At 33.4% G+C, this 142,784-nt stretch overlaps 16 protein-coding genes, 2 long non-coding RNA genes, 1 other non-coding gene and 2 pseudogenes across 25 annotated transcripts; 12 read left to right on the forward strand and 9 right to left on the reverse strand.

Moving 5' to 3' along the window:
* Positions 1-3,828: 3,828 nt before the first annotated feature.
* On the reverse strand, positions 3,829-5,834 carry LOC106348194 (cytochrome P450 71B7). The gene is made up of 2 exons (XM_013787878.3): positions 4,882-5,834; positions 3,829-4,524 (listed from the first exon to the last, which is right to left on the reverse strand). The coding sequence occupies exons 1-2, from the start codon at positions 5,776-5,778 to the stop codon at positions 3,913-3,915; spliced, it is 1,509 nt and encodes a 502-aa protein (XP_013643332.3). The 5' UTR covers positions 5,779-5,834; the 3' UTR covers positions 3,829-3,912.
* An 8,749-nt stretch (positions 5,835-14,583) lies between these two features.
* Positions 14,584-16,263, reverse strand: LOC106350484 (protein LIKE COV 3). The gene is made up of 6 exons (XM_013790366.3): positions 16,069-16,263; positions 15,878-15,930; positions 15,694-15,803; positions 15,441-15,608; positions 14,994-15,218; positions 14,584-14,906 (listed from the first exon to the last, which is right to left on the reverse strand). The coding sequence occupies exons 1-6, from the start codon at positions 16,183-16,185 to the stop codon at positions 14,800-14,802; spliced, it is 780 nt and encodes a 259-aa protein (XP_013645820.1). The 5' UTR covers positions 16,186-16,263; the 3' UTR covers positions 14,584-14,799.
* Positions 16,264-16,462: 199 nt separating this feature from the next.
* LOC106351949 (succinate dehydrogenase [ubiquinone] flavoprotein subunit 2, mitochondrial) lies at positions 16,463-21,071 on the forward strand. Its single transcript, XM_013791657.3, has 15 exons — positions 16,463-16,674; positions 17,166-17,327; positions 17,401-17,488; positions 18,017-18,163; positions 18,253-18,393; positions 18,598-18,683; positions 18,773-18,929; positions 19,004-19,147; positions 19,241-19,428; positions 19,499-19,673; positions 19,760-19,930; positions 20,007-20,076; positions 20,166-20,286; positions 20,370-20,407; positions 20,492-21,071. Exons 1-15 carry the CDS (start codon positions 16,567-16,569, stop codon positions 20,592-20,594), a joined length of 1,899 nt encoding a protein of 632 aa, XP_013647111.2. The 5' UTR covers positions 16,463-16,566; the 3' UTR covers positions 20,595-21,071.
* A 2,562-nt stretch (positions 21,072-23,633) lies between these two features.
* LOC125575863 lies at positions 23,634-25,964 on the forward strand. 2 transcript variants are annotated; one of them, XR_007314410.1, is made up of 7 exons: positions 23,634-24,250; positions 24,612-24,727; positions 24,813-24,933; positions 25,013-25,092; positions 25,171-25,322; positions 25,434-25,533; positions 25,617-25,964. It is a non-coding gene; the product is annotated as an uncharacterized LOC125575863 (long non-coding RNA). The 2 variants fall into 2 exon arrangements; XR_007314411.1 differs by having other exon boundaries at positions 25,183-25,322.
* A 2,059-nt stretch (positions 25,965-28,023) lies between these two features.
* On the forward strand, positions 28,024-30,695 carry LOC106353670. Its single transcript, XM_048781638.1, has 6 exons — positions 28,024-28,659; positions 28,887-28,985; positions 29,264-29,395; positions 29,501-29,817; positions 29,919-30,000; positions 30,081-30,695. The coding sequence occupies exons 1-6, from the start codon at positions 28,024-28,026 to the stop codon at positions 30,693-30,695; spliced, it is 1,881 nt and encodes a 626-aa protein (XP_048637595.1).
* A 3,811-nt stretch (positions 30,696-34,506) lies between these two features.
* LOC125609998 lies at positions 34,507-35,901 on the reverse strand. Its single transcript, XM_048781639.1, has 4 exons — positions 35,659-35,901; positions 35,388-35,520; positions 34,704-35,344; positions 34,507-34,590 (listed from the first exon to the last, which is right to left on the reverse strand). The coding sequence occupies exons 1-4, from the start codon at positions 35,899-35,901 to the stop codon at positions 34,507-34,509; spliced, it is 1,101 nt and encodes a 366-aa protein (XP_048637596.1).
* A 5,281-nt stretch (positions 35,902-41,182) lies between these two features.
* Positions 41,183-43,730, forward strand: LOC106350483 (annotated as a pseudogene).
* A 927-nt stretch (positions 43,731-44,657) lies between these two features.
* LOC106348193 (60S ribosomal protein L6, mitochondrial-like) lies at positions 44,658-45,191 on the forward strand. Its single transcript, XM_013787877.3, has one exon. The coding sequence runs from the start codon at positions 44,688-44,690 to the stop codon at positions 44,994-44,996; it is 309 nt and encodes a 102-aa protein (XP_013643331.1). The 5' UTR covers positions 44,658-44,687; the 3' UTR covers positions 44,997-45,191.
* LOC106348191 (ADP-ribosylation factor-like protein 2) lies at positions 45,132-46,381 on the reverse strand. Of its 2 annotated transcripts, none has more exons than XM_013787875.3 (5): positions 46,263-46,381; positions 46,080-46,190; positions 45,828-45,990; positions 45,643-45,723; positions 45,132-45,477 (listed from the first exon to the last, which is right to left on the reverse strand). In XM_013787875.3, the coding sequence occupies exons 1-5, from the start codon at positions 46,325-46,327 to the stop codon at positions 45,340-45,342; spliced, it is 558 nt and encodes a 185-aa protein (XP_013643329.1). In that variant the 5' UTR covers positions 46,328-46,381; the 3' UTR covers positions 45,132-45,339. The 2 variants fall into 2 exon arrangements, with proteins under 2 accessions (XP_013643329.1, XP_013643330.1); XM_013787876.3 differs by having other exon boundaries at positions 46,259-46,375.
* A 1,590-nt stretch (positions 46,382-47,971) lies between these two features.
* On the forward strand, positions 47,972-50,932 carry LOC106351980 (putative 2-succinyl-6-hydroxy-2,4-cyclohexadiene-1-carboxylate synthase). The gene is made up of 5 exons (XM_048735011.1): positions 47,972-48,766; positions 49,122-49,297; positions 49,445-49,537; positions 50,453-50,520; positions 50,615-50,932. Exons 1-5 carry the CDS (start codon positions 48,286-48,288, stop codon positions 50,739-50,741), a joined length of 945 nt encoding a protein of 314 aa, XP_048590968.1. The 5' UTR covers positions 47,972-48,285; the 3' UTR covers positions 50,742-50,932.
* Positions 50,933-51,703: 771 nt separating this feature from the next.
* On the reverse strand, positions 51,704-53,040 carry LOC106348240 (annotated as a pseudogene).
* A 6,642-nt stretch (positions 53,041-59,682) lies between these two features.
* Positions 59,683-60,298, reverse strand: LOC106351981 (protein RADIALIS-like 4). Its single transcript, XM_013791680.3, has one exon. It carries the CDS (start codon positions 60,154-60,156, stop codon positions 59,902-59,904), a length of 255 nt encoding a protein of 84 aa, XP_013647134.2. The 5' UTR covers positions 60,157-60,298; the 3' UTR covers positions 59,683-59,901.
* Positions 60,299-65,552: 5,254 nt separating this feature from the next.
* Positions 65,553-65,626, forward strand: TRNAN-GUU. The gene has a single exon. It is a non-coding gene; the product is annotated as a tRNA-Asn (tRNA).
* A 9,140-nt stretch (positions 65,627-74,766) lies between these two features.
* LOC106351978 lies at positions 74,767-81,190 on the reverse strand. The gene is made up of 3 exons (XR_007314412.1): positions 80,655-81,190; positions 77,473-79,673; positions 74,767-77,145 (listed from the first exon to the last, which is right to left on the reverse strand). It is a non-coding gene; the product is annotated as an uncharacterized LOC106351978 (long non-coding RNA).
* Positions 81,191-82,282: 1,092 nt separating this feature from the next.
* LOC106348238 (transcription factor HBI1-like) lies at positions 82,283-84,320 on the forward strand. 3 transcript variants are annotated; one of them, XM_013787935.3, is made up of 6 exons: positions 82,283-83,045; positions 83,130-83,351; positions 83,435-83,569; positions 83,643-83,705; positions 83,778-83,921; positions 84,017-84,320. In XM_013787935.3, exons 1-6 carry the CDS (start codon positions 82,656-82,658, stop codon positions 84,083-84,085), a joined length of 1,023 nt encoding a protein of 340 aa, XP_013643389.2. In that variant the 5' UTR covers positions 82,283-82,655; the 3' UTR covers positions 84,086-84,320. The 3 variants fall into 3 exon arrangements, with proteins under 3 accessions (XP_013643389.2, XP_013643388.2, XP_013643390.2); XM_013787934.3 differs by having other exon boundaries at positions 83,643-83,921; XM_013787936.3 differs by lacking the exon at positions 83,643-83,705.
* A 4,197-nt stretch (positions 84,321-88,517) lies between these two features.
* Positions 88,518-90,424, forward strand: LOC106348237 (anaphase-promoting complex subunit 10). Of its 2 annotated transcripts, XM_048735015.1 has the most exons (7): positions 88,518-88,813; positions 88,896-88,956; positions 89,040-89,132; positions 89,216-89,286; positions 89,969-90,073; positions 90,181-90,282; positions 90,323-90,424. In XM_048735015.1, the coding sequence occupies exons 1-6, from the start codon at positions 88,635-88,637 to the stop codon at positions 90,248-90,250; spliced, it is 579 nt and encodes a 192-aa protein (XP_048590972.1). In that variant the 5' UTR covers positions 88,518-88,634; the 3' UTR covers positions 90,251-90,282; positions 90,323-90,424. The 2 variants fall into 2 exon arrangements, with proteins under 2 accessions (XP_048590972.1, XP_048590971.1); XM_048735014.1 differs by having other exon boundaries at positions 88,519-88,813; positions 90,181-90,424.
* An 802-nt stretch (positions 90,425-91,226) lies between these two features.
* Positions 91,227-92,533, reverse strand: LOC106351976 (syntaxin-112-like). 2 transcript variants are annotated; one of them, XM_048735013.1, is made up of 2 exons: positions 92,404-92,533; positions 91,227-92,321 (listed from the first exon to the last, which is right to left on the reverse strand). In XM_048735013.1, exon 2 carries the CDS (start codon positions 92,291-92,293, stop codon positions 91,430-91,432), a length of 864 nt encoding a protein of 287 aa, XP_048590970.1. In that variant the 5' UTR covers positions 92,294-92,321; positions 92,404-92,533; the 3' UTR covers positions 91,227-91,429. The 2 variants fall into 2 exon arrangements, with proteins under 2 accessions (XP_048590970.1, XP_048590969.1); XM_048735012.1 differs by having other exon boundaries at positions 92,400-92,530.
* A 5,478-nt stretch (positions 92,534-98,011) lies between these two features.
* On the forward strand, positions 98,012-99,735 carry LOC106348235 (AAA-ATPase At2g18193-like). Its single transcript, XM_013787930.3, has one exon. The coding sequence runs from the start codon at positions 98,096-98,098 to the stop codon at positions 99,605-99,607; it is 1,512 nt and encodes a 503-aa protein (XP_013643384.2). The 5' UTR covers positions 98,012-98,095; the 3' UTR covers positions 99,608-99,735.
* Positions 99,736-115,017: 15,282 nt separating this feature from the next.
* Positions 115,018-116,424, forward strand: LOC125575864 (bZIP transcription factor 2-like). Its single transcript, XM_048735016.1, has one exon. The coding sequence runs from the start codon at positions 115,741-115,743 to the stop codon at positions 116,206-116,208; it is 468 nt and encodes a 155-aa protein (XP_048590973.1). The 5' UTR covers positions 115,018-115,740; the 3' UTR covers positions 116,209-116,424.
* A 14,970-nt stretch (positions 116,425-131,394) lies between these two features.
* On the reverse strand, positions 131,395-132,035 carry LOC106350526 (ctenidin-1; the record flags this gene model as incomplete). The annotated part of the gene is made up of 1 exon (XM_022688447.2): positions 131,395-132,035. A coding segment is annotated over exon 1 (567 nt), but the record flags the coding sequence as incomplete, so codon positions are not given.
* A 1,911-nt stretch (positions 132,036-133,946) lies between these two features.
* Positions 133,947-138,594, forward strand: LOC106350523 (cytochrome P450 84A1-like). The gene is made up of 2 exons (XM_013790397.3): positions 133,947-135,193; positions 135,729-138,594. The coding sequence occupies exons 1-2, from the start codon at positions 134,276-134,278 to the stop codon at positions 136,353-136,355; spliced, it is 1,545 nt and encodes a 514-aa protein (XP_013645851.1). The 5' UTR covers positions 133,947-134,275; the 3' UTR covers positions 136,356-138,594.
* The last annotated feature ends 4,190 nt before the right edge of the window (positions 138,595-142,784 follow it).

Here is a 142,784-nt window from a genome sequence, read left to right on the forward strand (position 1 = left end):
TATGAAAATTTCTTTAGTTTTGGTTTGGTTATTTTGATCTTTGGTTTAGTTCGGGTACCAATTGCAAGAACCAACTAATATTCAATAAACTTTTGGTTCTAATTCGGTTCTGATTTTTAGTTAATTTTGGATAATTCGCGTAAAAATCAGATCTTTTCAGTTTTAGAATTTAATATCTGATATTCCAGATAAATTTTAATATTAAACCAAAAATTATTTGGATAATTCTGTTATTTCGGATAACTCGAATAATTTTAAATATTTTGAATAAATAAATATTCAGGTATTTCATATTTTAGTAATATTATTTTTTTTGGTAAATTTAAAACTAAATATAATTTTACTCATTCGGTTCTCTGTTCGGTTCTAACACGGTTTAAGTTTTTCAGTTTCAGAAATATATGAACCGCTCGGTTATTTGTGAAATTTGTTCAGTTTCAGATTTATTTATTTTGTCGGCTTCGATTCGGATTTTTCTTCTTAATTAATATGCTGAGGCTTAGTTGAACTTGAAACCATAGTGATAGCGCATGTTTTGTTATTTTTTTGTTTGCATATTTTTTATTGTATTTATTTGTTGCACATGTTCAGTGGTGGTACATGTTTTTTTTTTTCACATTTTCGGCTATTTGGTTTATAAATAATATTTTAATTTTTGTAATTTTATTAGTAAATAGAATTACTATTTTAGGTTCTTATTTGGTTCTGTGATACGGTTTCGATTTTTCAGCTTCAAAAATATATAAACCGTTCGATTGTTTGTGAATTTCTGTTTAGTTTTAGATTTTCTTTTTATTGCCTTCAATTCGGTTTTTGATTCTTAATTTATATGCACGCATAGTTAAAACGTAAGTGGTGTCACATGTTTTGTTATTTTTTGTTTGAAGATTTTTTTTATTATAATTTTTTATTTGTTGTGTAATATTGTTATGGAAATAGTGTGTGTTGAGAGACACGAAACTTAACCCTCATTGTAAATATGTTTTGGGAAATTCTATGTGATTGTGTTTTTTTTTTGTTGTGCCCTCATTTTGAGAGTGAATGTTATATTGTGATATCTAGTAAGTCGTGTTGTGGAAAGAATTTTATGGGTTGATGTTATTGCATACAATACTTCATACTTGCCATGGTCCATGATCTGCGAGTCACCAGAGAGCCTCGCGAAATTATCAACCATCCATCTCACCTTCTTTGCGTTTACTTTTCATCTACCAAGAGCATGTCGCCACCCATGAGTTCACCTTCTTTCTTCGCATTCCAAACCTCCCCAATAGGGGCAATCACACCTCCATTGGTTTAAGAACACGTTTGGCTTTCATTTCAGTTAGAAGTAGGTCACTGTGGCCATTGAAGATATCTGAACTGCAGAAACAGAACAAATTTTTCTTTTTTGATAAGAAGAGAGAATGTGAAATGATTTGATGGGATTTGTAATTTTTATTGAATCCAACTATGGTATTTATAGTTATAGGTGTAGTTTTTAGATGTTTCCATGGCGGTGTGAGTGAGCTAATGAATGCGAGAGAGTGGAGGTAGCGATGAAAACGACAATAATGAGATCATTATAGTGGTTGACTGAATTCAGGGGGAAGTCGTTCTGTAAACCAACAGTCTTTGTTGGTTAATTTGTTCCGACCATACAAATCAAGAAGAAAGACTTCCGGGTCGAGATTCTGGAATAATGATAGGTCTAAACAAATAAATCAAATGCAACATGAGGCTTTCGTAAGTAGACAACCCATTTTTCAGAAACAAAGAGTGAGAAAACAACGCCACGTGTCACATTTTGGAATATCATTCGCTGAGGTGGCGCATTGTGAAGTCTTTTTAGTAAACTTTATTAGTATAGATAGATAGATAGATATGGTATTCCAAGATCAGTGAAAATGCTTTACAATAACTCTATACTTGCGGACGTTCAAAAAGAAAGAAAAACTTCTATACTTGCTCTAAAAGAAATTGATATAGGATGTGTAAGTCTTTTTAGATTTTTGAAAACGAAAATAGCGAATTTCCAATAAGGAGAAATCTTGTTCTTAGAGACTTTCTTGGAGTTTTTTTCTTCTGGTAACCAAGATTCTACTTCTTATTATTATTACTTTAATTATTAATAAATTAAAATGTTGCACCTTTTATATAAAATAGTCTTTTATTAAAAACCCATAAAAGTTGGTTTTAATCTTTTTCATAAATTAATTCAGTTTTGAAAAACTAGTTTTCCTAAATTTTAGGAATTCTATTTGTTAAAAGTTTTGATTGGAAAATAAAATGATTTTAACAGAAACACTAAGGGTGTACAATCCGGTAAAACCGAACCAATTAAAACCAAACCAAAATAGAAGAAAATGGTTTGGATTTGGTATCAATTAAACCGAATGAGTGTTATTTAAAAAAAGTATATAGATATGGTGGTATATTGTGATAAAAAGATATGGTGGTATATAAACCAACCAAATCAAATAAACCGAACAAACCGATTAGGTTGAATATAGTAATATATTTATATACTAATTAAATATAAATGATAATATATACATAATTTATTGTATTGATAAGATCTTCATATTTAAAACATTAAATTTAGAAATTTTGTTTTAAGCTTAAATTTTTTTTTCTCATTTTTGTTAATTTAAATAAACTATAATTTTGTTGATATATATTTGTGCTAAAATGTAGTTTTAATAATATTATGACATTACTAGCTTTTCTTATTTTTGTTTTATTTTATGAAAATTAGGGTAATTATTAATTTTTTACTTATACTAATTATTTTAATAGATAATTAAAACATAAAAGCCGTAAAAAAAAATTAAAACATAAAATATTCTATTTAAATGTTAGAATACCGAAACTATCTTTATTTTATGATAAATCCGATATCTAATCATATAAACTAAAATTCACAAATATTATAAGAGATAAATGTAGTTAGTGATTTTTGGTATAAAACTGAATAAACTAAAAACTGATAATATATAATCCAAATCAAATAAAATTATATATGGTCTTAATACGATAACTAACTTTGAACAAATTGAAATACCGAAAAACCGAAAAAACCCGAACCAAAATCTGGATTGAACAGCCTTAAAGAAATAAAACCAAAATCTGAATCAAGAATGGCTAATAATATGTTTTTTGAAAATCTAAACCAAGGCTGTTTTAAATATAGAAACAATCAGTACTTATATCTAGTTCAGTTCTTTCCAATAGTCGTTTATCAGTTTTATTTTGACCATTACAATATTTATTTATTTTAAGAAAAATAATAGAATGATATGAATCTCCACTTATGAATTTTTGTTCCTAACAGTGTGATGTTATTTTTTGGGTACATAAAAGACTGTTACTGTTACTTTTTCTTTATATTTTTTATTTGCTTAATTTTGTGAATAAAATAATATGTTTCAAATTGTTTTTAATCCATTTACAACCCAACTCCAAACACTATTTTAGTGTGAATTTTATACAAAACCTCTTTAACTAACACTAAAAATTATACTATTTTAGTGCAACATTATAATAATATTTTACAGTTAGATTGGAAATGATTTTTTTTGGTGTTGCGATCATACTAAAATAGTGTGATTTTAACACTAAAATAGTGCTATGAGTTGGAGATTACAAAAAAGATGATATAATATACTTCAAATCTGTTCTACCAAAACCAAACTCTGTTTCTGTTATATTTATTTTTTTGAAACACTTTGTTTTTTTAAACACTTTGTTTTTTTTTTAAACACTTTTTTTTTGAAACCCTTTGTGTTTCTGTTATATGTTTTCAAATATATAATCTTGATATACTGCTAATATTGCAAAAATCAAAACTATAAGAAGTTGAGTTCAATTTCTTTATTATAATAATATGATGCAAAATCAAAACACAAAATGATTTGCTTCATGACAGTCATGTCAGTTATTAATAAATGGAACAAGCTCAAGAGTTGCTTTCTTGCTGACAATGATGGATCCAGTTTCTTCCAAGTCCATGTCATTCACAGTCTTCCCTTCAGGCAATCCCCAGTCGAAGAAGTAGAGCAAGTTCAACAATCCCATTTCCACGTTAGCTATCCCCATCATCATCCCTGGACATATTCTCCTACCCGACCCAAATGGTAACAGCTCATAGTTCAGTCCTTTGTAATCTATCGAACTCTCCAGAAACCTATCAGGATTAAACTCATCTGGGTTTGTCCAAATTTTTGGATCGCGTGCGATCAAGTATACATTGATGATCATCTGGGTTTTAGCTGGGATGTCGTAGCCTTGGATCTTGATGTCAGACATTGTCTCTCTTGGAAGTAAAAGAGGAGCAGCTGGATGCAGTCTGAATGTTTCTTTGACCACAAGCTTGAAGTAGTGAAGCTGGCTGAGATCATCTTCTGTGAGCTTCTCCTTCTTGACTCCGAGTGTTGTCCGAATCTCATCTTGTACTTTCTTCATCACTCTCGGGTTTCGGATCACCTCTGTCATGGCCCAGGCTAGAGTGATGGCGCTTGTGTTTACTCCTGCTAAAAATATGTCCTGGCACATTCACATTAATTACGTGTAAGAATGATAGCTTGTCAGAATCTTTTTTAACTGATAAGTAACTGGTAAACAATAAAATGGAATTATTGGATTAAAAATGAATGGAATATGAAAATAAATGAAATGCATTACTGAACTGATAGAACAAAATTGTAATGGAATGAATTTTTTTTTTTTTTTTTTTGTAGAATTGATAGAATGATAATTTCATTTCATTCATGAAAAATGGTAAAAAAAGATTGTGGAATGAATAGAATAGAGAGTTCTATACTATAATTGACAATCCAGCTGCAAATGAAAAAAAAAATGTTTTTTTTTTTGCTTAAACTTTGAAGTGGAAAAAGATGTTACCGAGATGATTCCTTTGAAATGATCTGTGGTGAGCTTGAACGAGTCACCGTCTTTCCCTTGCTTCTCCATCAGATCAACCATCACGTCAACGACATCAGGGCTCTCTGATACTCTTCCTCCAGGCTTAAGATGTTCATCGAGCACTTTCTGGAAGAACGTGTCTAGCTCCGAGAAAACATTGTTCAGTGTCTTGTTCTGTCCTGATATCTGGTCGATAAACCAACCCACTCCAGGGAAGAAATCAGAGAACGCAAAACCATCGATGAGCAACTCAAACTTATTAACTAGATCCGCAACGTTGTCCTCATCGATGAACTCGCACTTGTGAATATCTATACCAAACGCGAGCCTACACACGACGCTCGCCACGAGCGTGAAAAGGGCCTTCGTAAGATTCACCGGTGATCCCGTCAGTGCACACTCTCGAAGTTTCTTGACCAAAATGTCATTCTCTTCCTCTCTAATATACTTGAACGATTTGAGCTTCTTCGCGTTCAAAAGCTCCATAACCACGAGCTTTCTTAAAGATTTCCATTCCTCACCATAAGGCGCGAACCCGATGTCTTTGAAGTTGTACGAGAGCATTCTGGTCGCGACAGTCTCTGGTCGGCTGCAACATTCAAGATCGTGGGTCTTGAGAGCTTCCTCTGCACCTTCTCTCGATGAGATCACGACCGTGGGGACATATCCTAAACGGAGAAGCATCACTGGTCCGAACTTTTGGGAGAGGTTTTGAAAACATGTGTGAGCCAGTCCGTTGAGGTTGTGTAAGTTTCCAATGATCGGAAGCTTCTGTGGTCCCGGAGGAAGCTTTCCACTTTTGAGTTTTTTAGAGAAGATCAAGAACGAAAATAAGAAAATGGATAAGAGTGAGAGGAAACAGAGCAAGGGTGACATCGCTATTGCTTGCAGTGTATGAAATATCTGATAGGTGATAGTTTTTGATTATTCACAACAAGACGAAAAGCTCAGATATATATAAACGGTTATGCTTGGAGACCACATAAAATCACATTTAACTCCAGAAAATCAAGACATTGAATCGTGACCAACCAAAAAGATAAGAATTAGGAGGAACACCTTCTAGAAGTAAATTAGTCTTATTTCCATAACTGTTTATATATAGATCTATATTATTAAAACTGAAATAATTTTTGGTATTGTTTAGAAACATAGACATATAATGAGATTTGTTTGAAAATATCGATAGTAATATAAAAAACGAAGTATAATATCTTTTTAGTAATTTCATTAATAAAATTAAATTAATTGTCTTTTCATATTTCACTCAATTTAACAATTTTATTAATTATATTATCTTAACAATACATCACATCACTAATTATATAACCGTAATACTAATAGTGCAGATTTTTATTTATTAGTTGATCAACATTAACTTTGTGCCAATTATAAAATCAAAAACGTAAAATAACTGGGTTTTGCATATTATTAAACGTTTAGTTTAGTTCGTTTTACTAAAACCTTTTTTTTAATTTTAGTTTCAATCAGTAAAAAATTATGTAGTCAAAAACATAATTCAAATACATAATTTTATAAATAAAATAATAACTTAAATAGAAAAAATAAAAATGTATACATTTATTGTCACTTAATATTTTACTCCATATAAATATTTTACTAAATAAAAAATTCTTTTTATTTCACTTAATTTGGCAAAACACATAGAAGGTCTCTTTTTATTAGTTTATAAAATCAGTTAATCATGAATTTGGTAATCCATTTAGGTACGGGTTATTCTTTTCGAGTATCATTTTTAAAAAATTAAGCCCCATTTGAATATTATAAATTTATGTGTGGGTTTTGAGTTGGGTCCTTCTGGTTCTGGATGAGTTTGATTATGATGTATAGGAACCTAAAAATATATAAACAACAAATGGATCTGAAACGGTTCAGATATTTATACTAAAAATACTCATGTTACCCGATTTAATCCATGTATTTTGAATATAATTAGTTATATTACGACCATCTAAAATATATAACACTAATTATAATTATGAAAAACAAATATCAATGTATAAAAATGTAATAATCAATATCCGTGAGGGTGCGATGGTCAATCTATAGTACAAAATTATGCTTGGAGCCAAGTTCAAAATATATATCCATTATTTCCTCAATACACTAAAAACACATTTAATTCATAACAAATAATTTGACTGGATGCATTGAATTGTCTTCTAGAGTGCTGAATATTGAATTGCATCCTAAACAAATTTACCCCTTCTAAATTCACAACTTATATTAGGGTTTGAATGAAACACATAACACATGTAGAATAAATGCAGTTTTTATAAAATGCAGACGGGACTGTATTTTTTTTGCCATTCACCATAAAATATGCATAACACAAAATAAAATTAAAATAATAAATAAACTGCATGCAGATTAATGTTAGTGTTAGATTGTGTGATCTGTTATGAAGAAGAAAAAGGAGATGGACAATTGCTCTGCATTTAATCCGCAGATTATTGATATGTATTTATCTTGTTTAGTCTGCATTTTATTTTTCATCTGCAGTTTTTGTATCTACATTACATTCAAAGCCTAAGTTATCGAGTGGTGTTACGCAGCAACCTTAAAGTAATAACTATACGTTCTAGAAGGCTGAGAGTTTTAAATGTTTACTGAGATGCAACTGTGTAAACATGTAAATACGAAAATAAATAAAATGAAACTTGGGAGAAATTTTGTGAAATGACTAAGTTTGAAATGAAAATTAAGTTCAGAATATTGATTTTGATAGAATTATCTAACAATTAAGCTTGAGCTGAGTCAATTTTACTCTTTTGGACTTACAAATAACAGGTAAAGGAGAGATGATGTATATCCATTTTTTACCGTGAACTATATCTTAAAAGGGAAGATACACCTTCCATGTCACGTACTAAATAACCGCATACGTTTCACTGTGTTCAATAAATAAGTGGACAAAGATAAACCACTTCTGCAATAAATGGTATATTTCATTTACTTTCTATCAACAAAATAATATAGAATACCAATTCCATCTCTACCCTAGATATTAAAGCATATCACAATTAGATCCACAACTCTTAAATACTAAATCATAAATCCTATTCACTAAAGCCAAAACCAAAATATAAATTTTAAATCTAAATATAAACTCCAATCCCAAATAAAATGAAATAAAATAAATAGTATAATACATATTTACGAAATTATGAAATATCTAGGCTTGCATGTAAGAAGTTAATGATGGACCAAATCTCAATCCCCACCTTTTGAATTACTAAATACTAAACCCTAAACCCTAGTCACTAAATCCTAAATTCAAATATAAATCTTAAATACAAATATAAACCCTAAACTTAGATAGAATGGAACAAAATCAATAGTACATTACATATTAGTGAAATTATGAAATGTATATGCTTGCATGTAAGAAGTTATGATGACCCCAACATCAACCTCCACCTTCCAATTACTAAACCCTAAACCCAAAATCATAAACCCTAAACCCAAATTTAAACCCCAAACCCAAATTTAAACCCTAACCCAAATATTAAAATCTTAAAATAGTGCATAATATTATGTAATATTAAACTATACAACATAGATCACGGAAATAGTATTATGTATTATTAAACCCTAAACCTTAAAAGAAAATATAAATTGCAATTCCAACCCATAAATAGTAAAGCTTTTTAATAAAAATATATATTTTGAAAAAATAATATACATATATATATATATATATATTTGTATCACCAAAATAGTATAGGATTCCAACCCCAGTCACAACCACTAAATACTGAACCCAACAACAAAACATATATCATGCATATTCACTGTAAAATAATATAAACCCTATCAACTAATCACTAAACTCTACACATAAATATAAACCCTAATCCAATATAAATCCCAATTTTCCTTATAATAAAACCAAATTTTGAAATGACAGTAAGATGCATTACTATTCTATATGAGGCATATAGAATATAAAATGTAAAAATATAGTTGCAATCCAAAGATCATCTTAACATATTTCTCAAATGTTGATATAGCTATGCCTTCATGGAAGGTGGTAATGCTTGCTCCAATGTCAATCCCAATCGTACATAAACTAAACTCAATTAACTAATCACTAGACTCAATCAACTAATCACTAATCAATAAATAGAATAGTACAAATTGATGAAATTATGAAATGTTTATGATTGCATGCAAAAAGTTAATGCTGACCCCAGTTCCAAGTTCCAACTACTAAAACTAAACTCTAAATTCTAAATCCTAATTACTAAACTCTAAACCTAAATAAATAGATTAAGCTAAACCCTAATCAAGGAAATATAAACCCAAATAGAATGTATATAGTATGATTTACTATACCCAAACTTTTACTTAATAAATCTAAACTTTAGGCATGAACCTATAAAGTACAAACCCAAATACAATCTATAAATTTTTTTCTAATATTAAACATTTGAAAGCACATTTACTAGGTTAGCATGTTGCATATCTTATATTCCATATAACCTAAGTAGTATAGTAAACGAATGTTCCAAATAATCAAATTTGTCCAACACTCAAAAATAAATTTCATATTACAATCAATCACACAAAATGATAAACAAGAGAACTATCAAATTTAAAAACATGACATATTATTACATTTTAAAGCAATAATATAGAAATATGTCTCAAATAGTATGATAACCTTACATATACAGCTACACTTAAGAATATATACTATACCATTCCTTTCACCGAATGTAGTATAGACGACGAGTTTATCTTCTTCAATTCTTCTTTTTTTAGACGTGCTGATACACATTCATTTTGTTCACCATAATTATTCTTCACCATCATATAGAGATCGTCTTCATCTAATCTCTTTTTTCCGACACGACGACGCCTTTACCGACTCACCATCGTTGTTCTTCACCACTGGATATGTAAAACAAAAACAGAAATGACAACATATATGAAAACAAAAGCATGATTGTGAGAATCAATTGATTTAAGAAAAAAAAGAAAAAAATGAAAGAGTTGTTATTTGTGCACACCGTCTACGCCTTTATCGTTGTCTTTTCTTCACCACTGGACCTGTAAAGCAAAAATAGAAATGAAAACAGAGTATGAAAACAAAAGCAAGGTTGTGAGAATTATTTTTTTTTTGAAAAAGATTGTGAGAATTAATTGATTTAAGAAAAAAAGGAAAAAAAAAACGAAAGAGTTGTTGTGTGTGTTCACCGTCTACGCCTTCATCTTTGTCTTTTCTTTATCATAATTGATTGTTCTTTTTGTGAGAAGAAATTCAATTCAAAAAGATGTGTGTAGTGAAAGACCACGTTTTACTTTTTAAAGTTACAAACTATTAATTAAATTTTGTTTTCTTTGTGCATGTTTCATCAGTTGTATACAAGGGTATAATAGCATTATTATACAAAAGACACAATTCATATTTGCAAGCTAGGTCTTTTTGTCATACAATAAATTATAATTTGTTTAAAGGTTATATAATACAATTTCCCATGAAACTTCTCTATCGGTTTCCTTTTGACAATTACATTTTTTTAGGGTGTAACTGGAAACCATTTTATGGAATAGTATGAATAAAAGGGATTGAAATGAAGGGAATGAATATGAATGGAATAGAAGTAGTTATAAGAGTGGAAGGAATGGAGTAGAGATAAAAATTAAGTATTAATTGAATTAAAAATAAAATTAGGCATTCCAGTCATTCCAGTCATTCCTCAACATTTACATTGCTGAATGATTTTGTCCAGAAATTCTTCTCTTTCCATTTATTCCAAAAAAGTTTGGGAAATTTGCCAAAACGGAACAACAAAATAGCATGGTTGTCCATTCGGTATAATACCATCATTAAGTTGTCCCTTTAGTATAATTTTTTTCATAATACCAAAATTAACCCTTGGTTAATCAAATTAAATACATTAAACACAATTTAAAAGCTTAAATGAACTTTAAAAAGTTTTAAAAAGGAAAAAAAAATTAATTTAAAATTTTTATTTTTTATTAAAAAATATTAATAAAACTAAAAAGTTCACAAACGTTTTAAATTTTTTATAAAAACAAAACTATGCAAAACGTTTTTTATAATGTTTTTATAATAATATTTTATTAATAACTGTCTTATAAAGTTTTATTTTTATTTTATAAAGTTTATTTTATTAAAGTTTGTTAAAAACGTTTTACAAAGTTTTATTTTTATTTTTCTACAAACGTTTTAAAAACGTTAAAATTAAAAGTTTATTTTTTTATTAAAAGGTTTAACAAAAAAGGAAAGATTTTTTTTAAAAAAACGTTTTTGACAAGGTAAATCGACCTACACACATTTTAAGGAAGTTAGAATATTTTAAGAATATTTTTTAACTGAAATTTTTTTAATTTTCGCAAAAACATGTTTTATTATCTGTAGAAGACACATTCTACACTGTGTAGAACAATGACAAAAGTTCAGAATGCAATTTCTCCCTCATGTAGACGTACGAGTAGTGTTTAGATTTTGCATTCCGAAAATTTTAGAATATTTCATAAAAGTAAAAACTGCATTATGGAGAAAAGTACATATTTTTACAATTAGTACAATTCGCATTCTCCATATTTAGAATTTTAATTAAAAGTAGATTGTTCATTCTAAAAACAGTAGATAAACTTGTATAATCTAGAATTTGTTTTCTACTAACTCATTTTCTGTAGAACACAAAATCTACTTTTAGTAGTACATAATTTAAATTTTTTATTTATTAAGTTTTTCAACTAAACAAAAATACCATTTTGTGTATATGAGTGTTTTATTAATTGTTTATATTTTTAACAATTTTTTTTATTCATGAAACTATTTATTTCATTAAGGTTCAGTATTGGAAAGGGTAAAAGAGAGACAAAATGGACAGAAATGGTTTTATACCAAAAGGACAACCATGTTATTTTTTTTGTTCTATTTTGGCAATTTTCCCAAAAAGTTTTAGGAATGCTTTATGAATGATCTTTCACTATAACTGGTGTTATTTTTTCAGAATCAAATGGAATGACTCATTCCACGTATTCCAATTCCAAATTTTGTTGATCTAGTTGCAGCCTTAATGTTTGAAAAAACATCAAAACGTTGTTAACTTTTTAAAAGATAAATAAAAATAGGTGTTGGCTTTTTAGGTCATAGAGTTATATATATTGAAGCTAAGTGTGATACGGACATTTAGATTTAATCTATCTTATTAAAACTCAAGTACAAAATTGGAGTGTTTGGAGACTTGAATAGGACTTTTAAAAATTTGGAGTGTTTGGAAACATGGATTGCAGTTTTAAAAAAAAAAATATTTTTGTTTGAAAACAAGGATAGTAGTATTAAGAAAAAAAGTAATGGGCTTATGTTTTTTTAAAAAATTGAAAGTTATCTAGGCCACTTTTAAAATATACCAAAATGGGTCAATCTAATTCCCTAAAATTTTTTTTTCTAAACTAACCATAAAACAAAATTTAAACTTTATATACATATTTCAAATCAAAATAATAATTCAAATTTGATTTATATCAAAAATTGATTCAAAAATATACATATATTCAAAAATGGATTTTTACTAAACTATTTTTCAATAACCATTATAAAAAAATATTGTCAATATATATAAGAAAAATATAATACAAAGCCCAATTTGAAATACCAACTCAAATTATGGTTTTCATATTTCATATTAAGTTTTAAAAATATAATATATGTAATTATTTATATGATGGTATGTATAAAATACTATTAATTATATGATTACTTATATGATGGTACATATAAAATACGATTAATTATATGATGATAAAATACGATATATAATAATGACTAGGGATGGGCTTTTGGATACCCATACGGGTTTAGTTCTGATCGGTTTGTATTTTGGGTTTTCGGGGTCAAAGATTTCAGCCTTATTAGAATGTTTCTAAATTTTGGTTTGAGTTCGATTTGGATCTTTGCGGGTTTGGTTTGGGTTTGGATAACTAATCTATCTTATTAAAACTCAAGTACAAAATTGGAGTGTTTGGAGACTTGAATAGAACTTTTAAAAATTTGGAGTGTTTGGAAACATGGATTGCAGTCTTTTAAAAAAAATATTTTTGTTTGAAAACAAGGATAGTAGTATTAAGAAAAAAAGTAATGGGCTTATGCTTTTTAAAAAAATTGAAAGTTATTTAGGCCACTTTTAAAATATACCAAAATGGGTCAATCTAATTCCCTAATTTTTTTTTCTAAACTAACCATAAAACAAAATTTAAACTTTATATACATATTTCAAATCAAAATAATAATTCAAATTTGATTTATATCAAAAATTGATTCAAAAATATACATATATTCAAAAATGGATTTTTACTAAACTATTTTTCAATAACCATTATAAAAAAATATTGTCAATATATATAAAAAAAATATAATACAAAGCCCAATTTGAAATACCAACTCAAATTATGGTTTTCATATTTCATATTAAGTTTTAAAAATATAATATATGTAATTATTTATATGATGGTATGTATAAAATACTATTAATTATATGATTACTTATATGATGGTACATATAAAATACGATTAATTATATGATGATAAAATATGATATATAATAATGACTAGGGATGGGCTTTTGGATACCCATACGGATTTAGTTCTGATCGGTTTGTATTTTGGGTTTTCGGGGTCAAAGATTTCAGCCTTATTAGAATGTTTCTAAATTTTGGTTTGAGTTCGATTTGGATCTTTGCGGGTTTGGTTTGGGTTTGGATAACTAATTTAAATTATTTTTAAAGTCTTAAATCATTATATATTTTAAATTTCTCAAAATGTATAAATAAAATAATATATTACGTATAAATTTGAATAACATATGTCATAATACTTAAGCTTAACATATCAATTGGCTTGATTTAAAATTTTGGATACGAAATCAATAATTATTTTAAGTATTTTTGGTGATTTGAGTATACTTTAACTATTTCAGATATTTACTTTTGACTATCTATATATATTTTTAAGTATTTAAACCAATTTAAAAGTATCGTTTTTGATGTTTTATATACGTTAAATCTAAAAATAATTAATATATATAAGTATATAAATCTATTTTTAGATAAATTCGGATACCCAAATACTTCGGTTCTCTAAATAACAAAATTTTGAATAATTAGAATATTTAATCAATTTATGTTTGGGTTTGGTACTATATCTTTGGATCGGTATCGGTTATGTTCCTCGGATTCATTTTTCCAAATCCTAATAATTACATGAAAAACAAATATCAACATATTTTTCAAAATATACATCCGCGCGCCTGCGCGGATCAAAATCTAGTGTTGTTTTATTTCTGCAACAATTTTTTTTTATGTCTTGTCTCTGCCTATACGTAGGATGAGTGCTTTGGACCAAATCTGCTTATCCGAGATAGGCATATGAAGAAAAAAGATATCCACCTTGCCGGGGAAAAAAGCCTTGGAATTAAAAAAAACTAAACGTGAGCTGCGTTGTTCTCTTGTCTTAGTATCAGACAAGCTCCTTGCTCTTTTGGTTAGTGTATCTTTCTGTTTGTTCTGCTTATGAAACGATTTCGAGATCTCTCAAGCTTTTATATAGCATTTGATAACAAAACACATTGATATTATATGAAGAAAGATCTATGTTCTCGCGCATCTTTGAGTTTGTTCCAACTTTTCTAATATTCTCTTTGTTATTGTTTAGTGTCTAGACTAATACAAGGCTTAAACACATACTCAAACTTTATGAACCTTTCACTCATATATCATAATGAGTTCAAAACTTTTCCAACATTCTTGGATTAATAAACGCTGAAAGTCACCTAAAAATCAGAGGCTCCACTGGAGACTTAACCTTCGGATAAAAAAAGAAACAATGAGTCATCGACTTTACACTTGTGGAATAGCAAAGCTTCCTGCTACTGTCCTGTGAATAGTCTCTGCGTCCAGTGTTGTTAGTATCTCTGGGATTGACATGCCACCAGATATGACTATTTCTGTAGCAAGAGAAAAGATTGAAACATGGCAATGAGATCAGCTTATATATGTGTATAATCTCTTTGGAGATATGTAGATCAAGTTACCTATGCCTTCACGGACAGAGAGATTAGGCCTTATGATGTCCTTTGAGCTAATGAGAAAAATGTCTCCAAGGTAAAGATGATTGGTGGGGACATAGACACAGCAGAGCTCTTCTCCACCAGCACGGCCTCGGAGAATCACTGTCGATGTAATGAATCCAAAAGCGTATTCTCCCCTATGAGGATGCCTGATAATGGCTACCTCCTTGAATGCACCTGAGCTGTGATCTGATGATCAAAGGAGAAAAAGTGTAATGGTAAATAAAGATTTAAAGTTATTTTATACATAGTATAGTGTAGTTAGCTCAACTAGAAAAGCACCTTAGACAAAGTCTAAGGTTTACAAGACCAAGTAACGCTCAGGATGAAACTAATATTATATAATGTGGTTTTGGACGTAGAAGATAGAACCTCCCGCCTAATAATTCTTTTTTTTTTTGTGAAATTGACCTGGGGAGATAGCTCCGCTGATTTGTTTAGAAGCTGAGTAGATGTAGCTGATGAGAGGCATTTTCTTGATAAACCATTCTCCAATGCTGAGAAATGAAGCTCCTAGCCATGAGGACATGAAGACACCAACCACAAAGATGAATGTTATGGATGTCACAAACCCAAGACCTGACAGTAGAAGACAAGTCTTGTTACGTTTCATTGGGAAGTTTCAAATGTACGTTAGCTGAGAGAGCTGAAATGAAGAACTAACCGAACATATTGATTCCGAGATGAGTGTAGATTGGGGAGAAGAAACCGTCAACGAAATGAATAAACCACCATGTGAAGTAGAATGTGACGGCGATTGGAAGAAGAATGACACTATATAACAAAATAAAACTAATGAAACCAATTAAGTTATGTTTCAGCGAGACAAAGCAACCGAGATTAAGTACCATCCGGTCATGAACTTTTTGGAGGCCCAGCTTCGGATGACTTTGTAAACCGCCTGTTTGTTTTGTACATATAAAACATCGAATAACTTAACACACAAGTAACTAGCACTCTAGGTCAAACGCAAACGATACACCAATCATTACAAACTTGCATTAAATTTGTAAAGAGATAGAGAGAGAGAGAGGATAACCTCTCTTCCGGCGACGTGAATGGGCGAAGCAAGAGGAGACGGCGGAACCGAGAGAACGACCTCTCCGGACTTATGCATCGGAATCAGCCGCTCCAGATCTCTCTCCCTTGTTTCCATCTCTCTCTATCTCTTTCACCCCAAATCTCAGTTTCTCGGTACCGATCTCTGTCTGAATCGGTTCGTTGGATCTATGATGTCTCTTTCTTATACTGCGTGTGTGTTTGTGTGAGAGCAACCAACTGCTTTCGCCAAAGCTAAGCATGCATTTCGATTGCTGTTATCCCGACGCTACCAGATTATGGGCTTCATGGTCAAACTTGGGCCTAATAAGAAGGCCCAGTAACCAACGTGGCAGAAGAATTTGGAATAACTCTCAACGTGCCATGATCACCCCCACTTGTGAGAGGGACTCTAATTTTTAAACGAGACATGGTATTGACAAAATGCCATTTACCATCGTAACGACCTTGTGCTGAGTACGTAGTAACGAACGGAGGAATGTGGCGGTTTGTGTCTCGTCGCGTTCGAGCTGCGTCGAGGAGATCGGAATCTGATGGTGCTCTCATCAGTTCTCAAGTCTCCACAAGATTCTTCTCTGCTCGTTCGGTACGACTACATTGTTGTCTTCATACTGTTTGAATCCTCATTCTCGTTTGGAGGTTTCTGGCCTCTATACGTAGACGAAACACGATTTGGTCGACCAATCTATATGATTTGTTCGTCTTAATCCATAACTATCTACGAGTTAAATGTGTAAATGTTCTTACGTGAGATATTATTGAGTTAAGAAAATAAATTGCATCCTTGTACGTATTTGTCTATTTACTTTTAAAAATTGCAATATTTTGTTATTGTATATTATTGATATCTACTATTTTGTTTTGTAATTTTCAATCCGGATTTCCGCACATGCTAATGAGTAAACGTTTTCGAGTTTAGAAAATAATTTGGGGAATTTTGTGTTTTGTTTCTTGGGAAGGAATTATTTAGTTTTATTCGGTTCCTTCTAATAGCTTGGATCTTCTTACTTTGTGAAAATATTTGTGAGATCGCATTATCCAATTCTGATTCAAAATTGTTTTTATTCTCTGTGGCAGACAACAGGGGATTATACAATCGTTGATCATACGTATGATGCGGTTGTTGTAGGAGCTGGTGGTGCTGGGCTTAGAGCAGCAATAGGACTGTCAGAACATGGTTTTAACACAGCTTGCATCACTAAGCTTTTTCCAACTCGTTCTCATACAGTTGCTGCTCAGGTATCGACTACTACATTGCCTTAATCTTATTTAATCTTTTGCTCCGTTGTTGATTAAGCTATGATTTGTGCAGGGAGGTATAAATGCTGCATTAGGTAATATGACTGAAGATGACTGGCGATGGCATATGTATGATACCGTCAAAGGAAGTGACTGGTTAGGTATGGTGCTGATCTTAGACTCAAAACTCTCAAGGTTTAGACAGATTGGCTGTTAATATTTGAAGACTTCTTGTTTTTCTTGCATTCTTGGTCAGGCCTGGTCTTGAACACATATATACCTTAAGAAACATATGAATGAGACTTTTGATTTTCTTATAGATTTTTTAGGAGCCATTTTTTCTATTATTGTGATCATGGAAAAAAGTACAGAGAAATTGTAAAAATCCATCTTAGAAAGATTTCGTATTATTTTTAAAACGAAAATTTGATGTTTTGTATTATTTAGAACTCCGAATTTTTATTGTATTGAATATCTCCAAAATCTCAGGACGCATTGTTATTGTTTCAAGTTTCGAAAGCTAGATCTTGATTTTTGTTTTATTGTGGATGTAACATGTTGATTTGCAATCTAACATGTACACTAGTGAAAGTAGCTTCTTTCTTACACTACATATTACTTGCTTTTACATTATCCTACTGGTTTCTATTTTAAGATGTAAGTAACTTGTATCTTTTGTTTTTGTATAGGTGATCAAGATGCAATTCAGTATATGTGCAGGGAAGCTCCAAAAGCTGTGATCGAGCTTGAGAATTACGGATTGCCGTTTTCTCGAACAGAAGATGGAAAAATATATCAACGAGCTTTTGGTGGCCAGAGTCTCGACTTTGGAAAAGGTTCATGCAATCTCTAGTTGGACACTATACTTATTTCATGTGAAAGTTTGCTTGCTAATAGTTCCTTCTTATCATTGCACTTTATTCAGGTGGTCAAGCATACCGTTGCGCGTGTGCTGCTGATCGCACTGGGCATGCTTTGTTACACACTCTTTATGGCCAAGCAATGAAACATAACACTCAGTTCTTTGTTGAATACTTTGCCCTGGATTTGATTATGAACAGTGATGGTAAGTACTATTTAAGAGTATTTCTGATCCATCATTGTCTTTGAAAATTTATAGAGATCAATATTCGAAAGATTTAGAGCTTTTAAAGTTCTGCCTCCTTTTGGAAATCTTATATAATCAATAACAATAATATAATTCTTATTAAGATCCTCTAAAGGATGTGTTATACAACATCCAAATGGTTTTGGTCTATTTGATGAGCAGGAACATGTCAGGGAGTCATTGCACTGAACATGGAAGATGGCACTTTACATCGTTTCCATGCTGGTTCTACGATCTTAGCCACTGGGGTAAGATGATAAAGTGTTGCTTGAAACGTATCTTGTTCTGGATTTTTGAAACTACATTGTACCAAATCAGTATCTCTAACTGTCTTCAGGGGTATGGAAGAGCTTATTTCTCAGCAACCTCAGCCCATACATGCACAGGGGATGGAAATGCCATGGTCGCACGTGCCGGGCTTCCGCTGCAGGACTTGGAGTTTGTTCAGTTTCATCCTACTGGTATCTATGGAGCTGGATGTCTCATTACTGAAGGTATGTGTTTCTTCTTACATTTTAGGATTTAGACAAGACAATGGTTCGTCACTTTGTCAGTTTAAATATTTTAGGAGCTCGAGGTGAAGGTGGGATTCTCAGAAACAGTGAAGGGGAGAAATTCATGGACCGGTATGCTCCCACAGCTAGAGATCTTGCTTCAAGAGATGTCGTCTCAAGATCTATGACCATGGAAATAAGGGAAGGGCGCGGTGCAGGTAAGACCCTAGCTAGCTCCTTTTGAGAGAGTGTATATTACCTTAGTTTAAGACTCATATATTATACAAGAAAATGACATTATTCTATAACAGGACCTATGAAGGATCATATTTACCTTCACCTAAACCATCTACCACCAGATGTGCTTAAGGAGAGGCTTCCTGGTATATCTGAAACTGCTGCTATTTTCGCTGGTGTTGATGTTACAAGAGAACCTATTCCTGTGTTGCCTACAGTGCATTACAATATGGGTGGCATTCCCACCAACTACCATGGAGAGGTAAACAATATGACAAAAACTATTTACAATTTATGGATATGTACAGCATTTGAAAAGTGTTATGTTCCAGGTGATTACTGTTAGAGGTGATGATCCAGATTCTATAGTTCCTGGACTAATGGCTGCAGGAGAAGCAGCATCTGCATCTGTCCATGGCGCCAATAGGCTTGGTGCAAACTCACTTCTTGACATTGTTGTTTTTGGCCGAGCTTGTGCAAACAGAGTTGCAGAGATTCAAAAACCAGGTATGCAAATACATATACTACCAGCTCTGCATGTTGATGCAAGTAAGTGTTTCTGAAAGATTTTTGCTTTTATGATGCTTGTAAAGGCGACAAACTGAGACCTTTAGAGAACGATGCTGGTGAGAAGAGTATTGAATGGTTGCACCGACTAAGGAACTCAAATGGGTCGGTTCCAACTTCTAAAATCAGATTGAACATGCAAAGAGTCATGCAAAACAATGCTGCTGTCTTCCGTACACAAGAAACACTAGAGGAAGGTAACAAACAGTCAAAACTTATGACCTAGTGAGGTTACAGAGCTGAATATGAATTAAAAGTTTCGTATTAATATAGGTTGTGATTTGATCGATAAGACTTGGGACAGTTTTGGTGATGTCAAAGTGAAGGATAAGAGTTTGATATGGTGAGACTACTTCTCTTTGAGAAAAAAAACGTTAAAGAATTGTCTTTAGGCTGATTGTTAAGCTATGTTTTGGAAACTTTGCACTTTAGGAACTCGGATTTGGTAGAAACTATGGAGCTGGAGAATCTTTTGATTAATGCGTGTATAACAATGCATTCTGCTGAGGCTAGAAAGGAGAGTCGTGGAGCACATGCTCGTGAAGATTTCACGGTAAGTTATATGTTCTTTACATAACTAAATGTGTCTTGAGTTGATATGACATATAGAGGAACATTGGTATGGTTGTTTTTCAGAAACGAGATGATGAGAATTGGATGAAGCACACACTGGGGTAAAATCATAGACCAATGGATTTACTACATTAATCAAATGGCTTTTAGTAAATGAGTGTTGTTTTTATGAATATGTTGAATAGGTATTGGGAAGAAGGGAAGGTGAAACTGGAGTATAGACCCGTCCACATGAACACATTGGACGATGAGGTTGACACTTTCCCTCCTAAAGCTCGAGTATATTGACATTTCATAATGCTCTTTTTTCCAAGAACTTATGGTGGGTTCGAGGTCATCTTTCTCTATAACAATTCAACTGTATTTTAAAACATATCACCGATTGAATAACTCTTATAAAAAGTGGATACGTGTTGTTATTGTTCGCATTTGTTTCCAGAGGTGATTCTTCCCCCATCACACAAAATTTATAATATACAATATGTTATATCTACACTATAAATAAAGTTTTGAAAATTTGGTTTCTCTTTTGAAAATTACTTGTAATCCTAACCTGCGCATTAGTATGGATGATGTTATTTTAATTATGAGAAATGGTTTCATAATATTAGGAATTTTTAATTTGGTAAAACCAAATCAACAAAAGCCGAACCGAAATAGAGAAATTGATTTACATTTTAATTTTTACTGAGATTTGTGTTCTCATATATTTAAAATTGATTCGTCATCTTTAAAATACGGCTAAAAATGTGTTTAGCGATATCTACGTTTTGATTTGAAAAAAAAAAAAAAACTACGCCTTACCAATTTATAGTATTTTAGAATAAAAATGATAAGAGAGAGACAATTCTAATGTATTTTAATGTAAACAAAAAATAAAGTTCAATATATTTCTAAAGTTATTGATACTTAATTACTGTAAATTAAAATTAAAACAATGATATATAAATATATATTAAAAATCACTTAATTAAATATGTATTTCATTGTATTAATATAAATCAAAGTTAAAAAATATAAATCAAATAATATACAAAACTTGGAGCTTTGATTTTTTGTCTGCTTAAACTCTGTATATTTTTATTATTAATATATATAGAAAACTCTGTATACAAAATTATTTTTGGTTCTAGAGAACACCTTGCTTCACTTTTCCAAATTAGACTTTTGGTCTCTAGTACATGTCCATGGGTCTAGAAACAGAGTGTCTACTGCTATTGCAGTAAGACCATCTTTATCCCAGTCTCTTAAGGAGTCTCTTGGTTTAATTATAAATTAAAAAAAAGGAAAAAATATCAATTATCATAAAGACGTCTCTTAATTAGGATACACAAGAGACGGTCTCCTCTCCTTCCTTTCCCCTGTAGCTTCTTCTTCTCCATCTCACTTCTGTCATGCTTTCTTCGAAATGGAGTCACTCCTCCACGCAACTTCGTCTCTAAGAAGAAGAAAAGCAAGAAAGACGACAGCCACAGTTTCTCCTCGAGACCTGACGAAGCCACCGGCCCGTTTCCTGAATCCATTCTTCTCAAATAGGTTTTGATTTCTCTCTCTCAATTAGCTCATGAGAACAAAGAAGATAGTAATTGGTTACTCTGTTATCCTCTGTTTCTTGTCCAACCATTTGATGCTGAAAGTTTTGTGCTTTTTTGTTTATATGAATTGGGTCACCCTTGTGAAGTTTGATAGAGAATGATTGATGTAGTCTTCTCACTCTCAATGATCTCACATACCGCTTCGGAGTAAAAATCCTCAAAAGTATATATATATATCTGTGTTGATTGGTGTAGAGAAATCGAAAATCATCCAATTGATTATTGAATCGATTAGTAAAAGAATCAATTTTGTAATGTTTTTGACAGGAAGGATGAATGGTTCTCGTAAGCAATCAATCGTCTATGATTCTCCACTACTATTTGTATTGTCCTACTCCTACCAAATCGTAATCACATCTATACTATAAATAAGATGAATATTGGCTGCACACTGCATATTTACAACAATCTGCCTGATATTTACTTACTAAATCATTACGAACACTAAATAGGCACCTATCATCCTCTTTGGCCAATCTGAACTTATTTAACAGCTATGAAGACAATATATATTTTAAACAATATAAAAACATAGATAGAGAGATTGTGATTCCAGTCATCGATATATATTGTAACATTTTTAAAACAGAAATTGGTAAGAGTTGAGTTCAGGCCAGTATATTTAAATTTAATGTTCTTCTCAGTACGAACATGCAACAAGTAACTCATGCCAAAACCCAGTTTAACAATCAGATGAATAAAACAGGTAAACTCATCAAACAAATGTAAGAAACAAACTACTGAAACTGAACCAAGTAAGAGTATGTTAACACTTAATACCTACTCTCTCACAACAAACACACAGTGTCATGCCTAGGTGTTTGAGGGGCCAAAGGCTAGAGTAAAAACATTTCCATAATTAGTAACAAAAATCTATTATAAAAAACCTTACAAACATTATGTATTTAATATTTATAAATTCATATGAAAAATGGTCATATTATTTCTTAAAAGAATACAAACCACATAGTTTATTAAACCAAAAATACAAAACTTGAAATTATCTATGAAGATTTTATAATTATTTAATGGGTTTTTGCATCGTATGACTACGTTAACTTATTATATTAGGTAAATGGCTATGCTTCTGTTCACATTTTCATAATGACGAAAATAGGCCTATTATCATAAAATATTGATACCTAGGGTTTAGGCTAAAAAAGTTTTTGGGTGTGACACACCGCGGAGCTAGCCGGTAAAACTCCCTTGCAATTAATGATTATGCGCCCTAAGTGTTACCTCTGATTTCCGCATTCAATCGTATGCCGCTGCTGGAGGTTCTAGTTGGCTCTCACATACCATTCTTTCAGAAGCACAAGCTATATGATTTAGCTATATGTGCGCTGTTAGGGGATTTTTGTGTCTCAAGAAATCACTATCTTGTGGATTTTTTCCCTGTTTCTGTGTTTTTTCTACTGTTTTGGTACCTATTGGTACCTAATTTTTTAAATTTTTTGTCTTTGTTCTATACGTTACCATCCTTGGCTCTGTTATTGAAATTACTCAGTGTTAAAAAAAATTATTTTTGCAAAAAAAAACTCTGTATATATTTATTATTATATATATATATATATAGAAAACTATATATTAATTTATTATGATTTTTAGTTTAATAGTGTTTGAAGATTAATTATCTTATATAATAAAGTTGGCTTTTCTCTCACCTCCTTCCTCCATGTCCTCAAAGAGAACGGGGCATTTCGCGACACGTGTCGCATCCCAAACCATTCACGCTTTTTTGTTATATAGTTCCGGTTCTCGACACACTTATTTGAACTGGGCTTTTATTACAATTACAGATTAAGCCCACATGGAATTAGGGTTAGTCTTCCATCATCCTCTTGCTCCTGCGACCTACACGATGAAATCCCACAGAGATGAAGATCGCCGTTTTGATCTCCGTAACATCTCAACAATCCATAAATATTTTCTTTACTTTGAGTTTTTTGTGATTGATCCACTCCTCCCACTTCAAACACAGTGTCAAGCTCTCAAATCGCAAAAACTAACAACTCTTCTCAACTCCTCCGGTGAAGTAACGCTCAGTTTTAATGTTTTTCAGTAACCAAAACCCATGATCCCACTATCGCCTCTTCATTGCCTATTTAATTTCTTTTTCATAACCTCTGGCGACCACATATATTTACTCTCAGAGTGTGATCTCTAATTTCCTTACTGTATGCCGATTGATTATAGCTTAAACTCCTAGACAAGCTCTCGGCTTCATTTGTCCGAGTTGAATGCAGGACACTGTAGGGAGGTCGTTGAGGCTCCTTCGATTTTGGAAGTCTCTGAATGTCAAAGCAGGGTCGGCTGATGGGTGTTGATATGTTGCTGCTTGATTCCAAGGTATTTTGTTTTCGTCATTTACTTTACAAATTAGACATCACATAACGGATTATGTGAGAAAACCATGATCTGAAAGATATTTTCTCAGATGACTGCTTCATGCATCCATCAATGTTCACAAGCTAAACACCTTCAAGCACTTATTGAGTGAAGGATCTCTTTATGAGCTTAGTGTTTTTGAAGTAACCCGGATCAAACCCAACTTCTGCTTTAGTTTTGTTGGTTTCGTATATCAATAGAGAGTTTTAGGTTCTAGAATTATGACCAACTCATGGTCTTGGCCAACAAGAATACTGATTTACAAGGTTAGCTTTGTATTCCAAACTTAAAAGCTGCTCTATATATTTATTTGCATTCACAGTTGCTAGCATTTTAAACATATTCCAACGGCTGTTGTTGGAAAAATTATGGGGATTCGAACAGCTTACAGTGAAGAGAGTCAGAGTATACAGCGCAGGATGATCACCCTAATCATTGGTATATGACTACTTACATTCATTTATTTATTAAGCATACATAAGGTTGTCAGCGTGTCTTAAACTTTTCCACTATGTTTTCTCAGGAGCTCTGATGTATGCAAGTATTTGACGGCTTAGCTAAGCTCCTTGAAGAGAATTTGCTGAGTAGGAACGAAGAACCCGAGGTTTTGGTTGCAACTAACATCAACCCTAAATTAGTAGGCGGTAATACATTACCTCATGTCTTAAAAAAAGTTTTCGATTGTCTTAAAATGTTACTTGACTGTTTGAAATATTGTTTCAGCGGCTATTCCTGAATAAGACATCCACCACTCATTTATATTTAGATAATGAGTGTGTTGCTGGTGCAAGTTATCTTCAGAGGTAACCACTCATTTTTAAAACAATTAATATGCCTTTAATTATGTCGTCAAACTCACCCAAAGAGTTTTTAAAACTAAGGGTGTGTTGCAGTAAGGAATGCTCAACCTCTAACCCGAAGAAGTATGTGTTGTCAAGAAAATTGAGCCATTGACTTTGGCCAAATTGCAGCGTGGATTCACATCATTCACATGTGTTTCATGCAATGAGGAGAACGTTGCTGGAGTTATAAGGTAATCTATCCTGACCAAAGCCACCTTTGTTACTTTTAATTCACAAATCCACCACCAATCTAGGTTCTAAATTAAGACATTGCTTTGAACAATATTTACTAACGTGTCCAGATGAGCGTCTCTGATGCTACTGAAACTTCGAATTTTGTTGCTTTGACACTGAAGTCACTAAACTGAACAATATACGTGATGCCGATGTCCCAACGAGCAGGTATATATTTGTTAGCTACTAGAACTTAACGTTTCTCTATTTGGGCTGTGTACTTATATTATTGCATCCGGTTGCTTATCAAGGGAGGTGGTGGACAAAACCCCAGGATTGGGACCTTCTACTAGGTCTACATGGATGGTTACTCAGGAAAGAAGCCACAGACTGACTAACTTAGAAAGAAGTGGAGCTTTTTGGAAAAAAAAAAAAAAAAAGAAGAACGAAGAAAGAAGAAAGAAGAAAGAAGTGGAGCTTCGATTACAAAAAATAATGACCTGTACGTTGCTTTTCTTTGAAAATAATATTTCCAGGCACTGAAGTCTGAGTACTTCAAAACTTTGACATATTTTGATTTTATGTTTACTTTTTTCGTAAATGCACCGTCTCAGACGTTTTGCAGTTGAAAAATAAAAAGAAAAGTTGATTCTCCACTACTATTTGTATTGTCCTACTCCTACCAAATCGTAATCACATCTATACTATAAATAAGATGAATATTGGCTGCACACTGCATATTTACAACAATCTGCCTGATATTTACTTACTAAATCATTACGAACACTAAATAGGCACCTATCATCCTCTTTGGCCAATCTGAACTTATTTAACAGCTATGAAGACAATATATATTTTAAACAATATAAAAAGATAGATAGAGAGATTGTGATTCCAGTCATCGATATATATTGTAACATTTTTAAAACAGAAATTGGTAAGAGTTGAGTTCAGGCCAGTATATTTAAATTTAATGTTCTCAGTACGAACATGCAACAAGTAACTCATGCCAAAACCCAGTTTAACAATCAGATGAATAAAACAGGTAAACTCATCAAACAAATGTAAGAAACAAACTACTGAAACTGAACCAAGTAAGAGTATGTTAACACTTAACACCTACTCTCTCACAACAAACACACAGTGTCATGCCTAGGTGTTTGAGGGGCCTAAGGCTAGAGTAAAAACATTTCCATAATTAGTAACAAAAATCTATTATAAAAAACCTTACAAACATTATGTATTTAATATTTATAAATTCATATGAAAAATGGTCATATTATTTCTTAAAAGAATACAAACCACATAGTTTATTAAACCAAAAATACAAAACTTGAAATTATCTATGAAGATTTTATAATTATTTAATGGGTTTTTGCATCGTATGACTACGTTAACTTATTATATTAGGTAAATGGCTATGCTTCTGTTCACATTTTCATAATGACGAAAATAGGCCTATTATCATAAAATATTGATACCTAGGGTTTAGGCTAAAAAAGTTTTTGGGTCTGACACACCGCGGAGCTAGCCGGTAAAACTCCCTTGCAATTAATGATTATGCGCGTGACAACTGTTACTGAATAAACTTTCCGACATTTTCAAAGAATTTTATTGTTTCATTTTCTTCTTTCATTGGCTTTTCGTCTTTCGCAGATCTTTGTGTGTTCTATTCACCTTCCCCAAAAAATTTCACTACAAAATTCCAAGGCGATGAATCCGTCTGTTCAATTTCCTGAAGATCAAGTCGAAGAAACAAGGATGAATCTGCCTGGTATGATGTTCGCCGACGGCGAGGAGCCCGTGGGAGTTAGGGTTCTTACATACCAGTCTTCTCGCGCAATTAACTCCATTTTGAGTGCTCTCGATGAAGAGGAGATTCAGTTTATCCGACAATCTTCCTTTGGTAAGCTAGTCGATATTGGTGACAAACCCGGCTTCTCAGGTAGATTTGCCCGATTCCTTCTTTCCAGGCAACTTAAAGTTGAGAAGAAATATGAAGCTTGGTTCCGATTTGCTGGGAAGCCCATAATATTTTCCCTCCGAGAGTTTGCTATCGTCACCGGTCTTCCATGTGGCGAGTTTCCCAAAAAACAGAAGCTGAAGAAGAAGAAAAAGATTAACGACAAACCCTACTGGCCTGAGCTCTTCGGAAGTGTCGAAGAGCTGCGTGTGTCGAAGGCAGTTAAGATGCTGCGAAAAAAAACCGTCACCGACAAAGATATCCGGATAAAATTGGCCTGTCTGGCAATTGTATCATCTGTTTTGTTATCTACTAATCTGAAGATGAAGATGTTGAAGGAACACGCTGAGTTGCTTGAGGACATCGACGAATTCTTTTCTTTCCCTTGGGGTCGGTTAGCATTTGATATGTTGATGACTAGTATCAAAAAAAAGGATGAGATCTCCCTGTCCCAAAATTCAGTAGCTCTCAAAAGCTTTGCTTTGGCCTTGCAGCTCATAATTGTCGAAGCTGTTCCTTCGCTCACGGAAGTAGTGCAAGAGTCTTGTTCCTCATCTGAGTCTGATAGCGATGAAGATGATGTTGATCGCAGTACAAGGAAGACAAAGAAGAAGACTTTAAGTCCTGCACATGCTCGCGAAGTTGACAAGAAAGAAGAGGTATGGTCCCCACTCGTATAGTCCACTTATGTAGGATATGAATTAATTACTATATTAGCTTTAATGTTGTTTCGTCGTTTATTGGTATGTTATGTTATGGTGCGGAGTATAATACCTCAAGACCCAGCTAGGCCGGTGGACGAGTCTGTGCTTGTATGGTCCGATGAAGTTAATGACGCAAAAGTATCGTTTATGCTTTGTTGCATAAACGATAACCATATCTTTACAAAAGATATGTTCAGAGGAGGGGTAACAAAAGCTGATGTGGAAAGAATGCGTGAGAAGGCTAAAACAGCAGGGAAAAAGAAAGGAATCCCGAGAAAGGATAAAGCTCCACCAGTTTGCATGGAAGGCGATATCAGAATAACGTCTATTGTAAATGCCATACTGCGACCGGAGGTAAACAGGATCGATGGGAATATTGCTGATGTTGTTTCTTCAGTTAAAGAGGTGTCTGCCCAGTCTGTTGGATGTGAAAATAAGGTTATTGCAATAGTTGAAGGAATGTTGCAGTCTTTCAAGACTGAGATGATGAAATTTATGCCGACTTTACATACACAATCAGCTTTTGCGCATCCAAACTCAACTGCAGCGGGTGAAGAACCGGGAGTGGAAGGTGTTCCTTCAAAGACGACTCCCATTCCTCTTGATGATAATGATGAGATAATCGAAAATGTGATGGAAAACATTAGTCATTACTCAACGCCACCTGCTGCAGAAAACGAATGCCCGGTAAGTGGTAATCCTCACACTTTAGTTATTTACTCTCTTTGTGGTTCTCCATGTTAAGTAAACTGTTGGGAAGTCAATTTGGGATAGTAAAATATCCGGAACCCTATATATATAGCGTGATTACGTAGTTTATATCCGGATATTGAACAACGCATTATCAAATTTACATTCCTTATTAGCTGGATGTATATATACGGCCTGTGAACGTGTTAATGTTGTCATTTCAGGGATCACCTGGTAAATCATGCTCCCAAAAATCGGTCAACCCTTTCGATGGAGCTGCGGATGACCACAACAGTGGAAATCAAATGATGGAGAACGAGGCGGTAAGTTTTGAAATTCGTTCATGCCTTTATAAACTTCTTAGGCGTCTTTTATATTACCCCATTGTGTTCATTATCGACATGATACGTCTCCACTATCAGATATCATTTTTCCCCCAAAATTATAAATAACGCGTCTTCATATACATAAGTTCTAAATTAAAATTTTATCAACATACCTTTTTAGCAAGCAATTTCTTTTAGTATCTGCGTATTCAAAATTCAAAAATGTATTTTTAACGGTCAATTTGTCCATCTGTTATGAACCCCGCTTCGCTTAGGTGCATGTTCAACCTGAATCTATCCACAAGCATCTGTCTAACATGCATTCGAATGGAAAAGGGGGGAAGTCCGTGGAAGATCAATCATCGAGGTCTGGTCATAGCCAGACGGAACAACAGGTTGATCCAATTGTATGATCACATCCTCTCCTCCCATATTTCATTCAATTATTACTTTGTTTCTATATTATTGTTTGACGGCTGCTACTATGTGTTGTATATTGTATTCGACTGCAGGTTCCGTCATTCTCACTTGGCCTAACTCAAGAGCTTCGCGAACATCCTGATGAAGATGATGATGAGATGGGAGAGAACGAAGATCAGGGTGGTGGGAAAGGCAATGGAGAGGTTGTAGTAGATGGAGGAGAGGCATTACTGTGCCGTAAGAGCAAGCGCATACGCACCGTCCCACCTCAGTTGCTCACCGACTACCAATGTGGAACTGCGTTACTTAACCGTGCAAGAGAAGGCCAGATTTTTGGTAATGGTGCTTATGATGTAGGAGTTATTCATGAAAAGTATAGCCGTCTGAAGATTCTACTCAAGAAAGATTGGTATGAACCTTTATAATGTAGTACTGTTATTCGTATTTTTTTTGTTATTATTAAAACTGTGGTAAAAATGACTGACGTTTTGGAAAATGTTTTCCTTTCAGCGTTATAAACGTCGCTGGCCTATCCGTCACAGGGAAGGACATCACGGACATTGGAGAAAGAAACCGGTTTCTCCCAGGCAGAGTATGTAACGTTAGATTTCAAACTTATAGTGAATTAATCTTTCTACCCATTTTGGATCACCAGTGTCCTGCTGTTTACAGGTTATGGACATTCTTCTGAGGGTAGTTTCTGCATCTGTGAACAACAAAATTTGTGCTACCTCACATTCCTCTCCTGTTTTCCTGGATAGTGGACTTCAAGTTTTGTTGGCTAGGAACTTTCAAAAGTTCAGGAGAGCAAAGTCCGGAACTCCGTATATATTCACAAAGGCCATCGTCGATATGGTGGTGAAGAGTTTGAATTCTAACACTGCTGCCTCACGGTTCTACATGCCTCTCTCCCTGAGCCGGAAACACTGGGTCGGAATTTCCGTTGATTTCAATGCAGGAAAAATATATGTTCTTGATTGCAATCCGGAGGTTACGAACGCAAACGTTTTAACCAAGGAGGTTGCCCCCCTATGTGAAATGTTCCCATGCTTGCTGAAACACTGTGGTTGCTTGCCTGACTATCTGGAGACGGCCCTCGCTGTTGAGACAGTAAAAGGTGTGGTGCACAACACCAACCCCGCAGAAGCGGCCTTGACTGCTTGTTTGTTGATGTGTACTCATGCGCTCTATGGGCCAGAAAGTTGTAGTACTATCACTCCATCAATCATTCCCGACGAGTCACAAAGGGTAGCTGTGCTGATTTATGAGTTCCACAAGAAGCTCTAGTGTGTTCCGCTGTTGTTGTTGTTAAACTCTGTTTACGGTTGAAGCCATAATACCGTCTTTCCTTTGGTGTGTTTTTAAAATGTCTATGCTTCTGATTTGAACTATACTTACTATCTTCATTATGGTTTAATTTGCTGTTCGAGTTGGTGGTCTCTGTCATTTTCCTAACTACTTCTGTTTGCTTCCGTAATCTTGAGTCATGTATGTCATATGTTTGTTTTACTTCCTATGCTATACTTTCCGTTACTGAAACACTTGTTAACAGATTTATACTACTGTTTTAGGGTCAACGGCCAACACGAATAATTACTCTGTTGTTGGGGTCGCATTTTAACGGCGCTGATATTCAGATATAATACACAAACACGGATATAATACAGAAATACGGTTATGTTAGTTAATAAACTGTTATATATGTGGAAAGGAAATTGTTGGTCTAAAATCCACTTGGTCTGGTTAGCAAGGAGGAACTTGATTTTTAATTTAAATAATATTTTACATTAACATCTTAAAGAGTGTCTTACAGATATTTTACATTACACACTCAAACTTAACATCCCTTCTACCCTGCTTCGATTAATGCATACCAAAACAGATGAAAACGAAACATGTGACCATACCATTGAACTACATCCCCCAACCACCAAAATACTACACTTCATGGAAAAACCATCAACAACCCAAAAACAACATATGACCTCAGCATCGTCAGACTTATTTATAAAAGAAACGTTGAAGCTTAACGTTCAGCTCCTCCATTGTTGCCCTCCTCTCCAGGGCCCTGTTGGATGTTGTCAGCATTTGTTTCGCCTGCCACCTCCTCTCCTGTACCCAGATTGCCCTGCCTCGACGATTCACCTGTTTATTTTTCAATTAAAACGAGGTAAAGTTATAAGTTTAGAACGGAGGGTAACAGCAACCATGTAAATACTACCTTTTTCCTGGTTCAGTGGGTTTCCTAAACCACTGTTTTCGACCTTGTAGAAGTTAACTTCACTCCCTGTTTCGTCCTTTGTTTTACCATGAGCGGAGGAACCCGTAGATGATGCTTGAATACTGTTCGTGTTTCTTGGAAACACGGGAACATTAGAAGGTACTATATTGAGCTCATTGGGTCCGTACCCCACGTACTCCGACCCCGGAACTCCATATATCCTTTGTAGATGAACTGCATAGCTCGAATTCATTACATTTTCCCAATAATCTGGACGGGTCTCTGTGGCTCCAACGTGGGTTGCAAAAGATTGCGTATCATAGGGATGTGGAGGAAGTGATGTCCTGTTATGTGCCCCAGTGCTGAGCGGGCGAAATTCGCTAAAGTTGACGGTACTTAATGCGGGTGCTACGGAATAACCATTTATAAGATAATGTTAGTTTATCACGTAATGTATCTGGATCCTTTCATAAAAATCACGAATCACTTAAATAAGACGGTTTTTTCTCTTACCATAACCGATGGCCATATTTGCCCTAAATCTGTCTCCGTCTGTGCGTCCACCAGTTGGCACTATGTGATCTCCAGATTCAACGGCTGGTCCCAAATTGAGGTCAAGACTGTTTTAGCTTTCTCTATCTCAAGCGAAAATCGGTATAGGAGCACCATTTCATCTTCGTTGAAGACCTCAGCCATTACGCTTTGACTACACAGAAACTCGTTGCCTCTAATCATACCTGGAAAGGGGATTTATACACCGCAATATTATTTAAAAATGACAAACCCGTGAAGGTCACAGCATAAGTAGAAAATTGTATGTTTCGACGTAAACTGTAAGAAGTGTTTACCCAAAATAGCGGCCATGTGTTGCTCCTCGGAGACACCTTCGCCAAGAAAATGTCGACGTCCGATGGTAAAAGGCGATCTACATCTGAACTGGTATGTAGCCACTTCCTCCGCCCCGAATATTACACACAACCTAGGTTCAGTATTCCACTCGTGAACGCAGATCATCATCTCAACATCTGCAGTTGTGAGAATGTTTTGAGGTGGGGGGTTTGTAGCTCCATCTGGTTCCACCATCCATGGTGGCAGCTGGAAGGTTAGTAGCAGAGGAGTTTCAGCACGAAGCCTAAAAACACCTCTCACCATACCCTTAACGGCCTCAACATGGTCACTTCTCCCCACTAGAATATCATGTGGTGGCACGGCAGAATCCTGATCGAATCTCCACACTCCTTCAAGCGATTTTCTCCATTGACCCTTCACAACATGGACAAGACGCGACATCTGCAGATTGTGATAACGACGATGATGAATATAGTATCATTTCAATTCTAAGAATACATATTATAAAGTAAGGGTGAATCAGAGGTTGAAGGAAATAACAATATGGTGAGATAGAAGATAACGATCTCTTAAACTATATATCACTTACAGTTTCTGGATCTTAAAGAGTTAAAGCACTTCCAGTGAGCTGTAGTTATTTTCAGATTGCTGGGCTACAATCCGGTGTTTTTAGACTACTTAGTTGAGGTAACTAAAGATTGTGGGACTACCTATATATAGCAAAATACACACTCTAACAACCGGACTTAACCTACACTTGTCGGTTAAATATGAAAATCTAACCCATATCTCTGCATTTAATGTCCGCAGTCTATCTAGGGATAGGGTATCATCATGACTTACTTTTCTGACATGACAACACATCTCTGTAATTCCATTCATTATTTATAGAGTCATTATCATCACGGTTTACGAACTCAAAATCTTCTTTACTAAGCTAAGAAAACAAAATATCTTCAACAGTTAGCCATTAAGTCTACGTGTCATAACACTAACCTGGTTTGTAACTTGGGTCAAACTGTCGAAACTACATCAGCTCCACTATTGCAGTTTCTCAATTTAATTGCATGGATTTGTGTGTTGTTATTTTCTTGATACGCTAACTTTCATCATTGTAGAAGTTAATTTAGAAAAATCACAAAAGCTTTTTCAACGTTGTACTAAATGCATTGTCTTCAGGATTCGGTTTGGAACCCTAGTATTTTGCATAAAAAAAAATGACCGTATAAATTATGCTGTCTAACATATCCGGATACTAAAAAATTATATGGAAAACGAAATGCGTCCCCGGCTATATCTATATTTATGGAGATTTATAGACAACTCTGCATTGTATTTGACATTATTTAATGATTGCTAACTTCAAGCTCAAAGTAATACGAAAACTGTAAATATTTGTTCTCAATTATCATTAGTGCATCGTCTATTATCTATGTCCCCATACATTATTTCTGTCGTAAGCTATACCTACAAACTCTTTCAAGGATTTATAACATTCTATCCGGAGTCGCAAATTTGGTGCAAGTTACTAACGTTTTTCGGGCTATTTGTTTCCATTTATAATATAGGAATATCACTTTCAGGACATTTGCAAGTATTGGACATGTTCGCTGTTTCCATAAACGCTTAAACATCCGATTATAGGTTCTGTGGCCTGCTATTCTAATTTTTATCCTGCTATCTAGCTTTCTCGCCGGTTAATTGTTAGTTTTTGGAAATCACTATTTACACGCTTAAAGTATGCTTTTGAAAACAACAGGAGTGATAGAGAGAAATAAAACTTCATTCTCCCTTTATATGCTGCTTAACATATGCTTATTTTACAGATAATGTCACCAAACAAAAGGAAGTTGTCATTATTTATTGTATAAACTCGGGATACTACATAAACCTGCCTCATCCCCAAACTTTTTTATATAATACATTGCCACTACTGCGGCATTTATTACAGTTATACAGACCACGACTTCTTCCATACACCTTCATCATCCGAGTAGACAACTTCCGTTAACAACGCGTTAAGCCACATCATATTGCCATTTTGCAAGTCGCGCGGTTGTGGCCAGCGCACTTGCATCTACTGCACATAGTTCGCTTTTTCTTTCCTTGCATCTGCAATCAACATACTTTAAATTATGAACTAAATGTTCTTATGATGTATAATTTACACGGGAAACAACTAAATTCCACATAAGTTATATTACAACTTATAGTGTATGAAGTACCTCAAATTCTCCTCGTGATAAAAGCCGGTTTTTCCTCGGCCTCCCCGGTGGTCTCCTACTAGCCGGCGGGTTTAGTGACACCTGCCCTTCAGATCTGTCACTTGATAAAATTTCAATGTCCTCGTAACCAACAACTGGATTAATTTTTTCCGCGTACGATGCTCTATATGTGTTCAAACTATAACACTCTCCGACCAGTGTGTCCACCCTGATTTTGTACCTTGTTGCCGCAGCTATCGCGTGGATGCAGGGAATGAGTAGGGCTTGAAATTCAAAGCACGTACAAGTCTTGTCTGTTAAATTAACATGACATGTGTTTCCGTCCTTGTCCCGAACCTCATATTCTTCTTCCCCAATGAGCGTTACCCAAAGTCCCCCACTCCGTTCGAAGTTTGCTGCCACAATATCATCCACATGTGGAGTCACTATCTTATCACCCTCCCTCAGTAGTTGTCTTCTTGCAGCAAACCATGACATAAGCTTCCCTCTTATGTATTCGATAAGTGAAAGTATTGGGTATTCTCTAGCATCCCGTAATACCGAGTTCCAAGTCTCTGCAACATTACTCGTCATAATGTTGTAGCGGTTGCCTTCAAACAGAGATCTTGCCCAATGTTGGACTCCTATCCCAGTTAAGTACTCTGCACATGAAACATTGACTTTTTTTAATCTCGTTGAATGTACTGTAAAACTCCGATCGTCGGAACGCCCTTGCTGCTTTCCCCACCAAATACCCCAAGTGCTTATCTTTGAAATACGTTCTAATATTTCTCTTTAGGTGGAGTATGCATGCGCAATGCCTAGCCATAGGATACACCTGCATGAAATTAAATCCAGGGTCTTTATTTTACATCTAAACTTTACCTTAAACGTACAAAGTACGAGCAAGATTAACGTTATCTTAGAAAACTATATTACATTACTCTATTCTGTTATCAATTGATATCCGATCTACCTTAGCAATGCCGTGGTAAATAGATGGATGGCGATCAGAGACAAAAACAATATCGTCGTTGTTTGGTATGAATTGTGATAGTTTGTTAAAAAACCACTCCCATGCTTTGTCATTTTCGCCATCGACAACCGCGACCGCCAATGGAAACACTTGATAATTTCCATCTTGGGCTGAGGCAGTGAGTAAACAACCAGCATACTTACCTCGAAGATGTGTACCATCAACTATTATAACCTTCCTCATGAATCTGTAACCTGCAATGCTGGCAGACAAAGCAAGGAACATATACTTGAACCTATGCCCTATCCCTTCCGTAAACTCCGTCTATATCTCTGCAAGGCTTCCCGGATTAGCGTAAACTAGCTTTTCTAGGTAATTGGGTAGGAGATTGTATGAAGCACCAAATGACCCTTTAGCGTAGTCTAAAGCAACCTCTCTGGACCTCCAGGCTTTCCAATAGGAAATGTGGACATTGTGATCTCCCTGCATGGCTTCCCTAATTTCATTAGGACGAGGGCCTCCCCCTCTACCCGCAAATTTAGCCCTCATTATCCCACCGATTACAGTGTGTGTTGCTTGTGATTGATACCCTGCACGATCGTCTACACTGCAAGAATGAGCTAGGTTCACAGTCTTCACCTCATACAGTTGAGTGTTTTTTAGGACGGCAGCATAGACTCTCCAAATGCAGGTTTGGCTGAAGCATCTGAGAACCATCGCACCCGGGCCAGAACGGGTATTTCGAAATCGGAATTTGTTGCGAATTGCATAAATCGTCATATGCTGTTTGAAATCTTCTCTACATTTGAATATCATCCCAACACATACAACATCCGGATTGTTAATTACTTCGGTGGGACCTGTTATCATTAAAAATAACCGGGCATTATTTTCTTGATTACTATAACTGAACTGATAATATTGTCGTCCCTATTTAATTAGATTTATAACTTCTCACACGCACCTTGGTTCCCTGGTAGGTCGGACGATGAGTCGTTTATCACCACGCGTTCAATTCGCATAGGTGTGGCCCCATGATGGTTATCTGAATCATCGTTGACATGTATATATCTGTTTTCCCCTCCATCAACTTCGTCCATCATTCTATTACCCTTCTCTTTGGACACATCCTCCGCTTCTTTTGTGCCTATATTTACGTTACCATTTCTGTTAACAAAGCCTACTTTACTTTTCAAGTTATGTAAGTGGTATATATATCCTCACCTATGTCACTGTTTTCACCAAGGTTTAGATGTATAGGATTATATGGGGTGCGTCCTTCTTCAGCTTGTCTTATATACGCGGTTGACCTGTTGATGATTGATCCATCTCCACAACATTTTCGTTCATCATTCCGGTTTGTTGTCCATTCATACTGAGCTCTGTGCTTCCAGCATTTTCGGATTCCGGTCGATTAACCGAGCGCGAAAGGCCTCCCCCATGAATATAATCTCCATTCTCTTCAAATTCCAAATCAGTCGGATCAATCTCCACTCCTGCCGACACGGGACTGAAGTATCGAGATACATCTTCTGCATTATCAGGTATTTCTTCATCCCCTGCATCATAATTAAATGAAACTTAATAATGTTTTTGTCACTTTATCTAATTTAATTTTAATAGTAACCGTATGTGGTAATATCCGGATATTTTTCAAAATAAACGTATTATAAGTAATACACGGTTTTAATATCAGACATGCAATCATAAATCTGTCTACCACTTCTTTTCTCAAACATGTCCCATATGGGTTGTATTCCTAATATCCCCCTTTGTATTAAGACCGCTACCGTATTACTACTACCAAACTTGAATGTCTATCTTTTGAGATACAATTGACGTGTTACTTTATGGGTGATTCCCCCAAAACATTCATATTTGTTTTCTTATTAGAACATGTACTACAGCGAAATTGAAAGTGTACTAGGATTAGAGACGACATTTAACAAGTTTGACATGTTCTCATTTACACGGTAATAAGCGAGACTGGAGTCCTATACCATTTGTTTCGCATAAGGGAAAACCTCTGGCCTTTTCAATCTCATACGACAACCGGTATATTAAGATCAAATTTTCGTCGCTGAATAGTTGCGTCATTAATGTATCACTACGGCGTATTATGTCTTCGCCCACGAGGCCTACAGAAAATCAATTACATTCATTGATTAGCTTTATGTATTGTCTTCCAAACATTAAAAGTTGTATAAAAGGTTGCATATTACACACTGATTACCTCGTAGTGATGCGAAATGATCCTCCTCCGTTACACTTCCATCCAAAAATCTAAAGTCACCGATATTGAAAGGAGTTCTACAGAGGAACTGGTATTTAGCCACGTTCCGAGCCCCGATTGTGTAAAAAATGTTGGACTCCGTTTGTCCATTCTTGCACACTCATCACGAAGGCAACGTTGTCAGAAGTTACTATGTTTGATGGTTGCTTAGTTGATTGAATTCCATGCAACATCCGCTGCGGCAGTTGATATGTCAAACCAATGGGGCATTCAGGTCCAATTACCAGCTCTTCGCGTATGAGAGACGTAAAGGAGTTGATATTTTCGTTGCTGCGTGCAACGATATACTTGTCCACTGCAGAAGGATCTCCCTCGAATTGCCAACACCCGGCTGCACTTTTACTCCACTCCCCAATACTAATTCGTACAAGCTGACCCATCTGTAGACAAGGTAACGACGATGATAATTAATAGAGAAATTATGAAACTTAATTAATTGTCCTATGTTATCTTAAATATTTATGATACTCCCACGCCATGCTCATTTAAAACTTTTGCAGTAAATGAGTAAAGTGTAGAACTCACCTATATTTGGTAGCTCTCTTTTACAGCCCTCACAATTGATTCCTATATTTCAACGCGAACTTCAGATTTCTGGAAAAGATGTTGTGTCTTATCTATCGCACCTTTAATCCTTATTTATAGTGCAGTTTGCGAGGGGGAACCCAACTTAAACGTATGCTACTGATTATGGAAACGTGGCTCCTCCCCCTCCTTTAATTAAACTATATTTTATTTTGGATTTTAGACACCGATTTGATGAGTACCCAAAGAATTTTAACATTTCACAATCGAATGAATAGTACACAAAACAACGACAGTCACTTGTTTCACAAAAAATATCTAGCAAACATTATTAACCTATCTCTCAACGCTGTCGTTTACGGATCTACTTATCCAATATGAATTCTGTTTATCATCCATCATTCAAATCAGTATTGAGAAATAGTAACCCTCCAATATTAATTAATGACGAATATGTGGTATACAAAACTAAAGTACCTCCGAATGTTGTAATGTTAATGAGAAAGTCTGACTCTCATTTAATCATAATCACTCCCTTTCACATTTAACCATTTGGATCTCCATGGATTGCTGCGAAGAGATTTGGAAGTACCGGGATATGGGTGACTTTTACAGCTTTGATTGTATAAAGAAATCTTACGAGGCTGCCATTTCTCTAAGTTTCATATTCTTCACTTTCTGAGTTTTATGCAATAGAAAACGTGGAGAGTGGCCTTCTCCTTTATAAATAGGATGTCATTATTATAACTACACCTGTTGATTATATTGGAAACGAAACCTATTTAACATGTGGTGTTATATACAACCCAAACACGTATGACCATCTCAAAATGTAAACTAAATAATTCAACTAAAACTATAACCGGTTGCAGGTTTTTTGGCTATTAGATAAGCTTTTCTGCCATGAGGGCAAATCAGTCATTCCACCGCCGTCGAGGTACAAGTTCGCCAATTATTAAAAATAAAGCTCACTTCTGGAATTTAGAATCTCCCTATGTATATTGAGCAAAATGAGCCTTATTTAATTTAGTAAATGTGTTTATTTAGATATGTTGAATAGTAAGCTTATAAATGTATTACTACAATGTAAAAATAAAATCATACAAGCTAAAAAAAGTTATAATTCAAAGTCTAAAAATTAAATAAATAAAATAATAGTTTTATGAAATTAGATAATAAATTAAATCAAAAAGTCTAAAATAGCATGAAATAAATCTAAATAGCATATAAATTATTGTTTAGATCCAAAACTAAGAGAAATTTATTTAGGTATACACACACTATAACCAATTAAAAGAGGGATTAAAATGGGGTTCCTAAAATGTGCTATACAAGTTGGGACATAAGACAGTTGACTTTCTCATAGAAAGGTGGGCACGCCTCTGCAAACACATACATATTTTTCGGCGTGAAGATTATAAACAATCATGCGCATCTGATATTTTCTGCCTAGGAATTCTTTAGTAATGGTTAAGAGATGATGGTAACATGGGGCCGTCTGGTGGACTTAACACTAGAGCTTTGAGAGGATTTCCGGGCAACACTCAACCAGCATCCAGAACAAAGAAAAAAACAGATTTGAGGAATTCCTAGGCAGAAAATAACTTTCTTGGAACAAATGCAACACACAAATATATAGTAACATCCGCGCGAAGCGCGGAAAAACCACTAGTTGGTTTATAAATAGTTAATTTTCAGTTTCCAGCTCCAACATGTAAAGCAAAAAAAAAAACTTTCCCCTAATGAAATTTAGCTAAACATTCCACTAATTTATTATGATTTTCGGATTTCATTCCACTAATTAATGAGATTAGATAATCATGTGAACAAAACGATTCACTATAAAATCACATCCGATATCTCTTTGAGTGCACTCGTAGCATATCAAAGATGGATCTTAGAGAAGCTATGAGGAAGCAAAACGACGTTGCCGTTAGAGATGTCAAAAGAAGGCTTGGCCCGCGGGATAGGCCCGTTTAAACCTGTGGCGGGGCGGGCTTGGGCCGAAGATCCGACATCCCGCAATGTCGCGGGCCTCGCGGGAATAGACTTGCGCGGGATGGGTTCTGTGCGGGATGGGCCGAAGAAGACCGCGGTTAACCCTAATGTCCCGCAGCTTCTTCTCTCTTCATTTGATCGGCCACCTGAAAAAAAAAAAGAGAGAGCGAGAGTGAAAGTGGAGTCGCCACCGCACGAGATGGAGCTCCGGCCATGGTTTCTTCTTCGATGATGCTTCCTGTCTACCCTTCGCCTTCTATCTCCTACTCTGAAGCTTCGTGGAAACATAACAAGAAGTTTGCGAAGGAACTCTCCATTGAAGAAGATACTTGCGAAATACCACTTTCCCTTCGATATTGAGTTGTTGCTGCCTTCCTCGATTCCTTGGATACATTTTACATCTCTTTTTTTTTTTCAGGTGGCCGATCAAATGAAGAGAGAAGAAGCTGCGGGACATTAGGGTTAACCGCGGTCTTCTTCGGCCCATCCCGCACAGAACCCATCCCGCGCAAGTCTATTCCCGCGAGGCCCGCGACATTGCGGGATGTCGGATCTTCGGCCCAAGCCCGCCCCGCCACAGGTTTAAACGGGCCTATCCCGCGGGCCAAGCCTTCTTTTGACATCTCTACTTTCCATGAACGTCTTATCTTCCGCGACCAAAGACTCTAATGTAATCTTCTCGCCGGCGTCAATCAACTCTGCGATCACCATGCACGCCGCTGGTCCCGGAGGAGAGTCAAACGCTAGTGAAATCCTCTCCTTCCTTAGATCTTCGTCAATCGAAGAGCTGAAGACCATCTTCCGCGATATATCCTCCGTCGTCTTTGCCGATCAGAGTGCAAGTGGCGGCCCAAAGATCACGGCTGCGAATGGCTTATGGATTGAAAAATCACTTCCGGTTGATCCCAAATTCAAGGATATTCTTCGAAAACTTCTTCAACGCCGTGTATGCTCCAGTTGATTTCCGATCAAAGGTAAAGTTTCATCTTTTATTCAGAAAATTAGGGTTTCGTCCCCCTAGAAAAATATAATAAAATAATTTGTTTACCAAAAAATAAAACAAACTAAATTAGGGTTTCTGAGAAATATTGTCTTCTTGTAAATCAACTCAGCTCAACTTCATCATCGTGATCCCTTGATTTCACAACAAGAAGACATTAACTAGTAGTTCTATTGTTTTCTGAATTAGTTGAAGAACAGAATAGTTTGTGTAGTAATTAGTTTCATCTTTTGTTCAGAACATTTTTAGGGTTTCATGAGAAATATTTTTTTTCCATGAGAAATATTGTCTCTTACAAATTAACTAAGTTCAATTTCATTACAAAAAAATATTAACTAGTTATACACTTGTTATCTGAATTAGTTGAAGAACAGTATAGTTCGTGTTTCATATTGCTTTAAACCTTTTATCCAATAATAAGTATGAAGAATCTCATCAAAGTTATTTTTTTGTTTTGGAAGGCTGAAGAAGTTCGTGAGGAGGTGAACTCATGGGTCGAAAATCACACCAATAATCTCATAAAAGACCTTCTTCCTGCTGGTTCAGTGGCAAGCGACACCGACAAGATTTACGCAAACGCATTGTATTTTAAAGGAGCTTGGAAAAGACCATTTGAAAAGTATAATACAAGAGACAGAGACTTTCACCTTGTCAATGGCACATCAGTCTCTGTGCCATTCATGACCAGCTCTGATGACCAATACGTAAGAGCTTACGATGGCTTCAAGGTCCTCAGGCTCCCTTACAGACGAGGCAGTAATGATAGTACTAGTCCCATTCGCAAATTCTCAATGTATTTCTATCTCCCCGACAAGAAAGATGGGTTGTATGAACTCCTGGAGAAGATGGGATCTACACCTGAGTTCGTGAATAATCACATTCCAGGATTCAGAGATGAACTCGGGGCGTTCAGGATTCCAAAGTTTAGAATCTCGTTCGGGTTTTCTGTTTCAACTGTTTTGGATCAGTTGGGAATGCGTTCGATTTCACTGTACCATAAAGCTTGCGTGGAGATCGATGAGGAAGGTGCTGAAGCTGCGGCTGCAACTGCTGATGATGATATGGGGTTTTCTCTTTATATGGAGCCTCCTAAGAGGATTGATTTTGTGGCTGACCATCCATTTCTTTTCTTGATTCGAGAAGACAAAACTGGAACCGTTTTGTTCTTTGGTCAGATCTTTGATCCTTCACAAACTTGTCCAGGATCTCGTTTGGAACCCTGTTCGAACTATTGGTCGGAATCAGATGAGGATTATTATTAACTGGGTTCTATAGTTTGGTGAAATGATGGAGAAGTCAGAATTAGGTTGGTTAATGTCTTGTCTTTAGTTCATTTTCTATATTTTTCAGTTTCACCATGTTTGGTTTTAGTTTACATTGTTTAGTAAACTGTAAACCTTAATTGATCTGAAGCTATTTTCTTAATACATTCGTTTGGTTTGATTTCATCGAAGTTTTGGCCCTTTAAAGAAGTATATTTTATATTTCTAGTTGCTGTTTTTCATTGACAACAACAATGATGAATTTGCCTATTGACACGAAGTTCTTGTCGAAATAATGGCGTCTTATTTGGAAGTGTGTGTCCAAACTCAATTATGATTCCTGCCTTCCTGGTCATATGATGTTTACAAATGTTCCATCTCAAGCTTGGTCCATTGTGTAAACTGGCCGCCGACTACATCGATTTATTGGCTCACGGCTCTTTTTTGGAAATAGGAAAAGCAAATAGGAAATGAACGTAGAAGAATAAAGTAGCAGGAATGAAAAAAAATGTTTGTTTCTTCTCAAATTTATCAAGGAATGATTATATTCTTTATTCATCTATAAAAAAAAATGATAAGAAAAAGTTATTCCTTATGAATGGTGATATTTTTTTAGGAATGATAAGGAATTAAATGTTCTTCTTCGTCCCTAGTTATTCAAAGCCATATGTTAGAGAGGTGAGAATCGACTCGGTTTATGCAACATCCAACCGACTCTGGAACCTCAAAACATTGATATTCCAACGACTAAGTCTCATGAATGTTGATTCTTCTCAAGTTTGTTTGTGGTACCTTAAAACTTTCGTCTGTCAGGTTTTCACACGAATCTGTTCAAAATATTTTAAGCAGTTTTCCAGTTTTTGCATAATTGTTTGTGAGAATATCACCATGTCAATGTGATGGTGTTCACTATGAATGTGCCTAGTTTGAGACTTTGATAGTTTGGCGTGTTCGTTTTTCGATCAAGAATGACCATTTTGATGGAGATAAAAATTGATGTTTGTTTAGTGTTAAAATTAATCCATCTTAAAAAGGAGATTTATATATCTAGATGAGTCTAATGGGTTCATTAGAATAAAGATGAACATGAAAATTTCATCTTTATCCAAACAAAATATTTAGATTCAAATTAAGACAAACAAATGATTATGATATATATTGTTTTTAACTACAATACCATATTTTTCCGTTTGGACCACAAAATTATATTTTCATGTCAATACTGTAAAATTATAGTTTATCCGCAAAATCTGCAAAATACATTTTTCTATCAAAACTATGAAATTACATTTTTCTACTAAAACTACAAAATCATATTTTTGGTCAAAAAGAAAACTCCATTTTTCACCAATGGGTTTGTAAACACTCCAGGTAGAATAAACAGCGTGTCGTTTTAAACGTCTAAAAACGTCAACCATTTCTAGTCTGCATTTCAAAGTAACGAAATCAAAAGCAGAAAAGGTTTTAAGGCCGGAGGAGTCGGGCAGTAATCTGGATCCGCCGGCGAAGAAGTAGCACCGACCCATTGGTCCTCTTTTCTTTTCGCCGGAAAGCGAGAAAGGTATCTGTTTCTCTTCTATATGGATATCTCACTATCTTCTTCTTCTTCTTGGCTATTCCATTGAATTACGTACAAATGATTTCGAGATCTTTTGTGCTTAGAACTCACAGTGTTCATGGACATTATGGAGAACATACTGTGCTCATGTAAATTGGGTTCCTTTTCAATTTCAACTGTTCTCGTAGTATTGCACGGAAAGTGTTCGACGTATTTCCTGTTTAGCTCATCGCTTGTTTCCAGGATGGTTCCTTTGTCTGATTGAGTAATATAGGGACGAAGTTTGCTGACTTAGTGTGAAACCCTTTTGGTATTTTAACTTGACGTTTCTGACAAGTTGAGAGATTTTCTCGTTGTAGACAGGTGAAGCATTCTGTGTGGTAAGAAGGGAAGATGGAAGCCAAGTTCTTTCGGTTCTTGAAGATTGTTGGAGTTGGATACAAAGCCAGAGCTGAGGAAGCAGGGCGTTTCTTGTACCTCAAGTTAGGTTACAGTCACGAGGTCGAACTGGCAGTTCCTCCGGCGGTCCGGGTCTTCTGTTTCAAGAACAATGTCGTTTGCTGCACCGGGATTGATAAGGATAGGGTGCATCAGTTTGCTGCGACTGTCAGGAGTTGCAAACCTCCTGAGGTTTATAAGGGCAAAGGCATAATGTACATTGACGAAGTCGTCAAGAAGAAGGTTGGAAAGAAGTCCAAATGATCTCTTCTTTTCTTTGTTTATCTGTGGCGAACCTTGATTGTTTGGTGGTAGCTTTGGGATTTGCTTATCAATAAGTTTGACTTGGATGTATGAAACATCATTATGTGGTTTTATGTTAATTTTCAATCAAACAAGAGTAGAAGATTTTTGTCTTCAAACACGTATATAATGCTTGTTGAATCATTGTTACAATAAGGGCTGAAAGAAAAGCTAAAGTGCAGGTGTGAAGTCACTTGAGCAGAATAAAGATAATGGTAATAACAGGCACCATATACAATGTGATGTGTCTGCAAACAATCAGCATAACATGCCATTGCAATGCGGTAGTTGAGGAATATAAAGATTAGTCAAGCATGTAAATTCTGGAGGCAATGTCTTGAACCAACCAATCGAACCCTTCCAACAAACCTTCACCGGTGTATGCACTGCAGCCCACGATTTTCCAATGCCTGCTTTTATCCATGGACTCTAAGTTTAGCACCTGCACAAGCAAGAATAAAGTAACCCTTTTAAGACAAAGAGACAAAGATTCAATCATTCAAGCCGATACAACAAACACATCTTACCAAACCTCACTGAAACATAGAAAGAAACCCTATCAAGACAGAGATACAACCCAATGGTCATGGAGTTTAAAATCCCTTACTTTGCCAATCTCTTCAGGTGTAAGAGCACCTTGAATATCCTGCTTGTTTGCTAGTATCAGCAAAGATGACCCAGCAAGCCTCTGCCATACAAAAAACAAGTTCAGTACCCAAAACTCACTCCACTCATCACAAACAGCAACCAACCAAGCATCAGACTGCATAGTTTTTGACAGTTTGAGAATACCTCTTCCTTCAAGAGATTGTCAAGCTCCATCTTGCAATCATCTAGCCTCCTGAGGTCAGAGCTATCCACCACCCAAACCAACCCATCAGTCTGCTCAAAGTAGTTCCTCCAGTAAGATCTTATAGTCTTTTGCCCACCCACATCCCATATATTCAGCGTATACCTACACACACAGTTACATGTTTGATGATATATTACTACTCAACCAAGAACATGAAAAAACTAGAAAGCTGTTGTGAAAAAGGAGCAGACTTTTGGTAGATAATGGTTTTGATGTTGAATCCAAGAGTCGGACTGATCACGCTTGTGTCTTCTCCGTTCATCTTCAGAACAATCGTCGTCTTCCCTGAGTTATCAAGTCCACTACACACACCACAAATCATCAAATTTGAGATACATTTAGATGGGAGGAGATTGTGAATCTGACATACATACACCATTAGTATACGCATCTCCTTCTCTTTCTTCTTGATCTTCCGAATGATGCTTAACAGTCCCATTCTTCGATTCACAGAAACAGCTTCTAACCAATCTCGCGGTGGCTCTCGTCGACGACGACGGAAATGGCCTTTAATTTGCAACCAATATGGGCCTTCGATAGTCTATAGGCCCATTAATTCTACAACAACATCTATTGGGTTAGTGGGCTACTAACTACGTCCATTACCTCCTTGTCTTGACAGGTCAGGGGTTCGATTTCCCTCAGAAGGTTAAACTGATATACTATAAGTATATGCACTTTGAGGAGTTATAAGTGGACGGTAAGTTATCTAGAAAGTCAATCGGTCAAAATCATATAGTGCAGTCCACACTAGATGATGCATCAACAGGCAAGCTCGCGCCACCGGTACTAACTAGGGCTTAAGCCAATTCAGGCTTTTATTTATAGCCACTGACTTGATGCAATGACAAGCAGTCGCGTTTTAAGGTTGTGCGGACAGTGCTTTTGTACCGAGTCTCACAATTTTAATTATTTCTTTCTTTAAAATTTTAGGATACAAATGTTTTAAAAATTAAAAAAAAATGTTTAAAAATTGCAAAATAGTTCAAAATTTCATAAAATTAATATATACAACATATTTTTTCATTTTGTATAATATGGCACAAGATCCAAACAGTTTTAGAACCGGGCCTAATGACAAGCCGTCTTTTTATCAGCAGATGTATAGTAGTCGCCTTCTCTAAGCTTCTAATTCAGGAGGACGTTGATCCGCTTCTACTAGTCAAGTAGCTAACATATGTTTTTTTCAAAAAAAAAAAAAGTAGCTAACATATGGCAGGCTGCAAATCTTGTATAACAACACTGCACGATATTGCAGACTCGGAGGGGTGCAGAATATTCAGAGGATGGAGATTATCATCAGACTTTTCAATACACTCATTGTAGATGATAGTGAGAGAAATAATAATATGATAATTAAGCAAAAGTGGGCTATAACGTGAATTTGGAAATTGTATTATTTAAAATTGGAGAATTATAGATGTTGGTGTAGATTGTGCTGTTGTGAAAGTAACTGCTAATATAAATGTAAAATTCAATATTTTGGCATGACTTTTGTTTTTAATATATATTATATTCGGTAAGTTAGTTAGGTTATGCACATGTCTTGGCCATTTTGGATTTGTGCATATTATATTTATAATCATTATGGTACAATTTGTGAATAAAACACTCAAAGATGTCGTGATTACTTAATTATTGGAGATTTGGAAGTTATGGGTCATGTAGTCCAGAGAAGGGTTCATTAATCACAATATAATTAAGCTATTTAATTCATATTAATTTTTGTCTAATCGCGTAGCTCAGTACGTCAATTGACAATATAGAAACCGTGGGTGGTACGGACCACGTTGGGTTTCTTTGCAGCATTGTAAAATTGACCTGCATAGTCCATATAACACGTGGAACACAAATGAATAAAGAAAGAAAATGTATATCTCCAACTTTTGCAAGATTCGGAGTTTTCATGCAAGACAAGTAAGAACTATATTTCCACAATAATCATATTAATTGCTGAAGAGAAACATTACTCTAATATACGAGGCACTCATAATACTTTTGTCGGTAACATTACACGAAATGGTGGAATCGTACGAACCAATTATGCGTACCAAAATGACAATCCTGCACTATATAGGCTACAACCCTACTATAAAAGAAATAAACTTTACCCCAAATTCAAAGAAAAACGGTTTTCCCTTTTATTTCACTAAAGTTGAATAGTTACTACATTTTGCAAAGTTACTAGCTATTTCGCAAAATATCAATCAAAACAAGTCTGACAATATAAAATTAACAATGCAAAATACGAAATGATTGGATTGGTATAAATAAGATCACATAACACCAAATACATTATAAATAATCACAACTCAAACTATAAAATCTCACCTTTTCTTTTACTTATTTCATTATCAAACATAAGAAGAACAAACAAACAAATAAAAAGGAAACACAATGGTGAACTTGGTAGAATCACCAAAACCAATGCTGTACGGCCTCATGAGATTAGCCGGCGTTATTCCATACACCGTAGAAATCGAACCAGGGACAAAGATAAACTTCTGGATCCCCAAAGAAACCCTTAAAAAAACCAAAAAATCCAACAAAAACTCTGACGTGAAACCCAAGAAACCTTCTAAACCAGCCATTTTGTTCATCCACGGCTTTGCAGCCGAAGGGATTGTGACGTGGCAATTCCAGGTCGGATCACTAGCCAAAAAATACTCAATCTATATACCGGACCTTCTCTTCTTCGGTGGATCCTATTCAGATAAACCGGACAGGTCACCCGCCTTTCAAGCCCACTGTTTGGTCAAATCTCTTCGTATCCTCGGAGTGGATGAGTTTGTCCTTGTAGGGTTTAGTTACGGTGGAATGGTGGCTTTCAAGATCGTGGAAGAGTACCCTGAGATGGTTAGAGCCATGGTGGTGTCAGGTATTTACCATATTGTGGATAAATAATGTATAGGGTGGTCAAAGCGTAATTAACCCACGACACTTGACCCGACATGTAATGGGTTAAAGGTTTTGTAAGTTAATTTAGTGGCCTGTCCTGGACTTCTGATATTATATCTCTATCATGCTACATGCAAAGCGATTTATGTTTCCAGCTAATTTGCGCCCGTTGTTAACACCTTTATTTTTGTATATCAATCTCTGGTCATCTTATTACAAGCTGTTTGAAAAACCTATTATCTTATATTATTATATTTACATAGTAAGATCATTCTTAAACTATATATTAATATATATATATATATATATACAATAATTATTTATGTCTATATCAGGTTCCGTACTCGCGATGACTGATACGATCAGTGAGTCGAATTTGAACCGTATAGGGTTTAAGTCATCAGCGGATCTTCTGTTACCAACTTCGGTTAAGGGACTCAAGACTCTTTTTGCCCTTTCTGTTCATAGACCCATGTGGTTCCCGAACCGTCTCTTCAAGGATTACCTCGAGGTACGAACTTTTTTTTTTTGATGAAATTTTAAATTTGAGGTACGAACTTACACAATTTTGAAGATTTTACATATGGGTTTATTCTTTTCTTTTGCAAGAAAAAAAATCATTCTCATTTGGTTAATAATATATATTGTAAATGTTAAGGTGATGGATACCAATAGGAAAGAAAAAGCAGAATTGTTAGAAGGTTTGGTCACCAGCAGGAACGAAGATGTGACCATCCCTCGTTTACAACAGGTTTTTATATAATACTCCATTCAAGAATAATTACATAATTATGAAATTATTCTTTCTTTTTTTTTTATCAAAAAAGAATAATTCCATAATTATTCACACAATATACATAATTGTTTCATTTATCTAACCTAGAATTTCATACAAGAAGATTTCGACAAAAATATCAATTATTCTCTACGTAAAAGTACTCTAAAATACCACAAAATTTATCTAACTCCAAAGCAAAAGAAATTCAAAGTTAAGATTTAGGAAGATTTCTACGAGTTTGGAAATGGATTCTAATCATTTATAGTGTTCCTATTTAGATTTTTTTTCAGTAAATCTTAAGATTGTTGGACCTCATTTGGAATTTAAAAAAATATAGTGGTCTATTTGAGAAAATATATTATCCTTGAGAGTTGTAATTTATAGTCTTAGTGGGGATTATTGGATTAGGAATTTCATTAAATTTTTAGGTTTTTGTTAAATCCTCCTTTATTGAATACATTATTTATAAAAACTTTTATAAATTCAGGGTTATTGGATATAGCATTTATAGAAATCCTATCAATTTTATTTAGTCTGCAACAAATTGATTATTAGAGGTAAACCCCAACAGATGAAAGCACAATTTGAAAAAAACAACCAGAATAAGATATAGAATAAATTAGATAGAATTGTTCTCGCAACATCTAAAAATCATTATACAAAGAATGAAATTGCTTCTAGTTAGAACTCGACTCAGGACTTGTCTAGAAATTTAATAGTTTGCATAAAATGAAATATATTTTCAGGATTATTCAGAAAACGAAAAATATTCTATTTCGATTTATTTTATAAAAATATGTAATTTATATTACTTAAATCCAAAACATTAAGTATTTACCACTTAACTGAGCGATTTTATTATTATATTTTTAAAAATTGGTAATGCAGAAAATTCATCTCTTGTGGGGCGAAAGTGATAAACTTTTTAATCTTGAAATGGCCAAGAACATGAAGGAGTAAGTTGCAATCCAAAGTTACTTTTTATTGAAATTATTACTGAATATTAATAATAATATATATTTATATTCTCATTTCAATTCTGTTTCACAGGCAACTAGGCGAAAATGCAACAATGGACAGTATAAAAAAAGCAGGTCACTTGGCACATTTGGAGAGACCTTGTGTATATAATAAACGTCTCAAAAAGTTTCTTACTGCAGTTTACTCCGGAAACTAAAATGGATGTAATTGAATGACGCATTATCCTCCTCGACATCAAATTTGTGCTATTTTCTTTGTTTTATTTATTCTTCCTATTTCAAAAATAATGTAATCATATTGAAATGGTATACGTAATCATATTGTTTCTATGATGTCAAAAAAAAAAAAATCATATTGTTTCTATCATTTTGCATTTTATCACTATGCAGACGTTTTTTCTGTGAGTTAAGAGAAGGAGATAGACTTTTTTTCTCAATTTGGCCTAAATTCAGTGACAGCCTAATTAACTTAATTCATTAACCTTCTCCGTTCTAGCATGTAGTAATTGTAGTAGGACGGGAAATCGAAATTTAAATAAAAGAAAAACAAAAGTTGGAGTGAGAACGATCAAAAACCACATTTTTACGCTTGTTCATGAAGGATAGTATCAAAATTTATATATAGTTATGGGTGAAATTTATACAAAGCAGTTTGGAGTAAATTTCAAATCTGAACCAGATCCCATTAAACCGAAATTGAACCGGTCTCTCATCTTTCATAATAAAGTCAGAACAGCAGCTAAGAAACAATGGTTTATTTGCCAACTAACCAAAAAAAAAAAGAAGAGAAATTAGATTTTGGGAGAGAAAAAAAAGAGAGACAGGAAGAAAAAGTAGGAGAGAGGATGGGGTTTTGGTTATTTAGTGAATCATAGATTTTTTTGGTGTTATAGGGCATAATTTCCCAACAAACAAACCATACAGAAAGAGTGACTACCCACACTTCTAAGGAAAAGATTGGCCACCTTCAGTTACAAGTCTGGCTCTCTGGTGATGTTCTTAGATTTTAAAATCAACAATCTCTTCAAAAAGCTGTGCATCCAAGACGCAATCTGATCGTCCGTATACAGCAGCTTGAACACCAGCAACAAGCATAGCGACCTCACGACCAGAGAACCCTTATGTCTTCTTCGCAGCCTCTCTGATCACTTGGCCGGTTAGGTCTCCTTCAACTGTTATCTTCTGTCACTGCTTCTTGAACAAATGGCTCCACTTAGTCTTCATGTCTTTATCACCTTTCTGGTCTTCACCGGTTAGGTACTTGTTGAGATAGAGTTTAAGGAGCTTGAAGCGTTCATCTTCACCAGGGAGCGGAAACTCGATAACTTCGTCGATCCTGTCAGTGACCGCACCGTCTAGATCCCCGGGTTTGTTTGTGGCCAGGACCAGAACTATGTCCCGTGACTGATCACCGGTTCGAAAGAGTAGAGCGTTCAGAGCGCTATGCTGAGCCTCGCTCATATACGTGCTGTTACGTTTACGATCAAGAATTTGATAAACCATTAAACATAACTCTGACGACACCATAGAAGTAACAATGCGCTTAACAAAGGCGAGATAATCTTACTCGCATAGGAAAGCATCAGCTTCATCGATGAAAAGCAGTAAACCTTTGTTTGATTTCTTAGCCCAATCAAAAATTTCATGGATTTTTGTAACAGCCTGTGCACCCAGAGGAGCAACATCTCCTCCTGTCAGCTTATTTCTGTAAGTTAATAGGACCTTGACTCCCCCTGTCAAGTTCAATATAGAAACGCAAACGAATGTATATCAAGAAGTGTATAACTCTCAGGGACAATGCTTATAAGTTCCATACCTTCAATGTGACCGAAGGTTGTGTTAATAGCTGCAAGCCATTTCTCCATTTCACCATTTATCTTATCCAGAAGCATTTTTTGATTCTGCTCCTCCGTAAGTTTGGCTTCATGAGCTCTGCCTTCAGCCTCAGCCATGGCTTTGAGGCGAATTGTCTCTCGCTCAAGTTCAGCTCTCTCTTTCTCAGTCTCGCTGTGCTTGAATCTGTTCTTCCGTGGCGATCCTTGCTTGCTCTTTCCGGATAGAAGACTCCTCTTGCATCTTAACCAACTCAACGTTATGCCGTCTCTGAGATTCATGATCCGTCTGCAGAAGTTCCAAGTCAAAGACTTGTCAGTAAAGGTACGATCTTTAAAACTATTAAACATAGTTTTATATCTCACCTGCAGTCGTTTCCTCGCCAACTCATCTTCATAACGAAGGTTTTGAGCTTTTGCTTGTGCCTGCTGCTGCAGTAGATTCCTCTGATCCTCAGCCAATTTCCTCTGCCTTTCCTGCCCCATTCAGATCCCCACAAAAACAATCATATATGTTGCTTCTCAGCTTAATGATAAGCAAAATGTAGATGATGTAACCAATTTACAGCAAAACAATGAAGTCATAGGAACATACTATCTAAATGAACTACATCAAATGAGTTCCATTAGCATAAGGAGAAAGTGACTCACAATATCATTTTCCGCCTGAACAGCTTCGTTACGCGATATCTCACTTTTCGTCCTTTGTTGTGTTTGCGCCTGAACAGCTTCGTTACGCGATATATTCCGTGGCACCCACGGTTTAGCCCGTTTTATAAGCCTAGTTTTTCACTTTTCGTCCTTTGTTGTGTGTGTTTGAGCTCTGTATATAAGATTTTGATACCTTCGCTCTAGTGCTCATGGTAATTATATGGTCTTTAGTTTTTTTTCTTTTCGTATATACTATTCTTTCAGTTACCTAACACCATTTGGTTGATTACATGCATTAACAAGAACCATAACACTTTTTTAACTAGTATTTGTTTAAATTTTATAATAAAAGTGAATTGGAAATATGCGTAAAGACGTTTTAGTCAATTTTACAGTGGGTGCATATCGCAGTAGACCACTAATTAAGCGCTGTTTATTAAATTCAAATGTGCGAAATCATCGTTTCTAATAAGGAACATGCAAAGAGTTGTTTGATATATCCTCTTATTGGCATGCTTAGTCCATATTGTTAGAACCGAGAGTTTGATCAGAATATTATTACTATTGTTGGTTAGTTTATGCTTGTTCTCTTTGTATGTTCAGGTTCAATTATAGATCTAACTGATTCGTTCTTGTTCTTAGGTGATCAACTACGCAAGGAAACGAAATGCAAACGAGATTGTTCACCCGGACTTCGTTGCCTACTGTCCGGGGAGGGAGCGGTATCCCTCAAGCTTCACTAGAATCAATACAAAGCTTTGGAAACGTCTATACAACAAGATCTCAATCTTCAGAAAGAGACTAGTGTCGTTACCTCCGAAATATACCACAGATAATCGGATCCTCAGCTAAATCAACTTCAGAGACACTACGCCGTCGCCTCCTGTTGAAATAGCTACCGGTAAAGCTCTCTCCTTGATTCTCTTCTCGTGAAGCTCTCTGATCTCTCTGATCTTTCTTTCTGTTAGAAGCCGCGAGGAAGATGATGGCCGTTACAGCCGTTTTAACCAGCTGTCGAGCTCGTGGGCTTGAGTGTCACGAGGCCCAGCACGCTCTTCTCTTTTCTCCGTTACTGAAGTAGCAGGCCCAATAGCATTGGCCCAAACCAGAAGGAAACAAGCTGAAGACCAAAAACCCACAAATCTCCACCTCTTTGGTTTTCAGACACAACCGCGAAACCCTAGGAGGTAATCAGCTCCTCCTCTCTCTTCTCCGCCTTCTTACTTTAAAAATGACTCCGGCGAAAATCGACCAATATCATCTTCTGGCGATAACCTCTGATTCAGTTGTCTCGAACCGGTAAGCTCCTTTTCTTTCTCGATTCTCTCTATTTAGAATCGTAATTGAGTATCTCCACCTGAAACCAACATCCATCTATCTTGTATGTTAGTTATAGATACTTCCTTTAGCTCACCAAATAGCTTCTGAACATTCCGTTCTGTAGAAGAGCTACAAATGAACAATACGAACTGTTGTTGCTCTTTGCTGTTTCAAACAATCAGAACTCTATTCTCTGACTCACTCTTTATCTGACACTGAGACTGCAAATTTGCAGACGAGCACCTGATACAGCCAGAAGAAATATCTCGAACCAACCCTCAGCAAACTCCACCTGATTTGCTGTTCCTGATTCAATCTTAGTGACTCAATCTCAACCCTTGTTCAGAGATCCTACGGTTTGATCTCCTTTGCTCGACAGGTAACTCCTTCTCATATGCTTCTTCCTTTAAAAACCTTCACACATAAACCTTTTTTTTAATTTTCCGAGACCATCACGGAGCTACCTGGAGCCGGTACTGACTTCAGCACACGTTCAAAGAATCACAGCAGAGTTGAAACTTAGTGCCAGGTACACACTTAGTTAGAAAATCTGCTGGATTCTTAGATGTATGAATCTTTGCTAGGTTGACGATACGCTTAGCAACAATATCCCTGATGAAATTGAATTGTGTATCCATATGCTTAGTTCTCTCGTGATGAACTGCATTTTTAGATATAGAGATAGCGCTCTGAGAATCACAGTGTATCCTTACACTGTCCTGCTTGTATCCTAGTTCTGAAATGAACCCTCTTAGCCAAATAGCTTCTTTCACTGCTAGTGTTAATGCCATGTATTCAGCTTCGGTGGTCGAGAGCGCTACTACTGACTGAAGTCCTGACTTCCAGGACACAGTGTTACCTCCCACTTGAAATACAATCCCAGATACTGATCGTCTCCTGTCTAGGTCTGTAGCATAGTCTGAATCCGAGAACCCTTCAACCATGAACTCCGTAGAGTTCTTGAATGTTAGACACTTCTCATAAGCTCCTGCTACATACCTTAGTACCCATTTCACTGCCTCCCAGTGCTCTCTGCTCGGGTGTGACATGAAACGACTGATCAGGCCAACTGCAAAACCCAAGTCTGGCCTTGATCCAACCATGGCATACATCAAGCTGCCCACTGCGCTTGCGTACGGCACGTCCTTCATAAACTCATATTCATCTGCTCTCTCCTTAGGATGTAAGCTTTTCAGTTTAAAATGAGATGCAGTAGGAGTAACAACTGCTTTGGCTTCAAACATGCCAAAAGTCTTTAGTACCTTCTCTAGATACTTAGCTTGTGATAGTTTTAAAATACCCTTCTTCCTGTCTCGAGTAATATCCATTCCTAGGATCCTTGAGGCCTTTCCCAAATCCTTCATTTCAAACTCTCCGCTTAGACTGTCTTTTAGAGCTTTGATGGTAGGTGTGTCTCCTGAAGCAATCAACATATCATCAACGTATAGAAGTAGATAGATCGCTTTATCAGAATTCACATCTTTCATGTAAACACATGAATCATATTCGCTTCTGATGAACCTCTGCTTCTTCATGAAACTATCAAACTTTACGTTCCACTGTCTAGGTGATTGCTTAAGGCCATATAAAGATTTTCTCAGTAGGCACACTTTGTTCTCATCTCCTTTCTCAATGAAACCCTCAGGCTGTTCCATGAGAATTCTCTCCTCGAGATCTCCATGTAAGAACGCGGTTTTCACATCCATCTGTTCTAGCTCGTATTCGAAATTCACTACTAGCGATAGGATCAATCTTATAGATACATGTTTCACAACAGGTGAGAAAATCTCGTTGTAATCCACACCCTCCTTCTGTGAATAACCTTTGGCTACAACTCTGCCCTTGTATCGCGGATCCTCCACTCCTGGAATGCCAGGTTTCAACTTGAAAATCCATCTGCAGCCTATAAGCTTCTGATTCTTAGGTCTTTCAATTAAATCCCATGTTCTATTCTTCTTAAGAGACATGATCTCTTCCTTAGCTGCATGATTCCAGAACTTTCTTTCTTTAGTTCTCATAGCTTCTGCATAAGTCTGAGGCTCGTCAATTTCAAGTTCCTCAGCAGCAATCAGCGCATAGGCTACCAAGTTTGCATCATCAAACCTAGACGGGGCCTTTATGTTCTGTCTTCGGCTTCTGTCTCTGGCCAGTACATAATCGTCTAAGGCAGTATCCCCTGAACTGACCATGATTCCTGTACCGAGATCTGAATCTGACCCTCCGTCTGAACTAACTGACCCTTGAGAACCTTCACTGTCGGACTCATCTGACTGCCCTGAAGGATCTTCACCTGAAGTTGACGCACCTTCAGTATTTCCTCTGGGAGTAGGACCAAGTATCAAATCATCACTAAAGGATACTTTCTTTTTCATCTTCCTGTCAGTTTCAGAGTCTTCTGACACTTTAATATTTCTAATCCCATTCACCTTTTCTGTATCTTTATATAATTCCTGCTCATGAAATACAACATTTCTGCTCGTAGCACACTTGCCTTCATCTTGAATCCAAACCCTGTAGCCTTTAACTCCAAAAGGATAACCAACAAACACTCCTTTTACAGCTCTAGGACTTGTCTTCTCTTGTACTTTGTGTACATACGCTGAGCACCCAAAACGCCGAATATGTGACAGGTCAACCTTTCCTCCTGTCCATCTCTCCTCTGGGATCTCAAAATCGATGCTGGAGCCAGGAGTTCGATTTATCAGATATACTGCGGTTGATGTAGCTTCAGCCCAGAACTCAGATCCCAAACCGGTTTCAGATAGCATGCTTCTTACCTTGTCCATAATGGTTCTGTTCATACGCTCAGAGACTCCATTCTGCTGAGGAGTATAGGTGCACGTACGGTGACGCTTAACTCCTGAGTCTTTACACAACTTATCAAACTTGTAGTTGCAAAACTCCAAACCGTTGTCTGTTCTTAGACATTTTAGCTTCCTACCTGTTTGGTTTTCAACCTCTAGTTTCCACTCTTTGAAGTTTTCAAAAGCTTCGTCTTTAGTCCTCAAGAAGTAAACCCAAACTTTCTTTGAGTAGTCATCAATGAAACTTATGAAGTACTTGCAGCCACCTAGACTCTCTGGCGTGGATGGTGATCCCCACAAGTCAGAGTGAACGTAGTCTAGGATCCCTTCTGTAGTGTGCTTTGCTTTCTTGAAACTCTGCTTATGTGATTTTCCAAGAGCACAACTTTCACAGAATTTTAAATCTTCGACTTCTTTGATTTTCAGGTAACCCTTCTTCACCAAGACATTCATGTTTGCTACACTCATATGCCCAAGTCTGGAATGCCACAAATATATCATATTTGGCTCAGCCTTTCCTATATTCACTTCACCTCTGGACACTGTGCCTTTTAGGTAATATAGCCCGTCTTGATAGTTACCTGATATCACTCTTTCACCATCCTTAAAGAACTCAACTTTAAAGTCTCCACCTTTGTAGGTACACCCTGCCTTCTCAAGCATTCCATATGATATCAAGTTTCTGCTCATCTGTGGCATATACCTCACATCAGTAAGTATGACCTCAACTCCATCTGTATTTCGAATTTTTATATTTCCAATGCCTTTCACATCACACTGTGTGTTGTTTGCCATTAAAACCTTTCCACCATTGACGTCCTTGTAATTATACAGCACGTCCCGTTGTGGGGTTATGTGAAAAGAACACCCGGAATCTAGAACCCATTCTTGTTTAGAATCCAAAGTGCTTACAGTTAGGACTAGAGGCTGCCTTCGTTCTGAAACCGTGTTTGCTGAATCATTAGAATCTTGTGACTTGTTTTGCCTCTGTGGACACTCACGCTTCCAATGTCCCTCTTTCTTGCAGATAAAGCAAGCAGTTTTACCGTCTTTGTTTGCTCTTGGTTTTGACTGTGACCTTTGACCACGAGACTTCGATCTCCCTCTGCCATACTGACTGTTGCCGTTACCACGATCATTCCTTTTGCTTGACCGTCCACGTGACTCCACATACAGCCCTTCATTTGTCTTTCCAGCTTTTCCAAGCAGACCTTTCTGTTTGAGCTCTATCTCCTTGGCGTACGCAGAGGAGACCACCTCTCTCACTGTGAGAGTATCTGTCCCGGTGCCATACTTCAGCGTATGAACCAACGCCTCATACTGTGACGGTAAACCTGTAAGTAACTGAATCGCCTGATCCTCATCACTTATGGTTATATTAAGGCTCGCTAGATCACCAATCAACTTGAGGAAACCATCCATATTTTCTTCAACGCTCTTAGATTCATCCATCTTGAAACTGGCAAATTGTTGCTTTAGATAGATCCTGTTAGGTAGAGTCTTGGTCTGATAATCACGTTCCAACGCTTTCCACATTGCAAGAGCTGTAGGTTCATGCATTACCTTTCTTAGAATCATATCACTTAAACAGGTTCCCATTAGATTCTTGACTCTTGTATCTTTCGCAACCTTTGCAGGATCAAGAACTGGATCAGCACCTTCTTCCAGCTTCTCTGACGTCTTGTAGAGTGTTGATCCTTCTTGAAGAACTGATCCCAGGCCTTGAATCTCCAGCTGACCAAGAAGTTTGTACTTCCACATACCAAAGTCTCCCTTTCCATCAAACTTATCCATCTCGAATCGACCTCGAGTAGGATCAATCTCCACAGAGTCCTTCCCAAGATCCATCTTGAACAACCTCCTTTTAAACAGCTTCTACCCTCAGTGCAATTACGAATCCTTCCTGAAACAATCAGCTCCAAAACAAGCAACCACAGCTCTGATACCACTTGTTGGTTAGTTTATGCTTGTTCTCTTTGTATGTTCAGGTTCAATTATAGATCTAACTGATTCGTTCTTGTTCTTAGGTGATCAACTACGCAAGGAAACGAAATGCAAACGAGATTGTTCACCCGGACTTTGTTGCCTACTGTCCGGGGAGGGAGCGGTATCCCTCAAGCTTCACTAGAATCAATACAAAGCTTTGGAAACGTCTATACAACAAGATCTCAATCTTCAGAAAGAGACTAGTGTCGTTACCTCCGAAATATACCACAGATAATCGGATCCTCGGCTAAATCAACTTCGGAGACACTACGCCGTCGCCTCCTGTTGAAATAGCTACCGGTAAAGCTCTCTCCTTGATTCTCTTCTCGTGAAGCTCTCTGATCTCTCTGATCTTTCTTTCTGTTAGAAGCCGCGAGGAAGATGATGGCCGTTACAGCCGTTTTAACCAGCTGTCGAGCTCGTGGGCTTGAGTGTCACGAGGCTCAGCACGCTCTTCTCTTTTCTCCGTTACTGAAGTAGCAGGCCCAATAGCATTGGCCCAAACCAGAAGGAAACAAGCTGAAGACCAAAAACCCACAACTATATGAGAACTTAAATCGATTGGATTACATTAGGATGGAATTGAGAAATGATTATTACAAAGTTGGAAACCAAACAGAAATAAATAAAAGCTAATAGAATATAAGCAATAATAGCATGTAATCAAACACTTTTACTTATATATGCTCTTAATGTCTCCATCTCAATACAGTTTAAAGGCACATAGTTATTTTTTTCGGAGCTCACAAAGAATCTCAATGGCTTCAATTAGTGTTACGGTACCTAGGTTGTGGGTCGTGACGTCCTGATTCAATGTCATTAACATCTCTAACGAGCAATTCATAGCGTCTTTTTACCTCTTCAGCTGATTTTCCACCAACTACTCTTGCCACATTTTGCCATCGGTCAGGAGTGTCCTTCTCGAACTTAGCCAAAGCCATTTCGAACTGTTTGTCCTGTTTCGCTGTCCATGACGAGGTAGAGCTCCGGGAAGTGCTGATAATTGAGTTGGAAGCCATTAGTGTGAAAATGTAGAATAACAAAAGAGGGACGTTAGAGAAGCTGGTTTGTATTAACGATGAAAATGTTGATTTGCATTTAGTGGAAGAGTTTGAAGCTCCTTATATATAGGAGAAAAAAGCATATAAGCCAGTTGGAGGAATATATGTTTTAAATATGAGAGATTTTGAGTGACCCAATAGACCAATATTCTTTAAGCAACCACATAGATCTATGATGATGATGATCATCAGAGTATAGTCTCTAGTTAGTGAAACTTAGAGATTCTTTAACCATTGCTATAGAAAATTAGGATGCTTCCTTTTCTAGATAGCGCGCATCTTTACAGTAAACCAAAAATACTATTGAACCCTCCCTTCCCTCTTTCAGCATTTTTGATCTTATAATTACTACGAGCACTAGAGCCGATACTACTCAAAAGCCCTCAAAAGTGATAAGAACATTAAGATCAAATTACATTTTGTGTTACATTTGTGTTATATCCTTACAACAACTCATTTATATGTAATGACATATCTCCTACTCTTAAATACAATTATCTCTATGCTTAAATATAATTGATTGTGTATAGATACACCACAAACTAAGAAATGTATTTAGCTGATAATTATCTCATCAAAAGCATGTGACTGTTACGCTTGTGTTAATATTTCTTGCAATTTCCATCTTGTGTGATTTTTATAATAATATCTATTAGAGTTCCTTTTTGTAGCTATTATTGGCTTAACGGTTAGATGATGTCTTTTATCTGATTAAGCTTTTATTTATTTCCCTTCCATCGCAAGGACTGTGAAAAGAAGCGAATATTGCCATTATTGGTCTCAAGCTTCTTGAGCAACGTCAGGTAACCTTACAATAACTGGTTTATATTGAGCATCTATTAAAAAAGGAACATCTTTTCATGAATATATATTAAACCCTATTTATGTCCGATGCTTTAGCTAGTCTGTGTAGGTGTACGTCAGAACATGATTCCAATCATTAGACAATAAAACAAATCTCAGACAACACACAGTACTAAGATTTTGTCCTTTGGCATAATCAATCAGAGATTTTAAACCTCTAAAACCGTGGGTGCCACGAATAACATTCTTATATTAGGCCCATTCATTCAAAAATATCAAAATGTCAAGATGTTTTCCTCATCAAAATTAATTATTTTTTTGTTGCATCCTCTTCTAAAATAGCTTTCCTTACGCTAGCTCTTTTATTTCTTGCGATCTTGTTGTTGCACAATTTTTTAATGAAATGAGAAACGGAATAGCGAAACATATTTAGGAATATTCAGGTGTTCCTGTCTTCTTTTTCCTCCTTTGAACATGGGTTAGAGAATCGGACAAATTTCTAATCTTGGGATCTCATCTTTGAGAGATCTTCTGCGCCTTTCCTACGCTTGTTGTGTTCTTTTGTTTAAAACATTATTCAATTCTCAGATTCTTCAACTACTGAGAGGTTATTGTCTAGATGGTCTTCCTTTATGGTTCTAACATTAAATATATGCGTCTTAATTTTTTTTTGTCACTGAATATGAATCTTATATCTAATAACGGGTATTATTAAATGTTTAAATGATCCAGAAATGATACGAAAACTAAGTATTACTGAAACTAGATTTTTTAACCGCGCTACGCGCGGATAAGATATTATATGTATTTCTCAATTCTAAAAAAATATAATGTATAATACTGTATTACATTATTTAAAGAATATAAAATAAGACTACATAACATAAATATATTTTTTAAATTTTCTTTGTGGAAATCATTATGTTGTTTGATTGTTGTACTTGATTCACATATTTGCATAGTTATTTGTGATAGATGAATAACTATATTTTTATTATCAGTAAATAATATATATTTATTATATAATATAAGAAAAATAAAATTATATTCTTTTAAAACAAACTTGTCTGATGTAGGGACTCGGTTATAGACATATCATATTCAAATGAGACATTTTACAGTTATCAATCTTCTTAACAGTCAAGAAACAAATCTGAATATCAAAACAATATCTCATACGATCTCTTTGTGGAATAACTGCTCTGAAGAAATTGAATTTAGGCATAAAAAGGACTAAAAATGGATGTGCATATGTGTTATCTAAGTCAGTTTTACAAAGTACTATTCATAATTCATATATCATTTATGTCCATCCTATTTTTTGTCCATATTTTCTTAAACATCTTGAAATAACTGATGCTAATTAATAATAAACTTTTGGCTGGCAAAAAAAGAGTCAAAATTGTCTAATTATTGCTTAATTTGTCTAACTGATATATATGTATTTCTCAATTCTAAAAAAATAATGTATAATATTGTATTACATTATTTAAAGAATATAAAATAAGACTACATAACATAAATATATTTTTTAAATTTTCTTTGTGGAAATCATTATGTTGTTTGATTGTAGTACTTGATTCACATATTTGCATAGATATTTATGTGATTTATGAATAACTATATTTTTATTATCAGTAAATAATATATATTTATTATATAATATAAGAAAAATAAAATTATATTCTTTTAAAACAAACTTGTCTGATGTAGGGACTCGGTTATAGACATATCATATTCAAATGAGACATTTTACAGTTATCAATCTTCTTAACAGTCAAGAAACAAATCTGAATATCAAAACAATATCTCATACGATCTCTTTGTGGAATAACTGGTCTGAAGAAATTGAATTTAGGCATCAAAAAGGACTGAAAATGGATGTGCATATGTGTTATCTAAGTCAGTTTTACAAAGTACTATTCATAATTCATATATCATTTATGTCCATCCTATTTTTTGTCCATATTTTCTTAAACATCTTGAAATAACTGATGCTAATTAATAATAAACTTTTGGCTGGCAAAAAAAGAGTCAAAATTGTCTAATTATTGCTTAATTTGTCTAACTGATATATATGTATTTCTCAATTCTAAAAAAAATAATGTATAATATTGTATTACATTATTTAAAGAATATAAAATAAGACTACATAACATAAATATATTTTTTAAATTTTCTTTGTGGAAATCATTATGTTGTTTGATTGTAGTACTTGATTCACATATTTGCATAGATATTTGTGATAGATGAATAATTATATTTTTATTATCAGTAAATAATATATATTTATTATACAATATAAGAAAAATAAAATTATTTACTTTTTAAACAAAGTTGTCTCATGTTGGAGATTCGGTTATAGACATATAATATTCGAAGGAGATATTTTTACAGTTATCAATCTTCTTAACATTCAAGAAACAAATCTGAATATCAAAACAATATCTCATACGATCTTTTTATGGAATAACTGCTCTGAAGAAATTGAATTTAGGCATCAAAAAGGATTGGAAATGATGTGCAGATGTGTTATCTAAGTCAGCTTTACAAAGTACTACTATTCATAGTTCATATATCATTTAAGTCCATCATTTCTTAAACATCTTGAAATAACTGATGCTAATTAATAATACACTTTTGGCTGGCAAAAAAAATTAAATTTGTCTAATTATCGTTTAAATATTTTATTAATATTGTCTAAGAAGCTTTCAATTGATATCATAGTTTAATTTTTATTAGTTTTTTTTGTTAATTTTAGGATTTTTTGTATTTAAGATTTTTTTCCATATTAAGCTTATATTTCTTTCACATAATATATATATATATATGTCATAAAAATTACCATCAAATCAGTTTTACTTTTTTTTTATTTTATTTTTAATGAAAATACACTTTTAAATAATTTAATTTAAAATAAAATTATATATTAATTTGTTGTATTCTAACAATTTGATTGATTTAATTAATTTGCTTTGGTGGATAACTTAAAAAGTCTTCATATGAATCGGAGAAAGCAAGCTTATGTTGTTATATTATATTTATTTGTGTATATAGAATCTTGTGTATATAGAATCGGGGAAAGCAAGCTTATGTAAACTTACTTTTACAAAAGTCTTAACTTTGTCACGAAAATAAAAATCTATGTTTTTTCATATTTGTCAATGTTCTCACACTTTCAAAGAATATATGAGCTTAGTCACTTTCTTATTTTTTTTACAAAACAAAATATCGAAGTCTTGAAAGTTGAATCCATATTATTGTAAATGTACATAAGAGTTTGTGATTACATATTTAGTGATTCTTGTATATGTGTTCAAGAAAGTTTCAATGGCTTAGCGGTATATGCTCTATATTTATGTCATACTAACCCGGGTTTGATCCTGTCCTTTGCATTTTTTTTTTCATTTTTTAAGAAAAAATAAATGAGACGACGTGGCAACTTCGGGCTCTCTGATTGGATGATTATATATGCTGATGTGGACACTCTAAGAGGGGTTTATATCTCCCTTTTAGTATAGTATAGATATAGAATAACAGTCTTGTGGAAGTCTCTTTAGTCCAGTAGTTTGACTCATGATTTATTAATGTTTTTACATCAATAAATTCATGTTTCAATTTTTGGAGAAACAATTTATTAAACAATTATGCTGACTACTGAAAAAACAAGTGATTAGTATTGTTGAATTGTCTAGGTAATATATCTCGTAACTGTAATATCATAATAAATCAGCTTTAAAGAAAATATCATTCTCTTATATAATAGGTATAAATCGAGCACAAAGATTTGGTCTTCTTCATGAAAGATTGTGATATTGATATGTGGCTGTCAACGATCACTGATTTAACCAGTAATGACTGTCATCGAGCGAACATTGCCTAAGCTAAATCTTACCGACTCTAGAAATCTTCAAAACACAGGCTTTGGACTCAAAATATGCTAAAACATTTTTTTATTGCCAGATAAGATGATCGGATCTATCTTTAAAATCATCAGAGCAGGAAATACTAGACAATTAGTTCCAAACACTCTTCAGACAACCACCTTCAAAAACACGAGGAAAAAAATCAAATCTTTGAGCTCGGATCCAATCAACCTGAATATTTGATGATTCGAACATAGAAAAACTTTGCACCATACTGATCTCTTTAAAGCAGGCAAAAGGTTACTCTCTCATGAGAGAAAGTAACCAATAAAGCGGGCAAGTTTTATAAGATAATAATATTGAAGATGTTTTAAGAGTTTGATGGGGAAATTAACCAACAATGATCAAGCAATGGTCTTCTACCTTCCAGTCACTTATCTTCAAACCCATTTTTTTTTCATTATACAACAAGTCATGTTATGAATTAATTTCTAAAATATTCAGTGGTTGGTGCCTTGGTGGTGTACTGTCATTTGTTGTCTTTCTGTATTATTCATCGAATTTCACTTGATTCATTTACGGAAGAACCCGAAACGACAAGATCTTGTTCATGATCTTATTTGTCTTTATTTTTCACATATACGGAGAATATTATTATATAACATACAATTAGGTGATCATCGAGCTGGAGTAGCTCAGTTGGTTAGAGCGTGTGGCTGTTAACCACAAGGTCAGAGGTTCGACCCCTCTCTCTAGCGTTTTTATTTTTACTGTTTTCTATATTTTTATGAAGACTTACTTTTCTATGCACTTCCAGAGTCGAAAGATACTTTTCTATTCTCCAAGTAAGAGCTAAAAAACCAAAATATGTTTCAGTTATCCTTTTACACAGTCTTTTTTTCATAACTACTCTTTTACACAGTTTTATTTATTTTAAGTTAAAGCTTTTTGTTTGGGCCTTAGGTTTGAACTGTGTAGGGCTTTGCCTATTTGGGCTCTGACCAATAAATAAAATTTCCAGATGTCAAAAAAAAATTAAAACGTGAAACCAACAAATGTAAAAAGATTATTTCATAAGATTCATTTATAAAAAAAATATAAGTGAATTAAATTTTATAAGGAGAATGTTAATTTCGCATGTGCTTTATAGGAATCTAATGTTACTCACGTGCAAATTTATTGTTATTTTTTTTAAATGATGTGTTCTATTTTTATAATTTAATAGAGAAATTTTCCTAAAATGTTAAATTTCTATAACAATCACCCTGCAATAGTTTATATGGTTAAAACTTAAAAGTTAAAATCAGATATTTTGTTTTTTAGTTTTTCCAAGTTCTCTGTATTTTGCTCTTACTTAACTGGAAATAAAAGAAGTTAACATACATTTATATCAGTTTTTAGTAAAAAAAAAACATTTATATCAGTACAACATAAAATAAAACATAGAGAATGAAGTTAGCCTTCGGGTTTATAAATTCAACGTTTATGATATCTAGAAACACTTTATAGTTTGAAAGAATTATAGACCATATTCTAACCCATAGCTAAGAGGCCATGAATCTAAAGCTGAAACCACACAACAAGCAATACAATGAAAACATGGAAACACCTAACTTCTCGTTTAAAATATTTATTAGTTGGGCTGAACTCATATATGACATTATACTAAATTTTGACATGCACTTTTAAAAGCGCGGATTTGCATTTGTTTTTAAAAAATTTCTGGTAGTTAATAATTTAATTAAGGTTATATAATTTTTAAGCTTAATTGTGTTAGATTATTATATTTTTCTACATATATTATGCACTATTTTTTTAAATGAGGCTAAAGAATTGAATTTATAATGTAAACAACTTAATCAAACCTTAACAAATGGATTTCGGTAAATGTGAGAGGCTTATTGTAAAATTATAAAGTTATTAATATATTAAAGTATTATATAGTTGTAGTGTCAAGTGTGTTAGGAATATAACTGATGATAGATAACTGAAATAGCATGGGTATTCATGTATACGTACGTTTAGATAGATATGTGTTATGCTTACAACGATTTATAAGCTTCTCAGCTTATGTGTGCAAATGAGATCCCACTATATAAAAGGGGCTATTTTTAAGCTTTCTAAAGCTATCCACATGGTCAAAATAATCAGGACCAATCAAAATGCCACGTCACTGGTAGAGTGGGCTTGCAATTAAAAAAATAAGTTGGCTGTCCAGCCCATTTAAACCATTTCGCAGCCCAATATGTTAATATGATACGGAAATAAAAAAGGAAATAAGCTTAAAAATGCTTTTGGCTTTTGAAAACGGAAGAGTTAATTTGAAACCTAGAGCTAGAGAAAATAACGATTCTGATTCTTCATCCTCTCCGATTCAATCCATCTTAATGGTAATCATTTCAATCTCTCTCCATAGTTCTCACTCTTCCGTCTCCTGAAACTTTCGTCGCCGCGAGAGAGATTTTAGATTTGAGATTTCTCTGTATTCTAGGGTTCTAACGATTCGATTTAGGTTTCCTTCGATGCTAACAAACTGAATCTCTCGATTTGAAAGCTGCATCTATATATATATGTCCCTTCGTCGAGCTGTAGAGAAAGTCATCAATCTCTGCAAATCCTTATATCTCAAAAGCTTTCACTGAAACGCTTTAAAGACATGGGATAACCAACATGCTGCTCTCCGATTTGAAGACCGGCTGTTGTAAGGAGACTGTTGTGACACGACTTCTACGGTTTTGGGAAGCAAGAACTGTGAAGAAAGGTGGAGGAGCTTATGGGTGTGGACATGGTGGTTTGTATATCTCATCTTTATTCTCTGATGTGCGATACTGGTTCGTAAATTTTAGGGTTTATATGAAGATCTTAGTTGCACATTCATTTGTTTTGATGATGATAGTTATGCGTTAGTTCTGATTTCAAAGAGATTGATTGTGATTTTTTTGAGTTTATAGCATGATCTCATTGAATGTGAATGATATTTGAATGTGTGAATAAACTCTGTTTTCAATTCGTTTTGTTGTGACAGATGCAATTCACCTGAGAACATACTCATTTGCACGCACCGTAACAAGGTGAAGCAGAACTTGCTATTAGAGGTACCTACACCAAACGCCATGCTAAAAAAACCTCATGGGGCCAACGGGCTTGAAAGCATCAGACTCAGGTAAAACAAACACTATACAAAACTAAAATAAATCATCTATAATCACCCGAAAGAATTGTTACGCATAACAATCAAACAAACATGACAAAACTAAAATAGATCATCTATAATCACCCGAAAGAATTGTTACACATAACAATCAAACAAACATGACAAAACTATAAAATACAATACATTAAATCATCGTACCAACTTTACATAAAGAAAAACCCATAAAACCCAAATCAATAGGAAAAATAGTTAACAACAATATAAAAAATAGTAGTTATTCGTACTTTATATTTTCTTCAATGAAAAATTGAAATGGAAATCAAATAGGAATATAAATTATTACAATTACCAAAAAATTTAATATAATAATTTTGTGTTCTCTAACAAAAAAACAATGTTAGTGGTTTTTTGTAACTTATGTTAGTGGTCTTTCCAATTCAAACCAACAAATTTAATAAAATTTACAATTTGATTTAGAATAAAAATAAATTATATTTATTATTCCTAATATAATGTAAATTTCAAATGTTTTATAAAATTAAAAAATATTTTAATATAAAATAGTTTTAATGTAAACTCATCCGCCCGTAGGGCGGGCCAACCCCTAGTATACTTAATAGAGAAACGCCTAAGAAAAATACTGCAAGAATGATAACATAACGTTTCTACTGTTTTAACAAACCTTTTTAAATGAAAACATAAACTGTTGTCTGGAAAACACTTTGTTGAATAAAAACGAATTGTTTTTTTTTAAAAGGGCTTAATAAAAACAAACTGTTTAATATGTAGATTCTACATGGCACTATAATGGAGCTATTTAGATGGGTGAACTTACATTATAATCGGAAAATATGATCTTTAGCATCTCACCGGTTTGTGTTGTGTAATGCTTTGAAGTTTGAAAGACTTTAACATTGATTGTCAAACCGGTTTTAAACAGCTTAACATTGTTGAAGCTAGTAGATGTCATGGCTATGGATCTTTTTCTGCTTTAGACGATGTGTGTTGTGTTAATTTTAGGTTAATGTGAGGGAAATCGGCCAATTCCTACGTTAACAGAGCCCAGCGGTCCCGATCAGTACATGAACATATCAGCTGTGCAAATACATACATCAACACTTAGTTAATTCAAATTCCATACCCGAACTAACAAAATACGGTTTTTACATACATTGACCAATTTACCGTTAGTCAGACGTAACGGAATATGAACTGTCGCTTAGTTGTCTATCATACGTGGCTTTTACGTTTAAAATAATAAATAGTAAATAAAAAACCTTTCCTTAAATTGGCTAAAGGTGGAATCGAACCCAGGTTAGCACAATGACTCTTTGATCACTCAACCACTGGGCCAAGTTTGATACATAGATTTTGTCTCCTCTTAACTTCTATTTATACCTTGATAAATCATTTTCTGTTTTTTTTTCCTTCCTGTGCATGTTTTTATTATCAAAACAAAAAATCTCTCAAATGTTAGTTCCTAATTTAAAAAACAAGTGGTTTAGAAATTATTCAGTAAAACATAAAAGATGATATTGTTTGGCAATAAAAACAAGCCTTTGAAGTTCTTTTTCTGTCAACTAAATATAATCACAAACCGGCGTGTAATCAAGATCGTTTCTTGTCTATTACATAAGTTTTTTGGTCTCAATATGCTCATCAAACAAATATTATCACAAACCAGCAAATGGAGTTCTTTTTTTTGCTTTGAAGCAAGTAATGAATCATGGAATTGGAATGACAGACATTTAAGAGATTCTAGAAAAATTTGGATGAAAAGTCAAACAGGGAAAGAAAAAAAAAAGAAATATGTGAATGACATATCTGTATAAATAAGAAACAATTGGGATTAAAAACAATGATTCGGGTCTGGCACAATGGTTTCTTCTTGTGATGGATATTGCTCACACCCGGGTTCGACTCCCCTCTTAAACCATATTTTATTTCTTTTTATTAATTTATTAATTATTTAAAAACGTAAAAATCCACGTAGGCGGTACATAACGGACAGCTCATATTCTGTTACGTCTGACTAACGGTAAATTGGTCAATGTATGTAAAAACCGTATTTTGTTAGTTCGTGTATAGAATTTGAATTAACTAAGTGTTGATGTATGTATTTGCACAGCTGATATGTTCATGTACTGATCGGGACCGTTGGGCTCTGTTGACGTAGGAATTGGCCGATTTCCCGTTAATGTGATATAAGACGTCAAGGTAGACTTAGTTACATTTGTTTATTTAATTATTTTTTTCTAATAATTAGGATTTGCACTATAAACTTATTTTTATTATGCGTGGAGGATAAATAATTTGGATTTGCAATATATATTTTTAATCTAATAAAGATATTCATATCACATATTATAGTTCCCGTATTTAGTGGATAGCAAGTATTTTGAAAGTAAAATAAAAATATCGTGTAATTAATAAAAACAAATGTAATTAACTGTATCGTGTAATTAGGATTGTGTTCAAAAAAAAATACAAATATCGTGTAATTAATAATTAATTTTAGTGTTACATAATAATTAATATATTTTCTGAATGCAAATTTAATATATTAAAGAACTTCATCGTGAATGAATGTTAACCAAATCTCGGTGGTTAAAAATAAAAAATAAATTGAAAATGTAGGAGTTGGTTTCCATGCTAAATAATCGGTTATCTTTTTGTAGTTAATAATAGATTATTTTATTAAATTAATAGTTAGAATTGTAATTATTAAGGTGAAAGAATGGTTATTTTAAAAAGTGTTTCAACTTTAATAAGATAAATAGTTATTAATCCAATCGCATGAAACTGTAATTATTAAGATGAAAGAAGAGTTATTTTTAAAAGGTAAACTTTAATACGATAGATGACACCAACAATTACAAATAGTTAAACTACTTACAAAATATATTTGGAAAACATGTATTATAGTTTAGCATCAAAATATATTTCAAGAAAATAATAGATAATTTACTAAATGTTCCTATTTAAAAAAAAAAAGAGTTAAGATGATATATATAAAATTCGAACATATTAGAAAATCAAGATCACAATCAGGCATAACAAAGAAGGACCAGTAGTGAACTAAAATGCAAGATCAATTGCACAATCTTAAGTACTCACAATGATTTAAAAAATTTCAAGTTTCATCAACTGTACCAGTAAGACTAGGAGACAAAGGGATAGGCTGTAACAATTATAGAATGTAACGCAGTAATCATCAGCATATGAGAATTGTGAACTTGTCATTTCACATGTTTAGAAATGGTCACAGAGGATTTAGAGTATTAAAACAAAACCTAAACATTCGAGATTCAAGAAAACTATTACCACAAGCGGCAAGATTTTATCCTTCGTTAATCTCTGAATGCAATATACATAATACAAGCAACAAACAAAGTAACAATCTAAACACAACTAATGTTCTGATACCAGAGGATAAAATATACGTTTTCATGAATGGTTATATTAGCAATCAGTTTCTAGAATCCTACAAACACTTTTTTTTCTTTTGTAACACCAAAGCTACAGATACTAAATCACAGATAGTTACTAATGATATGAAGTTAGTTCTTTAAAAAACATTTCTGATGCTTAAATTGTATTTTCTTTTAAGTATATAACTTGATGTTTTCAAGGATTAACAAGCAATAAGTTTCTACATTCTCACAGAATAATAAACCAATGACAGAAATGTTGCCAAGACTTAGAGACCATGAGAAATTTCCAATCATTGTTATTGTAAAAACTAAAAACTCAAGTCAACATATACAATTTATAGAATCTAACACAGTAATCATTTAGCCTCCTATGCAGAGTTGTGGAGAAATTATTTCACATGTTTACAATGATCACTGAGGGTTAAGAGTATAACACAAAACAGAAACATTCAAGATTCAAAGAAACTACGACCACATTCTGCAGGAATCTCGCATACGTTGATCTAGAAGTGACTTCATAGAAATAAGTTATATTATAATACATACAAGGACCAAATTAATTCTGAATAATAACTTTTTCTGATCAACATACAGAATGCTAACGCAGTTTAGAAGGATCACTGAGAATAGGAGAGGCATAACAAAAAACAGATAAATTCAAAATTCAAAGAAACTACTCACACAATCTTATAGGAGTTTCACCAGTTAATCTACAAGAGACTCTAAAACATACCCGATTCATAAAAGAGAGACCTTAAAATACATAAAAGCACCAAACTAAAGAGATGCTAACACCGTTTAGAATTTTCACTGAGGCTTAAGAGCATATCACAAAACAGAAACATTCATCAAGATTCAAAAACAGAACTACTACAACAACCAATGGAATCTCTGACCTATGTTGATCTACCAAAGTCCAAGATACATAGATTTCATAAAATGAGAGACCTTTATAATACAGAATAGCACCAATATAAAGAGATTCTAACACGTTTAGAATGACCGTGAGGGTTAAATGCATGGCACAAATCAAAAACATTCAAGATTCAAAGAAACTACAACCACAGTTTGCAGGAGTCTCTCAACTTTAGGATGATCTACCAGAAACTCTCAAGATACATCAATTCATTAAAATAAAAGACCTTATCATACATACAAGCACCAAACTAAAGAGAACAGAGAGAGATTACACTTTAAACACACTAAAATGTTCCAATATGAAAAAAAAAAAATCTACTTGCTCATCAATGGATATGTTAACAATCAGTATCTAGAATCTCATGAATGCTAGATAAATGACAGAAACATTATCAAAGATAATAACAGAGCTTTCCAATTCCTTTACATTTACGCATATATCACTTAACTAGTTTGTATTCATGTGTAACAATATCATTTTGTAAGATAAAAAGTGAAGAAAAGCATATACCTGGGTAAATCCTTGGCGTCAATGAAGATATGAACAGTTTGTGAAGAACGAACCTAAACAAATGTAATTAGTCTTTGCTTCATAGTCTTTGCTTCATATCAGTCTCTCCTGCTTGTGATTTTCATAATTGAATGTATCGACTAAGTAACAAACAAGTTTGAAAAGCACATACCTGGTTAAAGAAATCTGATACACTTGAAATCATCTCTGAGTCTTCTGAAGCACATACAAAACCTGAGGAAATCATAACTAATTAGTCTTTTCGTTCAAAAAAGAGTTACCTTGTGAGTTATTACCCCGTAAGTAGTAACTATGACATAAGTCTTTGTATAGGGACTTCCTAAGCCGTACATAGTGAGGTGAGGAATCAATTTTTGGTTCATAGTCTATGTCTTAAGACTGCATTTAAGCTGTTGGTCGTTTTTACCATCCAACAAGCCAAAAACTGATTCAAATTTTTGGCTCATAGTGTCTTCAGACATGGTTTAAACTGTTGGTCGTTTTTACCATCCAAACAAGCTAAAACCCGATTTGGTTTAGTCTCTATCTTGAAATTGGTTAAAGTTGTTGGTCGTTTTTACCATCCAACAAGCCAAAAACTTGGTGTGTAGTCTTTTTATAAAAGCTTTGACAAGGCTTAACTTTAGTAAGGAGTCTGTTTTTGCTCTTTGTTTTAAACTGATCTTTTTGGTCGTTCTTTATCAAATGATTTTTAAGCCTTGTGGTTGATGTGAAGAATTAGTTTGCGGGTACATAGTCTCTGTCTCAAGACTTCTTTAAGCCGCTGGTCATGAGGAGCAATATTGTCTACGGTTTCTTCGTAAGCCGTTGGTTGTAGCTGTCTAGACTTCATAAGCCGTGGGTAGCAATATATTGTCTAGACTCTTCTTAAGCCTCATGTGGTAAAGCCGTATGAATCTTTGTCTGAACTTTTTGTAAGCCGTGGGTACTTAATGAATCCAACCTTTTATAAGCCGTGGGTTATTATAAATTGTTTTTCAACTCATAGTCTTTGCCTTGAATGTTTTCTGAGAAGTTGGTCGTTTTTCCATCCAACATAAGTTTTCCAAGCCGTGGTTACTGGTAAAGCTGTGTTCACTCAGTATTTGTCTAAAGACTTTCTTGCAAAGTCGTGGGTACAAATGTGATGAAAGACGTTTTCATTAACAGTCTATGTCTTTTTTGGCAAGCCGTGGGCACTAATGTGACGAAGACGAATTCAAGCACATTCTTTGTGTAAGAACCTTTTTGAAAGCCGTGGGTACAAATGTGATCAAAACATATTCAATCACAGTCGTTGTCAAAAGACTTTCTTGCAAGCCGTGGGTACTACTAATGTGATGAAAACAGTCTCTGTCTAAAGACCTGTTTGTAAGCCGTGGGTTTACTTCTCATGACTTGTGATCGTTATTACACGCAACAGGACTCGGGACTAATGTGATGAAAAACTCATTTGCTTCATAGAGACTTCGTTTGAAGACTTCTCTCAAGCAATGAATCCGTTTTCAGTTACCATCCAACTAGCCTTTGTTTGTCTAGAGGATCTTTTTAAGTTGTGGTTGCTTGATCCCATGCAACACATTCAGTCTTAAGACTTTTTTTTTTCCGAAGCCGTGGGTAGAAATGTGATGAAGATGTTTTCAATCACAGTCTTTTATGTCTGAAGACCTTTCTTGCAAGCCGTGGGTGCAAATGTGATGAATAATAATTTTTCAATCACATTCTTTTATATCTGAAGACCTTTCTTGTAAGCCGCAGATACTAACGCAATGTACGTTTACAATCACAGTTTCTGTCTAAAGACTTGTTTTCCTTTAAGCCATTGGTACTAAATTTTGTCACACTTTTCATCCTCAAACATCCTTTGCATCATAGAGCTGTGGATCTGGTTTAGATTTAGATTCTTTGCCTACACTTTTTATAAGCCGCGAGTACTTAATGAATCCAACCTTTTATAAGCCATGGGTTACAATCACAGTCTCTGTCTGAAGGTTTGTTTGGTAGTAAAGCAATAAAGACTTTTCTGTAAGCCATGGGTACTAGTGTGATGAAGACGTTTTCAATCACAGTCTCTGCCTAAAGACCTTTTTTGGCAAGCCGTGGGTACTAATGTGATGAAGACGTTTTCAATCACAGTTGCAAGCAGTGTGTACTAGTGTGATGCAGACGTGTTCACTCAGTATTTGTCTAAAGACTTCCTTGCAAAGCCGTGGGTACAAATGTGATGAATATGTTTTCAATCACAGTCTTTGTCTAAAGACCCTTTTTGGCAAGTCTTTCTCTTAATACTTTTCATAAGCCGTGGGTACAGATGTGATGAAGATATTTTAATCAAAGTCTCTGTCTGAAGACCTTTTTGCAATGCCGTGGGTACAAATGCGCTGAAAACGTTAATAATCACAGGCTTTGTCTAAAAACCTTTTGCAAGCCGTGAGGTACTAATTTTATGATTCACAGTCCTTGTCTCAGGACTTTCTTGCAAGCCGTGGGTACTCACATAGTGAATACTTTTTTTTCAATCACAGTCTCTGTCTAAAGACTTGTTTTTAAGCCGTGGGTACTAAATTTTGTCACACTTTGCATCCTTACACATAGAGCTGTGGGTAAGCAAGGGATCTGATTTAGATTTAGAGTCTTTGTCTGAAGACTTCTTTCAAACGGTACATACCAATGTTGTCTAAACCCCCTTAATAAAGCCGTGGGTAAAACAAGATTTTCCAATCACTTTGAGGAACTTGTGATCGTTACTTCACACAATGGGACTGGGGACAATTAGTTTTCATGACTTGTGATCGTTATTTCCATTCAACAAGTTCAAAAACAATTCATATCCTTTGTGTTAATGTATCCTTCCAATGATCTTATAGTCTTTAGACATAGTCATTTTCTGTCTAAAGACATTTTGTAAGCCGATGGTTGTTTTTGTAAAGCCGTGGGTACTAAAGCATATTTCACTTTACCATCCCCCAAATGTTTCTTGCTTAGACATGCACTACCAACCAATAGTGGTTTAGAGCCATTGGGACGATCTCATAGCCTTTGTCTAATTTTTTTTTGCAAAGCCGTTGGTCTTTTCTAAGTCGTGTAATGCAATGAATACATTTTCATCATAGTCTTTGTCAAAAGACATTCTTGCAAGCCGTGGGTAAAGACTTTTTTTAAGCCTCTGTCTAAAGACTTTTAAAGCCATTGGTAGTTAAAGGTCTTTGTCTGAAGACCTTTTTGGGCAAGCCGTGGGTACTAATGTGATGAAAACATATTCAATCACAGTCTTTGTCAAAATACTTTCTTGTGCAACCCGTGTGTACTAATGTGATGAAGACGTTTTCAATCACAGTCTCTGTCTAAAGACTTCTTTTTAAGCCGCTGGTAATAAAACCCCTTAGTAAAGCCGTGGGTAGCAAGATTTTCAAATCACTTTGAGTAACTTGTGATTGTTATTTCACGCAACGGGACTGGGACAATTAGTTTTCATGACTTGTGATCGTTATTTCCATTCAACAAGTTCAAAACCAATGCAGAGCCTGTGTTAATGAATCCTTCCAACGATATCATAGCCTTAGACATAGTCATTTTCTGTCAAAAGACTTTCTTGTAAGCAGTGGGTAGAGACTTTTTTTAAGCCTCTGTCTAAAGATTTCTTTTTAAGCCGTTGGTACTAAAAGGTCTTTGTCTAAAGACCTTTTTTTGGCAAGCCGTGGGTACTATTAATGTGATGAAAACATATTCAATCACAATCTTTGTCAAAAGACTTTCTTGCAAGCCGTGTGTACTAATGTTATGAAGGAGTTTTCAATCACAGTCTCTGTCTAAAGACTTCTTTTTAAGCCGTTGGTACTAAACTTTGTCACCCCATAGCCTTAGACATAGTCATTTTCTGTCAAAAGACTATTTTTAAGCCGACGGTTGTTTTTGTATAGCCGTGGGTACTAAAGTGTGTTTTACTTTCCATCCCCAAACATCTCCATGCACTACCAACCATTAGTTTCTAGGGTCATGGTTTAAATTTCCTCTGGGTCTAAGGTTCACGCAACAGGGACTCGGGACAATGTCTCCAAATAAGATTTTGGCAGAACACTATTAGATTAGTGCCTGCCTATGAACTTTTTGGAGTTTCATAAAACTTAATCAAAAGTAAGAATCGGCAGTAAAAAGACATAAAGCAGTAAAAGAACTTATCTGTTTATGTTGCTAGCCGTTCAACTCAAAGATTCACGCTTATCTTCAATCTGTCAATGATGGTTTCTCCACATCCACATTCTGTAAAACAAAAACAGAGAGAGAGAGGCTAAAGTGATCGGTAATTCTCCAATATACAAGCAATCAACACAAGAAAGAAACATATGTATATAAGCATCGCTTTATATAACCAATTTCAAGTCAAAGATATTAGATAAACATCCATAACAGAACAGCAAGTAGCACAAATATAAAGCACGATCAAGTTCTAAGTAAAACTGTAAATCAAAATATAATTGTTCTCATGCTAACTGCTAAAATACATACAATAATCTCAACGCAAACTGGTCAGATATGAAACTCAAAGATTAGAAGAACAAAAACAATTTGCGTAGACAGAGACGTTACCTCAACAATGATTCCATACGGAGTCAAGCGCTTTCCAGGATCACTACAACAATAAATAAATTAACGATTAAGGAAAAAAAATCGTAAAAACCCAATCGATCGCATCAAATCCCTAAGTAAATAAGATATGAACAAAATCCAACAAAACAGATTCACGATCAAGAGAAATCGAAGAGAATGAACGTACTCTTTCAAGACTCGTGAACATCTCTGCTTCTTTGAAAAGGAGTTATCTCCAGAAAATTTGAGAAGGAAATTTTTGGGAGAAAACCCTAAGAGAAGTGAAAGAACCGAGGAATCATCTCCTTCTGATATATACGCTTTTATATTTGTGTCGTTGCATCTTTAAAGAGCAACGGATACATTTTTAAACGGACAGTGCTTATTGCTCCACGTGTTATGTTTATAGTGCACCTTCCTCCTCAAGGTTAAGTTGATCCTGCAGATTAAACTGGTTTCAAATGTAGCCTTAACAGACTTTTAAACTAGGCCCAATAAAACACATTGTTTCAAATACTCCCTCTAGATCCACGTTATAGAAAAAAAATTATTTTTAAAAAATACATTTTATACTTTTTCAATGTATTATTTAATGAAAAATTGTACAAATAATTATAAGTATATGTTTAAAATAGCTAAACGATATTTATAATACCTAAAATACTTAAAATATCTATTGATTTCATATCCAAATATTTAAGCTAAACCAATTTTTATGTTAAGTTTAAGTATTTTGGCATACATTATTTAAATTTATATGTTATATTATTTTTATTTTTAGATTTTGAAAAATTTAAAGTATATATGAACTTTATTTTTTGAAAAAGATTTAAATAGGTTATCCGAACCCAAACCCAAACCCGAACCAAACCCGCAAAAATCTGAACCAAATCCTCAAGTATTCGAATCGAATCAAATAGTATTTGAATATCCACCTTTAATCAAATGTAAAAAAGGTTATTGATAACAAAATGTATATTGTTTATAATATTTAAGTATAATATTTGTTTTTAAATTCACTCTACAGATGACGCATGTTATCATTTAATTTTAGATACGTGGATATCATTCAGTAATAAATCAGTTCATGAATAAAATATTTCAAATAGAAAAACCACTGAAATATTAATGACTGCTCGATTTAATTTGGTATATCTTAACTCGTGAGGTCTATTTCATCGTTTATTTTCCTAATTAGCTCCTCTCATCAACTTGAAAGGAAAAAAAGAAAAAGAAAATAAAAACCATATTCACACAAGAAAGGTGAAACCACTTTTTCTTACCAAAAAAAAAGAAAGAAAGGATAAAGAACCTCTAAATTTAGTGTTCATAAGGACATGCCCACATGGTGTGGGTTATGTCACTTATAGACCCTACATCTTCTTCCCTTCGCTACTTTTATCAATCTAGTGTATGTCCCAATCTTCCTTTGATACGGAATCTTTACTACTATTTTATGCAAATTGTTTTTGAGCCTTTTTTCTTGTAGTCATAGTCAAATACACACTGGACCCGGTTTATCCACCAAACACTAATTCAAAATATGTTTAACTGCCAGCATTCATTTAAGATAACTACAGAGTATATTTTAAGTATCATCTTAAATTTTAGTGAAATTGCACTGTCTACCCATAACTTTACGCGTAATTAGGTGACTACCACTATGTACCATTAACAACTGTTCATCGAAATAGAAGTACAATTATGCTCCTATGAGATGAATATGTGCTGTGAGATCTAAAAGATTATGCCTCGGGAGGCGAAGATTTTAGAAGATTTCCGTATCGATATCCATATCCTCTTGTTAGAAGATGTGAATCTTCAAAAATATTTTCTGCAAATCTTCATTTCGAATTCGAATCCATATCCATTTCTTTCTAAAATCCCTTTCTGAAAATATCTTACTTCCAGTGCGTGTGTAGAGAGCCTTCAGATCCAAATGGAAAATCAAACAGAGGTGGAACCTTCGCTTCCAATACCGGAGATGGTGTTTGCATTTGGTGAGGAACCCGTTGGTGTGCGGGTTACCCCTTACCACAAACCGTTTGCAATCAAAAAGATTCTTCGCTGTCTGGATATAATATATCTGCCAGGGTGGAAATGCCCTTAATCCGAAATCATCGACATCAGGGTGGAAATGCCATTCATCCTCCCCATTTTTCTTCCACTCTCCTTGCCAAAGACGAACACAAATGCTCATCCTGCACAATAAATTAGGGTTTAAAAAGCCTTTCGATATTTGACAATAAATATGCTATTAACAGATGTAGGGTTTCGACTATGTCTGAGAAAGTACTTCATAGAAAAGCAATTAATTGCCGATTTAAAATCATATAGATTGTACTTTAAAGCAGGAATCGAGAGTCAAAGCAGAGGTTGGTGAAAAATGCCGGCTTATTATGGCTGTTCAATATGGTAAAACCGAACCAAACCGAACCGAAATAGACAATATGGTTTGGTTTTGGTATATACCATATAAACTGAATGGATGTAATTTTATAAAAACCGTAGGATTTGGATATGGTTTGGTATATAACTGATTAAACCGAATAAACCGAACAAAACCGATTAAAAGTAGAAACATGTAAATATGTATCTATTTTCTAACAATACATGAAAATCTATTTGTTACATAAGTTAAATTTATGTTAATAACTATTACCATAATTTTATAGTAATAAACAACCTTAATTTGTAAAACACTTGAACTATAATTAAATAACAATAAATCACAATTAAGACATCTTATTTCATGTTTCTGTTTTGTTTCATATTTTTATTTTAAAAATTTCAAGCTTTCATTTTAGTTATAGATTTGATTATTTTATTTGATGGTAGAAGCATTTTACGTTTTTGTTCATTTATTTAAACATGTAATATATTTTTAATAAATGACTGTGTTGACAATATGACTCTAAAAATTTATATAATATGATCTCAAACTAAATAATTATGTTTTTTGGTATAAAACCGAATAAACCGAAAACCGACGGTATATAAACCGAACCGAACCGAAGTAAATATGGATTTAGAATGGTAGTTATATTTTACTAACCGAAATATCGAAAACCAAAAAAAAACAAACCTAAACCGAACCGATATCCGGATTGAACACCCCTACGGCTTATAAATACATGGGTACAAAAATGTCACTTTAAATGGAACCCAGATTGGAAACATACCTTTCTACCGAAGATACCTTCTTAAAAGCTTCTTTTCACTTCTGTCTTAATGTGTCTTAAAGAACCACAGTGTCTTTCTTTACGGATCTGAGAATGACGCTCTGGTTACTTCATTTTATAGAGCCAAAGAGAAAGAAGGCGAAGCCTCTCTCCTGCTTATATTTTTTGTATGTAAAGGCATGAAATTTAAAGGTTGGATACGTTATTTAATGCACCGCCTTGCTCAGAAAATATATGGTGAGAATTGTAGTTTCTCTGATACGTTCTCTAGTTACACCTCCTCGCTAACCGAGAAAATCTATAAAAAATATATACAAAATATTTTCCAAATCTAAGAAATACGGCCTAAGATTCTAGAGGGCTATAAGAATACTTATCTACCATATTTGCTCAAGGCTAGATACGCCAATTTACTTCCTCTCAAATCACTGTTCGGCCCAGATATTTGTTCTCATGGCATATCTTTAATTACGCCATTCTTATTGTGTTTTGGACCAATTGTCCAATTCACTCTAAATTTTATTTACAAACTTTTCCATCTATTTTCTTTGTTCTTAAAACCATATTTATTTGGACCTCCTCTATCTGAGGCTATAGATTCAGAATATCCTTGCATAACAGACCTTATTTTCTTCGCTTATAATAAGTTTGCGATCTTAATGCAAATTTTGAATATAAAACATCGAAACTACTTGCATGTGTTTTCATTAAGAGAAATTGATGAGGAAGAAGAGGCAAAAAAGAGAAAAATATACTTGCATGTGTTTTCATTTATATAATTGAAAAATTAAATAATTATATAAAAGCTTATATGTTTTTTTTTTTTTGAGAAACTCTATCGATTGATCCGGTCATTTAAAAAATTTATATGTCTTTTGATTTTTATAACTTTAAACACGGCGTACTATACTAAACGTGATGCAAATATCATGAATCATATAATATACAATCAGTTAGCAAAAGCATTACGTTACAAATTTACTGTATTGTGTTAAACAACTACATTAAAAGAATAAAAGTTATTATTGCTCAATATAATTGTATTGTTCGAATTAAAATTGTGGTAACATCCTGAGTTTGTAAGGGTATATTTATCCGTTTAGCAAAAATAAAAGGGTGTATTTATGTATAGAGCTAAGAGATAACAAATAAAGTAAATAAAATTAAAAATTAAAGGGAAAATAGAAAACATAAGAAGTAGGGGACCTATGTGTGTGGGCCAATATTGATGTCAATTCAAAGCTAAGAAGAATGATATCAATATGGATTAACTTGACGGTAATCCGAACTTTCGGAAATGCCAAAGCTAATTCTTAAGAGAAGGTACAGCTCACAGAATTTTTTTTCTTCTAGATATTCAAATTATGTATTAAATCAATATCTGTGTGATTAGATAATATAATATAGCCGGGTACATTCGAACTCGTTGATTCACAATCCAAGGCTTGTCTACTACTAGACCTCCATCCATTGCCGACTCTTGACCATGGCAGTAGAGGCAATGATCATGGGTCCTTAGGTCCAGAATTTTATTTAGTGTGATTTTAGTAGTAATAAAAGGCCTACATTAATTTGTTAAAGATCAAATAACAAAAAATACCTATTTAAAGAAACTAATATCTATTTTTTTGTGGTTTATTGAAATATTTTAGTTGAACTTAAAAAATACAATGAAAATATGTTTAAAATATGGCCCATTTTTTATGTTTGCCCAAGACTATTAAATTGTTTAAGACGGGTCTGTCTCCATCGCATGGCTATCAATAGATTAGTTTCTCCCATATATTCCACATATTTCCAAGCAACCTGCCCAAACAACATTAAATAAACCTAAATATCCCCTTCATACATGTATAACATCTTCTTATGCTTTTATCAGCACAAAAAAAATCAGAGCTTTAAAGCTTTAATCCACATTCTCTATTCTGTTTGTGCTTTTGGTCTCACTTTAAAGATCATTTACATAAATATCCAAGTTGAGAGTTTTCTCCTGAGAACAATATGTTGGAAGGTCTTGTCTCTCCAGAAAACTTGTCCTTAAGCTCCATGGACATGAATGTACTTGAAAGGCTTAAATGGCTGCAACAGCAACAACAACAACAAGTTGTGTCTCAGAGCAGTGACAATTCACCTGAACTCCTTCAGATACTTCAGTTCCATGAAAGTAACAATGATGAGCTGCTGCAGAGTACCTTCAGCCATTTTCAAATGCTTGGATCTTGTTTTGGACCAAGCCCTAACATGGGTTTTGGTCCTTCACATGAAGCTATGGATGGCTGCATTTCAAGAACAAGTAGCTTCCAGATGGTTCCAGTGGATACAATGGGGGTTATGTTGAAGAACAGTGAAGAAAACAGAACTATTTCTTCGAAAAACAAGAGAAAATCAGAGGTTTGTTAGATCAAATTTTGGTTTTAAAAAATGTTTTAAGACATGGGTTTTGAGATTTTTTTTATAAATATAATGATGTCTCAGGTTAAGAGAAGGGAGGAGGAAAAGACAGAGAAGAAGATCAAAGTAGAGGCTGAGACAGAGTCAAACATGAAAGGAAAATCAAGCATGAGTAACAACACGGAAGCATCTTCAGACACTTCAAAAGAGACATCAAAGGGAGCTTCAGAGATCCAGAAGTTGGATTATATCCACGTCAGATCTCGTCGAGGCCAAGCCACAGACAGACACAGTTTAGCAGAACGGGTAATAAAAAGTGTTTATAATATGTTTCTTGTGTTACAAGGAAGAAGATACTTCTAGGGTTTTGAATGGATTTGTATCTGCAGGCAAGAAGAGAAAAGATCAGCAAGAAGATGAAATATCTGCAAGATATTGTCCCTGGATGCAAAAAAGTCACTGGACAAGCTGGTATGCTTGATGAGATCATCAATTATGTTCAATCTCTCCAGACCCAAGTTGAGGTAAGTAATGAACCATGATTCACCATTAACCAAAATTACAAGTCAGAATCTTTAAACTGACAAACTTTTGCAGTTCTTGTCAATGAAACTCGCTGTCCTAGACTCAGAACTGGAGCTTGCGGTTGAAGATTTATATGTAAAACAAGATCAAACTGTTATTATTCAAAAACTTCTCATAATATTCTTTTTGTTTTGTTATGAATTTCAGTTGCAGGCTTACTTTACAAATCTTCCAGTAGTAAATGCTTCAAAGCCATCAATAATGGTGGATGTGCCATTGTTTCCACTAGATCAACAAGGATCTCTAGATTTATCGGTGATAAACCTGAGCCAAACAACATCTACTGAAGCTGTAAGAATATTTATCTATCTGAAAACTTATTTAATTATTCTGAGTTATTGTTACTTGTCTGGAAAGTAACTGTGTCATGTATATCTCTGTTTCAGCCATCGGCAAGCTGGGAAACTCAATCACGGAGTCTCTTCAACACATCTAGCCTCGGATTTCACTACTAAGAAAAGATTCACTGAAGCGACAAAGTTGACATCATCAGAATCAGAATCAGAATCATATTCTATTATATATGCTGATCAAAGTGATAATTTCGCAATTTGGTTCAGCTTTTGCATTATCATTTGATCCTTTTTTCTGATATATAAACCTGAATAACTGGAGAGAGCAATTTAGTGGTCTTGACTCCATCAATCTTGTATAAATTTTGTTAAATAAAGTAATATATATAGAGAGAAAGAGAGTAAGTAAAACTAAAAACTTTGACTTCCCGGTTGCTGGGTGTTTTTGTTGTGGTTCTTCATTCTCGCAGAGTTTAAGTTATATGTTTAAAAGCATCTCCTTAAAATAAAGGTGGGAAGGTTCGCCTCCAAAATGTTTCTCTATAATAAAGAAAAATTATAGAATTTCTCTATTGTAAAAGAAAACAGTAAAGTAAAGTCTATATCTTTGTGTTTTGAATTAGGCTTGGATTTTCTTCTTGAGTGAAGTAGTGGAATAACCACTATAAGGAAAATAATCGGGAATTTGAAATCTGTTGCACACATAGACAGACCCTTTTCTCCTTTACCGAATGTGAGTGTGTTTTACATTCGATCTAAACAAATGGTATAAAAGTCATAGAAGCAAATTATTAATCCTTTTTTTTTGTTTCTTTTCTGCAACTTGTAAAATTCCGATCTTTCCAAGATCGCATGTCAAGTAAATGTACACATCATTCTGTTGTTGGCCATTAGGTGGCCGTCAAGTCAATTGTTATAGAATTCATTGTTGAATAATCAAATTTAAATTGAGAAAAAAATGGATAATCGAGTAAACTTTTTTTTATCTAAAAACAAAGATAATCGAGTAAACAGTGTCTAGACGGCCAATTATTCAGGTATGTTATATATAATAAACTAATAATTGATATAAATGAATGAAATCGGCGATTAACAAACATTAAATATCAGACAATCAACATAGCGCTAAGCGATTTTGAGTGTGATTAGCTATCGTTGTAGATGCATTCTGCAGCTATAATTATGCCTACAGTCCTAAATTTACATTAATCTTGATTTGTATTTTTTTTCTTTCAATTCACAGCTTTTTTTAAAGTTCACAACAATATTTTAAATTCATGTCTTTATAATTATTCTGCAGAGACAAAAACTTACAGCATACATTTAAAAGTTTTTAAAAATTAAAAATCTAAAAAATATTTTTATAGCCAAAGAATAAAATCACAGTTCTTACCAATCAAACCCTTGATTAGGGATCCTTACTTACACATGCAGTGGTAGATCCAAAAAAGATTTATACCAGACAAAATATGAAAGTCAGATTTACAGTAGCATACACATATACATCTTAGCTTACCACAAAATAGTTTTCTCATTGCCTTTCCCAACTTCATGAATTTAAGGAGATAAATAGTAATTAACTGGGGCCAATGCATGCACGAAGGTGTGGGTCACATGTTCTCTACTAATTTTTGTTTTCTCTCAAAAATATAAGTTAATTCTCTTTAGTTAAATATATTTGATTAAGTGAATGAAAATGGAAAAGGCCTCCAGCTTAAATCCGTCATTGGTTATATGTATAGTGCTACTGATGATGTCACAATTTCTTCCTATAAATTTTGATAGTGTTAATAAGTAGCTTTCAAGCTTACTAGTGGATCACTTTTCTCATATCAAAATTTCCAACCAATGATCTAATCCATGAACGGTCTAACTTTGACAAGATCTATGACAAGATATTATCCATAACCAGAGAAGAAATTTGGGGTAGAAATGAGAGTAGTTAAGAGACTTGAGACGGTCGAAGGATGAAGGATGAAGGATGAGAACCACAGAGTGGGCATCATTCTGGTTGCTAAGATTTTTAACCAAAGTGGACCATCTTTGTTCTTTCGATTTCAATGAGATTTTATTTTTCAATCATTCTCTTCGTTCATTTATTGAAAATCCCTTACATCTTATCCATGGCATATTAATGTTATCTATAACTCTAAATATTAAATTATTGAGGTGTTCCTATCAGAAGAATTGAAAGGATTTTTTTCTATGCTTTTTAAAATACATAAAAATAATAATAAAGTAATTACATATAGCCATATTTTACAAAGTTCTTAACTTCTTTGAGATTTTATATAGCAAACATATGTTATACTATTTACATTATATATTTACAGTGAGATTTTTTTTAAATTGTTTATTTGACAATTTATATTACTTGATATGAAGTTTAAAATTTAGTGTTATAAATTATTTATTTGACAATTCTACGTGTTTCATGAAAATTGACATTTGATTGAAATACACTGAACCATTTTATGAGATTCATGTCTCATGTTAGTTCTTAAATCAGGCTAAAGATGTCATCTATCTGATACAGAAAATTTAATGAATTCTATTCGAACCACTGAATTAAGGGATTGATTAGAACGACCTATAGCTTTATATTTTTTTTTTGTAGAATTAAAAGTATATAATATATTTTTTGCTGTGGCGGTAAATAACTTTGCTGTAAGATTTTGACTGTAGGTGAAAAGATTTAGTGAGTTACATATAAATTTTTAATCCAAAAATAAGTACTCTAGGTTTATTGCTTTCTAAAGAAAAAGTAAACAAAAAAGAAAGAAAATATTTAGCTTTAAAAAAAATTACAAATCATGATTGGAAATAATTTATGCTTTAAAATAATTTGGGCTATAGAAAGATCTTATAAGACTTTTAAAGCACTTGCCAATCAACCTCTAAAACTAGATACAATTGAACTGTGGAATAATTTATTCAACAGTTGAACTATTACAATGTACGATGGAGGTCTTAAAAAAAGAAAATATTACACGGTTTAAACTGAAGTAATATTTTCAACATGTTGAATGAAAATAAGTAAGACCACTAATACATGACATTTTACTATTAGTTATGGTAATTTTGGGTATTTTATTTTCTCTTAGTTATTTAAAATCTTTGTCTATAATAACTTAATTTATTTTATATATTTAAAATATTTTTTTTTAATCTATAAATAAAGATTTGCTTTATTTGATTTGGGCATATAATGAAATGATATAAATAAAACATATGATATAAAATAGTAGAATAAAGTGTTTTGAATTTTTTGACAAAAACTATTATAAAATATAAAACTTAAATATGTTAAATATGATGTGAAAGAAAGAGAATGACGTGGAATATTAAAAAAAAAAGAGAGTAAAAAGTTAGATGTTGAAAACAAAAACTGTTGTACATAAGGTGTGATTGACAACTGCTTTAGAATTAGAAGTACCGTAAAGTTTTTCCAATTATCATCTTTTATAATTTTTTAAAAAATTACAAATTTTTCTTTCTTATTTTGTTTAGCTGTACAAACCAAAATTGCAAAAAAAAATTGTTATGACTGTAGTTCAAAAATTAACGCCTATAACAGAGAGAAAGTAAGAAAGGGAAAAGGGATCTGTAATCGGGTCCGGTGACTGGCGGCGTGTAAGCGCGCGTGCCGTCACCGGAGCCCTCTAACCACCAGTAAAGCTGTCGATTTGTGTTTCGGTTTCGTCTTCTCTTCCAACCGCCTTGCCTGAGCTCTGGAACAAGGCCGTCCATGGCGGATATGTCTCTGACGTAAGGGCGCGGTCGTGGTGAGGAAGGCTTGGTGAGGTTTCTCGTTCGGTTTCTTGGGTTTGTCTCCGGGAGGTGGAGGCTTCTTCAGCTTCGTCGACGCCGGTTCCTGTCCCCGCGAGGTGGAGGCTTCCTCAGCTCTGACGTCGTCGGTCTAGATCCCGGGGGGTGAAAGCGTTTCGTTGCTTTGCCTTGCCACCTTTGGTCCCTAGGTTTCGTTTTAGGGTTTGTTTTTCATCTTTTTTTTAGTTTCACGGTTCTGGCTTGGTTGGGTGGGTGGAGATCTCGTAGGTGGGGGATCGAAACTCGACCGCGGTTAACGGTGTTGGGTTGCGCGAAGCTTCTATCTCGGTGATGGGGTTGAACGGTGTCGGATGAGATCTCGAACTCTCGATTGATGCTCTCTAAGTTTAGGTTCACCTGAGTGGAAGGCGTTTGCGGCGGTGATGGTGTTGAGTGAGTGGTTTCCGGTTCCTTCGGCTGAATCGACGGTTAGTTTACCCGGTGACGTTTCGAAGGGGGGTAACGTCGGAGCCGCAGCGTTTGTCCGCGCGGCGGCGGAGCTCCTTCGGGATCATTAGGTGTCGTAGGTGGGCCTTGGGCCCTGCTTGTGATTTGTTTTTTTTTTGCCCGTTTCTTTGGCCTCTTGTAATATGTTCTATGGGCTTTCAGCCTTTTAATGAAAATTTCAATTGATGGAAAAAAAAAAAAGTAGCTCATTCCAATCAAACCCAATAGTCCGAGGGCTTACCCAATCTAAATATAAACTCTAATAAATAGATGTTGTTTCCTGTTAACAAACAAGAACTTTATGTCGTTTTAGTGATTATTAACGACACGACGTTTTTCGTTTCTCCTATGAGCGAGGCCACTTGAGCCATAAAGACGAATTCAAACCCTCGTTGGGAGGGTTTTAGCAAAAAAGTGTTGAAATCGGAGATTAGACATGGCGACGGAATCATCGGAATCGGAGGAAGAAGGGAAAATCAGAGGCGGAAACGATAAGCTAATCGTGGACGACGATCTGAGAGAGATGGGCAAAAACGCAGCTTGGAGCGTCAGCTCTTGCAAGCCCGGCAATGGCGTCAACACTCTCCGCGACGACAATCTCGAGACCTATTGGCAGTTAGACCCTAAATGCCCATCTCTTCCTCTAATCATTTCTCTGTCTCGCTGAATCGAAAGTTTCCACCTTTTTTTTTTGCAGATCAGATGGTTTGCAACCACATTTGATCAACATTCAGTTCCAGAAGAAAGTGAGATTACAGGTATGGTTATGATCTAGTTTTTTTAATGGGGGAGAGAGGGATTCAGATCTTGAGGTTTTGACCCTTTTTTGTGATTTGAAAAGTTAGTGGCTTTGTACGTTGACTTTAAGCTTGACGAGAGCTATACGCCTAGTAAGATCTCTGTTCGTGCCGGTGATGGCTTTCATAACTTAAAGGTGATCTTTTTATTCTAAAGAAAGTGTTTTTTTTTTCCTAACTTGTGATGTGGATTGATGTTTTATGTTGTTGTCTCCTTTAGGAGGTAAAAAGTGTTGAGCTTGTAAAGCCATCTGGTTGGGTTAGCATATCTCTCTCTGGGACCGATCCACGGTATGTGCGTGCTGCACTGTCAAAATATGGTTTCTTAGTTACTAGTAGTCTCTTTGGGAAACAGTGTAGCTAGCTGCTGATAAAGATGAACAGAGTGTGGGCTACTTTTTATAATCAGCTTTAAGACTCTTTATTCAGAGAAGCTCTTGCAGCGGTTATTAATATTGCGTAGATATGTGTTTTAGCTAGCGAGTGTCTCCACTGAGATATGTTGAGATTCCTATATCAGTCAGCTTTTGAGCCATTTGCCTTTGGGGCTTTGCTTACTAGATGTCTAAACGAACTTGTTTCGGTAGGTTACTAAGCAATGAACTTGTTTGGGTTTGCCTATCTCTGACTGGAACCGGTCCATGATATGTGCTGCACTGTTGAAACTATGGTTTCTTACTAGTAATCCTTTTCTTTCCGGTTTTGGGAAGCAAGTTAGCAAGCTGTTCTGATAAGATGAACATAATTATGTTAACGCTATGATAAGCAGCTTTAAGACTGTCTTTCGTCAGAGAAGCTCTTGCAGAAGTTTATTAATGTCGCTTAGACGTTGTCTTTAGCTAGCGAGTTTCCACTCTGAGATGGGTTGAGATTCCAGTGTCAGTAAAATTTTGAGCCGTTTGCCTAAGTTGTTTCGTTGGTTACTAAGGAGTGAGGTGATCAGTTTAACCATTGTGTGTTCTCTTCTTCACAGGGAAACATTTGTGAATACATTCATGTTGCAAATAGCCATGTTGTCAAATCACCTCAACGGGAGAGATACTCATATCCGTCAGATCAAAGTTTATGGCCCTAGACCGTACGTATCTTTATCTATGCTTACACCAGACTTAAACTGCACAATTGTATACTGTTAATTGAAGGTTATGGTTGCCTTTGCTTGACTCTTAATCCATATGATTGCAGGAATCCTATTCCGCGCCAACCATTTCAGTTTACTTCAACGGAGTTTATCACTTATTCCACACTGAGATGAGAGACCTTTGGGCAGGAGAAGTTTGAGACTGTTGAAGGTCACTGCCATTGGATCCCCGGGAAGACACTCTACTGTCACATTAGGTTTTAAAAACTATTATATGTTGTTGTGTTATGGCCTCTGTTTATATATTACGTTGGATATAACTTCATTAAGCTTTTCCACCAAGAGCCCCATCAAGTTTTTTTGTCAGAGTGAATTAGGAGAAGCAGGTTTAAAGTATAGAGATGTATTTTACTATGGAGTTAACCTTACCCTCCACACGCCTGTTCGGTGTCGAAACTGTAAGATCACTCTATCATGTTCTTGCGGCAGCGCATCTAGAGAAGGGTGAATGTCTGCCACAAGCAGCTGGAAGTTTTTAACTGAAGCAACGGTCACTCTGCTAGTGCCACCTTGGAGATTTGTTCTTGAGAACCAGCGCCTGATCCAACATGCTTGGAGAACCATAGAACTCTGCGTCTGTTGAGCTGGTTTCTTCTTTCGGTGAAGACGAGGAAGAAACTTCCTCTTTAATGCCTTTAACTACTGTTGCCTCAGCGACTCAGCGTCCATAACAGAAGAGAGTGGTATAGGGTCAATAACACAGTGCATTCTTCTAGCTCCCCTTGTGCGAAGAACATTTAGGTTATGTTTCCTGCGGTTTAGCTAGTAGCAGGTAACTTAGAGAATGCTTTCTTAGAGTGAAGTCTGCACTTAGGTTGGGCTTGTGCTGTTTGGTTTATCATATATTGTGAACTTGGTTCCAAGAAAACCAGACCTATCCCACAACATAAGTATAAACTGTTCAGTAAAAGGAGTTCTTGGTGGTGAAATCAAATACAAATGCTTACCTCTGCTTTTGTTCTAAACTGTTTGTATCACATATATACCAATTTACCAAATTTTATTTGATTCTTGTTGAATATCTTGTAGTCAATTAAATATAATTATGTCTCCACTCATACAAGTACTAATTCGAATAAAAGAAAAGTCATAACACTATAGCATGTTTTCTCTTTCTAAGTTTGGTAAATGACATTTCCATTTTAGTAGATTCATCAAACCAAACCTGAAGGTTACTGATACAAAATCATTGGAAGATCTATTACACTTGGGAAAAAAAAGAAGTACCAAGCTAGCTTGACTAATCAAAAGAAGCAACAAATCTCCACCAAAACAAGGAATCAGAAACACAATTCAACGAGAAGCAAGCATGGAGATCAAACACACAAGAAGAATAATCACCCCCAAAACCGAACCCCAAACAACCCATTTCTTGTTCTTCTTCTTCATCTGATTCGCATAGAACAAACTGTTGGTTCCTCCACTCACAAAGCTCCCAGCAACAGCCACGTTAGCTTCAATATCATCAACCCCATCTCCCTGCGTCTCAACAAGAACAGCCATGTCGAGAAACACTTGATGAAGCCTGTTAAGACTCCTCTTGATCTCATTCACAGCTTCATGTCTCTCTTTCATCTCCAAATCCATCTCTGCTTTCACTTCAAACGTCTTCACAAGCCCTCCAGATATCATCATCTTCTCCATTGCTTCGTCACTCGGCTCTTCACCTATCGCTAAAAAGTACTTCCTCTTGAGATCTTCTCTGTAGTCAGCAAAGATCATCTCCCTCAGCCGATGAAACTCCCCCATAGTCTCTCTCAGTTTCGCCCTAACACCGTTCGTTATCGCCACACGCGTCCTGTCGGTGCAAGATCCGCTCCTGCGATTCTCGGTCTCGACGGCGTCGATTAGGGCTTTGGCCGTGTTCGCCTTGCGAGACACGGCGACGATGTTGGACTCCATCCTGTCTCTCAAACCGCGGAGGATCTTGGCGCTGTGAGTGGACTTGGTCTCTTCGTTAAGGTTCTGTACTTCAAGCAAGAGATGAGTGATCTCTTCGATTAGGGTTTTGATTGATTCGATCTCTGCGAAGAAAGCGGAGAGGGCTTCTTCGTTGAGTTCGCCTTTCTCGACGTCGCGCTCTGATTCTGTATCGATCTTGGCTTGTTTCTTGAGTTCCACATAACTTAGAAACGATTTCGTCATCAGATCATTCATCTTCGTTTCTGTTTTCGGGGAAGAAGAACTACAAAAGAAATGAGAGCGAGTTCAACAATGGTGGAAACTAAAAGAAAGTCTTAAAATTACAAGAAAGAAACATCACCTACAAGTGAATGCTTGCTTCGCAAGAAACGGCTTCTCTCAATGAACTTCGATACTTTCTCTCTCCTCTTTTTCACTCTGCGATTTTTCTTTCTGATCAGAAATTAGAATGATTCAAATTTTGAAAGAGAAGGAAGTTATAAAAAAAGAAGATTTTCAAGAATCCTATCCTATTTTTCAGTTTCATTTTATTCGAACGTCCTTTTGATTTCAAAATCAGCCGTTGCTTCGAAACACGTTTCCGAAAACGCAGTCGTTTACCACTCAAAGTAGCAACCATAAAGCTGACGCTGTTTCATTCAATTGTTCAGTTTCTTTTATATCACTACTAGGTCAGCTCGCGTTTCGTGCATAATATTTGTATAATTTGTTAATATTTTAAAAGTATTTTGTCATATATTTTGTATGGAATATAATTTTCGAAATTATTCAATTTTATCACTTCTTATGATTTAAAATGTTTGATGTTGTGATATTAATATTTAGTTAGTTGTGATTAACTAATTTGTTTTACTGTAAATTAATTGCTTGTTGAAATAGTTTTAATAAAAAGATGTTCCTTTCTAGAGTATATATTTTTTAATACGTTTATTTAAGGTCATTTATTTTTATTTTTATTCTTATATATTCATTGTTAGATTGTTTTTATTTTGTCTATTTTTCATATATACTGTTAAAATAAATACTTCTTATTTTCATATTTGGGATAGGTTTGTTATATTTCTTAATTTGAGATGTGATAAACGCTTGATTAGATATAAAAAACCATCTCTATAAACTTATGAAATATCACTCTACGGGAAAGACGTTAACTAATAATAGTAACTTCCGAGATAATGTCAAACTATACACTGAGATAGATGATGGCCTACCGGTTAAAATATGAGAATGGAAATTTGTTTTGTTTCTTATCTCGTAAAGGAATTGTGTTGTAGAAAACATATACAGGGAGAATTTCTAAATCTCTAAAAACAAAAAACAAAAAACTTAGAAACAAAACTGCAGAAGCAAAAGTGTCCACGCGACATTAACATCTGTGTAGTAGAAATGTTATGGTATCTCCGTTTACAGAAAAATCTCAGTAGCTTTGTTTGGTTCTTTGAATCTTAAATATAATCTTTTTGTTATCTCGACTTCCACAATCCTTCAATATATCTGATTTAACTACAATCTCTAAAATGTGTACATTTATAGAAATGTTTTTAACAGCATCTAAGCAGAACCATAAAAGCTTGAAATGTAACATACAGAGGTGAAAGCACTGTAAGCAACCACCACATCAACTTGAGGCTGATGAACTGAAACACTTGCAATCTGGTCCACCACATGCTTGAAATTCAAACGCTCTCGTTTCCCAGTTAGCTAATAGCTTTACCTAGAGCTTTTTGCTTCGTCAGCTTGATTTGAACCTCACAACTTCCACCTCCCCTTCAACAGTTTTCAAACCCTCTCTTTCTTCCAGAGACTTCTCTTTTGGTTCGTGCTCATGATCATCAAGATCGAACCTCACCGGCACTTTTGGCTCGGACATCTTATTATTCTTTAACTGAAACCTCACAACCTTGAATGGGTTTGACTAGAGATGTCAATTGGGCGGGCCGGGCGGGTTTGGGTGTGTCCGAATGGACTTTATTTTTTTACTGGACATTTTTGGTCAAAGTCCAAATAGAACCATGTTCAAATGAGACCATAACCAAATAAGTCCATGATTTGTTGGGTTATACATGGACGGCTCATATACCCACTTAATGTAAACAACATAATTTCAGTTTTAAAGATGTAAAGTATCTTAAATTTTCAGTTTTAAAGATGTTATAGACTTCAACTTTATGTTATCGACTTCAACGATTATAGACTTCAACGATTATAAGTTCACAAGGTAGACTTCATAGACTTGAAACAAACGTTTTGGATCTCTTTGAAAACGAAATACACACTGACACAAACCCATAAAAGCAAGAGCAAGTTTGAAACAAACGATTATAAGTTCACAAGTGTATCTCATAGACTTCAACTTCACTTGGTCACCACCTTCTTCTTCTTCTTCTTCCTTCTTCTTCTTCTTCTTCTTCTTCTTCTTCTTCTTCTTCTTCTTCTTCTTCTTCTTCTTCTTCTTCTTCTTCTTCTTGTCCTTCTTCAGTTTCACCTTCATTCTCTTCATCTTCCTCTTCATCCTCAGAATCACCTAGCATATCAAGAACTGATGTTAACAAACAAAATCAGTACATGATGACCATATCAGACTCGATACAAAACAGAGTCAATAAGACTTAATAGAAACAAGCAAAGATCTCATAACCTAGTCATTTCACATAATAGAAACAAGCAAAGATCTCATCACAGAAACAAGCAAAAATCTCATAACCTAGAAATTTCACATAACAGAAACAAGCAAAGATCTCATCACTGAAACAAGCAAAGACAACTTACTCATCGGTTCAAACCCACGAATCCAGTTTCTTGTACAGACGAGAGCTTGTACATTGGATGGTAGTAGTCGGCTTCTGTACCTGGTAAGGACTCGACTTCCAGAACTAAAAGAAGACTCTGAAGATACAGTTGTAATAGGGATACAAAGCACATCAAACGCCATACGAGACAACTCCTTAAACTGGGATTTGTTGTTTTTCCAGTATTTTAAGACATCTAGCTTCGGAAAGGCGGAGTAATCCATGGGCGGTTCAGCCAAGTAGACATCTAAAGCTGATTTCCCTTCTCCTGCATTTTGAGTAATGAATGCATAAAATCCCTGCAGTATAAACATTGAAAAGATGATTAAGAGCAAACCAATTAAGCTTAGAATCTACTCATGACAGAATCAACTAAGCTTAGAACTTTAAGTAATAAGAAACCATTGACTATAGCTTGACTACTTACCCATAACCAGCAGGAAGACTATTCTCCATTGTGGTTTCTGAAGTGGTTGCAGTAGTGGCCTTAGTATTCTTCTTATACACTCCAAACAGCTTTTCCATCTTCTTACGGATGTGATCCATTTTAGCTTTGCTTGTAGACGGGTTTAAAGCGGTATAGCAGTATTCTAAGCACTTGAACTTCAACCTCGGATCCAAGACCGCCGCAATTGCTAATATTCTCACCCTTCTATACTCAACAAACTGGTACGGCAGATTATGCTCAACTATTGCCATCGCCATCATTTCACGGATAACAATCATATCCAACTTCTTATTACTTCCAGGTGTACATCCAGGAGTCTTCGAACACCGTTTCGAATGTCGCAGCATAGTATTAGTTCCATTCCTATTTAGATCTAAGTTGTAGGGTTGATTGCAATGATTGCACTTAACATTATAAGTTCCATCCGGCAACCTATCTCCTACAATACTAAAATTCTTCCAACACATCGAGTGTCTACGTTTGTTACCTTTAGTCTTAGCATGACTGGTTACAGAATCACCTTGAGCATCCTGAATCTCCTGATCATCTTCATTCTCAGCCATCATGTCTTCAACACTCAAGTAGTCATCATCGTTCAGGTTCAAAGTATTTGCTTCCATATACACAAAAGAGAACAAAAGAGAAAACATCAGTTATAAGAAGTGAATGACTTAAGGATGCATTACTCAATTGTTAAAGGCAACAAAGCTCATGACAAATAAGATAAACTTAATACAGCAAAGCAGTACACAAGCAACACAAGAACACTGACAATAAAAGGACTCACAACACTGGCAACTCGTATTCTTTTACATCTCTAATTATACAGCAAAGCAGTACACAAGACAACACAAGAACACTGACAATAAGAGGACTCACAACACAAACTTAATACAAAGTTTTAATACAGAGTTCCTAGCATGATTGGCGAACAACATATCATCTCGTTCATCAACCCAAAAACCCATAAGACTCAAATCAACATAGGAAACGTCTTAAAACTGAGACCAAGCTTAAGACACGGGCCGTCAACATCAACATATCATCTCCTTTGAGACCAAGCTTAAGACATCTAGCTTCGGAAACCCATACTGCAACGCTCAAGTTTTATTCCTCAAGTGAACTAACTTAGGAAACAAACCTTACTAAAGAGAGTCTGAGCTTTAGAGGGTCTGAACTTGAGAGAGCCTGAGCTTGAGAGGGTTTGATCTCAGCAAATGGGCTTGAGAGGGTTTGATCTCAGCAAATGGATCCGAGGTTTCACGAGAAGATCATCTAAACAGAAACAAATAACATTCATGAGCTTTCACCGATCTGTTTTATAATCAAAGGAGAAGGAGAAGACTTACCATGAATCACCAACGTCCGAGAGGACCGAGACTCGACATCAACAATCCCTTTTGGCTTTCACCGATCCATTTGAGTATCTAACACAAAACACAAATCCATCGAATAAGTAGCTAATAATAAAAACCCACAACACAAATCAATGAAATCACACATTAAAAGTCGAAGAAATGAAAAAATCATGACGAAATCAAACCTTCAAAGATGACAAAATCGGAAGAATCGAAGAAGGAAGAGAAGAATCGGAGAAGGATCAACGAAGAATCGGAGAAGGACCCATGAATAATCGAAGAAGGAGGAGAAGAATCGAAGAAGGAGAACCAGAATCGAAGAAGGAAGAGAAGAATCGTGTTTCCCCCAACGAAGAACAAAAAAAATGAAAATCGTGTTTTCCCCCAAATCGCAAAACCTAGAAATTTAAATGTATTGGGCCGTCCATTGTCCAAGTGGTTAAGTCCAACTTTGGCCATTGATCTATTTGGGTTCGTCCGTTTGGACAAAATTTAATTGTGGTCCAATATGGGTCTGTCCATTTAGTTCTATATAGATTTGGACATGGGCCGCCCATTAATAGCTTGCCCAATTGACATTACTAGGTTTGACCTTCTTTCTAAGCCGGAGGGATTTATCAATCTTCTTGGCATTGTGCAAGCAATGGGAACCACAGCCATGTAACTTTCATTACAATCAAACATATACCGCCAGTCTATCATGGGTCCAAGAGTATTGTCAAAGCTTAGCATCTCAACCAATGTAGCTACTATGCCGGCTATCATCTCTATGCTTTTGTGACAGAATCTTGAATGTTTTTTTTCAAAAAAAAAAAAAAAATATATATAACATAATCTTGTAGCAGGCCTAACTTGATAAAACCAACCCAACTTACTGTATCAGATGGCTTGTTCCAGGATAAAGGCCCATGAGGCCGTTACGGAGCTTTGACTTGCAGTAATAGCCCGTAAAGCCTCTTGTGCGCCAGAGACCGACAACGTCCTTAGTCAAAAAGATCGGATCACTTTTTTTACTTCACATCAAAGCTAAAGAAAAGACCAAGTGGCGATTCATGATTTGTCGCATTAGCATTGCGTCTGACGTGTACACAGAATCGCCTTGCACCGCAAGCTTCTTTCCTCTGCAAGTTTCCTTCTTCTTGCCTCGAGAAGCCTTTTAATTTTCTTTTACTTCCTTTTCCCATTAATTAAAAACAAAAAGAAAAATTAATAAATTAATGAATGTAAAGAGAAGAGAACAATCAGAAAAGTAGAAACATCAACGATATAACTTTATTAAATTAAGGAACGTGCTTGTAAAGTCATTTTTCCTATATAAAAATCATTTAAATTAATTAAAAACAAAACCTTTTGCTCTATAAAAAGCTATACTCTTTATCACAGCTTCAACTCAACCATCGTTCTAAAAAAAATCTTTAAGGTACTTCGCCAGAGAGCAGAGATGTTTCCTTCCTCCGATAACGCTTTCTCGCCGTCGTCGCTGTTCTCAGCGTACGCATCCCTCACCGGATTCTTGATGCTCTTCAGATCGATGCTCCACGACTTCGTCCCGGAGCAGCTCCGAACCTACTTCTCAACACTACTCGACCGCTTCTTCACTCCCAAATCAAAGACCCTCACGGTCATCATCGACGAGAACTTCGGTTCGAACCGGAACCAAGTCTTCGACGCGGCCGAGCTCTACCTCCGCTCCAAAATCGGCCCGGAGACAGAGCGGTTACGCGTCGGGAAGACCCCGAAGCAGAAGCACTTCACTATCTCGATCGAGAAAGGAGAAGAGATTGTAGACTCCTTCGAGGACTCCGAGGTGAAATGGAGCTACGTTCAGTCGGAGAAGGAGAAAGGCGAGCAAGTGAAACGCCACTACGAGCTCACCTTCGAGAAGAAGCTGAGAGAGAAAATCACAAGCTCTTACCTAACCCACGTCGTTGCGGAGTCTGAAGAGATCAAGAGGAGCCTGAGAGTGGTGAAGCTATACAGCAAAGACTTGTACGTGACCGAGGACGACGACGGATGCGCCGGCGGGAACTGGGGGTGTATCAGCCTCGAGCATCCTTCCACGTTCGAGACGTTAGCCATGGATCCCAACGCGAAGAAGAAGATCATCGACGACTTGGATAGGTTCCTCAAGAGGAGAGAGTTTTACAAGAGAGTCGGTAAGGCCTGGAAGAGAGGCTACTTACTGTACGGACCTCCAGGAACAGGGAAATCAAGCTTGATTGCAGCTATGGCTAACTACTTAAAATTCGACGTGTTTGATCTGGAGCTTAGTAGTATCTACGACAACGGTGAACTGAAGAGGATTCTGTTATCCACCACCAATCGTTCGATTTTGGTGTTTGAGGATATCGACTGCAACGCCGAGGTTAGAGACAGGGAAGCTGATGACGATCAAGAAAGCAAAAATAATAATAATGGAAGGGTGACTTTATCAGGGATTCTCAACTTCATCGATGGGTTATGGTCGAGTTTCGGAGACGAGAGGATCATCGTGTTCACGACTAACCACAAAGAAAGGCTAGATCCTGCGCTGCTGCGTCCGGGGAGAATGGATATGCATATCAATATGTCTTATTGTACGGGTTTGGGGTTTAGGACATTGGTTTCTAATTACCTTGGTTTAGATGGTTTAAACCATCCTCTGTGTGAGGAGATCGAGAGGTTGGTTGATTCTACGGAGGTTACTCCTGCTGAGTTAGCTGAAGAGTTGATGCAGGATGATGATTGTGATGTTGTTCTTCGTGGAGTGGTTAGCTTTGTTGAGAAGAGGAAGGTAGAGAGGAGCAAGGCCAAGGAGAGTGTTTCTATTTGTAATGATGATGATGATGATGATGCCGAAAAACAGAGTGTTTGTACTAATGGTATGAGGAATAGGAAGAAGCAAGCTGGTAGACGAAAAAGGAGGGGCGCTCGGAATGTAAATGCTAGAACTTACTTGCAAGTAGGAATGTAAATTATGTAATGAATAAACCAGTTAATGGTTCTGTTTTGTTTCTTTCAGTATCCTGTTTGAATCCTAGTAAAAATATTTGTAACTGAGTCTGGTTTTCTATTTATTGGTAATAAATTTTCTCGGAATGATTTTAGCTGTTGTTTTGTTTTACCCAAACAAAAGTTAATTATAATAAAATTTTGACTTAATTTCTATTTATAGAATTCAATGATTCTCATTACCTTGGTCTATAATGGCTTTAACCATCCTGTATCTGAAAAATATTGAGAGGTTGGTAGTACCAAAGCAAGTTGCTTGAAATAATTGATGCTAGGTGAGCTATACAAAACAATTTCTGCTTGAACTCTCAAAGGACTCTTTCTCTGCAGTATGAATATTCATAAAAAATTTGATATATGTTATAGGCTTCTGCTACATGGACTGACCTTTAATATCTCGTTGTACTAGTGAGCTGCCTGAGTTTCTGGGAGGTCCTTGTACCTACGCTGACAATGGAGTCTGCATGCGCTCAGACAAAGGGGCATATGGAACAATCCAGATGTTATGCAGGTGAATGAACGGCTCTTATGTTTGTCCACAACTGTTGTAGCAACAAGACCTTTCTCTCTGAAAATCTAGCTGTTTTCGAGATTGACTTACAGAGGGTGAAAATGCTTGCAGAGAAGACCATCTCCCAGGAAGACATTGTGCACTCCAAGTTCTTGCTTGCGTTGAGCTAATCTCTATCCATGTGCGAATTATTTTTATCCTGACAAACTGATTGCGAAAATTCTGTGTGAGACGCATTGCTTCACTCGTTCATGTTTGATCAAATACAGCTTATATAATTGATCTCCCAGGGAAATGAATTAGCAGCTGCGGCAGCTCTTGAAACTACCACTGATAGCTCTCTCCTTGTCAAAATGTAAGAATGACCTTACATTTTTTTTTTAATGGAATGGCATAAGAATGACCTTGCTTCCTTTGGGCTTATATGCGACACTCTATATTCTTGCTGCCAATTGACCAAAAATATTTATAGGTTTTTTATTAGGTCACTAAAGTCTCAAACAGTTATAATTTCACTACTCACTTATGTTAGTTTTTATTTGATTGAATATGATATCTATATATATATATATATACATATGCATTTCAAAGAAAATTGTAGATTATTAGAAATTGCCCATAAATTGATACACAATTTGTGTCTATAAATTATGGAATCAAATTTAAAAAAGTATACACACAATACAACAAAAATCTATCCATTTTTTAAAAATAAGGTACTATTATTCATGTTTACCACTACTAAAGAGAAATTTTCAAAAATATATTCTTCATTAAGTGGCAAAATATTTGTATACGTTTGTTCTCTATATATATAATAAATAATTATTTAAATAAATAAATAACGTAAATTTTTTTTATGATTTTGAATTATACTTTTTCAAATTCGAACTTTTTATAATTTTTGTTTTGATTTTTTTTTCAAAATTTATTTTTGAAAATCGAAAATAATTTTTGAAACTATTTTAAAAATATATATTTTTAAAGTATTTATTTATATATTTATTAGATTCCTAAATTTTGCATTTCAAAAACCTATCCCACCACTCAAGTCTAAGTCCTAAGTCTAGACTAAAAGTATATAGTGTAAACATAAAAATGGTACTATGAATATAGTATTTTTTTTTTGCAATTTCCCTTAATGTAATTCCATTTATGAAATTTTATAGACAACTTAGTTTCAATTAATAAAAATGATATTTTAATATTATTCTGTTATAACAGATCAATATATTTTAACGTGATAAATATAAAATACTAATTTAGTTAATATTTATATTATATAATTATCATATTTTGAAAATATTTTTAGTTTTTGTCCGCATATTTAGTTATATGTTATATTACTGAATATAATATTGATAATTAATGAAAATATTTGAATTTATTTCTAACATGTTTCCAAAAAATACCCTAATTGAATATGTTTCTAAAAAATTAAAAATATTTGATCCCATCTTTTTAGAAATTTGTTTATTAACCTTAGCACAAGTTATTTTTTGATGAACTTTTATATTGATTAATCAAATAATAAGATGGGATTTACAAAGGGTTTGTAAGGGAGCTAGGAGCTATACACAAAACTACCTGCAACCATTTATTTCTTATCCTATCAAAGTTTCACTTCAAACTCAAAAAATTTACTTCATCCTCCATAAACCTCGAACCAACATTTTAGAAGCCCAGCAAACTTGTGATTTCCTGTGTATTTTAGGGATGAGATCATGTTGCTAATGACTTTATCAATCTGCCTAATCATTCTATCAGTGCTCATCAAGTACGATGATGTCTCTTTGTGTTCCTCTCTTTCCAAACAAAATAGATGGTGGCGTGAAAGACCAACCGCAAGAGGATGCTGTCTATCTTACTTCTGCTGCGTCTCTTCAGTGACAACAACGTGGTGGTGCAATCTGGTGACGCTGCAGACCCCAACAGTCTGACAGTAAGAGTAGTCAAGATTGTGAAGGTGATAGGACAAGCAAAGTAGAGATGACCTCTGCTTTCATCCCTTTTTCCACAGAACATGCATCATTGGGTATGCAGATAAATAATTAAAACACTCAATTTTTTGGATATGAAGATAAATAATTAAAATACTCAATTTTTTGTGAAGAAAGAAACTAGAAAACATACATATATATATATATAACTAGTTCTTTTTGCACATATTAAAATTATTTTAAATTTTAAAATAAAGTACATTGAATTGATGGATTATCATATTTGTATTTTCATAAATATAAGATTACAATCATTTAGATTAAAATAAATATTTATAGAAAATAAAATATTGTATATAATAGAATTTTAAAATCAGCAGATTGAATGCAATTAATTTTCATAATCAAAAGTTCAACAAAATCATATATAACATAATTTTTAAATAAATTTTTTGATGCAAATAAAAATATATTACTATGTGGAATAAAATAACTTACTTCTTTTTATAAGTAATTATAGAGATTTTATTACAAACATATCAATTTAGAAGTTTGAACATTAAAGTTAAATCATTATATATATATATATATATTACATTAAATATAAATTAAAAGTAATACAATTTTTATTTCCACAAATATATTCATGTTTCTAAACAATGTAGAACACATAAATTAAACTATATCAAATACAATTCCCTTTTAGAATAAACTACATATATATATTGTTATCTTTTTTTTTTTTTTTTTTTTTTTTTTTTGGAACAATATATATTGTTATCACATCTCAAACTTCTAGAACTGGACTTCTTAGGTTGAGAATGGCGACATGTAGTTTGCATTTTTCAATGCGGAAGTGTCAAAACCGCCAATTGATTACCATTCATCACTATCACTCAAAAACGCACATTAATAAAAACACAAAAAAGTAAATACGCAAATTATTATTTTTGTAAGAATCCAAAAAAACACGCACTTTAAAATTACTCCCACGTAAAAGATAGCGGTTCAGTTGAAAACCGCACTTGAGTAATACTTTTTGTAAAGTCACTTGTGTTATGCATGATAAATATTTTTCTCTTAAATAATAAAATCTACGTTATGAAACATTTCTTACTAAAACATCAACACATATGCATTTTAATATTGTAAACTTTCTCACTGAAATTATAATTAATAATAATTCTAACAAAACAGTATATATTCATTTTATTTTCTAAATTTTAGGTATGTTCTTCAAATTTTAACACATATTTTATTATATTCATGTTTTAAATATATTATTTAAAATTTATATATATTTATATTTATAAACGAATTTGACAATATTATTGAAATAATATGTACTTATTGTGATGTGTTTAACCATTTTGTAATTATCTTTTTTTTATTTCTTTTTCATAAATATGTATATGTAAGAAATTTTAATTTTAAAGTACATTTATTATAGAGAAAAAGACTATGATAGCACCAAACTAAATTTTTGTTCCCAAAGTAGGACTCAAGTTTCAAAGTCACAAAAATAGGTTTCATTAAAGAGGTAAATATACACTTATACCCTTTGGGTTAATTAATCCAATCCTTAGAGTTTAGAGTTAAGGGGTAGAATTTTGGAATTAGGATTTAAAATTTTATAAAATAAAAAATAAATAGTAGAATAAAAAATAAAAATTTTAAAAACAGTTTCAAAAAGTATTTTTAAATTATAAAAAGAAAAATAAAAAAAAATAAAAAAAAAAATCGAAAAAAAAGTTTCAAAAATAAATTATAAAAAATTTCGAATCTAAAAACATATAGTCTGAAACTATAAAAAAATTTCTTTTTTTCATTTTTTTATTTTTTTTTATTTGTTTATTTAATTTTAAACAAAAGATATTAGGGATATTTTACCCTTTAATGAATGTCATTTTGTGACTTTCTTCTTTTAGTGCCATTTTTGAGACATAAACTTCAAAAGGTGCTATTATTGACAATTGACCTTTATTATATTCATATATTATTTATATTCTTTAACTATATTATATACTATTTTATTTTATAACTTAAATAATTATTCAATACCGCAAATACATATTGTCACCAATCAAACAATATTTCGCACTGCTTTTTACATAAAATCGTAGTTGTACCGTACCACACTTTAATTTTGTACTGCTTTTTTTACCAAATCCGCCATCATCATTCGGACCCTTAGTATTAGTGGCCACGATTTAGCTGAAATATTTTTGTAATGTATATTTTTCCAATTTTAAAACAAGTTTGAACAGTCAATAAAAATAATAATTACATTATTAAATATACAAAAATATGTCATTTTTGTTCAAAATTTATTTTGTTAAATTTTAACAATTAAGTGCTATACTAAATAAATAAATTCGAATAAATATAAGGTATGAATTTTTTTTTTAACAAAAGCTATGGAGTTTTTATAGTGGTAAATAAAGAAATTTCAAGTAACATAACAAAATATTTTCTCAGCGTAACAAAATCATTTTCGTCTGCCTACGCGTAATAAAATCTTTAGACGACAACCGTGTGATTTTCCTTTTTTACTTTTAAAGATGCAGAGAATCAAATCACTTTTAACAGAAGCGTATGACCTGTTATCCTTTACCAGATCTTAAACAGAAGTAATTTAAAGCTATTTTTGCCTATTTGAAAGAGGCTTTGCTTAGTGGTGAAGTAGCCTCCTTCGTTTGTGGGGTGTTATGTTTAAGTACACTCATATTATAATAACATGCAACTCAAACAGATATTTCTATTAGAGCTAATTTGCTGAATATACTAAAAATAGTGAGATACCATAGAATGAGGGGAAAATGGTAATGATAGGGGAGAAAATTGGAAAGATATAGTGTATGGAATGCAAATATGAGATATTTGGTGTGTAGGGAGTACAAATTCTCTTTCTATTATCCTTCAAACTTGGTTTATCTTTTAAAGAAAAGATATCTCATATATATTTATTAGAGATATTAGGATCACACATGTGACCCGGTCCCGAGAGTTTGGAGGTCCTAGACCATTTAGTAAAAATTTCAAAAATTTATGGACTTAACTTTTTTTTTTTACAAATTTAAAGGCCTATTTACATATACAATTTTTTTTTAAAAAATTAGGATATGAGAAGAATGTTTCATTAGGCTTGGCAAAGGACTGACTCCGGTCACACGAGGATTGCACCGAAATTAGATGCATGCCTTTTTCGTTGTGTCGTACACTTAATGTCAATGTTAGGCCTATCGCCATAGCTTATGAACACACATAGGAACCTAAGATTGTGTATCAAAACTGACGAATTGGCACTTTCGTTTTTCTATTAAATGAATTGGTTTATATGAACACTTTATCATCATTTCATAAAATTTATTTTTTTATCACAAAGTTTCCTTCGAAAATTGCTTACCTTCAAAACTTGTTTTTTTCTATTTTTCTTCGGAGTGACAGAGATTATTATTTCTTTTAGTAGAGATTTCCTTCAAATTTAAAGATTTCAGAATTTTTTTTTGATTTTTTTCTCGATCCCTTACAAAGTGAAAAGTATTACATGTTCAAAAAAAAATCCAGCATCCTATCTTATTTGTTAGATTTTGTTTGGTAATAATTTGTCGATTCTAAAGATGGAGTTTCACCAATTGCTTGAACATATGTTTGCAGCCGATGAAAAATCCTCTGGTGAACGAGTTAATCCCTACAAAAGAATATTAAACAAACTGAATCCATACTCGACACCCTCGACCTAAAAGAGATTGAGTATATGTGGAATTCTACATTTGATAAGATCCTGGCGATTGGCGTGAATCCCTCTATCTCTATATAATTCAGTCAATTTATTACTGTCAGATTTTTGAAAGTCAATAAGAAGTATGAGATGTGGATCCTCTTTGCTGGGAAGCCCGGTCCGAATGTCACTTAGAGAGTTTGCTATCGTCATGGGTCTTAAATGTTGGAAAGTTGCTAAAGCATCAAAGTGGAAGAGACGCGATCCTTTGAACAAGAAGCTTTACTAGAATGATCTTTTCGGATTATTGAAATGTATGAAGAAGAGTAACGTGCAGAACATAAATAGCAGAATTAAGTATGCATGTCTAACTATTACCCCATCTATTATATTGCCTAAGTCTCAATGTCCCTTATACTTTATCATGAGCATGTGGTGCTGATTCGCAACACTGATGAATTTATGGCTTGTCTTTGGGTCGTGCTGCATACGAAATGTTGGTGTCATTCATGGTTGGATATGATGAAATTTCATTGTCCCAAAGCTTTGTTGCACTGAAAGGATATGTTGATGCAATTCAACTAGTGATGATTTCTGCTGTTCCACCGCTTAAAGAGGTGGTAGTTCAGAATGAACATGCGGTTGTGATTGAATCAGATAGCGAGATTGAAACAACTTCTAAAGATCACATGGATATGTATACCTATAGGTATAGGGGATATACCCTCCGCTGTTGTCAAAGTGGGGGTCATTCATGGGCATCCTAGATATCTAGACTAGGAATGTCAGATATTAGTAGATATTCCCTTTACATGTTATAATTTGACCAATTCGAATATTTTTTATCTGCAAGTTGGTGGTTATGATTGTTTCGATTGGTGTGAAGTCTAACCGATGGATTACCAAATCATGTAATGGATTTAATGAATATGTAACCGTTATAAAGCACAATTATTGGCAACATTTCAATTATTTTGTTTATGTATTATTAACATTCTATCTATCAGACTAGCAAGTATAATATTATGTTTTAACTAACATTATTAGTGATGGTGTACTGATTTGTTAGCAGTTACGTGTCCGCTAATATTATTTATGATGAGTGTACTGATATGTTAACAGATACGAATGACAATGCAATATAATGTAATAACATTTTGAGTTTTATGCATTATGTAGGTGGATGTGAAATATATATTAGATGACCATGCAGAGGACTGTCCATTGGGTATAGATCTTGGGTGGTCTGATGAAGAGGAAGACGAGGTTATTGATAATTTGGTGCGGTTTGTCGGTGAAGATTATATTTTCCACAATGAAATATTCAAAGGTGGGTTAGACATTGCTGATTTCGTTTGGATAAGGAATGAGAGGAAGCAGAAAAAGAAAGAAGCAAAAAAAATAAAGACAAAAGGCAACGTTAACGAGACAGCTAACGTTGAGGCTTCAGATCCAACACTCACAGAGCAAGTAGAGAGCTTGTTACTACACAACTGAAAGATAAAATCAATGATGTAGCCAATGTTTTGTGGGAGGGCTTCAAAGTCATGGAGCGGAGCCGCAGAAGATGGACAAAGTTGTGGATGATAAATTGGAGAAATTGTTTTTATTGACAAAATGGCAAGGGCAAAATTGGCACTTTGAAGCCAAAATGGTAAGTGGAAATCAGTTTCTAAGCGAACATATGTAGCAACCAAATTATTATCTCTAACTTGAATATTTAACTAATTATCTCATATTATTATCTAGAGATGCAATTGTAAAACCATCTTCAGGAAAAAGAAATAAAAAATATTCGAATTATAACAAAATTTATATTAAAAATTAAATAAATTGGCACTAATATATAAATAATTTAAGCCAATTCACTTGTTATAAATTAATTTTGAGTTGAAAATTTATTAAATTTAATTTATGTTTTTTTTAGTTATTCTTTAGAGAAGGACCTTTTAAAATAAATTCAGAAAAATCAAATTGCTAAATTTTACACTAAAATTTGAATAAATCTACATTAGAATATACCAAATTTATGTCAATTTACTCGTTACCAATTAATTTCTAGTTAGAAGTTTATACAACTTAATAGTTATAAGGTTTTGGTTATATTCATTATATCGAAACTGATCATAATAACCCACAGAAGGTTACTAACGATTTTAAAATAGAATTTAGTTTACCTTTATCAGATAAAAAAACATTTCAGTTGAGAATATTAAGATCCTATATTAAAACTTTGAATATACCAACATAATATATGAAAAAATATAAGTCATAACTTATTCTGAACTGGATTTGAACTCCAAACCCAAAAATGTGATATAAATTTGAATTCTAATTTGCTATATTGAGTTTATGGCTAACTTTCTAATATTATCATATTTCATAGTATTTATAATATTTTAAAATATATATATCAACAGTCAATATAAATCGGATTTGATTCATGTAAATAGAGATATACTTACCCTTCTAATCTATTAGTTCATAATCACTATATATAGATAATGATTCTTACTCTTATGTGTGATCTATGATTTATGTCATTGTAAATACTTATATTTTTAGAATTTCATTAAGTATCTTAATGTCATAGACTACTAATTAACCAAACCACAAATTAATGAATTTACAATATTTTTTAATTTAAATTATATCTATATTTTATAACAAATCTTATAGTTTTAATGTATATTTCAAATAATTTATAACATTGTAAGTACTTAAGTAATATTAAATATAATTACAAACTAATATTATGTCAGAGTTTAATTGAAAATAAGAATCTACTGATAGTTTTATATAAGTATATTATATAACAATAATAGTTACTTAAAATAAATATAATTAAACAGTTTTGTATAATATTTTTTTTATAGATTATAAAATCAAATTGAAGTATACATACAAAAACACACAATTTCTTAGAATGATATTGTTTTTTCTAAAAATATAAAATAGTTCAAATCAACTCAATACATACTAAACTTATATCACACAGTTTTACAATGACTGGTTTAATAAGAATAAAACTAGAGCTTGACCCGCACACCCGCGCAGGTGTTAGTTTTTTTTATAAATAAATATTTATTTGTATAAGTGATAATATATATTTTAAAAGTTACCCGTTTAATTTATTTTTAATATGACATTTCTAAACACAATAATTCTATAGTTTATATTGAGTAGTTTTATTTTATCATGTAAACCCTTAGTTATATCATCTATTTATTTAGAATATGACCTGTAAAGTCACACAAATATATTTTTATTTTTTATGGATCAAAATTTTATGATTATATATAATAAAATTGTTGTATAAACTATTTTTATGGATCACAATTTTATGATTATGTATAATAATATTTTTGTATACTATTTACTATGTATATGTGGAATTAGTAAAATAATTACCGTATAATGTATGTAATTATGAAATGTATATATGGAATTAATTATTTTCAAACACACATATGTATAATAAAAAAAAAGAAAAGACAATTAATATTAAAATTTAGGTTTACTAATTATTGTTACGATGATTTTTTAGTTAGAATTTGATTTTGGAAATACATTAATTGAAGAGAAAAGACAAAAATCCTAAAAGATAGGTTAATTAATAACTTCAGTGGCATGCTATTGTAAATATAGTGGAAAACTAATGGATAATCTAATTTTGTACTCCTCTTTTAATAGATTAGATATTATTAAAAAAATTAAAACACTTTTATGCTATAGTACGAGTCAAAACATAATATACCCGTGAACATATATACGTAATTTGTTTTAACAACTGTTTTCTTTAAACCTAGAATGATCATGAGATTTCAAATCCTATTCAAAATTGGGATCAGAAATCCAAAAAAATCTATAAAATGAGGTGCAGATTGATTGTCACTTCGTGGAATAACTTGTAAAATTTCTGATTTTTCGAGACTAAATTACAAAACACCTTGAACATTAAACTGAATAATACTGAGCATTGTACGGATAAAACTCTAGTAACTAAATTATAATTGGGTTGATGTTTGGTAAGATAAATATATATATTGAGCTTTCGAGAGTAGTAATAATTTGCCGAAAGTGCTGACTGACTTATAAGACATTTATAATTTATCAAATTCAATAATCATAAGCTAAGTGATATCATTGATATGTCCATTACATGTTTAAACTTTATTAGAGAGGTTCAATGAATATAAAACAATCGTTGTTTGGGAATATTCCCATCAATTACATCATTGGGATTTTTATATTAATTCCTCAAGTTAGAGTGAAACCAAATATCTATTTGACATCTCTTTCTTACCAATTTTAAACTAATTGAGAAAAATAAAGGAATGGTCCAAGTTAAGGGCTGACCTATGGGTTTTAGTTGCATGCAGTGGCATTATTTTTTAATTTATACACAGTTACTTTTCTCCTCATCTTTCCACTATTCTATTTTCTTGCTCAAAGTTGGAGCCAACCTCTTTATACATTAAGCATATTTTATATTCAACTATATAATAATATGAAGTTTTGTGGTATTTTGGAATAATCCTCTTAATATAAACAATTTGATTTTACATATCTTTCTAAATAAACCTATTAGATAAATACTATTAATATGGATATGTTTGGTTGTACTGACAAATAATAATTAAAAAAAAACATTAGGAAAAGAAAACAAAAAAGCTAAATAAGAGTATGCCATATTTTGATGGCCCCTTCCAACCTAACTTTGCATTTTATTTTCTAACTATCTTTAAGAAATACATTATACATATTCCTGTAGTTAATACTTGATATGTAAACCGGGACGTCATACTTAAGCAACACACTTAGTTCTAAAATTTATATTAAAATGGTGTGAAATGTATAAAATTAATAACAATATATACAGTTTTTGGCAAATAAAGATCATCAATACATGGTGAATAATTAAAGAAAGGACGTTCTGAATGATATTATCTGTATTTTCTCCTATAGATACCACAAAATATTTATACAGCTCTTAAAATATTTCAAAAAAAAATCCTTAATATGGTATCTAGAAAATAATTTCTAAAAAGTGTGCTTGTTTTAGAACATATGTAGTTATGTGACTCTAATTGGTGGTCATAAAAATAAAAATAAGAATAAATAGGAAAAATAATAAAAATGAAAAAATAATAGGAATGGAAAGGAATATATGTTACTTATGGTTCCTTCTCAAATTTGTTAAGGAATGTTTCTGTTATATATACTAGGGCCTATTGTATACTTCTTTAACAAATGAGTATATAATGAAAAGAAATCATATGAAAAATTCTTAATAAATAGTGTAATATTTAAGAAATGAAAGGATTTTGTTATTCTCATTTATTATTTTGGTCACCATTTAAAGCCTTGTAATTGACATATTGAACTAAATAAACTTGTTATATTTATAGAAGACTCCTGATAAGTCTTACTAAATAAACTTATGAGATAACTACTAGTCTACTACTAGTATGTATTTCACATAACCCTAATGCTCTAGTTGGTCGTTATTTGATCTCTGATTAAGGACCGGGTTTTAGTAGATTATTAGTCGTTTATACAAATGAAAAATGAATGAAGTTCCAGAAAAAATGCGCTATATCCCCATGTGAATCATGTGATTATGTCCCCTGGCTATGCTTAGAGGTTAAGTGTCAACAACTTTTATATTGTTTTCGAAGTATTACTTTTTCCTGCCAGATGATTATTCGTTTGTTCTTAATTTGAACTTTGATGTATATTAAGAGCCGTCCATTGAGAACATGGCTTGCGCAACGCACGTGGTTTCGTACGGTGCAGATCTATAAAAGAGATTCCCGTTGAAAACGTCGTCGTGAACTGTAGTAGAAGTAGGTGACGTGAATTATTAACGTATAATTACCAACTGTAACTAAAAGCCGCACGAGGTGAACTGATAAAAAGGTAACTGTTGTCAAATTGATTAGCCTCCACCTTTGATTCAATAAAATACAGTATATCAAAATATTCAACACCAAGAATGACGTATGTAGTAACAAATTTATTTAAAAATTACGTAAACTTTTTCTAAGAAGGATGCAAGACATTTGATTGTTTATTTCCTATTTTTATCTTTTAACATCTGGTCAACTTTTACAGACCTATTTGTCTAGCTTGCTATACATTATTAATCCTAGTACATTATTAATCAAGCTATTACAAAACATAACAGATATACATTTACCATTTATATATTTTCCTAAAAATAGACAATTAAAATATAGTTTTTCTATAAATTACAAAACAGTTAATTTATATAAATGATGAAACAATAGATGTAGGGAGTGATTGGCTAGTATGCAGTAAGTGCCTCTAGTTTAATTTTTATTTACAACCTTAAAATTTACCATTAATAATTTATCTATTTTATTAAAACTGAATTATAAATATGAACCATCCCTTAGAATATTTTTTAATTACGTCTAATGTTATTTCTTTTACATTATTAACTATAATTATCGTTAATAGATTAACTTACAAAAACATAATAAATATATGTTTCCATAAAAATGTATATGTGTTGCAAAATTGGGTCATATTTAGCTACCACATAAATGTAATAGATTCCAATATTTCATTTCGTAAAATAAAATTTAAAATATAAAAGCAAAAATCTGTATATTCATATAATAAAACCAAAACATAAGCGTGTAACATATACATTAATTATATAATCTATAAATTTAATTATTTATTTCCATATACATTTAATTGCATAAATTCACTCAATTTTTTATTAGTTAATTTCATTTTATTATTAATGGTAAATCATAAATACACACACACACACTATATATATATATGGTAGAACATTCCATTTATTGCATTATATCTCATTATCTATTTCTTTAAATTGTGGAATATCCTTTAATTAAATTGTTAGTAATATTTGTAGTGATATAAAAGCTACAATAAAAACTTAATATTAAATTATTCTGATCAATAATTAATATATCAATACTGTAAATAAATAAATATATATATATATATATGATAATATTCAACAATTTAATAATATGTTTTTCACATATATATAATTTTGTCTAACTAATCCAATACATATCTAATAAGATAAATATATAACAAACCCCCACTTACACAATATATAGTTTGAAACAATAACTTAAATTATTGCATTAGAGTTATATAATTATTGTGTGTTTAAAATGTCCATAAAACTGAATATTTAATATGGAAAAATGTTAAAAACAATAAGATATACACATATAAAATAAATATTGATGGATATCTCTATAATATTATTTGAGAAGTCAGTTTATTATGTGTCGCACACACATTAATTCTTATGACGGTTATTTACAGAGGTACCTTTAATGAAATACAAATATTAAATTTAAATACTATTGTTTTTTATTTTTTTAGTTTACTTTTTATTTTTTCCAAAACATATATAAAAAAAGAAACATTCATAAAGTTTAAAAACGAATTTAAAATCGAAAATATTAAGTTCACAAAAAGTAATATTAAGTTTAAAACATATTCTTACATAATAATTATTATTATTGGAATGTTTTTTCATAATTTTTAGCTGACTATAATATCTTACAATTACAGAAAAAAAAAACACTTATTATTAATATGATTCCACAAAATAATCACAATTTTAGTGCTCATTTTAAGAGATATTAAAAATGGAACCTAAAAATAATTGTTTATGATAAGAATATTTTGATCAAATAATTACAGATTGTTTTTTAAAAAGCATATACTTTTAATGAGGTATATATATATTATATTTTATCTTTATTAAAAAAAATCTTAATATTTGGTTCCTTTTTAATTTTATATTTTCTTTATGTTTGTGGAACTTAATATATCCATAATCAAAATACCCAACCAAATCTGAATTTTCATTTTTAAGATTATTTAAAATAATTTTCAGTTTACCTTTCAATAAATCTAAGGCATACAATTATTTAGAATATATAAAATATATAATTATTGTAAATATTGATATTCGTTTATGGTCTTACAAAACTTTATCAGTTATACTATGTATGTAATTTCCTACTGATCATCTCTTTATTTTCTAATATTTTTTTAAAAAATCAACATATAATTTTGATAAATATTATGAAAATACATACACATTTAACCGAGAAATAAAACTAATTTGATTTGACTTGATTAGAATAAAAATAATTATACATGAGTTTGAATTTGAAGAATATATGTAACTTAATATACTCACAGTCCAACTTATATCCAAAATCAAAGATTAAACTACAGTAACAGTTGACAAAAAAAAACTACCTTAACAAATAATTTTATAATAAGGATCTATTTATTTTTATACATATAAATTATAGGATAACTCAAACTCTATTAATAAATAAAAATAAAATATTAACTCATTGTTACAATATAATTTTATATATATGCATGAGACTTCAAAATATTATCATTATATTCATTTATGTAATTTTGAATTAAACATTTTAGTTTATTTTATTTAATTTTAAGCACAATATATATTATGTTATACATAATATTACGAAAATATATATGCATATCTAAGAAAATAACCAATCTAAATACAAATAAGAATTTAATCAAAATTAACTATATTTAGAATAAAATATTATAGTTGAATTCGAAGAAATAGATGCAATCCAATATACCAAAGTAATAAATAAATCGATTGTTGATCAAAAATAATCAAACCGACTAGATATAACGTATCCAAATCATATGTCTAATCAAAATAATATAATATTATTAACATAAATTATACATATAAATTATAAATTGATTTTAACTAAAAGTAAATATCAATTAATTATAGTATTTTAATTTTATAAAAATTTATATCCGTGCATGAACACACAAAAATCACCTAATTAAAAGTAAACAAAGATCCAGCCGCATTGATCAAACTCTAGTTATAGTTTTAAAAGTCACCGCTAAAACACTAAAGAAATGAATGTATACAAAACATTATTTAATAAGTTGTAGGAGATATATATTAGCTTTCAAAAAAAGTTGTAGCGAAAATATATTGCTATAAGAATTTTTTTCCATTTAATTCTTACAACTACAATCCTATAAACTAAATTTCCCAACAATATTTCTACCATTACAGCCTATCCAATAAACCTCCTAGTACTCTTAATAAAGACACATCCAAAATATTTTATGAATTGCTCAATACAATAAAATATTAATAATCAATTAATAGATGAGTATTTTAAGATATACATTTTAATTTAGAAAAATTATAGTCTTTGTATTTACAAATTATCATATTAGTATTTTCGTTTACTGTATTTTGAGAATTTACCATGGGGAGCTTACCGTGAAGGTGCTCCCGTGCTTCTTCCACCCTCCTTTATTTCCTTAAACAAAAGAAGAAAAGAAAAGTCAAGTGGATGCTTGAGATTTTGTTTCTATATAATCTACAACAAACCCTTCATCAAAAACCTCTTTCCCCTTCACTCTATCATCTTCCTAATCTCCGTCATATTCCTCTGTTTTTTGGTTCTTTATATTTATAGATCTCCTCTGTTTCTTCTCTCTCCTCTGTTTTTCTCTTCTATCATCTATAACAAAACCCAGACCGAGGAAAAACACATAAAAACTGAAACTTTGATGGTAGGAAACTAATGACTCCGGTTCTCTGCGAAATCTTGCTCTCTGGGCTCACGGTTAAATCTGCTCTCCGCCGTAGAACCCATCTCGTTCAATCATTCTCCGTCGTCTTCCTCTACTGGTTTTACAACGTTTCATGAATTGCTGAAAACCCTCAAATCTAATCCTTAAACTAAAATTAATTTACATCATATATTAATTATTTTCAGACAATTAAAAAACCCACAAACCATTTGTCTTTTTTCTTTTTTGTTCTTGTAATTTTCTTTGTTAACCCTTTTTGCGGCGGAGTATAAATGGCGTCATCTAGCAGCACATACCGGAGCTCTAGCTCTTCCGACGGCGGTAATCCGAACGCCGTCGCCGTTGACGAGCGAAAGCGTAAGAGAATGCTATCGAATCGCGAATCTGCTCGTAGATCAAGGATGCGTAAACAAAAACACATCGACGATCTAACGGCTCAGATCAATCAGCTTTCTAGCGACAACCGTCAGATCTTGACGAGCCTCACCGTCACATCTCAGCTTTACATGAAGATCCAAGCCGAGAACTCTATCCTAACGGCTCAGATGGCAGAGCTGAGCTCTAGACTCGAGTCTTTAAACGAGATCGTCGATCTGATCGACGGCTGTGGATTCGATGATCGTACGGTTGGGATTAACAGCGACGGATTTTACGATGATATGATGAGCGGCGTTAATCACTGGGGTGGTTCGGTTTATTCTAACCAGCCCATCATGGCTAATGATATCAACATGTATTAAATTAAAATTAATTATAAAACTAGTACTATTGGCCCCTTTTATTTTAAGTTTAGCTTTTTATCTTCTTGTGTTGGTGTGGAAATGTAATATTATTACATATGCATCCTGATTGGTTGGAAGGATAAATAAACATATATATGGGCATATATAGGCTGTCCTTTGTCATGTATTGTTGTGTGCTTTTTTTGTTAATTAATAATAAAAATTTCTAAAACTTTTTGTTTGGTATGATTATGTTATCATCATTTTGTTTTCTCCTTGTAAACCTATACATTTTTGTTGTTTGAACAACACTATACATCTTCTATTTGACGAAAAAATATTGTAATCTTTTTTTTTAAATCAACATGAATTATTCTTTCTTACTTCTTATAATACGATTTTTCAAACTGATTAGTGAGACTATGAAAATATTTCCTCTAAAGTATATCATTTTGAAAGAAAAAAACAAATGATATGAATAATAGTACACTAAATTTGAAAGACTATTATTCACAGCCTCACTTTGATATTGAACTTTGTTTTCTAAGTTGATCTTTCGATTTTTACATAATATTCATATAAATCATTGTATATTCTATTTGAACTAAATTTATATATATAATAAAAATTAATTTAAAATACAATTAATTTTTGGTAAAATATGTAAATTTTCAAAAAAAAGTATTGTTAAAATATCATAATAAGTATTAATAAAAGGATATACTTAATATATTTTTTTGAGGATAAAAATGAGGAGAACTATTGGAATAAAATTCAATTCATTTTAAATTGGGTTTTTATCAAATATGACTAAAAACAAAAAGTTAAACACAAAACTAATCCATATTTTTTTTTGGAATTTTCATTTGCCCTATTCACCCCAAAAGTTCGGATTATTCATAAAAATGCCATTATTTTTTTTTCTGAAAATGAATGTTTTACACTATCATCTTCGTCTTCATCAAGAATTTACAATATTATCATTACCATCAATACACCAACTTTCACAGATCTTAAGACTTTATTTTGTGGTATACAAAGATGAAGACTCTCTTGTCAGGGTTAAAGATAGAAACAGAAGTGGAATGAAGTAATTTTACCTTCGATTACTATTACAGATGTAAAAATATCAATGAGTTAAAGATAACGGCCCTAATTTGTGTATTGTGTCATATAGTGCATTATGTCATATATACCCATAGTGCATTGAGTAATGACAGATTGCAACAAAATAGAAAACAAATTTATTAACAATCCATTCCATCATGATCATGTACAAAGTAAAAAGTTTCAGTAAATAGATGTAAAATGAGTGATTTACACTGCAGGGCAGTTTACAAGTTTCAATATCACAATAAGGCAGTTATTGCTACTTGGACAGTTTCTGAGTGAAATGTCTTAACTTGTCCCTGAAAAATGTGTAACTGGTGGGGTAAAATTGGAAAAGGGTTTTTAGTTTTCTGGTTACGTTTTTAAATTTTAAAATGAGTGAGTGGACCTAATGAAAGAGAATTTAGGAATTACCAAGCGTATGAAAAAATATTGTATTTTAAATTTCTAACTTTTGTTGGAGGAATTTGAATCTTTAGAAAATAGTTGCTTACAATTTTTTTTAGGTTGGAGGATGAAACAACAGAGATAGAGAACGTGATAGAGAGCTATCGGAGAAACTAATTTTTATATATATATTTTTTTTTTTGGTTTTGGGTTCTAATCTATTAATCTATATAATATGTATAAGTTCTAGAGGTAAAACACAAAAACAATGAAAATTGCATGATAAAAATCAATGGCGGTTGTGAGTTATATTTGCAGGAAACACAGAAAACCCTAATAGGAAGAAGATGAAGTTATTACAAAATTGCCACTCATTAAAAAAAAATAATTGATGACCACGCGGATGTGTACATAATGCTAGTGTACACATGTTCCTGTACAAGGATACATTGGATGACTACGTAGATGTGTACATAATGTTAGTGTACGCATGTATATGTGCACATAATGTTAGTGTACGCGTGTACATAATGTTTGTTTTTGTAAATATAAAGATAAGGAAGTGTGGTTTACGTGAATTAAACAACATGATTATATATGTACATGTGTACATATTTACATGTGCACAAACACAACACATATATATCTTTTACATGTGTACATTGTATATTACTAAGGCAATGTTCATAAAATTGTGTATTCTCACTAAAATCTTAAAATCATGTTTTAATTCTTTAATGCCCTGAAAAATAAATTAACTGAACTAAAATCAAAACCAAAAATCATAAGATATGAATAAAACACAAAATCATGTGAAATATTAAGAATCAAAAATATACATATGAAAGTAGTTTTGTGTTATTCAACATACGTTTGAAGACACGTCAAGATTTACAAATGCATCAGTGTTGTGTTTAGAAAACGTACAAATGAACCAAAGTCATGTAGATACCTATCGATGTACACATGGACATTATCAGACAAAATGAACACATGTACACTATAATATATATGTACACATAGACATCCTACTAAACATTGGATGGTTAAGAAACCGTTAATTATGGCCTGTAGAAGAATTCATTAATGAGTCTTGTTTAGATGGTTAAGAAAACCGTTAACTATGGCCGGTAGAAGAATTCACTAAGGTTATAATCCATGTGAATGTAACATCTTTTTTTTACTCGCGTTCGAGATCGTGACACAATCACTTCACGCTGGAGAGATTTACCATTGTTTTTTTTGAAAGGGATTTACCATTGTTGCTTAAGCTTTCTCTCTCCTATGATAGTTTAGACGATGGCTGAGATTTATAGAAGAGCTCGATTTAAGCGGAAGAAACGCAGAGGTGAAGATTATGAAGAAGATGGCGACGGAGCTTCGACGGTGGATTCAAAACGGTAAGTACCAGAAATTAAAAGTGACTTGAAAATCTCCAGATCTATCTTTGAAATAGCACTTTGCATTTCTTTAGTGGAAATTAAAACCAAATGGTTCACGACCAGAGAAAACAAGAATAAAACTATGAAAAAGATAAAACTTTGATTTGGAACGTTGTTGGTCTGATTCTTATTAATTCCTAAGAAGTCAAGCTATGTGGTAATTGTTGACATTTTTGTCTGTTTTTTTTACCACATATGACATTTTTGTCTGTTTTTTTTGCAGAAGCAGAGAGAGAGAGAGAGAGAGAGAGAGAGAGAGAGAGAGAGAGAGAGAACAAAAAGTGGTTGTGACCATAGTTTCCTTTTGGCTAATAAAAGAAAATAACAATATTTAGTTAACTTATTTAGTTAGGAGTTTTAGTTAGTGTATAGATATAAATTGGGTTTGGTTAGAAAAAACTGCTCTAGTAGCAAGAACTGTCTAATAGTGTTATAAAAATCTTAAAACTGTCATTCAATGTAATTGTTTCTAAAATATAATGCACTATAGGTATATAGGACATATGCTACTTACTTGATCTGTGACATCTGTCATAATCATGACATGTCCGTAACGCTATGATAAACTATTTGTGTACTTTTTTTCACATTAGAGTTTTAGAACCTTTATAATATCTTGAATGGCCGTGTTCTTTCCGATTTGAGCCTTATTGGTTATCCTAACATTTAATACTTTTCCAGTAATTGGATATACTGCATAGTAATCATGTTTTTCACCACTGAATGGCAGCCCAGACATCAGCCCAGACATCTGAAAAGTAAGTATTAGGAGACTTAGAGCATCTCCAATGTATTACTCTAAATTTTACTCCAAAATGGTGTAACTCCAAAATGAAATTGGATTTTACTCTAATGCATTACTCCATTTTTTTACTCCAAAATATATATTCCTTTTTTATTTAGTTAATAATTGTTAGTAGTACCTTCAACTTATAAAAATTTAACAATTAACACAACTATTTTATGTTTGCAAAATTTTCATAATAATATATTTTATTTAAATTAAGTATTTATCATTAAAAATATAACTAGAGATTATCTTCCAATTTCAATTCATGCAGTTTTTATCATATGCAATTTTTTAAATTCAAAAATATTTATATGCGTTAAAAGAACATAAAGAAAAAATAAAGTTTTCTTTTGTTATTTGAATTATGTAGTGGGTCCTATTGTTTGTGCATATATCAAGTTCAAAAAGTACAAATGTTATCAATCAAAATTTTGACCCACAAGATTAAAAACTCACCTATTCCGTATGAATAATACTTTACCGATTTTGGTAGTTTTGAAAACAATTTACCGAATTACTTATTAAATTACTTATTTATATTATATTATATTTATTTTATATCATTTATTCTAGTTTTGACTTTATGAGTTTATGTAAACTATTAAATAATCTTTTGTGGAGTATTATATATTTTCATGTTATTATATTATTTTAAGTATGAAATAAAATATTAAAGATTAAAAGGACCATTTCATAAATAGAAAAAGTTCAACTCCAAAATGGAGTAATGGGTAAGATTACTCCATAAATGAAGTAACCCTAACCATTACTCCATTTTGGAGTTGAATATGGAGTGGGGTTGGAGAAGATTTTACTCCATAATTGAATTTGGAATAAAAAATGGAGTAGGGTTGGAGATGCCCTTAGTATAAAAAACAAGAGACAATTAAACTACAAATGAAAACCACCACTTACAAATATAGCTTCTGAAGAATCCATTACTATCGTCAAAATACATGCATATTTCATTTCTCCCCTCCAACTTCTCTCTTATCTTCAAGATTTTCAATTAGAACTTTTGATGAACCTCTTTCTGTCGAATCGAGTTATACGTAAGTTCTTTGCTCTTGTTAACATCCATGGTTATGAATAGAAACTGGTGCAGCTTGCATGAGAGAATAATGCAATCTATATTATAATTTTTTTTGTAACTTAGAAAAAAAAATTCCATACTTTTTCTTTTTTTTTTATATAAATAGACCTATTAGTCAATTTATGTTAATTTCCCAAAATTAGTATCTATATCAAATTAATTTTTATTTTTAACAAATTTCCTTTTGTTATCTTACCTTATTTTTATATGGATTTCTATTTTTTTATTAAATAAACATTTTTGGAAATCTTATCATTTTAAAAATAATAAATTAAAATAATGACTTACGATATTTTGATTGATGATTTTAAATCATACATGGATACTTTCAGTGACTTATAAACTAAAATTTAATCTGTCATATAAACTTTTTTTGTCAGCTCACCTATAATTTGAAAATCACGTGTTTTAAAATTTATATAGTTATAATTTTTAAAATCTTACATTTTTAAAAAAAAAAATTTGTTAGTTATTTTATGTTAATTTTCAAAAAACAAACTTTTATTCATTATGTTAACTTATATATAATGTTATTATTTTGTAAATTTTTCTTATTTAAAATTGATTTCTATTTTATTTTTAAATAATTTTTTTAAAAAAATATTGACATTTTTAGAAATAGCAAAACTGATTTGTCATATTTTGATTAGTTGTTTTAAATTATATTTGGAAATTTTCAAGGGGTTTTTGCCAAAACTAACCCACAACTTGATTTTAATTCCAAACCTATACCCAAACTTGAATCAAATGCAAAATTAACCTAAAAGCCTAGTGAAATTACAGCTCAGCCCCTTGTGATCAAACAAAAAAAACAGAAGCCATTTTTACGAATATAGCCCCAGTAAATCGTCTGAGATGTTGGAAGTCGTCTGGACGACTGAAGTGTAAGTCGTCTGGTACCAGTTTATTTTAAAAATAATTTATAACTCTTGTAAAAAATATTTTGATGCGTAAAAAATAAAAATCAAGTAATTATAAACAGTTTTAACTGATATAAATTAAGATATGATAAAATTGATTTGTTTTGAAGATATATGAGTGGAAGTAGTGAATCATGAAATACTTTGGTTTAAGAGTTTGGCAAACATATGTTGTAGTATTGTATGTATTGTTAGGGTTAGATTTTGGAAAACTAAAATGTTTTTTTCAAAAATTAGTTTTCACCTATATGTGTTTATTTCTGTGTATAGTAAACACTTTGCAAGTTTGATTTGGTTTTATGAAGTGTTTAATTAGATAATTAAGTTTAGGGGTTATGTTTAGGGTGTGGACGACTTATATTTCAGTCGTCTGTTGAATAATTTACCCGGACGACGTATATTGACTTACTTGTAAGTCGTCTGGAAAGTCTTCTATTTTAGTTTCTCGCTAAAAATATTTAATTTCCCGCTAAAAATATTAAACTCTTCTGGACGACTTATATGTAAGTCGTCTGTTTTAATTTCTTCACCAGACGACTGAAATGTAAGTCGTCCAGGAAGTCGTCTGAGTCAAAAATATTTAATCTAATTGGATTTTTTGTCTCCCTATTTAAAGAAAAATTTACACATTCTCTCTCCTCCTCTCAAATGGCTGCAACAAAAATGTAATGTTCATCATTCTAAAACTCTCCAACCTCTCTCTAATCTCTTTGACTTGAAAACACCAAACTTTATATGAATTTTTCAGTTTTGTCTCATGTATTTCTTCCTAATCTATCTCTTTTGCAGGTTTTTAATCAAATGGTACTCATCTTCCACTAATTTAGAGGTAGATCTATTAAGTTTAGATATGTATTTTTGTGTGTTCTATAAATGTAGATTTATCTAATCTTCCACTCATTTTCTCTATTTTTAAGTCATTTGAACGTTTTTGAATATGCAGGTTTTTCAGATCTGGATTTGATGTGCAGGTTTTTCAGATCTGGAAGACTTCTGGGACGACTTACCTGTTAGTCGTCTGGAAGTCGTCTGGAAGTCGTCTGGACTTCTTGGAAGTCTTCTGACAAAGTCGTCTGGACTTCCAGGAAGTCGTCTGGACTTCCAGGAAGTCGTCTGGACTTCCAGGAAGTCGTCTGGACTTCCAGGAAGTCGTCTGGACTTCTAGGAAGTCGTCTGGATTTTTCTGAGCGTTTTGGTAAGTTCTTATGTCTGATTTTTCTTCATTTGGTAATTTCTTGTTGTATAAATTTCTTACTTTTTTCCCAAACTAAAACTCTCCAAACCCACTCTAATCTCTTTGACTTGAAAACACCAAACTTTATATGAATTTTTCAATTTTGTCTCATGTCTTTGTTACTAATCTATTTTTTTTTGCAGGTTTTTAATTATTTGGTACTCATCTTTCACTAATTTAAAGGTAGATATATTATTTTTAGATATGTATTTTTGTGTGTTCTGTAAAGGTAGATTTATCTAATCTTCCACTCATTTTTTCTGTTTTTAAGCCATTTGAACGTTTTTGAATATGCAGGTTTTTCAGATCTGGATTTAATATGCAGGTTTTTCAGATCTGGAAGACTTCTCGGACGACTTACTTGTTAGTCGTCTGGAAGTCATCTGGAAGTCGTCTGGACTTCCTAAAAGTCGTCTGGACTTCCTAAAAGTCGTCTGGACTTCCTGTAAAGTTGTCTGGAAGTCGTCTGAACTTCCTAAAAGTCTTCTGGCAAAGTCGTCTGAACTTCCTGGAAGTCGTCTGGACTTCTTAGAAGTCGTCTAGACTTCTTAAAAGTTGTCTGGTCTTGTCTACTCAAGTGGAATCCAAGCTTGTCTTTGTAGATGAATGATCTATAATAGTTTTGTTTGTGGTCTGTTTTATGAATTGCATGTATACTCTTTTAGTTGTGAATTTTTTGTAAAATCAGTAATAATATTTTCCAAGATGTATTAAATGTGCTATCAATGTGTTTACACATTTACAAATCAATGAAATAATAGACTTGAGTAGCCTTTTTCTTATCTTTGGATCTCTCATATGCAATAATAAACTCCAATGGCCTTTTTCTCATCTTAATAAACAAGAATGTTGGTAAGAGATGGAAACAAACAATAGTAACTAGTCAAAGCATATCATATTTTTTATAAGTTTGCATTGAAAAACTTAGTCAAATTTAGTAAAATTAAGGGAGAGAACATATTTTGTAAATATGAGTTTTACATATCTTGAAGTTACTTATCACTCTTAAAAATACAAGTTATTCAAAAACTAACGTAGAAGACTTAAAAACTAGTGGAGAAGACGCGGACGACTTCAGTCTAAGTTGTCTGGACGACTAAACTATATGTCGTCTGGTCAACGCAGAGGTTATTTTTGCAATTGACTTTGAAATCTGTTATTTCGGACGACTGAAAGTTAAGTCGTCTACTATTGTTTGGTTAAAAAAAAAACTCCAAAAAAGCTAGACGACTTACATTTCAGTCGTCAGAGGTTAGTTTTGTATTTGACTGGATTATTTCAGAAGTTTGACTTTTTGGACGACTTACATTTCAGTCGTCTAGTGAAAATTAAAATAATAATATTTTTTTAAAAGTAGACGACTTACAGTTAAGTCGTCATAGGTTAGTTTTGCAATTGAAAAAAAAAATTTCAAGATTTAATTATATACAGACGACTTATAATTCAGTCGTCCACGAGACGACTGAAATGTAAGTCGTCCAGGATTTACGAGGTTTGACCAGAATCTCGGAAAAAAATCCTGGACGACTTACAATTAAGTCGTCTGGTGGACGACTGAATTATAAGTCGTCTGTGTATAATTAAATCTTGAAGTTTTTTTTTTCAATTGCAAAACTAACCTATGACTACTTAATTGTAAGTCGTTTACTTTTAAAAAAATATTATTATTTTAATTTTCGCCAGACGACTGAAATGTAAGTCGTCTGGGGAAGTCAAACTTCTGAAATTATCCAGTCAAATACAAAACTAACCTATGACGACTGAAATGTAAGTCGTCTAGGTTCTTTGGAATTTTTTTTGAAACCAAACAATAGTAGACGACTTAACTTTCAGTCGTCTCAGGTTACAGATTTCAAAGTCAATTGCAAAAATAACCTCTGCGTTGACCAGACGACTTCCAGGTAAGTCGTCTACAGCCAGACGACTGAAAGGTAAGTCGTCTACAGCCAGACGACTTCCCAAGTAAGTCGTCTGACGAACAGATCTGGAAAAAAACTCGATGTCATACCTTAAATTGGTGAGATAAGTTCCTTAGCATACATAAGGCTTCTCCAAGCACACAGAATCACAAACGGAAGTCACCCACCCATAATCGTTAGCTTCTATGACTCTATGAACCATAAAAATTTTAGAATCAAAATCTTGGGTTTTTTTAGCTCATTGTGGAGAGAAAGTGAGAGATATGTTGTGTTTAGTTCACAAGAATGGAAAAAGAAGAAGGGTAAATCGATTTTAGGAGCATTAAGAGCTTCAAATTGGTTGTTCATGGTGGTTGTGGTATTGATGACAATGGCAATCTTGTAATTACTTGAAGATGATGAGGGTGAGAGAGTAAAAATGTCATTTTCAAAAAAAAAAAAAAAAAATTGATGGCATTTTCGTAAATTATATGAACTTGTGGGGTGAATAGGGCAAAACCAATTTTCAAAAAAAAAAGGAGGTTAGTTTTGTGTTTGACTTTAAGTTGTAGGTCAATTTTGCAAAAATCCCAATTTTCAATGACTTAAAGCATCTCTCAAAATACACTCTATTTTGAAGTTTAAATGTGTTATTCTCCAAAATCAAAACTCCAAACTTAACTTCAATAATATTTATATTTTATACCATGGTCATTATATTTGTTATAATTAATTTAAATCCATAAAATTTTATATATAACTTTCACATATATTAAATGATATAAATACATATATTTTATAAATAACTAGCACATATATTAAAAGACTGTGTATTTTGGAGATGTTTTTGTATCCTTAACTTTTATATAGTATAAATTAGTTAGTATGTAGTTTTCTTTGAGCTTTGTTGTTTGATACCCTGCATCTCCATTTTTCTTGATTATTGGCTAATTTTTCAACTATGCGTCAGTGGTCAGGTGACACAAAACGTTATGTGGATCTCCAAGAGATCCGAGTTCGAATATGCTGTCAACAGTGCTTTTTACATTCTTTCTCCGGGGAAAAATTCACCTTTTTTTGGTACGTTTTTTAGTCTCTCTCAGAATTTGTTGAGAATACAATTTAAAATTTAGCGAGACAAAACCTGAACCCAAGAAGGACAAGGCCAAAGATCTCTACAACAAACTGAGCCTGATGAAGCTAAGCTCGTAGGCGTTCCGCTTATTTTTGTTTTTTGTTTTGAACTTCGTTCCACTTATTTTGACGACGACTTGATCGGTTTGAATCCATATCTGGTAGTCCGGATTTCGAGTTTGAGTCATAGACTCACTGGATCAATGTAACAGAAACAGTGAGAGTAGGCAGAGGTTAGGCTGTCACGCAGGTAACAAAAAGCCAAGAACCCTTGTCCGGAGAAAAAGGCTTTGAACGTTGAATTCCAAAGCATGTATAATTTTGTTGAATTGTTTAACGGTACTTATTTTTTTATGATTATTGAGAGTTTCATGCAATTTTTATCCATGGTTCTATCATTCTATGCCATAGACCTAAAAAAAATACTTTAAGAAGAATGAAGAAGATACTGGGAAGCTGAAAGACATTTTTTCAAATCACTTGAAGCTTTGATTTAAAGTAGACATGTGGATACTGGATAGATTAACTAAATTTTTACCAAAAGCGCGGGGTTATCAATTTTTAAATATAAATTAAGATATTTTTTTTATTTGTTTATATTGGTAATCAAACATTTTCATTTTAAGTTAAAGTTTATGAATTTTAATAATGAAACACTCTCAATTTATTAAATCATATATTTTGTTACAATATTTAGTTGGTAAATTGCCACAAATACCACATTCATGGTACCACTTTTCATGTTTACACTAACCACTTTTACCCTCGCTTTTAATGAAGGGTAAAATATAATTATACCCTTAGGATTAACTAATTTAGACTTAGGGTTTAGAGTTGAGGGGTGGGGTAGGGTTTTTGGAAGAGAAAAAGACCAAAATAGCGCTAAATCAAGTTTTTGTTCCCAAACTAGCACTCAAGGCCAAAAGTCACAAAAATAGCACTCAAGGGGTAGGGTTTAGGGTTTAGAATTTAGAGTTTAGGGTTTAGAGTTTAGGTTTTAGGGTTTAGAGTTGAGAAGTGAGGTTTTGGGGATAAGATTTCAAATTTTGAAAAATAAAAAAATTTAAATTTTTCAAAAGATAAAATGTTATTTTGGTCATTTTAGTTTTTGAGTGCTATTTTTGTGATATAAATTTAGAAATGTGCTATTTTGGAGATTTGCCCTTTTTGGAATGTGAAATTTATGATTCTAATAAATATATAAATACTTAAAAAATATATAAAAAATTTAAAAAAATAGTTTCAAACATAATTTTCGTTTTTCAAAAAGAAATTTGAAAAAAAATAAAAAAAAATTCAAAAAAAAAGTTTTATAAAAAAATTCGAATTTGAAAAAGTATATTTCGAAAAATAAAAAAAATGTAAATTTTTTTTTTAATTCTTTATTTTTAATTTTTTTATTTAATTTTTAGTTTTTTTTTAAATAATAATTTATTATATATATAAATAACAAGGACATAAGAGTCTTTTGTCACTTAATGAAGAAGGTACTTTTGAAAATGTCTCATTAGTGGTGGTAAAAATGAAAAGTGGTACCATGAAAGTGGTAAACATGTAATTTCCCCTATTTAGTTTTTAAATTTAATAAAATGAATGTGTATATCTCATTTTAGAAAATCTTAATAAGTAATTTTACTGAATAGAAACAGGAGACTATTATTTTTCATAAATGTGTGATTTTTATTAATTAGTTGCTATAACTATGGAATATTGTTATTTAATGTAATTTTAAAAATGCCGATTGAGAATTTCATGTTTCCCTTTAAAGTTGCAAAAAATCTCATCGCATATTTTGTGGAGAATTTGAACATATGATATTTTTTTTTTTTTTTGCTAACCGAGTATCCTGGCCCCACCGAGGTGGTCCAGACTAGAGAGCGAAGTGAGCATGGACGCTGCCAGGGCGTCACCATGTGGCTCACCGTGTAACGGTCTTCGGTCTCGGATGCTGCAGCGCATATGTAAATTCCGCAGTGGCCAAGGCTCGAACATATGATATTTAATTAGTAATCTATAACTGAAACATATCTTGTATATTATAATAATCGTATAGTTATAATTAACTAAAGTTTATAGTCTATGCATATTTGACCTACGATCCACAATATCACATATATAGTAGGTTTGTAAGTATAAGTTATAATATTAGTAAAAGGTATAAGTTATCCTATCATTGGGTTTGATTATTAAGTCCAAATCATCAAAGGAAATTATCTTTAATGAAATATGTTTTAAATAGATCCAAAAAGTGTAATATCCAAAAATTCCAAATCATGAAAGATCCGTATTTCTAATGAAATGTGAATAGGTTTAAAACTTAAATGATATTTTTTTAATAGATAAAAACAAGATTTTAAATTAATAGAGTAGATGCCACTACGCACAATATTCTTAAATTGCAAAATATATATTGTTTTTGCCATATATATGAAATCTCATAAAAAGGAAGTGTTTGGGACATTTTACAAAATTTTAAACAAACTAAGATTTACCTTGGCAAATAGAGATTTTGAAACTGTGTCACTCAACTCTCTCTCAATCCTACTAAACTAGGATGAGACCCACGCACGTTAATACATGCATAAAAATCATATATTCAAAGTAGGATTGTTCAATTGAGAGGATATTTTGGTTTATAAAAAAATTGGATACCATATTAAAATCATATTTGTTTTGGTTTGGTTCAGTTTATATAATGTCGGTTTTTGGTTTATTCATTTTAGTCTGGTCTCGGTTTCGGTTTTTTGATATTTTGGTTTATAAAAATTAGACACCATATTAAAATCACATTTATTTTGGTTTGGTTTATATACTGTTAGTTTATGGTTTATGGTTTATTCAACTTTATACCCAAAAAAAACTTAAACTGTATTTATTTTTTATTACATTTTGTTAAGTTATTTTATATGATTAAAAATCAAATTTATTAAATACTACTCTAATTTTTAAATAGAATGTTTTTTATATTATATATAACTATTAAAAATAATTGTTAAATAAATTATAGTTATTATAGATTCATAAGATGAAAAAAATGATTAATAATATATTAAATTTAAGACACATATATGTCAATTATTAAAATTAACGTCTAAAATACATGTATATAATTATATTATGTAATTTACATAAAACTATACTACTATATTTTAATTAATCAGTTTATTTGGTTTATATGGTTTGATCAGTTTATATACTGAATCATATCTACATACCACAGTTTCTAGAAATAACATTTATTCGGTTTATACAGTGTTACCAAATTAAACTAATTTTTTATTTCGATTTGGTTCAGTTTTAGTTGGTCTGGTTTTTACCAAGCTGAACACCCTTAATTCAAATTACTAAATCATAGACAGTTTGCAAACATGTACTACAATGAAAATCTTCGCTATCAAAATCAGATAGTTGGTCTTATTTTTGCATCTTAAATATAATACTAAATATCATAGATAGTTGGTCCGGTTTTTGAATCTTAAATATAAAATTTTCGCATTTACCTCGTACTAAAATGTGTATCAAGGCAATTATAGTAGATATTTATGTATACAATATTAAGTTAATCATATTTAATTATTTCTTTTAATAAGGAAACTATCAATTATACGTAACTGTTTCCATGCCCAACGAATATGGTCTCGAGTTTGGTTTATTAAAACTTCTTATCATATATTTTTATGTTTGGGTGCAAATTCCAAAATTGAATTACATGGAACATTTTACGCGGGATGAACATTTTATATAAAAATAATTTTTACGTCTTATATATATTTTTTATCTTTGGGTGCAGATCTCAAAATTTTCGATGTGGTATTTTTGATGCAAATTTCAAAATTAACATATTTATTTATTTTAAATGGTACATAGTTTAATTTAAATGATATTATATATATATATATATATATATATATATATTATTTAATATGAATATCTATTAAATAAAAATTCATATTAATACGATTTTATGATCCTTTGTATCTTGTTATAACACAAGAAAAATAAATCACTGATCACAAAAATTTTAAGGTGATTTTTAACATTTTTTGTAATTTAAAATCGTTTAAAACTTCAAAATATAAAATATAAAAAAAAAATCTAAATTTTATATTATATGATTAATGTGATCATTTAATTTCTTTTAATAATATAAAATTGAACAAAAATGAGTAAAAATCTAAAAAATGTTATCAAATTTTTATTATTCACAGTCATTAATTGTCATATATATGTTACATATTAGGTAATTTTATAGCTTTTATTTAAGGAAAAAAATACACGATTCTTATATTTTGGGTTAATATAATATTTTTTTAGTAATTGGATTTTGGACCAACATTTTTTTCAATTGATTCTTAAGATGTCACGTAAGCTAAATTATCATTCTAATTAAGTGACACCTAAGCAAGATCTCTTTTTAATTAGTACAAACCGAAGATTACAATTTTTTTAATGATTTTCAATTAATATATAAGAGATATTATGACTAGATCTTAGTTAATTATAAGAAGTATGATTAACCTCTAATTAAATTGTTTTTTTTTTGACTAAACCTCTAATTAAATTGTTCCAACCAGTTTCCAACTTCTCTTTAACTTAACACAACACCAACTTAATTTACGCTACGATCGTCTCAACTCATCCTAATACGAAAATAAATAAACATCTCTTCGGTCATATAAATCAAAACATTTGATTACATATTAAAACTAAAGATTGAATTTGAGGGTATATCTTTCATAACCTTTGAAGCAAATGAAAATAGTGTTATTATTCATTTATTTTGTTGAATATCCATTTATAAGCACCCAGCAGCATCGAAGAAACTAAATAAAGAAGAATCATGTATTGAAATTCAATAGTTATGTAACCCATGACATGTAAAATATATAGTCTTAGCATGTTTAATTAGTTTTGACCTTTCGTTGACTTTTTATTACAACCGGGAAACCAACAACCACCGCTATTTCCGGGACCCCACACTCCTGCGTTCCCTCCCCATCCCCATCCTCCTCCGCCTCCCGCACCATATCCACCGCCCCATCCACGTCCTGAGCCATCTCCAACACCTCCGTCACCTCCGTCACCTCCGTCACTTCCGTCACTTCCGTCACTTCCACCACCACCTCCTCCACCTCCACCACCACCGCCACCACCACCACCGCCACCACCACCACCGCCACCACCACCACCGCCACCACCTCCATTTCCACCACCACCACCACCGCCACCACCTCCACTTCCACCTACTGAGGGTCCATTGCTAGGGCCACCTCCTACGCCAATGCCAATGCCAATACCAGTACCAACGCCAACATTGTCGTCATTTCTATCATCTCTTTTCTCCCTTTTGTGGTCATTGCATTCTTCATTTCCACCACTGCCATCTCTTTCACATTTTCCATTTCCTTTGCCGCCGCCTCGTCCTCCACCTTTGCCTCCACGACCTCCTCTTCCCCCATTTCCTGGACTCCCATCTCTTCCGTTGCAACCACCGCAGTCTCTTTCTTTCCCTCTACAGCTTTCGCAGCCTCCTCCTGCTCCATCACTTTCTTGGACTCTTCTCTCTTTGATATGTGCACTCACCATACCATTTTTAAACGCTTTTCCGGATCCCAAATCGGAAGATTGATCAGTACCATTAAAGAATCTTCTCGGGGGTCCATAACGTAGCCCTTGAACGGAACTTAAGCTCAAAAGAAACAACACAGCACTAGAAACTAACAAGCACACCACAATGCTTGACATTCTCACCAATATCTCCATCGCGATTTCTCTCAATCAAAATCCTTCTCCATTCCCTTCGTTTTTATACTCTTCTAAACCTAAGCAAATTAGTCTATGTAATTAAAATGAGCAGCCACATGCCATGAACATGCATTACCCAAATGAAACCTACCATCTTTTATATATATTGAAGGAGCTAAACCACAAAGAGGAGATGACGTTGTAGAAAACTACATAAATATTGGTTCACGCCCCAAGTCCTCGTTATAGAGTGGTCCATTTCAATATTATTGTGACCCCAAGCACCAGTGTATTTTCTAGGCCTGGACGATTCATATTCGAGTCGTTTGCAATTTGGGTCCTTCTATTGAGTCTTAAGAGGGGTGTATTGAATCTGAAATTTGAAGTAATTTGATTTTTAATGAGTTTGTAGATGATTGCAGAAGAATTAGAGAATTTGGTGTGATTTTTGTTAAAACACTTTAGAATTTCATCTAAAACAGTGAGATTTAGATTTTAATTTTTATAACTAAGAAACTCCCCTCAAACACTCTAGAAACAATTAAAGTACTCTAAAATCTCCAATTTACATTTTGTTCAATAACAGTGGATTTCAAAGTGTTTTATGAAATGCCAAGTTCAATAACATTGGATTTTAAGTGTTTTTTTTTTAAAATTCATGTTTGAATAACAGTGAATTTGTCATTTTAATACAAATCACTTGCCAAAAAATATGTTTTATTTTCATTAAATTTTACCCAAAAAAAAAGAAAGAAAAGAGATTAATTTAGGCGCAAACAAATAGAAAAATGCATGAAAAAAAAACTTGATAAAAAAGTAAATGAATTCTGTTTTTTGTAACATCAAGTAAATGACTATATTCCCATCAGCTGATTAGCTTGCTTAATAAATCTTTTCGGCCTCTTAGTTAAGAGTCAATCAGTTGTTTACAATCTCAGGTTCGCTCGAGTTACGTCTGTACATCTTTGTTCGAGATCTATTCTGTTGTCATTTGTTGTTGTCAATTTCTCGTAATATGCTTTCTTTTGTGAAATGTCATTTTCTGTCACAAATTTCGGTAAACGTGTAGATATTATCTTCATAATCAAAGTTGGTATCACGAGAGAGAAATGTCACCAACTTTTTGGAGGAAATGAGTCATGCTCTTTGTTTAGGATCATTTTGTTAACAATTATTACCTTTTTATTACAAAAAAAAATTAGCTCTTTTAAATCGTTATGTTAAACTCTACTTGTATTTAGCTCTAAAAAACTCTTCTTGTATTCGTAGAGATTTATATAAAGAAAAATCTGAAGATTACTGTCTCTTAATTTTGGAGCAAATTCAAAGGCTTAAATCCTATGTTTGTTTAATGTGATATAGTACCAACTAATTCTTTTACAATCAGGGGCGGATCCAGGATTACATGTAGATGGGGCACATAAAAATTATACATTATATTGTTTCATTTGGCGGCACTCCTTATGTTTTATACTAATAACTATAAAAAATTAAAAGACCCCATATCATTGGCTTTGCGTCCACCACTGTTTACAACATAGTAGAAGAGAAGAGAATGTAGTTAATCAATATTATACAAAGGAGATAACTAGATCTCTTGGTGGTTGAAAGCCAACAACAAATCATCATACGTACATAAAAGGGGCCTAAATCATGCCAAGGAAGTTGGTCACTCTGCCATGATATAATATATAATACTCTACTAAAATTTAATTATTTCATTCATAGAGCTTGTGAATCCATATGTATGCACTTTACACTAGTCTTCTCTGTTTCGTTTTGCTTAGTTATGCCATCAATTTTTGAACGACGAATTGGATTATAGAAGCAAGATATGATGAGATAGCGCTGTACTTTCTTAATTAACATGTATTTTCAATTTGGTACATCCTTTCAAAACGTTATTAAGTACGTAAATGCACAAGTAGATAACCTTTTCACTTGTAAGACCACCTTAGATATGGGAAATGGAAATAGTTATATTGGCATGTCACATGAATAATAAAATAACAGTATATCATAATTAAAATTTAAACGCTAAAACTTAATAGTAATATGCCGAATAATAACAAAATGTTTCACATATGACCACAAAACAATGTCTATACATAATTTAGTGCCGTGTTATTTTTGTATATATGATCTACCACAAAAAAAAGTTGTTCATTTTGCAAAAGTCAACTCATTCTTTTATATGAAAAGTCCACTCTTTGAAAGTTTTTATATTGTTAAGATGATAAAAATATACTCATAAATGGGGCCAAGTTATGGTTATAAAAGCTAGCGTTGGCCTTTATAATCACATCATCTCAAATTAATTGACAAACTAACAATGGAGTCTCTGTTATCACAAACACTAAACCAAGTAATAGATCCCACACCGTCAGTTCTTCTTATCACCATCTCTCTTCTAGTTGTAGTCTACCTCATCTCACAATGGTTTAAACCGCTCTACCCTCCCGGTCCCAAAGGCCTACCCGTAATTGGAAATATGCTAATGATGGACCAACTCACACACCATGGTCTAGCCAAGCTAGCCCATAAATACGGTGGTTTGTTCCATTTACGAATGGGATTTCATCACGTGTTTGCCATCACATCACCTGACGTCGCCCGACAAGTCCTCCAAGTCCAAGACATCAGCTTCTCGAACCGGCCCGTGACTGTAGCCATAAACTACTTAACCTACGATCTAGCCGACATGGCCTTCGCTCCTTACGGACCCTTTTGGAGACAAATGAGGAAAGTGTGCGTCATGAAGGTGTTCAGCCGGAAACGGACCGAGTCATGGGCCTCGGTCCGTGAAGAAGTAAACAATATGGTCCGGTCTTTGTCTAGCAACGTCGGTAAGCCCGTTAACGTTGGAGAGCTCATTTTCACATTGACACGGAACATAACGTACCGAGCGGCGTTTGGTGCGGCCTGCGAGACAGAACAAGACGAGTTCATAAGGATCTTGCAAGAGTTCTCAAAGTTATTTGGAGCATTCAACATCGCGGATTTTATACCGTTCCTAGGGTGGTTTGATTTTCAAGGGATAAACAAGAGGCTTGTTAAGGCTCGTAACGATCTTGACGGGTTCATCGATGAAGTTATTGATGAGCATATGAGGAAGAGGGAGACTGTAAACGTTGATGAAGATACAGATATGGTGGATGATCTACTTGCGTTTTATAGCGAGGATTCATCAACTAATCGTAATAAGAACACCGTAAAACTCACACGTGATAATATCAAAGCCCTCGTCATGGTAAGCCAAAAACGTTACCTTTTTTATTCATTGATTTTCCTCTTAGTAATCATTTAATCCTTGTTCACATTTTCTATAAATATATAAGATAGTTTAGTTGTAATAATGTTTAAGCCAAATTAAAATTATTTCGACCAATTTACTAAAAGAATATTTGAAGTTGATAGTTTATAGTTTATAGTATATTGGGATGACTGATAGTTTCGATAATATTTGAAGTTGATAGTTTATAGTATATTAGAAGTTGATAGTTTATGTATTACTTTTCTTGTTTGTATATAAAAATACCATTTTGGTTTTGGAAGTGATATATATCTTTGTGTTACACTGTTCGGAATCATACATTTGATTTGAGATGGAATATAAAGTAGTACAGAGTATAAATTATTATATTTCAGTTGATTATGAATTTGAAATTCGTGATTTTTAACGGTTTTTTGATAACTAAAATGGTAGCTCGATATACTAAAATGGTAGCTCGATATATTAATTTTTTTTAAAACTAATATTAATTTACTTTATTAATTACTGGAAGGATGTTATGTTTGGAGGAACGGAGACAATGGCGTCAGGGATCGAATGGGCTTTGACAGAGCTTCTACGTAACCCAGCTGAACTCAAACGGCTCCAACAAGAACTCACCGAGGTCGTGGGTCTTGACCGGCGCGTGGATGATAACCACCTCGAGCAACTAACGTTCCTAAAATGCACACTCAAAGAAACCATGAGACTCCACCCACCGATCCCACTCATCCTCCACGAGGCTATTGAGGACACAAAGCTCCAAGGCTTCTCTGTTCCCAAAGGCTCACGCTTGATGATCAACGCCTTCGCTATCGCACGTGACCCCAAGTTGTGGGTTGACCCGGAAGCGTTTCGACCTTCTAGGTTTATGGAACCGGGTATGCCTGATTTCATGGGGACTAACTTTGAGTTTATACCCTTCGGGGCAGGTCGGAGATCGTGTCCTGGAATGCAACTTGGGCTTTATGCGATGGAGGTGGCTGTGGCTAACATCATTCACTGTTTCACGTGGAAGTTGCCTGACGGGATGAAACCTAGTGAGCTCGACATGAGCGACGTCATGGGTCTTACCGCTCCCAGAGCCACGCGATTGATCGCAGTGCCTGACACGCGCCTCATCTGTCCGGTGTGTCCTTGACCATGGAGAGAGTTTCACTGTTCTGTTCAGGATTAACGGTTCAAAAGTTTTGTCTTCTCTCTCAAGATCTTGCTATCTTTTCAAAAAAAAAAATTAAATTATGTTTTTCCACATTGGGCATGCTTTGTTTTTCGTCACAGGGGCTTTTTCTTCCTCAAATGTAACTGTAAATAAATAATAAATAAAATAAATTTGACAATGAAAGGATTTTAAGTACCTTGCATAGAAAGCAACCCCGAGTTGCTGAATTTGAAGCTTTAGGCCTCTACACCATTTGGCTCAATTTCCGATCCTTTTTGTTTCGGTCCAATGTTGAGAAGCTTCTTCTCTGGTTGAGTCTTTGGCTATATAGACTACCTTTGTTCTTCACAATTGGAGCCATGATGCTTGGCTTGGATAGCTTTTGCATCGTTAACTTTAAGATTCTCAACATGGTTTACAATGGTGTAAACACGGTAATTCCAATTCCTAAAAGCTTCTATAAACCGAAAGTGCGTAGCGGATATCAACGAGAGTTTATTACCCTACAAAGTGTAGACATATTTCTGACCATTTATGTTTCTCATACATCCTCTAGAATCTAAATATGCAACTCAAAGAACATCAGCATTAACGTACTTCTAATAAATCACACATAATGCACTCTTATAGCTAATGAATCGAGTAAACCTATCATGAAACATTATAAGTTTAAACTTGAATTTCTCAGACCTAAATCAAAGCAAACTATCACATAGATCTTGGATCCCTTTCGGTAAGTGATACAAACCCCCATTAGTTAATGATCTTGCTTGATATACAACTTTGGGGATGAAATAATTCTCTTTTGCCTTTAGAATAAACGTGCCTTACAGGCCAAGAGTTTCAGAGTATTCAAAGTTCTGAGATGGAAGAAGACTGACTGTGAACGTATTGTATATGCAGTATTTTAGCTTAATCATATACTATAAAACAACTTCATCACCTCTACCATTGTTTTAATTAATGCTATCCAAACCCATATACCAAAGACTTGAAAAGAACACCGTACATAGTGCTTGTAGTCGGAGCTTTATGATTTATCGATGACATGTTAAACCTTTTTTTTTTTTTGTAAAAGAAAACGAAACATGTTAAAACTTTTTCGTCGCTTTCGTACATATTATGGTCCACTCTCTGATCATATATCATGATTAATCATCGTCTCTTTCTCTTCACGACTTCATTTTCATTTGTTCATTTTACTAATGATTTCACACCACAATTTGGTGAAATATGTCAACCGTGTCCGTGTGCGTGTATTCGATTTGATTATTATTAACAATCTCATGCTGAAACCTAGATTAAATTCTAATGTTTGACTTCTAATGTTTGAAATGTTAAAAATATGAAAGTTTTTTCCATTTGAGAAGCTTGTGTCTCACGGCTATTACATGTAAAATAATTATTTGCTGGACAACGCATTATGTTAGTGGAGGACAATAAAAAAGGAAAGAGTAAAACACAAGATTAATTGTTGTTTGATTCTAAAATACATATATAAGGTCCACATATAACATGTAGCATCTTATTTCTAGGTAGGCTATAGGTATAATATATGTTTCAAAAAGTTCGTTTTTCTTTCTTATAACCGTCTGTAACTAACCTTACTGAGTACTAGAATAACCGTTCTATGAAAAGAAAAAACGAACCTTACTGAAAATATAAATTAATATACTTTTAACTATAAAACCAAGTGATAGCTGGTGCTTGTACTGGACGAGCCAAACTATATTATTTTTGAATATAGCGGAAATTCTAATTTTACCACAAATCTAATAGCACATATTTACTTGTAGCGGTGGTGCATAAGAAGAATCGATGAGTCATTACACTATTTTGTATCATTAAAGGATTTCCAATTGTTAACATCATTTTTTCCTCAAAATAAAGTAAACTCAAAATATGAGTTTATATTATACTCCATTGGTTTCCTTTATTTTTCCATTTAAAAATATTGTAAGTATATTCCATAATACTTATGATTAATTCTAACAATGATTGTTATTTAATAATATTACAAATTTATCCTAAAAGAATATATTTTAACTATATCTTTTTCATATACATAATTTAATTTATAAAAGAAATAAAATTATTTATAAGAACTCAGAATTGTATTATGAAAATATTAACAATTTTGTTAAAGCATAAAACACAAATATTAAATCTTTTTAGATACAAAAAGTATATAAAATTGAAAGTTCAATTTATAAATGAAAAATATAACACTAAAATGAGTTTGCGAGTAATATTCTTTCAAATTTGAATAAAATAAACCTATTTTTTTCCTCAGAATGATGCATTATTGAAGAATGTTTTTCTTCAAAAAAAGGAACTGTTAAAAATGGTCTTAGATTATCTCTAATATAAAATTATATTTTTTATTAAACTATATAAAATTAAAAAAAATCTAATAAAAATAAGATAATATAAAAACACAGAAATTGAATAAAATTCAAAAAATTAAATAAAAATCACAAAATAAAAAAAAAATCATAATATTTTTTAATTCCAAGATATTTAATAAAAAACAAACATATCATTGTTGAAAATAACAGTTTCAAGCATATCACTAATAACGATGTGTTTCTCACATAACCATTTACAATGACGTTTTGACATATCTATCATTTTGAATGATGGTTATCGAAAACATCATTATTGATTTATCAACCATCATTTTAACGATGATATCGGAAATTATCATTAGAGATATGTCAAAAACGTCATTGTTAATGGTTATATGAAAAATCACCATCTTCATCAGTGATATGTTTGAAATTTTTATTGTCAACAACGATAGGTTTGTTTTTATAAAAAAACTTATATTAAGAAAAAAACTATTTTTGATTTTTTTAAAATTTTGTGGTTTTTCTTTAATTTTGGTTTAATTTTCTGAATTTTTATTTAATTTTATGTATTTCAATTTAATCTTATTTATTTATTGAATTTTTATTTAATTTCCTGTATTTTAATTTAATATAACTTATTTTGAAATTTATTTAATTTTATGAATTTTATTCAATTTTCTGAATTTTTTCTAATTTTCTGAATTGTTATTTAGTTATCTGATTTCTTATTTAATTTTTCTGATTTTTTTTAAATATTTATTTTATTAATTAAAATTTTATTTTTTTTCAAAAAAAACCGACACATCATCACAGTTATCTGTTGTACATGTCAGTTTTTAGCTTGATGAACAAGTAAGCCAAGTTGAAGGTTTTTTGTGATACATATGCCACTTTGAAGGTTTGAACTGCTAGTGAAAAAACTTTAACGTTTAAAGTGTCACTACGTGCCACTCTCAAGGTTTTTTATGCGATTTTGCCTATTAAAATGCATAGAACATAGTACATGCTATAAGTTTTCAGTCATAACGTAGGCATAGACCGATAAATCGAGAATTAAAAACCGAACCTAAAAAACTTAATTGAAAGCCAAACTAATGTTCACAAATATCTAAATGCTTTATATATCCATGGAACCAAAAAAAAAACTAAAACCAAACTGAGAACCAAATAAGTATCCGAATATTCAAAATACAAATTATATGCCTAAAATATTATTTATACTTAGTTACGTTTAAAAATTATAAAATATACTTAAATACTATTTTATAAAGAAAAATACACAAAAAATCGGATAACCCAAATATTTTATCTAAAATATTTAAAATTAACATATTTATCCAAAAACCCGAACTACCCAAATATTTTTTATCCAAAATATATAAATTTATCAGAATTATTCAACTTTTTACCCAAAAAAATCTGATCTCTTACTCAAATTATCTGCAATTTTCTGAAAAAAAACAGAACCAAACTGAAACTTAATTGGATCCAAAATTTATTGGATAGTACTTGGTTCTTAATATTGTATCTAAACTAGACTGAAAACAAAAAAATAAACTAAAATGTAACCAAAATTTATAAATAACCGAACAGTTCTATATTTTATAACAGAAAACCAAAAAGTGAACTGGAACCAAACTGAAAACCAAAAAATATGCCTACTTATGAGTTGAAAAAGATTAATTTTAAATAGAAATTGAGGGAACAAAATGATTAAGCAACGAAAGAAAAAAAAGTAGATTTCCCGTAACTCTCATTTTCTGCATTCTTTTTTTTTTTTGAATGAATGTAAAATTTTATTCAATCAAACTGTACTACATCAAGTGCTACTTCTTTATTTTTTGTACAAATAATCAAAAAATAGAAACTTGATTCAAACTACCAGTCTCATCTAGACCCAAACCAGACCATCAAACTCTCTTCAAAATGTTTGTGCCCTGTTCCTTTAACAGACAGGAGCTTAAGCCTGATTGTCTTGTCGATAAACTGGACCAAACGAGCTGCATCATGTGGCTGTTGACCATGCCTACGCGAGTTTCTTTCTCTCCATATCGCATGAAGAGTTGCTTGTAGAGTGTATCGGATGAGGAATGTCATCGTTGGATTAAGCCAAGGTTTGGATATAATCTCAACTAACTCATTCCAATCTGCAGAGTATCCCTCCTGCATCATTCCTCCTACTAGCGTTTTCCACACCTGTTCTGAGTAGCGACATTCGAAGAAGAGGTGGGAGCATGATTCCTGTGTGTCGTTACAGAGGACGCAGGTGGTGTCGAGTCCCGTTATCCACTGTTGCATTCGGTCCAGAGTTTGAAGTCTACCACGCAATGCAAGCCAAAGAAAGAAGGAGTATTTCGGAGTTGATTGGGAAAACCAAACTCCTTTGCTCCATGTACAGGTATGGTGGTTTCCTCGTATCTGTTCCCAGGTTCTCTTAGAGGAGAATTTGGTTGCAAAATTGTCATCAGCTTGTCTCCACAATGTGATATCATCTTCCTGGCAAGCACTGCTTCGAAGGGCGTTTAGTTCCTCTTCCACTTCATTCAGTATACTCAGCCTATGACGTCTTCTTCTACTGCGTCTCCCCAACGCCTCCGCCACTGTCGCATTCTCAGATATCCCCAGATCAATAACACCTCGATCTCCTATTTTTTCTTTAAGGTTACCATGCTTCGACCATTGATCATACCAAAAAGAAGTTTGTTTCCCACTTCTTATCTCTTTCTTCAGAAAAGGCTTTGCGATGTCTCTGAGCTTAAGTAGTTTCCTCCACACCCAAGAGCCAGAGCTTGCGCTTCCCTTAATCGACCAAAATGATCCCTTGCGTATCAGGTAGCAGTGTATCCATTGTACCCATAGGGAGGGGCCAAATGAACTGACTCTCCAGATAAGTTTGAGGCAGTGAACCATGTTAATTTCCTTCAGTGGTCGGAGACCCAAACCGCCTACACTCTTGGGTAGACAGACATCCTCCCAGCTTACCTTAGCTTTGGTTGTCTCTAAACTCGGTCCAGACCACAAGAAAGCAGAGCATAGCCTTTCTATTTCTTTCAAACAGCTGCCAGGTAATCTGAAGGCTGCCATCCAGAAGTTCGCAAGGCTCGTTATGACTGATTTAATAAGCTGAAGTCGACCCGCATGAGACAAGAACCTCCCTGTCCAGTTACTCATTTGTTTCCTGATTTTCTCGACTAGAGGCATGTAGTCATTCACCGTCATGCGTTTGGTTAAAAGAGGAAGCCCGAGGTACCTAACTGGTAGATCACCGGAGGAGAATGGAAAGCTAGACAGAATGTCTGCTTTCACCGCTTCAGATATACCTGCGACGTAGAGAGTAGACTTCTCCAAGCTAATATTGAGCCCTGATATGGCTGCAAACTCAGCAAATACTTTCAGCACTCCTTCTACAGATCTTTTGGTGCCATCAGTAAACACCAGCAGGTCGTCTGCAAAGCACAGGTGAGATAGGAGAATATTTTTGCACCTTGGGTGGTAGCCAATGTGCTTGTTCTCTACCGACTTATCTAGCATCAGTGAGAGAACGTTGATGCAGATGACGAATAGGTATGGGGAGAGTGCGCAGCCTTGCCTCATACCTCTCTTGCTTTGGAAAAAACCCGCTAGTTCGCCATTGACTTGCACTGAGAAGGAAGCCGTGCACACACAGAGCTTAATCCAGTGAACAAATTCCTCAGGCATGTTTAGTGCCCTTAGGGGCAGGAATGGCCAATGTACCGAGTCAAAGGCTTTTGCAAGGTCGATCTTCATAGCGCATCGAGGTGAGATCTTTGACAATCTCCGTCGCAAGAAGCAAGTTCTACACTAGTAGCCTGTCTTTAACAAAGGCTGACTGGTTATAGGAGATGCATTGGGGGAGTGTGCTCTTCAGTCTGTTTGCTATAATTTTGGAGATGACCTTGTATAGGACATTGCAGCAGGAGATTGGTCTGTAGTCTCGCATCTCCTGTGCATTTTCTGTCTTCGGGATGAGTGCCAAGATTGTTGCATTGAGACCTGTGGGGAGGAAACCTTTGCTAAAGAAGGATTGAACCGCAGC

Source organism: Brassica napus, chromosome A6, assembly GCF_020379485.1.
Source record: "Brassica napus cultivar Da-Ae chromosome A6, Da-Ae, whole genome shotgun sequence".
NCBI classification, from domain to species: Eukaryota; Viridiplantae; Streptophyta; class Magnoliopsida; order Brassicales; family Brassicaceae; genus Brassica; species Brassica napus.

Excerpts from the sequence above, each read along its gene's own strand:
- LOC106348194 (XM_013787878.3), bottom strand. The coding sequence starts at position 5,778 with ATGTCACCCTTGCTCTGTTTCCTCTCACTCTTATCCATTTTCTTATTT. Across the intron at positions 4,525-4,881 it reads ATTTCAAAGGAATCATCTCG|GACATATTTTTAGCAGGAGT; the intron begins GTAACATCTTTT and ends TGAATGTGCCAG.
- LOC106350484 (XM_013790366.3), bottom strand. The coding sequence starts at position 16,185 with ATGGAAACAAGGGAGAGAGATCTGGAGCGGCTGATTCCGATGCATAAG. Across the intron at positions 15,804-15,877 it reads AAAAAGTTCATGACCGGATG|TGTCATTCTTCTTCCAATCG; the intron begins GTACTTAATCTC and ends TTTGTTATATAG. Across the intron at positions 15,609-15,693 it reads TCTCGGAATCAATATGTTCG|GTCTTGGGTTTGTGACATCC; the intron begins GTTAGTTCTTCA and ends TTCTACTGTCAG.
- LOC106351949 (XM_013791657.3), top strand. The coding sequence starts at position 16,567 with ATGTGGCGGTTTGTGTCTCGTCGCGTTCGAGCTGCGTCGAGGAGATCG. Across the intron at positions 18,394-18,597 it reads TTTGATTATGAACAGTGATG|GAACATGTCAGGGAGTCATT; the intron begins GTAAGTACTATT and ends TTTGATGAGCAG. Across the intron at positions 20,408-20,491 it reads TGGATGAAGCACACACTGGG|GTATTGGGAAGAAGGGAAGG; the intron begins GTAAAATCATAG and ends TATGTTGAATAG.
- LOC106353670 (XM_048781638.1), top strand. The coding sequence starts at position 28,024 with ATGGTGCGGAGTATAATACCTCAAGACCCAGCTAGGCCGGTGGACGAG. Across the intron at positions 28,660-28,886 it reads CTGCAGAAAACGAATGCCCG|GGATCACCTGGTAAATCATG; the intron begins GTAAGTGGTAAT and ends TTGTCATTTCAG. Across the intron at positions 29,818-29,918 it reads ATTCTACTCAAGAAAGATTG|CGTTATAAACGTCGCTGGCC; the intron begins GTATGAACCTTT and ends TTTTCCTTTCAG.
- LOC125609998 (XM_048781639.1), bottom strand. The coding sequence starts at position 35,901 with ATGAGGAAGGTTATAATAGTTGATGGTACACATCTTCGAGGTAAGTAT. Across the intron at positions 35,521-35,658 it reads TTTACCACGGCATTGCTAAG|GTGTATCCTATGGCTAGGCA; the intron begins GTAGATCGGATA and ends AATTTCATGCAG. Across the intron at positions 34,591-34,703 it reads TATCACGAGGAGAATTTGAG|ATGCAAGGAAAGAAAAAGCG; the intron begins GTACTTCATACA and ends TGTTGATTGCAG.
- LOC106348193 (XM_013787877.3), top strand. The coding sequence starts at position 44,688 with ATGGAAGCCAAGTTCTTTCGGTTCTTGAAGATTGTTGGAGTTGGATAC.
- LOC106348191 (XM_013787875.3), bottom strand. The coding sequence starts at position 46,327 with ATGGGACTGTTAAGCATCATTCGGAAGATCAAGAAGAAAGAGAAGGAG. Across the intron at positions 45,724-45,827 it reads ACAATCTCTTGAAGGAAGAG|AGGCTTGCTGGGTCATCTTT; the intron begins GTATTCTCAAAC and ends TTTGTATGGCAG. Across the intron at positions 45,478-45,642 it reads CACCTGAAGAGATTGGCAAA|GTGCTAAACTTAGAGTCCAT; the intron begins GTAAGGGATTTT and ends TTGCTTGTGCAG.
- LOC106351980 (XM_048735011.1), top strand. The coding sequence starts at position 48,286 with ATGGTGAACTTGGTAGAATCACCAAAACCAATGCTGTACGGCCTCATG. Across the intron at positions 49,298-49,444 it reads TCTTCAAGGATTACCTCGAG|GTGATGGATACCAATAGGAA; the intron begins GTACGAACTTTT and ends GTAAATGTTAAG. Across the intron at positions 49,538-50,452 it reads CCATCCCTCGTTTACAACAG|AAAATTCATCTCTTGTGGGG; the intron begins GTTTTTATATAA and ends TTGGTAATGCAG.
- LOC106351981 (XM_013791680.3), bottom strand. The coding sequence starts at position 60,156 with ATGGCTTCCAACTCAATTATCAGCACTTCCCGGAGCTCTACCTCGTCA.
- LOC106348238 (XM_013787934.3), top strand. The coding sequence starts at position 82,656 with ATGTTGGAAGGTCTTGTCTCTCCAGAAAACTTGTCCTTAAGCTCCATG. Across the intron at positions 83,046-83,129 it reads AAAACAAGAGAAAATCAGAG|GTTAAGAGAAGGGAGGAGGA; the intron begins GTTTGTTAGATC and ends ATGATGTCTCAG. Across the intron at positions 83,570-83,642 it reads CTCTCCAGACCCAAGTTGAG|TTCTTGTCAATGAAACTCGC; the intron begins GTAAGTAATGAA and ends AAACTTTTGCAG.
- LOC106348237 (XM_048735015.1), top strand. The coding sequence starts at position 88,635 with ATGGCGACGGAATCATCGGAATCGGAGGAAGAAGGGAAAATCAGAGGC. Across the intron at positions 88,814-88,895 it reads AATCTCGAGACCTATTGGCA|ATCAGATGGTTTGCAACCAC; the intron begins GTTAGACCCTAA and ends TTTTTTTTGCAG. Across the intron at positions 89,133-89,215 it reads ATGGCTTTCATAACTTAAAG|GAGGTAAAAAGTGTTGAGCT; the intron begins GTGATCTTTTTA and ends TGTCTCCTTTAG.
- LOC106351976 (XM_048735013.1), bottom strand. The coding sequence starts at position 92,293 with ATGAATGATCTGATGACGAAATCGTTTCTAAGTTATGTGGAACTCAAG.
- LOC106348235 (XM_013787930.3), top strand. The coding sequence starts at position 98,096 with ATGTTTCCTTCCTCCGATAACGCTTTCTCGCCGTCGTCGCTGTTCTCA.
- LOC125575864 (XM_048735016.1), top strand. The coding sequence starts at position 115,741 with ATGGCGTCATCTAGCAGCACATACCGGAGCTCTAGCTCTTCCGACGGC.
- LOC106350523 (XM_013790397.3), top strand. The coding sequence starts at position 134,276 with ATGGAGTCTCTGTTATCACAAACACTAAACCAAGTAATAGATCCCACA. Across the intron at positions 135,194-135,728 it reads ATATCAAAGCCCTCGTCATG|GATGTTATGTTTGGAGGAAC; the intron begins GTAAGCCAAAAA and ends AATTACTGGAAG.